The sequence below is a fragment of the Lytechinus pictus genome, chromosome 10, assembly GCF_037042905.1.
Source record: "Lytechinus pictus isolate F3 Inbred chromosome 10, Lp3.0, whole genome shotgun sequence".
NCBI classification, from domain to species: Eukaryota; Metazoa; Echinodermata; class Echinoidea; order Temnopleuroida; family Toxopneustidae; genus Lytechinus; species Lytechinus pictus.
In genome coordinates this window covers 4817880-4941540 of record NC_087254.1, presented here as the reverse complement: position 1 = coordinate 4941540, position 123661 = coordinate 4817880, and the positions used below count along the sequence as shown (strand labels likewise).

General features: G+C 36.9%; 1 protein-coding gene across 2 annotated transcripts; it reads right to left on the bottom strand.

Annotated features, from left to right (window-relative positions):
- Positions 1–54340: 54340 nt before the first annotated feature.
- LOC129269641 (WD repeat-containing protein 90-like) lies at positions 54341–111686 on the bottom strand. 2 transcript variants are annotated; one of them, XM_064105163.1, is made up of 39 exons: positions 111523–111686; positions 108267–108364; positions 104712–104855; positions 103784–103955; positions 102236–102530; positions 99318–99447; positions 97374–97433; positions 95664–95822; positions 94088–94171; positions 92911–93090; positions 91379–91524; positions 90579–90636; positions 89464–89582; positions 86737–86898; positions 86118–86239; positions 84644–84760; positions 83987–84222; positions 82896–83035; positions 81987–82248; positions 81292–81459; positions 80358–80486; positions 79689–79819; positions 77067–77098; positions 76402–76527; positions 74630–74706; positions 73915–74136; positions 72520–72697; positions 71173–71376; positions 70030–70271; positions 69201–69345; positions 68007–68127; positions 65611–65788; positions 64079–64198; positions 63218–63410; positions 61836–61966; positions 61115–61291; positions 60256–60378; positions 58967–59051; positions 54341–58129 (listed from the first exon to the last, which is right to left on the bottom strand). In XM_064105163.1, the coding sequence occupies exons 1-39, from the start codon at positions 111530–111532 to the stop codon at positions 57975–57977; spliced, it is 5631 nt and encodes a 1876-aa protein (XP_063961233.1). In that variant the 5' UTR covers positions 111533–111686; the 3' UTR covers positions 54341–57974. The 2 variants fall into 2 exon arrangements, with proteins under 2 accessions (XP_063961233.1, XP_063961232.1); XM_064105162.1 differs by lacking the exon at positions 111523–111686 and adding an exon at positions 111241–111315.
- Between the last annotated feature and the right edge of the window lie 11975 nt (positions 111687–123661).

Sequence of the window (123661 nt, the reverse complement as noted above, 5' to 3'; positions counted from 1 at the left end):
ATAAACTAAATATGTACCTAGGACATAGGTACATGTAAAAAATTTACGTCTTCGACTTGTCAAACTGCATCGACTAACTATTGGGGGAATGAAATAATAGGGCACTATTTTAGTATGATTTTATCAGTGTAGATTTCCTTCCCGTGAAATAAAATGATTATTTTCTATCTAGCACTAATAAATATAAATGAAACATAAATTACCTAGCACATGAAATTTATGAAGACGTACTGCTTGTAGTGAATTAAGTCAAACGTGAAAATTGTGTGTGTGTAGTAGGCCAATTATGAATAGAGTTATACAAGTAGGCCCCTAAAGCTTGACAGTTGAATTTCTCTGTCGATTGCCTGCTCTAATAATAAATGTGGGTAGACTTACACATCTTAGTGCTAACAATTTTTTTTCGGTAAACAGAAGTTTACCATTTGAAGGTATACTTTGTGTATATCGTACTCTTAAGTTCTGACATCAGATGTTTTGTTACGGAGTTTTACACCAAGCCATATGCTACGTTAAATTATGTTGTGTTTATATCATGTTCGACCTATGTTAAGTTTTTTGCAAAGCGCTGTAACATTCGAGACTTTGAATATTGAGAGCTTTAAAAATGCTGACATTGTACAAATACTGTTAAAAAATGAATAATGAATAAGACGCTTAACGCATTTTACCAGAGTATCTCTCACGAGCAGGGACATTTAAACGACTCGAGATTCGCTTAAAAAACATTTTGCTCAGTTTTTCATCATTTAAATTCGCTTCTCTTCATATAATTAATTTATTTAAATCAACAAATAATAATTTGCTTAGGTGTTTTGAAGTAAAAACATTTTCTTTAAAAAATATTTTTTACTAGGAAATTTAAACTGACGGATATATGATATACTTTTTGCATATTGTCTAGTAGAGTTCAAATTTCCAAACTAACTTTTCTATCCATACTTCGATAAGCAACATTGGCATCAAGTGTCTTTGGTATCACCCCCATTAAAAAGAAAAGACGAAGAAACATAAACATTATGAGATTTAAAAAAATAAACAAGAAAAAGGATGCAACAGAAAGTTGAATATATATATGTATTGCCTATCCAAAAGTATCGGGCTTTATAGGTCAAACTATTGATCACGTAGATTAAATGTATACACATAATTTAAGACCATCACAGATTTGATAGCTTTTATAAAGTATATCAGTTATCTTGCAATTATACTAACGTATTTAAAACAATCTTTTTTATACTTCTTTTTCCTCTTTCTAAAGGAAACATTTTGGCATCATGTTCATCATGTATTTTTTTTTAAGGGAAACGCATTCTTTGGCTCTCGGAGCACTGAGAGCAGACGTAAAGACGTGGAGACAGCATTAGGAATGAGTGTTAATGTGCCCTGGTCGCTAAGGGAAACACCATTAAAGCTAAATGACAGTAGTTGCAGTAAAATACTGATTTCGTGAGAAAGTCTGTAAAACCAAGGTAAAGTATTGATATATCATCGTGGATCTAGATCTGGTAGTTACATAAACTGAACTTTGTGAAATCATAATATCTAAGCTAAAAAACAATCACACTGAAGATCGCCAACACAGACAGGCACACGTGGGACAGTGTATTATTATTGCTGGAATAAAGACCCGACGGAAGTGACAGAATCCGCGCTTATTTTGCTTATTTCTCAGCAATTACACAATTTCTTCCAGAATCCTTCGGCACATATTTTTTATTCATACAAACAGACACTTTGGTGATAATTATATTAAATTCTGTAAAAAGTAATTTTGAGATCGTTCCTACAACTGGAATTTATCTTTAATGTGCCCTGGTCGCTAAGGGAAACACCATTAACGAGTCAGTCACCCGAGTCCAAAAGTTCACTCGAGGTCATCACGAAATCGACACAGGAACGGATCACAGAGAATGGTTACTTTGATTTCCTGCATAATATATGCCTGCATGAATATCAATCCCGACATCAAAACCGAGGGATAAGGAAGGCTCCGTCTTGATAATTTTACCAATGGTCTGACAGTTCCTTTACAGGATACTGTACAGAAATGGAACTGCATGAAATAATATAGGCAGCCGGCAAATTTTCACTCTACTAAACTTGATCATAATAACAATAGTAATTGATATTATTATAATAATAAACTACTACTACTACTACTAATAATAATAATGATTTCTACGAACATAATTTAATAAAACCAAAATTAATGATAAAAGACTGCATATTTTGCAAGACAAGGAGAAAGAGGACCCATAAATAACATATGAATATGCGTCTTATGCACGCTAAGAACAAATCAGTCAAAAATGACTACTACAGTAGTTAATAGGGTCAGCTTGGCGCAACTGTTATTCTAGTCATAGTTGACTATTTTCTAGTCGTATTTTACTCGTATTTTACTAGAAAATAGTTATTTCAAATCAGAATATATGTCCGAAATGTGACTATCAGTGATTGTCATCAGTTCCACCCAGCTGACAACTGGTCTAGTCAATTTGACTGATTTGTTTTAAGAGTGTGGGTCATATTGAATTGGGTCAGTTTATACTGTTTTTAGTGACCTGGGCTCCTTGGACCACTTAACATAAGTTAAAAGTAAACCAGTTTCATGCATGCGAGTTACTTGAATATTGCAGCAACATCAAGCAGTAAATAATTAAAAGATGGTTTCGCATAATCATGATAATGAATAGCATGGGCAGCCGAAAGTAATATCTTGCCTAAAATATAATTAATTAAATATATATTTACATTTTATAATACAAAAGAAAAAAAAATGAAATTGCGAAAATTAAGGGAACAAGATTAATTTAGTTGGAAATTCAAACCAAGAAAAAAGAAATATGTCAACTTGATTTCAGGTATGACAGAGAAATTGCGTTCCAAATAAAAAAACCTTGTATACATGGTATTGCACGTATACATTGTAACTACTTAGCACGATATTGTACATTTGCATTTTCTTTCAAAAACGTATATAGTTAGAAAAATTAAAAGAAAAAATCATCTTCTGGATAGTCATCCTATGACACTAATGAATTTTCATTCCAGCTGCATTTCTAATCAGATATCAATCATATTAACGGGAGAACGTAAAATGTCTTCATAAACATGATAACTCCAAACAATGCTATTTCAATATCCACTGGTGCAAACTGAACGGGTAGTTAACAATCCAGTGGATGGATGTGGAGTGGAAGTGGTTGTGTGCGTGCGTATAAAGAGGACATTCAAATAGGTGTTTAAAAAGACATATTTTAAAATCATAAATGACATATCTTTAAACATGTTAAACGACCAGGTTTCCTCGCTAAAACTTAGATATATTTTAAGACCAATCCCAACCATATCCATAATTATTAGTCTCTTAGCCTGGTTTCATAATGAAGAATAACACATTTTATACATAAAAATGATATTAAAAATCTAAAATATTTATGACAGAATAAACTTTGCTTATTCATGTTATTGGAGGAAAGCGAGCAAAGCAAATAGATTCCCAGATCAATCCTATTTCAGCGTATTTGAAAAAGAAAAGAAAATATATTACGCTATAGCTCCTGACAAAATCTATATATGAATTTATTCAATTCATAACCCATTATATGACACGAATCTTTAAAATGTTTCTAAAAATCAGTTGCAACGTCACTATTTGACAAATCGTCATGTATCACAAATCGTAAAGCTTTATTTCCGATAACGGTTGGTATGATCGTCAAAAAAAATAGTCTGATTGTGGCTGTCATTTAAAAACATGTCGTATTAAGGGTGGTAAATTGTTCATTTTCTTTGAAACACACTAGCATTCACTCATCACTTTTTGACAAGAATTTTCCGCCATATCCTTACGAATAAAAATCATAATCATAAACCATGAAGATAAAAAGTAACAATTTTTTTTTAAAGTTCCTGTCGGCATGGTCCAAACCTATTCATACATAGAGCCGTGTTATTAGATACCACTATCTTAATGCATTTCAAATATGGTATTTTGAATAAGTAAATTTTATATCACAACTTAAAGTGGTTTCCTAACTAGAGTAGGTTTTTCTGTCATTGCAGATACTATATAGCGTGTCTCGATTGCTGTCAATAAATGAGACACATCTCGGTAATCGCCACGTCACAAACTGTCCATTCTAAATTAGTTTTACCATTTGAACAGGAGAAAATATTCATTTTTGTAAAAAATGCTCTAATTTCTGTTTTAAGAAAAAAAAACCCTTAAGAAATGAAAGCAACCCAAATACATATTTTGCCAAAAATCTAGGCAATATCTGGGAAAGAGTACAATTAAACATATCTTTGTATGTTGTAATGTACATTCGAAGTTTACCGTCCACGTATGCAGATTCATAGTTTTCAGTTGATTATCACATTGTGGTCCCAAATAAAACGAAGAATTACTATATAAGACTAGGGCTATAAAAGACTTGCGATTCTCAAAGAAATTCATGTAAAGTGTTCTAACATGGAAAATCAAAATATACGAAAACAGTCCTATATCATGTATATTATCATATGAAATCAAATATTACCAGAACTCTGAAAAAGAGATATTGGGCATGCAGATAGGACGTCTCGCACGCGCACTCTCCCATATTACGTTCGTTGACATAATATTCTTAGCTTAAAAAATGAACAGAGTTTGCATCAACATTTAGTCAGCATCGAGTAAATATACAACGCATTATGATTAAGGTATGAATAATATTCTGATAATGTGTTTCAAAAATGGAATACAAACAATCATCATGGAAATATTCAGCATGAATCTCTTAACATTTGAATTTTTAAGATACTTCAAAATCAGGATCAATGGAAAGAGAGAGCAATGACTAACAAGCCAAAACTTTGCTTATTATACCGACCAAGACAGATCTCAACATTTTGCCAAGTAAAACATGCCAGGCATGCATGATCCCAAGTCATGCAAATTCGCCACAGCTTTGCATTATTTCAGAATTAAAATATTGCTCAAAGACCCTCAAACATCGGGCGGAGTTACGGTTGCTTGATTATCAGCTTAAAGGGCAATGAATTTTGCATACATCGGCTCCATCGGAGATGGGATTGAGAGGTGGGTTTTGGAGGGACGAAGGTGACCCAAGGAACAAGAGAGGCTGAACAATCCCCATCATCGGGGTTGAAATACGAAAGGGGATTTGCTGCGGTGGTTGCAGAGAGAATATACATCACACTTCAACAAAAAAAAATCAAGTACGAAAGAAGTAAAGACAAGGATACCGAAAACGTGTGTGCGCGCCTGTGTGCGTGTTTCGACGTGTGCCGAAATTGTTTTAAGGAACTAAGAAGAGGCAAAAGTAAATGAAAACGAAGGCTGTTTTTTAAATACATTAAGCGATTCCTACGAGCGCTGAGAATTGTCATGTTTCCTCTTCAATGATTTCTTGTCGATTATTTCAAATTAAATAGGATATCAGGCCATTGCAATTGTTAGGTTTGATCATCGTTGGACTATATGGCAAAACAAAATATGTCGTCATCGACAAATATAATACATTAGTCATGCGCGGTATGATTGTTGGGCTATATCCAATCTCATCTCAAGATAAACTATCACCGGCAATATAGACGGAATTATATAACGTGGGAAGTATAAGGGAGATATAAAGTAAATCAAGCGTGGTCGTTGTTCCTTCTTGAAAATTGACTAGCAGGGATTCATAATGCACAGACGACACCCAATTGGGTTCTATTGCCATGGTAACTTCCATTAAAATACCCCACAATATACTTGGAATGTACTTTTCACCGACTTGGTGAACTTATTTTTTTTATATATAAGCTTGGTGAATGTCTGCATTGATATTGGAAGATATTCTTCACATCTACTGACCGCCAATTCGCTTGGACATTCCCTCGGTTCCGAAGATGCAATTTTCATGTGCATTATACGACTGCACATTGATTACTCAGACCGGACGAGAAGGGCAGATAAAGAAGTTCTCTTATAAATGGCGGGGAGGTAAACAATGTTCATCTAAAATTCAAAATGACCACTACTTATGAAGCATGCACCCACTTTATAAAATAAGGTAGCAAAAGCAATACATAGTTACGGGTTGATATCGGTATAAAAAAATATATCGGGAGAAATGTCAAAGCATGGACCTATATGGTCAGATCAAGTAATAAATTGGGGGTTCTGTTCAATGTACACGGAAAAGTTTTGTCAAGATTTTAATTCGATTATTAGTACACATGATGATGGCATTTCGACCCATGTTTTTATCATGTGATTGGAAAAATGAGCCATAAAAAGAAAATGAAAATTGTCTTTTCCGAAAAAAAAGTATAAAATTACTTTCATTTAAATTAACAAAACAGATGTTATCATTATGGGGAAGATAAATATTTCCATTTAAATGAAAATGAATCAGATAAAAATTCATATTTTTTTCTTGTCAGTCAACACTAAAAGAATGACTAATTGACTATCAATAAAATATCGGTGATATTAATGCAGTAATTCAAATTCAATGTCGTGACGACGTAGACTCGTCACCTCAGGCTCATGTCACGTGACTAAAGAAGGACGGGCGCACCCCGGCAGGTAATATCCAGTAGGAAAAGAAAAACATCTCACAAATTACCAGAGCCGTTGGTATACGATCAACTGGGACAGGATGTCAAAATAGGCATTTCTTCTCCTCCACCAAATTGGCAGAGAGCGAGCCTGGCTTTGAAAACAATATCGAAATGCAATGTGATATGGAAACGAATGCACAGAAGAGCAATGATTGCACAATTTGGCGGGTATTAGCGGGACGATTCCCCATCCGAGTGTCCATTAGCTGCAATAATGCCATACGTATGTATAATATTAGATGTTGCTGATCAATCCAGGCTCTTAAACTTCTAACGCTATGGTGTACATGCCTGATATTAGTGACATAAATATTGCGATTACGTTTCTATATGCGCCTGACATAAATTTGTGATTTGAGTTTTTTTTAACAGAGATTTTAAGATGACAAGGTAACGAATCAAAACTGGGAGATAAAGGAAAATACATTGATTGGAAGTGAACCGAATTGTTCCATTACTGCCAAACAAATCTTTTGTCAATTTGTCGCTGGACAAAGTGGACATATAAGATATTCCTTTGACAATATACATTATCTTATCACAATTTCTTACATTCTTTTCATGCTGCTTGCATTGCCAACATTTTACTCTATTCAAGTACATTACACAATGGTAGAGTAAAATGATTATGCTATTACCACCTCCAATCCAAACACATGTATACTCAAAGAAAAATATATAATTATCATGATGAAGGCCCTATCGCCAATTTGCCATACCAACAACACATTTATTAAGTCATTTATTTCGAAGATAATATTCACCTGCAACAATTTATTTATAGACTGCTTTCTGTAAGACAACAATACCATGATTATTTTTCGTTTCATTCAAAGAGGGGATATATCACTATCATGATTATCTGATGTTAGCTCCATGGTTATATCATGGACCTATGGTTATATGTACGGCGCCACTTTGGCTGATATCATTAGAGACCAGCAATAGGCAAAACACAAAGCCAATGGGAGCCTTATGAGTTGAAAACTATTCATCAAACGCTTTTAAATTCATGAAGTTTATCGACCAAATGCATTTATCGACGGCACAAAGTATTATACCAGTCATTCGAAGTTTCATACGTAGAAAATTACCATGGTAATACTGTGCGCAGTTCAAAAGAGGGACCCAATTCATACAGAACGTCTCCCCATATTCTTGTTAATCGAAAGCAAATGAAATCGCTCTGTAATTAGAAAGATTCTGTCATTTCAAAGGTAAATATGCACATCTGCTAGTATCTATTTCCATGAAGATCCCATGCGTGTTGTTGGTCATGTTGGCATACTGAAAGTAGACAGAATGTAAATACATTTATCCTTTACAACTCTGTCTTTACAATGAAAAGTCTCTTTGTGGAAAAACAGAAGTACAATTCATCATAAAAGTAGATCGATGTATACAAGACCGTGAAGACGAGAAGGTAAGCTCTTTGCTTTCTTTCCATTCAACAAAACAAAAAGGCATAATTCCGTACTAGTATAGCGACAAACCATCGATGTTTTTGAAAATATGTGTATAGGCTTATATCTCCTGCAATACATGAATATGATTAATGTAGATTAATCAAACAAATGATTTCATTTTGTTAGCACATACATTTCAAACTCTCTCACTTCAAACTACCATTTAGACTAATCTAGACTTGTTTGAAGGTTGGCCTATCACATGCACTGTGTGTTGCCCAAAGTAATTATCCACCAAAAAAGCCTATAGGACTTAGTTATTTTGATAAAATGTATAGGATATAAAAACAACCGCGAGAGTCATACATGAAATAAAGGGACATTTTCTCTGTTAGGCCATAAAAAGGTAACGATCCCTTTTCTCAACAAGCTCACCCACCCCATATATAACAGTCTCATAATGATAAAACCGACCTTAATAATAATTTAAGACTTGAATGCCATCGTACTTTCCCTTCCTGTTTTTGAATTCTTTCCCCGTCAAAATATGGTGGAGAAAAGCATGGACCTACTATGAGAAAAGGCATCACTGAGCAAAGCAGTGCTTGCACTTGACTGGACGTGCATGCCGACGAGTGACCTTATAAGGTCGTCTAAATGTCAAAGGTCATCAGAGGATTTTAGATGGTTTTTCGTTTCCCCCCCTCAATTTCCATTTCAGCAGGACTGTGAATCAATGAGAGTACGTACTTAAATTACAAACTATGCCAACTTTTACGACTTTATTTACTGCAGTCTTCACCAAAGCAATGTAGCATAATATCATGGACCTACTCCATGAAAGCTATTGTGAGGTCGGAGAGGAAAAACATACGGAAAGACGACAAATTCATTTATTTATTTCTGTTTGAAAATTACTAAATGCTGTTTGCATGTACCATATTTGAAAATCAACTAAAACAATTGATATGGCAGTGATACATTTTTCAATAACTACATTGACTCTGCAATTACATAAATATTTACCCTCATTTATGGACAAACAGATAAGTCGTGAAACTCGTGATTATAAATCATAGATTGGGACGAGTGCTGAAATTGTAATTCCGAAATGAACTCGGACACTTCTGAAATCTGGCGATTCCAAATCGACATCAAAAGACTGAATTGTGTTTGTGTTCGAAATGTCATCTGTTGATACATTGATAAAGATTTTTTTAAGGGCGTGAAGTTTCACCCGTAGTTACATTGCATTGAAATATGACTGTTGACCTAAAAGTAAAAAAGAATGACGTAATGATCACGTGATAAATATACCGAAGCGAAGACAGCATACTCGAGGGAGGAAGACTGAATGGAACAGCCGGGAAATACAAATCAACAATAATAGATACTTCCCGAATATAAGTTTCTCAGTTCTAACATCCGATGTAATATGTTTCTGTATTTATGTTAGCCACCATCGTCTGCTTGGCACAAATCCATTTGAAGCATAAAAAGTATTCGAAACTGATTTAATGAACCCATACCAAGAGATGTTTCAGTTTAATTTTCTTGCGATTTCTGCAGATGTGAACATTTTAAAAAGTAAACAAATATACACATACGAAAACACACGCGTACCATTCTTCCTGGCGTGTATGTAATTTACATGTATGTGCAATAGTGATTAAATGAATTTACGATATACATCATAAAGAAACAATGATCGGCCATGGATTTACTCCAGTGGCAGGTCTATCATTACATTTGGAACAAACGAATATCACAAGAAAATCACCAAACCGTCAATGTCATGTCTAATTAGAAACTCAAACTTGAAGTTGAAGTAGGCCTATATATAGCCTACAATATAATATACGCACCTTCAGAAATTCTTACATTTCAATATAACACTGTCTTACTCTTAGCAATAAATCAATATAGTGAGTAACTACCTGTAATTTACTGGATTATGGTGTCCGCATTATAATTTACGTACAGTACACGTACAATATGTAGGCCTAAATTTACTACAATTTTCTTTTTACAGGCCTATACGACTTTTCTTTCAGTGAAATCTTCCAGCAATCTTTACCCTTTCATTATCAATTAAGAACGGAATTAATGATTGAATATCATTACTTCATTCAAGCAGGCGCGCACGCGTGCACGAACACACACCCACAAATAGTACACGCACACACACACACACTGCACACACGATGTCCTGCTCCCCTATATTCAGAGGCACACTGCATTGTGTGTTTACTTTTCAAGTCTGTGTATGTGCCACAATGCGAAATTCTTAAAGGGAATCATCAGCAGTGGGGGGAAGGTGATGAAGACCAGATACTGTGAGCTTTTCGATATTTTTGTAACAAGTCAAAATTAAAAAGAAAAGGCATCTCCATACAAATTAATGCTAATGTCCCTACATTTCAAAACACCCCAATCTCAACAGAATAAAATGTGAGATATGGAAGGGACGAACATTGTGTAGGCCTACGCAGCGGCATATGAAATTTTGGGTTGCAGTTTACTATTTGTCCATGAGTAGAATGGAGTGGATAGATTTGCGAGGATTGAAAAAGAACAAGGTAAAATTATGATAAACATTTCGCAACGATATTTAAACATGTCTTTCTAGAAAGACTCAAGGCAGCAAGTATTTTATAAACATCTTAGAAACATGATACACACAGTGACACACCCTCATGACCAAATAACATGAAAATCGTTTAAAACGGATACTCAAAATGAAAATCCGTTTAATTCGAATAAACAAAGAAAGTAAATTATAGTAAAATAACAGAACAAAATACTATAACCTTGTATATATATTGCAATGTATCGCATGATGGTTTTACATGTACGAAGGCCCTATATATTATGTTTGCAACACAGCCGTCCATAGGAGAATTGACCTGCCCTACAGCGGAAATTCAGTCATCTCAACCGGGAAAGCTCTGGCGTACGAGAGAGCAAACATTCGGCTACCACCTTCGTATACCTACATATGCCAACGCATAGTTCTCCTACACTACTTGGTGAAGGCGTATCATGGACAAATATTTCACCCAGATATGAACCCAATATTATATGCCTTGCTTCATTGCTTGTTATGTTTAATTGTATTTTTCATGGGGGGGGGGGTCGAAAAAGTTAAATTGTGAAACTACATGTACGTCGAATCGCTCAATCAACAGGACTACGTCAAGGAGCAACTGAAGCGAAATTGATAAATCTGCCAATCACTTTTTAAAAGGACTATCTCATACACTGTGTGCCATTCATGTGAATTATATTAGGCATATATAGGTGTTGCTTGGAATGTTTCCCTTGATCATCCTCGTATAGTTAGTATAAGGCCTACTATATAGGCCTTTTTTTCATTGCATTGACGTGGTTTTTATTTAAAAACACAACAAAAAATTAAGTAGGTATGTAATCCATACACATTACATTTTTTTACGGTAAATGTATATTAGTATGCATGTTTACGTGTAAAAACTGACTGAAATATTCTGATCAATCATATTGGTTTCTATATAAATGTATGAACTTTTAACATTTCCTCCCGTAACATTCATTCCATTTACGGCCTTTATAGAGCTAATATAATGCCAATGCTTATTCATGGGTCCCGTAACACAAAGGTTAGCAATTAATCGCACGCTTTATTGTTACGATTGATTGTACATTGCAGTCAATGCAATCAATCGTAGAAAAATGTTCTACGACCATTGCTAAGCTTTGTGTTACGGGCGGGGCCCCAGTATGTATTTTCCATTTGGGATTCGTTCGGTAGCGAATGAATGTTTTCCCAAAACACATCCATAGACACAAACGCATTACGTAGGAGAGACCACAGTTTGTAAGTGACGATCCACCAGAAATATTTACCAGAAATCGTTTCAGTGCATTCATGTCTCGAGGAGAGCATCATGAAATCCCACCGTAGTCGCTCCATGGTCTCTTCATGGTCTCATCCACCCACTTGTGCCATTTCATATTGTACACATGTTGTCAAGCCTCCCACATTCTTATCCAATGAGAGTGAAAGTGGTAACCATCAAATACAAGTGCGTCATGGGCGGATGTTCCAACTTGCAGGGTCCCTCCACAAGACAAGGGCATATTCTTATCTGAATTGTACAAAATACCGTTTCTGCATGTAGATCTAGAAAGGCTATGTCTATCGCGCAGCAACAACAAAACCCTCGTAAAAGTGAGAAGTCTTTATGTTAAATAGTGTTGTTCTGCGCTATAGTATATGGCCAGCATTTAAAAGATTAAAGTAGTCATAACGTGCCACGAAATTTTCATTTATGATTTAAAACTGTATTTTTTGAATGTTTCAGGGTATCTAACAGATTGCCTAATGAGGCGATACGAGTGGATTTTCGATACCTACACACACACGCGCTCACACTACATGTAATTAAAACACAACTTAACATGGCATGAAAAACACGCGCGCGCATACGCATTTCGCTGTAAAAAAATAAGCAGATGATTTTCCTGATCTTCATAAATAACATACAATTCAATTAATACAGATATAACAAATATCGTGTTTTTCTGTTAATATAATGAATATACTAGTACTCTTTTCGCACTTAGAGCGTGGGTTTATGTCAGGATTATTTTAAACCAAAATGTTGTAAAATTATGCAAGTAGTTGTAAATTGATCTCTATATAAATATACATCTAGGCCTTACATGTATATTACCTTGTATCGTTACATATCAGATTTTTCAAAAAACAGGCACACAAAGTCGTTTGCATCAATACAATTTTTCGAAGCAAGGACGAGTCTTTCGGAAATTTTAATGCAAGTTTTGCTTCTCTAAACATTGCTAAATAAATCGACTACAAAAAACAATAATTTTTTTTCTCTCTTGTCATTTAATACATCTTGTTAAAGATAAATGCCAATTGTGGTAACGATCTCAAAATGACTTTTTACAGAATCCAATATAATGACCACCAAGTGCCTGTTTGTATGAATAAAAAATACGTGCCAAAGGATTCTGCATGGAAGAAATTGTGTAATTACTGAGAAATAAGCAAAATAAGCGAGGATTCGGGCACTTCCGTCGGGTCTTTATTCCAGCAATAATAATACACTGTCCCACATGTGCCTATCTGTGTTGGCGATCTTCAGTGTGATCGTTTTTCAGCTTAGATTTTATGATTTCACAATGTTCAGTTTATGTAACTGTACCAGATCTAGATCCACGTTGATATAGTAATACTTAACATTGGTTTTACAGACTTTCTTTACGAAATCAGTATTTTACTGCAACTACTTTCATTTAGCTTTAATATTTCATTATGTAATTGCTGAAACGCATCAGTATTAATTTCCGGTATCTTTGAAGTTTGATGTATAATTTGTATAATTATATGGGTTATGGATTTATTGTATAATTTATAATCATGTTTCAATAATTTGTACAACTTGCTTATGGAATGTAAATGTGTATTTTGATTTGAGAGAATACAATGAAACATCCTTAAAAAAAACCAGTAGAACAATATCATGAATACAGCAGTAAATACAATACAATAGAAGATACAATACTTAAAATGATAGTTGTAGATTATAATTGTGTTGGCACTTGGCAGTGTATAGGGCCTATATGACAAATGACAATGAATCAATTCAACCTTGGTAAAAAGAAACCTCCGAGAAGTTGCCTACTCTACCTCGTGCAAAAATGGATATCACATCTTTTCAAGTTTCTTGTTGACATTTCAAGAGCTGTAGACTCGACAATATTATCTCCTTACTTTTTCTTTCAGGAATGGCAGGAGGCAAGGCTACACAGAAGTGTTCACCCCTCCTTATTGTCCTCGTCTTAGCACACAAAGGCGACAATTGATGTAATGAAAGACTGAAATCATTTCTATATGCTAGATAATGGGCGTGCATGTACCATGGTGAGATGTTCGAGTATGCTAGCTACACCGGACTAAATGTCGAAGGATTCATGTTGCCTGGATTTTATTTCAGGGTGCATTCTTTCCGGACATCACTTCCAAGATCGCGATAAATCATTAAAAAAGGGTAAAATTTATACAGAGAGGAAGAGAATACTCGAAGATGTCACTATTTTTTTATTTTCAGTGATTTCACATAGGCCCTATGTAATAAAATTATGGAAACTCTTCGTGCAATGCATGCAATTCAAGATGGCATGTTCATGTAAAAAAAATCATAAAACATACAATAATCATCTGGTACTACCAATTTACAAGAAACCAGACGGAAACGCAGTAAGAACAAAACACACTCGGTTCATAACTCACAGTATTTAGACCAACGTGTAATTCTTTTCCATAACAACACGTGATGTGTCCCTTTAAAGAGACAGAAATCACGCAAATGGATGACAACTGAACTGTACACATCGTACTTCCGTGCGTGCAGATATACACAATCGTCCTTCTACTTTTGTACGAAGAGAGAGAGAGAGAGAGATGCTGCATATGGAAAGCTGCTATTTCCTATGAATAGAATGGACAAGCATGAAGCACAAGAAAGAGGGCATATATTTCGGATTGAACTGCACCCGCGTGGATTGATTGACCGGAATAAAGCATTCAACTGTCGCCTCCATCCAGGCGATGGTCATCAACATAAAATCGGCCATAACCTCCTTCGGATCGACCCGAACGGACATTCGAACGGACCGGCCAAATTGCCTCGTTTGTCTTTCAAGGATGATCCCACACTTCGACTTCGTGCACTTATTGCTGCTATTCCTTTCCAAAGGTTGTTCAATCACAATTTCGTGTACCAGGCCAGACCAAGAAAAAGATAGGTCAGGCAACACCTCCTTGGGAATAGCTTGTGGTGCCGATTGTGGTGCTGATTCCAATCAAAGTGCTTCAAGCCCCTTGTTTTCATGAAGAGCGCTCCGAGTTTCTCCAAGAGCAGGTCTTCCATGCACTCTAGAATACACACAATTACAGTACAATATGAAACACAACTTGTTCGGGGCATTACCTCCATCATGTCCATGTCCTGCGTATACTCTTCCATGCAAAGATCTTTTGGCAACTACATGTACCTGCCGGTCGTATGCCTTCTATGAAAATGGTAACTAGAAAATACAATCATTGGTGCCCAAGTATTATCCCTTATGAAAAACTAAATTGCAAAATAATTTTGTATTTTGGTTAATAAAGGAGTCTTTTCCATGAACAAACACAACAAAGATAATGGCCAGTATTGGTTTACAACCAAAATTTAAAAATGTGAAAGCTTGGCAGTTCCGTTTCAGTCAAGTTAGCACAGCAACTTATGGCTAATAACATTTTTTTCTCTCTCTCTTTCTTTCAGAAACGTTGTTCGTAGTGATTCTAAAAAGGAATGGAAAAGGACAATAATTTCCATTGAGCTGTTTTTTCGTTTGCTGGTAACCCTCTTCAACACACATATGATTACAACTTTGGGAAAAAGATAAAAGTCCGAATGACCCTCATCAAAAATTCTGCAGGCTTATAAATTTCTTCCTGAAAATACTTTTCTAAGGGTGCTTTATTTCATTGTTATGATTATTATCGTAATGAACTATGTATGAAATAATGGCTAATGCGATGTACATTTGCGACGACCTGCATGAATATTTCAACAACAAAAAAAGAGAATTCTTCTTCAGGCCTACATGTATGCCTCGTTCCATACAACCTGTTATGGCGTAGATAATTAGATATCAGTATTACGTAACTTTAAATTCAGGCAAATTATCACAAAATGATTTGTCTAAATCTCGTTGGATGTGCTCTGGCTTGCTTCATAAAATGAAAGGAAACTAATTCACCAAACGACAAATTCAATATGATCTACAGAACGTGCAGGAATCACGTATACCATAATTATGATTGGAACATTAAATAATTTTACATAATATCGGCATAATTAGTTCTCAATCCATATGATCATATCGTAGATAAAAACTGAATTCTAATTCCAAGAATACTATGCACTACTACACATACGACTGTCCATTTATGCATGGCGTTTAAGCAATGGAGAAGGTATAGAGGGTCTTCATGTACTTGATCTAATTATGATCACAAGAAATGGTCCCATCTACAACAGTCGAACTCAAACGTTATCAGAGGGCCGTTTCATAAAGCTGTTCGTAAGTTTAAGAACGACTGGTGAACCTTTCTTACGCGCTAAACCATCGCCAATAAATATACAATTTGCCACTAGAAAGGATCACCAGTCGTTCTTAAAGTCGCTCATAACTTACGAACAGCTTTATGAAATACCCACCATGATCAACAAGGAAAGAGACACAAACATGGATGAGGCAAGACAATCATGATGCGTCAGAATTCGATGTGACGTTGAAAGCGCTATTTAGATCAAGAGAATCATTTCAGCGGAAGGGGAGACAATATTTTCTCATATCTGGTTCTGCCATAATTTGAAATACCCGTGGTGTCCCTGACAATTCTAGACTTCCTATGGTCGGACAAAATCGTGTTTCAAATCTATTCATTGACAAATGTGGATACTTTAATTCTACATATAACCTTCTCAATTATCTCAAAACATATCAAATGAAATTACATAACTCGAGAACAAAGGTGATGTATATAGATCGTTTACAATGAAAACGGATGACGTGTTTATAAGTCGAATCCAAGACTATTCGTTACAATTATCATTATACTATCCATATTTTAATACTGTCCACTTATTCATTTAACCCCCCCCCCCCCCGCCAAAAATAAATAAAAAAATAAAAATCTGCGCATAATAATGTAATAGTAGCTTGGTATATTGTTTTAAGATTTTGTTTTCATTCATCTGCATCGAAGTTATGAACCATTGTAAAATGGCAACTTTTTCATAGGCCTACAATTTTTTTTTCTTATATAGACTACAAGTTCAGTCTACAGAATATCAAACAGATATCCATCCATTGGATCAACATGCACATTGTTAATAAATGCCACATATTTCTTCACAAGTAAGACTTATTCCGTGGCTGTTGCGATTTCCAGAATTGACGGATTTCTCTTGAAAAGACTGCGTTGCCATGGTTACTATGGAAATTTCGAGCTCGGAAAGATATTGTCCTGATAGAAAAGACCAAGTGTCAGAAAAGAAATTCTAACACATAGGAACGGTACCACATACACCTAAACAATGGTGGTAAATAGGGACTAAACCATGACTGCGGGACAAGAGAAACAAGCATGGGCCACATTAGACATTCCTTGACCAATATGCATGCAGGTCTTGCAGGATGTACAATATTCGACAGCATCACGTAAGTCTTTCTTTGCTTCAGTTCTTTCTGTGCTTCAGGTCTGAAAACATGGCAAAGACATCTGTTCTGGTTGCATATTCAGATATGCGATTTAAATTTCGGTACCATGAACTACACCTGATATAATAATAATAACGGTATATTTACCCAGGGTAGCCACTTCAGTTCCGAAAACTGTTCTCCCAGCGGGCCCTGGTATTATTATAAGTTATGGAGATTGTTTATGACTAGTCCAGTATTTCATTTCCATATCTGTTTGCGGGAACGTCCATGGGAGGTGAGCAACTGAGTCATCTGCTCCGTGGAAGCACATCTAGGCTACCTACGATCTATCTATACAGGAAGACTATAAAACAGGAACGACTGAACTGCCAGCGGACGAGGAAGTGTACGAAAAGCTATTGGCAGGATTGCACACGTCGTAGTAAACAATCAATCACAGTAAAGAATCTGGTTGAAACATGGCCCGATGAATCTGCATTTTGGGGCACTCTGTAACAAATTTCACAAGTGAGCCAAAAAGAACAAATACTCGAATGATAAAAATGAAATTTTGAAAACATCTGAATACTACCATAGCACATTCGACAGAGTAACGAATGTCACTCTGAGACTGAGCACATGGGAGGGGAGAGGAGGGGGTTCATAACGATTTCACTTGTCACCTCTGAATTTCAGTGAATTCCTGGGGTTTGATTGGTTGAATGACTGTAAACTATATGTATGTTAAAAACTCTCAGAGAAGAACAACATGTCTTTGCTATTAAGCTTCGTGAAGTGGTGTCCAGATTTTTCTAACGAAACACTGTCATGTCCCGCACGTAGAAATCAAGTACAACTGGACTACACATCGTTTATTATAATAATAATGCAAAATCTTGCATTAGTAAACGCTGATTTCTCAGAGTAGGCCCTATAGTGGCTGTCGACATCTGAGTTTTTTCTGAGCATTCTGACCTCGTCTTGCTCTGACCCATAACACATTCTAGTAGACCAAAGTGAAGACGCGTACACTTTCCTACTGGGTACCCACTGCGGACTCCCCGGCTGCAGAATGCCGTCTGTAAATTGCTCTCGCCCAAGTCCGTCGTGTGCATGGCATATGCCAACGCATTCTGCTATTGTCTTCGTCAATTGTCATGATATTGATTGTTCTGTACAATGTCTGTACTCGTTCGACCTGTCGGGGCTCCTTGCACCGGGTGAGGCCTGACCAGCGAGATTAGACCTTTCCGTGTGTACAGTACAATATGACAAGGCTGGATCTTCAACAAGCAAACACCAGAGAAACGGAACGGGGTATTTGACTAATTTAATTTCCTCCTCATATTTTATTCGGGGTATTATGTTGGATCATGAGCAGAACGTTTTTCCCTTACTCTCTGGAGATTATCGAAGGACGAATGATACACTCTTCCTTACAAGATTCTCCTACATGGCGCTATCACTAATATCGTCTGTGATGCCCACCAGTAACCCTTGGCTCATTTCCATACTGCATAATTATCCACATGAAGAGCTTAGAGATTAAAAATAAAACCCAATTCCTCCAAGAACATGTCAGCACGCGACTTCAATAGAACACTGCTCACTCCATTGCTTCATTCATTAATAACAAACGAAAAATGGGCTATTTAAGATTTAAGTACCTTGGTTGAACAATTTTTGTAATAGGCCTTTGAGGCCAAAATTACACATTATCGCGTACATGGGGATCATCTATGATCATAGTCCATCGCAAGTGCCATTTGCCATGTCATATCCAGTTAGCTCCTCAGGAAGTTCTATCCAAGAAAAGCTCAGGGAAAGGGGTTAAAAGTGTTATTTCTTTCTTTCTTTTTTTTTTAAATAGAAATATCGTTTGCAATAAAACAAACTGCAGAATAATTTCTAATTCTTAATCATACATATATGCCCAGACCGTTTCAAATTATACAGGCAAAATTTGATACATTTTTCAAAAATGCGTGTATTTCCAATGCGTGTACAAACACATAACTTACATCATGAAGCTAATATAGCTCCATGCTTACATGTACCATCATTACATTGAGGACTTTAGGTGCATGAATGGTTTCGGAACATGACTCTGTGAAGTCAAAGGTTAAACATACATGTAGGCCCTATGTCAACGGTCTCATTGCATATTACAAGATAACAAAAAATACAATTGCTGTAATCATTCCACCAACATTCCAATAAAAGTTATACAACGGAATACATAAATTAATTACATGGATATGCCTTCATTACATCATACACTGAAGTTCGAATTATAAATCAAGTTCGAGTTTAATTTTAAGTTCATGATTTTTTGGTTGGACTTCGAAATGTGAGTTTTTGAAATTACTTGCATTTCTGATAAATGCTATATGTTTCAACATCTATTTTTTTAATACCGTTATAGATCAGATTCAATCTACAATATCTGTGCAGTCAGCCTGTTAGGGTTGCTGTATAATGTCCATGCTTGTGCTTTGACGTAATTTCCTTTTCCCCCTTTTTTGGTTCATAACAAATCAAGATGGGTCGATACTCGATAGATCCCCCTCCCCAAGAAATCACTGTATTTCTCAAAGGGTGAAATATTCTTAGTTCGTACTGCATACACTTTATAACCTCTTACCATCTGTAATAGCTCTATGCTCTTACGTAAAGTATCTACAGAGCCAAACACCTGATTTCTGTTTGCGGCATATTCCTGATGTTGGCATATATGACAATAAATATGTCGTTAGGCTTAATCTTGGTTTGCATGTCTGTCTTTTGAAAACCGTTCAGAACAGTATAGGTCACTCCCAGGCCGGACTTTATCAGAAAGTCCATCGTATATTACGGGTATGTATGTTTGCAGACGACGAAGGAATGTTTGCACGAGCATGGACCTACATGGCACGAGTGTGTAGCTGTTCACAACAAAGTAGACCTACATGTACATCAGGCATCTAGTCCTAATGTTCTACTGAATAAGCGGGTCTGTAATTTCAGAAGAAAAACACCAAGGCCTGAAGGCAATCTGTAGCAAAGCCAAAGGACACAAATAAGGGGCTACTACATATCGTGCAGTATTTATGAGCGTTTCTTAAAAGTAATCATTAGATTTATACTGATACACATGGAGATTTACATGTAGAATTGTTTCCTACCCAATAAACACATCAATATCTCAATTTATATTCTGCACACCTGCCCCTCGATTTCAGTCTTGTTTTAATCATTATCGGCTATATTTTTACCAGATCTAGACACATACAGTAAGATTAGTTTGCGGAACGAACACACATTACAATTTCACACAATTCAAGATTGGCAAGACACAAGGTAATGCATGACCGTATGATAAATGGAAGGTAAAGTAGTCGTGTTACAAAATTCAACATAAAAGGGATTGCTGAGGGTGCATGCTCCTAAATGGCAATGCAGAACAAACGTGCCCTACTAGTATGGGTCCACGGTCTTACGATCATGAAGCAGCAGTGGTGGACATTTAATCTAACCATGTAACCCCCCAAACTGTTGACTCTCATTAATTATTCACTTCGTGATTAATGACCCTCTGCGAGAAAATGACTTATTTCTGGGTCATTTGTGCCAGTTTGTAAAACGTTCAGAACCGAACCGACCGTGTATTGTCGTGGGTATTATCGCAACAATGGTCAATTTCTGTCGATTTTGGGGGGTTTACCAAAGAGCATTAAAATAAAGAGGTATATAGGGGAAACACATTTTCAGATCAAACCCCTTACTATATAACTGAACAAAAATAATATGATGAATAAAAAAAGACTTAAACCGAGGGACGCCTAAATTTTCTGAAAAAAACTACACCCCACCCATTTCAAGACCAAATAGGCCTATACGAATAAACAAAGTAAAAAAAAGGAATGATTACGACATGGGAAATGTTTTATGGCCGGTATTCTGACCTCGTGTAATCGTCCGATTACAAACTCTATGGATGGCCTATAGGCCTACGTGTAACTGGAAAGGGGTGGCAATTGGAACTGACGGTTATTTTAGATCCGCTATTCAAAATAATCATTTTCAATGAACCCTGATATTGAAGAAAAATATCCAATAAATATGAGCTGGAAAAAATTATTCAAGTTCACTTCAACAGGTCTATCCATTCTGTGCATTCTAGGCAATCGAGCATGCAGTGGAAGCAGGGAGGACAACGCGATAATTTTATGCACGCATACGGCCTCTGCGACCCCAGTGCTTCCATGGGGTACCGTGGTCACTGGGAAACCGCGGGTGCTTGCGGCGAGGAGGGCTGCACGAGCTTCGCTACTTCCACACGATTCTACAGTAAGGGGGCTGGCGGCAGGACCTCTTGCTCTCAATTCGTATTGTACGGGTGCGCTAGGTACGGGCGACGTATGCAAACAGACTCAAGTTTTTGTTCATATAGAGCGATTGAAGGAAATACGGATAGAATGTGTTTCCCTGGCTACAATAGACTATAGTTCACCGAACAATAGCCAATTTCCACCATTTCAAAGGGCCAGTTGGGTCTGGAGCAGGCTTCTTGAAAATCCTTGAACATTTATGAAGTGTCGGTTTTTAGCGGCATTACGAAAGCTGTGAGGTTTGTGAAGTTGCTTTCATCGGAGCTTGAAACTCCATGCGCTTTCATCGGGGCATGCACGCAATGTTTACTCCCATTTTTACATAGAGAGGAAAACCTAGAAGGAAAACAGTGATTGTTGGGTTTCTTTAATTCATCATCAAAAGCAAATGAAAAATATATGATTTTTTTTTCTTTCATTTTTAAGGTTTAAAATTCTTTAGAGATGGATGGAATGAGAAGTAAGCAAATCTCTTTTGTGAGGCTGGCCCTTGCATGGGCGAAGCCTCAACCGCACATACGATGGTATACAAAACAGGCAAACATACTATGCCATTGGATCCTACACAACATTATCTTCCCTATCGACAGTGGAAACAAACATTTATAATTTATTAATAAAGACAATGCCTACAATTTTCATTTCCCATCGTGAATAAGAGACTGAAAGGATTCGGCCATTGTCCAGTCTCGATATCGGAGTACGCAGAGGGTTCGATCCACGAGTCGAGTGTTGGCTCTTTCAAACGGTAGATGAATTTCAAGGTCATTTCCGAACAATAATATGACACTGAACAATTGGGTATATACTAATGCTAAAAATAAAAACCTAATAATCATTTTAAGACGGATTATTTCTATGCTAAAGCAAAATGCAGAATTACGTTCCAACTGTAATTTACCATAACATTTCTAAGCGTATAACAGTCATTGCATGTTCCAGAGTATTTTTATGTTTCCTGTTTAGTTATTGCCAATTGCCAGTCTGGTGTGTTGTTGCATCGGTGACGAAGCGGTCCATAATGCATGTGGATTAGCGATTCTCTCATGAGGTAATCTACAACCGTCGGTGATCACCGAACTTCTAGATTGGCACTAACATTGATCGGAGCATGGATGGACCTATACAGAGAGAATTCATAATGAGGTCTATACTCCCTCTCTCTCTCTGAGCGGACTCTGTATTTGTGATCTTCCACAAATCATTTACAACCACACGAGTCGGAAAAGCTAAATCATCCTGAGCAGTATTCCATTATTGTGCTTGTATACGCCCTATGATCATCGACAGTAGAAAACAGGGTGATAAATTCCCTCGAAATCATCAGCATATTTTTTTTTCTTTTTCTTCTTCCCAAAACACTCACTAATCACTTTGGACTCAACCAAATCTTCCATCGAAAGTTGGGCTCCTCTCGAATTCCGGAACTCCTCCCTGTGTCCTTATAGTTCTTCTCTCTACGACGTAGTTCAACCAAGTATATATAAAGCTTGATAAACGCGGAATGGTTCAGAGTATTGAAATGCGCAGTCGCGTCGCGCAGATGTTCCACACAACGGAAGCTGGGAATATGAAATGTGATGAGAGAGATGAATATCGAAGCACAGAAAAAAAGAAAAGAAGAAAAACTGCGTGATTAATCCTTAATGGATTTGAACACACAGATAGTCATTTCCTCCCTCGATATCTATCGACAGCAATTAAAACTGTACGCTGGATTCGAGTGATTAGTGATATACCCCTAACATGAATGACACTGCACTGTTGGGCCCATATAAACTTAGTTAGTAATGAAACTACTGCCATTAGCAAGAATCGACATCAGTTCATATAATTAATGAAAGAGGGATTAATATTGCAATATAAACGGAGAAAGGATTAAAATATAAACACCATATAGTACTTGTGCAAATTCATATTCATCTATAGAAGACATGGCTATATCATAATAGTTCTATAATTATATTACCATAATTTTTTACATCGATTTCTGATTGTCCATGTCAATATTCGAAAGCTTCAGCAAAACCCGTGGGTTATTACATTACCATTATTCGAAAAACTTATGATACTACACGGAGTGACGTCATTCTAATTTATGCATGGACTGTAACATTACGGTAATTGACTATACGTAACCGAATGAAATTCACGTGTCACGCTTCCAAAGTATATTCATTTTTAGGCTTGTATGGCTTCATTATTTGAACAAAACATAAACATTGATTGAAAGGCTAAAAATCGTCATGTTCATTAAGGGTTCAATATGATTAACTTCACTTTTTTATATAGGAAAAGGACTCTTGCGAATATAAGCTCATATGGCAGTATAATCACATTTCATTCTGTATATTACGAAATAGCAAAACACCATATTCAACCTTTTATAAAATCCGTTGTCGTTTTATCAGTGTATTTGAATTTTTTATTGGGTATTATTTACTTATGCCGGGAAAATCCATAAGGTCCATACTAAAGCCGCTTCATGTAAAGAAAAACACACAATATTATCATTGTTTCACCAAGTTGCAAAGAGAGATGAATGAATGACTACAATGCCTTTTCAAATCGTCGAATACCTGTTTTTTCCATATCAGGTGGCTGTATGAATGTACAGTATATGCCACGAAGGAAGACGAGAATACTCGTTCAATTTTTAGCGTTTCCAACGGAGACACAAAATGTAATGAATGAGCGCAAATACATCAAGAGTCGCTTCTGCACCGCAGATGTATGGCCGAGTCTGTCTCCAAATGCTTGTTCTGTTTTCTCTGCAATAACTCTTCTGTCTCGTACGTTATATAGGCTTGATATCTTTCCAGTTTAATATTACATATGGTAAGATGACATTATTAGTGTGCTATGGCGATTGATTTATCCCTCTCTGAGAAAAGGTAAATTTGATGTATTACCAATTCATTCCTGTCGACCTCACTTTGAGGACACATCATGAGTTCATGTTAAGTCACATTCATTCATTCATACTCTCTTTAGTTTCTCTTTAGAAACGATAATTTCCAAAAATTTCATGGAATCACACAAACTCGAAATAATGATGATCCAAACACATATTAACTCAAATTGTACATCATACCAAATCAATGTCATGTTTTGGGGTATCAGATTCGTGACTCATATAAGATCTTGTATCAAAGAGAGGAGTGTTTGAACTTGAATTGAATGTAAAATGTACAATAATCGACAAAAAGAATCAGAACACATAGGCCTATACATAGTACACCCGGGAACAATGTATAGTTCAATGAGAACACGTAATTTCACTCTTTCATCTGGATGCCCATGTGGTTTGTATGCTGATTTTTATGAATTACAGAAACCCCGGGAATATAATAATCGCCAGCTCATGGTTTAAACTATGAACATAATGTTAAAACAAGGACAAAAGTTTACGTCGCGGTCGAGAACACTGTAGTCGCAAAACACACTATTATAGTTACAAAAGCGCTCTACTCCTGAACAAAATAATGCAACAAATCATCTGATAACAATGAACTGCTTGAAATTATATATTTGCTTATTATAACTGGCAGGTAAAAAGAAAGTCACAGCGAATGAAACGCTAATATGGGTAATAGTTCAGAGCACACTATTCGCCGCGGAGCGAAGAGGCAACACACTAGTATGTCCCTGTATAAACCATCGAAGGCTGTAGGAGACTTCGTGTATAAACAATTCAAGTTAAAGGTGTACATCAGCTAATTCAACTTAAAAAAATACAATTCATATTCCTCTTCTGGACGACAATAAGCATCTAATATTGATCTAAATATCTCATCCTACTGTAAAAGTCATATTGGTATCAAAAATTATAAAAGCAAAAGGAATTAGATAATTCTACGAAAAATTCGCTGGATAACGTTTATTATCGGCCGACTGCATCAAAACTCCAGTCTCAATGTCGACTTGGAAACACCTGCGATTTATTTACTCTCTCTTCACTAGATGATGCAGTTTTCTCATCAGGGGTGGAATTTTGACAGCACTATTCGTAGGCCTATATGTACAGTGTAAATGGATATATATTCCTGCATATTCACAAACAACATGAAATCATTATTTTGTCACATGTGGCTAATTACGGGGCCCCGTAATTCGGCTTCGCTCACGTTCATCGTCAATGTGGAGCTTCATTGCCTCGGTATTGATAATTCCAACATGTGTGCCACGCAGTCAATGCATTTGACTTTAATATAGCCAAGTGAAACGAAGGGGGGCAGGTGACTGTTGCGTATGTCATTAAATCGTGACACATTTCGGCTTATGCATGTTTTGACCCGAAATCATGTATTTGTACATATGTTCTTGTGTATAAGTATAACATCTATCTACAATGTACGTGCCGATTATTTTTCAATAACAATTTATCATACAGCTACTCATCATGTAGGGGCTACTATTGAAGCGTTACTATATAGGCCTACATGGATAATAATAAAGTGGAAGCCCGATTTAAAGCCAGGGAAATATAATAGTCGCACTTTGTATCCCCTGGCAAAAAGCGCTATATAAATCCAGCTATTATTATTATTATTATTGTTGTCGTTGTTGTTATTATTATTTTTACATTACCGTCTTAATATAGTCTGCATTTGGGAAAACTTGAAAAGTACGTAAATTAAACACAAAGAACAAAATAACTAATAAAAAACAAACAAATTAATAGCGAAAAGTTATAGTAAAAACAACCAACAAACGAAAACCAAAGCAAAGAATAAAAACACAAACAAAAAGAAAGGAAAAAAAACAAGAAGCCGTTAAACTTCATATTATATTAGAAACATTTAACTTTTCTCTATTTTAAAAGATTCACAATCCGATGAATATGTTTACACATCCATTGTATGAGATGAAATATCTATTGAACATTCTTTTGATAATATCCGTAAATTCACTACAATACTGGTCTCAGAGTAAAATACGCAAGATAAATGCCGAGATGCCCGACATGGCAATTGTAGCACAGGGAACAGAACATTACACAAATAAAAAAAAAACGAAATGAAGAGGAGATGACAAAATAAAGTTAGGTGCCCATCAAATCGATCGCTCAAAATGAAAAATTGTTACATTAAATGTTCTTCACTCGATGCCAAACTAAAAGAATGAGTAATGAAACGACTAAAAATAAAAAAAGGCTCAACATCACGGTGAATTAACAAAAAAAAAAATATCATGAAACACCAAATGATTAAAATCTCCGTAATTAACGGCACGCTTCGAAATACCGTACTGGCGTACTAGTAGATTTTTCAGAAGTGACCGTGAAAAAAATGACCGCAAACTGGCTTGCGATCTTTGATACCGCACAAAAATATTCGCTTCAAAATTCAGTGACCGGATCTCAATGCGGAAAGAAAGGAGAGGGGGGGGGGGGGGGGGCTAGAGAAACCAAACAGAAGGGTTCATCTTCAGATGAATACAAATTCATACATGATGAAAGTACCGGTACCCATTAATCGGACATTATCTCTGTTAATCGGGGGGGGGGGGGGGTGCGACAAGTAGTAGGATTGAGTAGAAAAAATAGTCATGAGCAACTTGTATCCGAAGCAGGTTGAATGTTTATGGATGCATGTTTTATGAACGGAAAAGAATAAATTCGAGAATTTTCGGACAAAAAAAAACATGGCAGATTATTGAGTAAGCAGAAATCGGGTAGATATGGTTATGAAACAAAATCCTACAGTTGGAGTATGAATAAAATTTAAAAAGAAAATTCATGCACAATAGGCCTATACAAATCTTTATACCCCAACAAAAGAACTTAAATGTCTATTTTTAAAAATGAAATAACAATATAGGGGGTCTTAATAATAGCAAACCAAGTCAAACATTTATTGAAAATAATGAATAAGAAATCAAGATTTGGGAGATTGTAATTCTCCATAGAATGTGAAAATAATGCGAAGAACGTCCCGCACACAATTTAGCCGGGCAAACAATTAAATGAATTGCCTTTAGTTTTGGTCTACATACTCAAAACGCAAAATAGGAGGAACGCGTGTGCAACTACCGAATGTCACAAAAAAGCCTCGCGGGGATTCAGGGGGACTCCGCTCTTCATGATAGGTATGCATATTCCAAGTCCCCACACAAACGAAAACATCGCGATCGAGTGATCGCACTGTATTTTTTTCTGTTTATCATGAATGAATTTTTGAATTATGGGAATATTGAATCTTCACGGTCAAAAGAACAATTGATTTGCGATTCAATTTCCAGTGTTCGACACGGTGATCTTGGAAATCTTCCTCAAGATTGCCAACAACACGCACACGAAAATAAGCATAACAAACAACATGGCTAGATATCATTAGTATCAGACAGTTTTAATATTTGGGATTGGCCATTGGGTTATGCCGATCGCAATATTTAATCCAGTAAATCCAATTGTTGAGACGATTCTACAACTGTGTTACATAAGGCCAAGGCCTATTTTATGCCTACACGAAATCGCAATTAAGAAGAAAAGGGAATCTATATAATAAAAAAAAACAATCGAACGTTACACCGCACCGCGCCGTACCATCTGAAATATTACACAAAGTGTGGGCCACAGCAGCAGCGCTACTCCAGCGAATCTTGAAAGACAGCATCGGGAGATCGCTGGGTTAGTGAAAGGCAATATACCGTACAAAACGAGTCACACACATTCACGGGAGTTTGACATAAAAATCCAAATTTGATGCCATACGCTAAGTTTTCCACACCAGACAATATTTTTCTGATGAATCATGGACATATGCGGACAAATATTTCATATTGTTTCTATAACTAATTCGGGCATTTTTCCTCAAGACTTCTGGGAAATCCCTTGAAGATTTTTGGCATGTGAAATAAAACTTCGACTTAGATTGCACATCGAGAAGTCATGCGAATCGGACAGTGAATTCATTGACCTTCAAAACAATCAGCGTAGATCGAATGAAACAAAAAGTACGCAATTCTTATCAAACGAATAAATGAGCTTGATTTTTTTTCATATGATTAATTCGAATCCAAAAGGCTAGTTTTAGAGGTTTGACTTAACCTGCCAAAATATCGTCAACCGAAAATGCCACCCACTGCCGCGCCGTGATAAGCGAAAAGATGGATGGTGCGAGCAGTGGGTGCACGCAGCGCCGGAACCTTCGGCGCAAATTAACACGAAGGTTCGCTGGGCTCCCATTACATGCAGTATCAAGTGACTGTTGTTAGTGTTACAGCAAAATTAAAAACAAATGGTAAATCTGGCTGTTGATATGATACATACCTTTTGAAATAATTACCAGTTCTGTGTCGGTGTTTTCCGTTTATAAATGTAACTTTCTTCAATTCAAACACAAACTAATTGAGCAGCTAGATATGGATTTCTCTTCCGACGTGACTCGAAAAACACCACTCGCAACGTCGCGTTAAATATAAAATTTCAAAACAAAATAACAATTTTTGTCTCCAATAACTCCATATTATCGCCTTTCAAAAACAAAGGAAAACCATGCACAGTGTATTGCAGAAATCTGATTTTGGATAAAATGATCACTTCTCAAATAAAATCCAAGGTACTACTGATGAAAACTGTGAGCAATTCGACATTTGCTGGGTTTAAAAGTCGAAGATTCATTCAAATGATTTGGAAAAAACAACAACAATCAGGTACGGTATGTCACTCATTTATCTCGAAGAAATGTGACAGAGCTAGACGATACACTGAAAAACATTCGTCATATAAACCGACAACATTTTTATCGTCGTAGCCCTTTCGGATTCTCGACATGCACTGGATCGTACGGATATTGTACTTGTGTATTGGATAGTGAAAATCCCTGCATAATGTTCTACGTGCATATGCATCGGCCTCGTTCAGTGTGAGTTCCGTTAGCGCAGCCTACGAATCGAACGTGCGCAATATGCAGGAGGTGTATGTGCCGTGGATTATTTGCATGCTGTAAACTTCTTATTCGGTCCCCCGTTGTATGGCATACGAGTGTGTCACATGGTGAAAACCCGCCATTGACCGTACATTCTCCATTCATGGACACTACACAGTAGTAATCATACACACACATACACACACGCACACGCGCGATCACCGACGAACGACCTAACCCCGGCAACGCGGCGGGGCCGATCTCTTTGTAAACACGACACTCAGGGATCGCATTCGACAGTTCGTCGGGTAGCTTTACCCTCACATGTCTCGTGGGAATTAGAGAAGGCTATCCCTCGATCTCAAACAAAAAAAATCCCGTAAGACACCGAATAACGGTTAAAGGGGGATATCACATAATATACAATTGTGTAATTCACGAGTCGAGCAGGAGTATGCTCATCTCAGGGGGTAAACGACCCCATCTCGTTTGGTAACTTCTTCCTCCCTGTAATGGCCATATATTTGCATATCTAAAAGGCCAAAATAAGTTGTAAAAAATAATTGAATCATCGGCGGTGTTCCCCGGAGAGGGGCGGGTGTTCCCCAGAGAGGGGAAGGTGTCCCCCTCGTTTTTCAAATTTTAGTGTTCAGCAGCCTATATTATGAGACGGTCACATATGAGCTCATACCCCACCCCCCTAGATGGACCAAAAAACCGATGTTTAGGTTTTATATAGGCCTACTACATGCAGCCTATATGGGGGCCCTATAATTTTGGATAATAACATTATTTGGAATTGGCAATGCAGTCCAGTCATCATTTTTTCTTATTATCATAAGTGCTAAAACGTGGAACTTTTTGAATATATATGTATATATTTAGTGTCAAATCAAAGGATGACGTACGATATATTATATAGGCCTATATATATATATATATATATATATATATATATATATATCACTGACGGGTCCAGGTAGGGGCACATTCGGTCCACCCCCCCCCCCCCTTTATAAGAAAAAAATCGGGGCATATTGATGTAAACGTAATATAGGACCTTTGTATTTGCTTGTCAATTTTTTCCTCGAACAAAATGTTCTCCATTTTGTAGTGAAAACCTTTTTTTTTTCTTTCTTTTTTTTTGCTTGTCAAAAATTTCCTGTAACCCCCCTCCCCTTGGAAAATACTGGAATATTCTGATATATATGAAACCAAAAATTTTAATAAAACGTGTTAGATGTAATTATAAGATCTTACAAAGATTTGTGGATTAACAATGAAATGAAATGGAATCGATCGTCTGATCAGGGAGGGATGAGATTTTGTCTTGGGACCTACTGGTATCTTTATCCCGGATCTTACTGTTTACCAGCATAATTTATTAACTTGGCCTACCAATAGTCACCAATTCTTTTGAAATGGCAAGGGAATCAAATCAATGTAAAGAAGATGATGAAATACATGGGATAGGCCTATTTATCAGCTTCATAATTGTTAAAATATTCACTATGCCTTGGCTTTTAAATTCTTTTTACAGGGCCTACTTCAAAATAATGTTCTGCAGTTGATGGAATTCCTTATTTTTATTTTTTAATGCACAAATTAATTGATTGGAAAATAGTTAAGTTGGAGGACAAAACCAATTTATCCCCTAAATAAATCAGTTAATTAGTTATAGAGGGCCGTCATCATCATCAAGCCTAAACGCTCACGATGGCGGTCTCCTCCATTCCTTTGAAAATTATTATTTTGTAAAATGTATAATACATCTTGTATTATTTTCACTGCTATATATTACGGCTTTTACTTGAGTTTTGCTATATTGCCTTTGTATATTGTATATTTTGACATTCTGATTTGTGAATGCAAAAAAAAATCAAATCGAATCAAATCAAACATTTTCCTGAAATTCGGATGTAACCCTAATGCCCCAGCATGGTGTGACCAACAGTGTGAAATAATCTTCACAGCGCCAGATATGAGCATTATATAACAATGCGAATCACATCCATGACATCTCCACATGGTCCAACTACGTGAACACACTGCGAACATGTACTCTGTAGAGGTGTGATTGCCAAGCTTCACGTAGTGTGAGTAGGCCTAGTAATCACATAATCCACTGTACACACAACCAGTGGCGTGATGAGCCAAAAAGATTGAGGGGGCCAGATGAGGCGTATTTTTTAAAATAATTGCGTGCGAGCGAACCAAGCGCGCAAAGATTTCGACATTTTTATTACAAAAAAAATCAAATTTAGTCATAATAATAATTATTTGGAAAATATTTTTTATTTTTTATTTTTATTTTATTTTATTTGTGGGGGGGGGGGGGGGTTGGCAAGCGCCCCAAGCCCCCCCCCCCCATCTGTACGACATTGTGCTTTTTCCAGCGATCTGTTATAATTAAAGTTTTTGCTGAAACAGTTCTCATACATACATGGTCTGTATAGTGTAAATGATGGAGCCGACAGTGACACAGCGGCCTATTCATTTATTTGATGAAATATTTTGAAGAAAAAGTGTTTTTTATTTCATGATGAAGAGGAACTACACACCATGTTGAGAATAACATTATTTTTAATGATGAACCAAACCAAGATTTGTAATATTTTATGACATACAATTATAGAAGACCATAATAAGGTTCTTGAGCACGTAAAGAACCTTTTTTTTTCTCGAGGGTTCCAAACACGGGAAAAAAGGGTTCCACTTCGCACTTTTTTCTAAGAGTGTGTGACGTCATCGGTTGCCTTTCTTTTCGGTTACACTTCGTAATTCCGAAGGTTCGTAATTCCGAAACACGTAAATTGCCTATACCTCGATGTTCGTTAATCCGAAAACGTAAAAGGGCGGTTCGTTAATCCGAACATTTGTGGCGTTATTCCGAAGGTTCGTTAGTCCGAAAACGAAATAAGGTTCGTTAATCATTTCGTTTTCGGACTAACGAATCTTCGGAATTACGAACCTCATTTCGTTTTCGGATTAACGGACCTTCGGAATTACGAACCTCATTTCGTTTGCGGACTAACGAACCTTCAGAATTACGAACCTCATTTCGTTTGCGGACTAACGAACCTTCAGAATTACGAACCTCATTTCGTTTTCGGTCTAACGAACCTTCGGAAATACGAACCTTCGGAATATCCGATTTTTACGAATTACGAATGTATGCGTTCTTTTCATACCATCCAATGACGTGCATAATAACTTTTTTTGTGCAAAAAGGTAAAACTTTGAAATGATTTTCACATTTTTTTTTAAATTTCATATCCGATTTTTTTTAAATGAAATGTTCAGTTAACTCGATGCAACAATATGGCAATTTACTGTAACTGAGCATTATCCTTTTCTCTGTGCATTATCACGAAATCTGACTAACACAATCATACTGTGGTGTTATCCGATGTAGATATAGGAAAACACCGGTCATTTTACTCTGGTGCTTAATTTACAGTGTTTGTTCGACACCTAATTTAACACTTTGTGTTCAATCTCTATATGGTGTAACTTCAACACCTCAGGGTGTGTGTGCCTGTATTATAGACACAAACTTCTGTCAGTTGTAACACCAGTGTTTTTACAATGTAGAAATCCTGAGAGGAGAGGATGGGGGGGGGGGGGGTACTCATCCCGGGACTCATCCCAACCACAAAAAGTGTAAATCATCGATTTTTTTTTTTGGGGGGGGGGGATTACACACAATATGCACACGACCCGGTTCTGTTGCCAAAAACACCCCCCTAATTTGAAGGGGAAAAAATAATACATAATTACATTTTATTTGCACCTTTTCGTCATATACATAAGTTCCTCTTCATCCTCATTATCCCCGAGTTGGCAAGTTAGGACTCATTAAAGCGTGCTAACACTATCTATAGACTCAACATAATTAAAAAGAACCCCCAGGTCTGTGCCAAAATAATTACGCTAAACGCCGACTTATCCAAATATTTTAAAGGGGTACTTCAGACTGAAAGTACCCCTGAATCTGAAAAGCAACAAAAAATCGATTGAGAAGCAATCCAGTCTTGCATTATTTCGGTATATCGTTAAAATATGAGAAATGTAGGCAGATCAGCTGATGATCGAGATTCCCAAATCCCCCTAAAATGACAAATCTCGTACAAGTCATGAGGGGAACGGTTCTCACTGTCTTCACGTGTCATCCTTGTAAACCAACGGCAGGAATATAAATTGATATACACGTATTTTGAAGGATATTCTCTTTATCTAAAAGTAATGTTGATTACCAGCCCACCTCCGCCCTCAAGAACCCCCTCAAAAAACAAAACCAACACCAACAAAAATTGAGGACTTTTGCTAACCAAAATGTTCAGCTCATGACATAAGGAGCCCTGTTTCCAGGATATTCATAATCTAACAACAAGTAAAAAGGCGATTTGAAAAATCTGTCGGCGGGGCTTTTGCTGACCGAAAAATAATAAAAACCAACCAAAATTTTGAAAGATTCTAACCAATAATCTGGTTAAAATTTACACTCTGAAAAGACTGAGCAAAAGTTTACACAGTATTGGGTATTTAGTAATGTAACATGCGTGTCTTCTGGGTAAGTCCCCTCCCCCCCCCCCTCCATATTGGGCAAAATGCATGTTTTAAGAGTAAATTTCAACGCAACATTGCCTAAAATTTATCGTTTTACCAAGCAAACATGCACGTTCCAATTTTAGCCAATATTGGGTGAACGTTTTTTAGAGTGTATCTTCAGTTTAGGTAAATCTCCCAAAAGTGAGTGTTGATCATGGTCATATTTTATTAAATGTGTATGACATAAAACAACGATAATAAAATAAGGATATAAATAAAAAATGCGTTTTATTTGAAATTTGCGATTTTATATAAAATATAATTTGATAGGGTGCCCGATCCAAACAAAATAACTGAATATTTTTGCCTTTTAAAAATAATTTTTACTATTTTATATAAAACTACTTCTTTGGCAGGGAATTAGTTGAACTTTTTAGGCTACAATATTTTCTATATCTTTCTTAAAGGACAAGTCCACCCCAACAAAAAGTTGATTTGAATAAAAAGAGGAAAATCTAACAAGCATAACACTGAACATTTCATTAAAATCGGATGTAAAATAAGAAAGTTACATTTTAAAGTTTCGCTTAATTCACAAAACAGTTATATGCACATCCTGATCGGTATGCAAATGAAGAGACTGATGATGTCATCCACTCACTATTTCTTTTGTATTTTATTATATGAAATATGAAATATTCTAATTTTCTCCTCATTGTCAAGTGAAATAACGATTAATTCCTCCCTGAACGCATGGAATTAGCATTGTTTAATATTATTATGGTTCAGTCATGTTGGTCCGTATTGTCAAATTTGTAAAAAATGAAATATTGTATGATTCAAACAATGAAATACAAAAGAAATAGTGAGTGATGGACATCATCGACTGACTAATTTGCATGTCACTGAATTGTGCATATCACTGCTTTGTGAAAAATAAGCGAAACTTAAAAATGCCGTAACTTTCTTATTTTACATCCGATTTTGATGAAATTTTCAGCGTTATTCTAGTTTGATTTTTCTCTATTTATTCAAATCAACATTTTTCTGGGGTGAACTTGTCCTTTAAATAACATAACCAAATTTGTAAGATAACCATACTGGAAAGAACACATGCTAAAAAAGGCTTACCAATATTATTGGGTAAAATAGGAACATGCATGTTGGTTGGGTAAAAAGATGTTGCGTTGAAATAGCCCAATATGGGGCGGAAAAAACAACAAACATGCACGTTCCCTTTCTACCCAATATTGGGTAAAATTTTACTCAGTGTTTTAGATATCATTGTGTACACATTATTATCCACACTTTTAAAACGGTCAAATTTAACAGTGTAAAAGAAATTTCACACAGTAGCTATACCTCTATGGTGTGGATGTTCACAGTGTGTTGGCATAGCAGAATATGTGAATATGTGATTCACACTGTTGAAATGCTCGAATTTCACAGTGTGGAGGGGATTTCACATTGAGTTCCACACTGTAAACACACTGTGGTACACACTGCGGGATACTTTCCATTAGGGAAGTGCTCGGTCTATTTTCATTAAAAAAAATCATCAGGAGAGGGCCCTCAAAACTCTTTACCTCCGTAAATTTGGAAAATTAGACTACTCGAGTAAAATTCATATTCACCCTTTATCAAGGACTTGCCCATTTTTTTTCCGGGCTTACAGTCATGCTGGCCATATTTTTTTTTTCATTTATTATTTTTTTAAGTGGATCAGAAACATAATATATTTTTTAAGTTGACAGAAATATTATTTTGATATGGTTGGATTTTAACCCGTAAATCTCTGCCTAAAAGAACATGATATAAAGCAGTTGATGCAAATAAATCATTTGGATGCCCCTAATATTGTAAAGGGCTACGCTATAGGCGTAGAGTGCATTATATTTTAGTACTCCAAGAAAAAAATTATGAAAACAAGTTACATGAATTTACATTAAAAATATCATGAAATTAAAAAAATGAATAAATAAACGAAATGTAGTATATAACTTTCACTCTAAAAACAGTGAGTAAATTTTTTATTTACCCAATATTGGGTAGAAAGGGAACATGCATGTTTGCTGGATATATTTTTTCCCCTCATACTGGGCTGAATACATATTTTAAGGGTAAATTTCAACGCAACATTGCGTAAAATTTACGAAATATTTGGTATCTATTTACCCAACCAATATACATTTTGCCATTTTACCCAATATTGGGTAAACCTTTTTTAGAGTGTTTTTGGTATAGGCTAATAAAAATAATCTAAATCTTCACATCAGGGCTACGTGAAAATGAATATGAAAAATTGTCGGATGGTGGACCTTCAAACTATGACGAAGAGAATTGTTGCAAATAATGTACATGCTTATATTACATTTTCAGCATGATGTTTTACATCGCCACGGAAAGCATTCAGACCGAAGGGTGCACGTGACAAGGACCTAATCTCCCGATGATGGCACGGCCAGGCACTGGCGTGCCTATACCATGCACGACCGACACGGCGGTTTGTCAAAACATTTTCTGAGCTCGTTGGGCGAACGTTACTATTCATATTCAGTGGGCGGCTCAGTGGTCGAGCGAGTGTTCGACCATTATTAGATACGCCTGTTGGGAAAAAGCCGACTGGAGGCGGATAATTAATTGGCACAGACCGCTATTAAAAAATTTTGTAAGGAGAATAGAAATAACATCTCGTGTTTGTCATTATAGGGAGGCTACCATACTGAACTCCGGTCATCCAAAGTTTGTAAACTGTGCCACCAATTTTCGATATATTTTTTCTTCGGCATTTCGAGTCATGCATGTATCTTAGCGTTCTCAGAGAATGAGCACTGGCGTACAGATGGGGATGGGGGGGGGGGGGGGACTTGGGTGGTTCTCCCCCCACAAAAAAAAATTATGACCAAGAAAAAAACAAGAAAAGGAAAGGGATAAGCGTGAAATATATTATTTTCTAAATAGTCTGTAAAAATATCTCCCAAACTTGGATTTTTGAAATAAAAATGTCGAAATTTTGGCTCGCTCGCTTTGCTCACTCGCGCTCACTCGCAATTTTTGGAATACCTTTTACGCGATACGTCATATCGAGCCCCCTCAAATATTTGACCCATTACGCCACCGATAGTGAGGGCAGTAAGATACTCAACCTGGGGCCCGTTAAACAAAGCTTAGCAATGATCGTACAATATTTTTTTTTACGATTGATTGCATTGACTATATGTACAATCAATCGTGAAAATAAAGCGTACGATTAATCTCTAACGTTTGTGTTACCGAACCCTGGAGTCTGTGACATCAGCAACGAAAAAAAAATAATGACAATGATAACTTTCAAGCATTTTTATCATATCAAGTACAATTGTTCAGCGAATTGAAATTGGGGCATCTTCTTTCAAAAATATTTCGGTTGCATGTCTACAAGTGCGTGTAGGAAAATGTGCTATTTCTATATTTCTAATGATGGAAATTTAGACACGGTTTATATATATATATATATATATATATATATATATATATATACATAATTTATATATATTGTATTTTCTTGTCATGTCAATTTTATTGTTTACAATAAAAATCATTGCCATGCTCATTTTTGTGATCTTTCATGAATTCTTTTTTATAAAAAAGACAATTTATGACGGCGCAAATTAATGTGAATTTGAATGCTAACCTCTCTTCTCTTTGTATTTTTCTACCCCCCCCCCCTTTATTTATTTGAATGCAGGATAAAAGAGCATTGTCAATTAAATGCCTTGCTCACAGGCATAGGTGCCGCAGCCGGGGATCGAACCCCGGACTTTTCCATGTAAAGTCAGGAGTCTCAAACCACTCGGCCACGGCACCTCCACTTCATCAATTCTTCATTAATGTCCAATCAAGTATAATTATGTATATCGTTATGCTATAAGAAGCAACGCAAGCATGAGTTTATTAATGTATATACATAATTGATTACGTAATCAGAATCTTGAGTCAGTTACACTTCAAAAGAGCTTTTGTAGTAAAGTAAACCTACATCGATAAAATTTGGGACTGTACACGATATTCAATTTTTAGCGAATTGCGTTTCGCTTTCATTTTTCCCCTCTTTTAATATTCACTGAATATAAAAATCAACATCAACAGTTACAAAATGATTACAGTTATACAAAATTACAAATCATGAAAAAAAAATATTCATGTTCTTGAGTTATGAAATAGAATAACTTCGAGTATTTTAAAATATTTTTTCTGGCTAGAATTTGTATTCATTTTGTTTTATTTATTTTTTACTTTTGCAACTCTGGGATATATTGTTAGGCAAATTTCTAAAATATTTGCCTTTTTACACTCAGTACAAATACTAGTTGAGCATGACTGTGATCACAATGAAATAACTTTTAAACAATCTATTTGAAATTCAAAGTATCGAGTAAATTGCATAATGTAGGGGTCACTTTAAAAGGTGAATTCTGCGATAGGGAAATCACCAATGAGCACATTTACAATATATACATATTATGGATAAACTATAGTTGAACGAGTTTTTTCACCTCTTTTGCTTATTAATGAAACAGTTGAAAGTGGAAAAAACAGTTACATAAATAATCATTATAGACAGAGGGAAAGCCTGTTATCTGAAATTACATAAAATCTTTTTACCACATGGTTTCAGTTATATAAAAACAACAATGGAGCATGCAAGTTAAAAGAGAAGAAAAGTGATGAAATGAAAAAAAAAATGTAATTTTGTGTAAATTTTCAAACTGTTTCTACTTCCTCCTCGTCTACTTCTACTTCTTCCCCATCATTCTTGTTTTTTTACTTGTCTAGTATGATTCTCCTTTTCCCTTTCTTCTTATTCCTACTTGCCGCCTGGTCATTGCTGCAGGATTATAATATCCATCAGATTTTGAAATAAATCTTATATTTCAGAATCTTTATTATTCATTGGTGTTCAATCCACACAGGGATTACGTATCGGAGAGGGCGGGGGGGGGGGGAGCGGACAGAAAGAGAGAGTGGGAGATAAAAAAGAAACAGAGACAACAACATGAGATGGAGAGAAAGAAAAAGAGAGAAGGGGTGGATGGGGGGGGGGGGGGTGGGGGAGAATAGGAAGAGCAGGCCTATATACTTTTTAAACTATATATACGTTTTAAACGTTCGGGTAGAGCAATTAGAAAAATGCAAAGTTAGAACGGAAAGTGAGGCCGGGTTTGGGATATTTATCCTTTAATTTTGGCCATGCATGTTGACAGGAATTCGCATTTTAAGGTCACAAAACCTTTTTCAGTCGTCCATCAGCAGCACTGCGCAGGAAAATCGAACCCTTTTGTCGAAAGATCCGCGGCTTCAAAAAACTGATGGGAAATAAATTAATAATGAATGCACTATATAATGATATGGTCGTTCGCTTGAAAACGACTCGCATGCTTGCATACTCCTTTGATCATGTTGAAAGAACAACGTGTCTGTGTGTTCAGTCATACCAATGAAACCCGACCGATAGTATGTCACTGGAAATAACGTAGTAGCTTTGATCGGTCTGGAGTCGGGTCAGTTCTTTGGTGTGACAGGGGCAGAATGGAGAGATCCTTTAATTTCATGCAAATTCCATTTTTCTCTCATGTGCAAAAAAAATTAAAATAAAATGAAAATACAGTGACAACGATTTTATCTGAACGATCGTGATTTTGTTTGTTTGTATATAAAGGTATTTTTATTTACAGTTTAAATTTCAATACCCCCCCCCCACAAACAAACATTGGTTGTGATGGAGGGAGGGGGCGTACCTGGATCTTATCTATAGAGGATCATGTCACATGTTTACTTTTACGCAGTACTGATAATTCGGAACCGTGTTATGTAAGTTATTTGATATGAATTTTGAGAATATTTCAAACATCAATCACTTTATGGTGATGATAGGCCTACCTGGTGATGCCACCGATTTTGTTAATTTTATGAGGGTGGAGATTGTCACAATCTTTACAAATGTAAACTGAATACACATAGGGCCTATATACTTAGCATGCTCATTAGCACACCTGGGGAGTGTTTCATCAACATTTTTGTTCGACAAGTTGTCAGATCTGACATCTTTCCTTGATTCTGATTGGCCGAGAAGCACTGTTACTATGGTAACTGTCGGATAAATGGGACTTGTCGGATAACATGTCTGACAAGTCGTTTATGAAACGCCCACCAGGGGCCCGTAACACAACGCTTAGCAATGATCGGAGAACATTTTTCTACGATTGATTCCATTGACTACAATGTACAATCAATCGTAAAAATCAAGCGTACGATTAATCGCTAACCTTTGTGTTACGGTACCCTGGTGATGCCAACGATTTTTGTAATGTATTGAGGGTGAAGATTGTCACAAGCTTTACAAAATGTAAACTGAATACATATAGGGCCTACTCAGCAGCATGCTCATTAACACACATGGGTCATTTTCGTATTAATCTGAATTAACGACTCGGTAAAGAGAGAAAATTATGCATCGCCTAGCGGCTTATATTGTTTGTATGTAAAGAACGTTGAAAATGCTCAGTTGCAGACAGCCATTTCTGTATAATGCATTCAACCTTATCTGTGTTTGTAGGTGTACCAATATCCCCCAAAATAAGTAAATGAATAAAAATAATAATAATGAATGGCTAAATCATTTACATGTTACGAATAATTGAACTTTAATAGACAACATGAATGTGTTACTTGGTTATGGATATGATTAGTTTTTCCAACTATGGAACACTTTACGCCACATGAATTTTTTTATATTCAATTCACATTGACTATTGAAAACGGTTTTTAACGGGTGAAGAGAATCAGTGTATATGTATCCAGGTTTGGTAAAACACTTATCCTGTTCTTTATGAAATAAAAACCTGCTAATAATAATAATAATATTCCGCATTTATACAGCTGAGCTTGATACATCTGAACGACGTCTCTAAGGTGCTTAAAGAGTTTTAGTTTTCAGGTCAAAGTAGTCATTATACAGTACAGCCTATCCAAAATACACAATGTAGATTTCTTATTAATGTAGTTAAAAAGTATTGCATTGCATCATCATCTTCATCATCAGCATCTTCATCTTCATCATCATCATCATCATCATCATCATCATCACCATCACCATCATTTTCATCTTCATCATCATCGTCATCACCATTATCATATTCTTATTCATCATCATTATCACCATCATCTTCATCATCATCACCATCATCATCATCATCATCATCATCATCATCATTGTAGTAATAGAATCCTTATTATTACCACCATTGTTATTATTAGTACTTATCATATATCATTGTCATTGTCATCATCGCATTGAGTAAGATTAATTTTGATAGTTAAGGATACTAACATAAAATTGCGTTTTTGATCCCCCATAAAATATTCAGATAAAAGAAACATCCGTCAACGTTGAAAGAAATAAGTATACGATTAGCACAATGCACGTTTTGTCAAACTGTCTTGTCTCTGCAATGTTTTTTCATTCTTTATTCATTTAATGCGTCCCACCACACGTCAATCACTAATTAGGCCACGCCCCTGAGATTGATTTGGCACGACACTTCCGATGTAAACAAAACCGCTGATTGGTTGCCGAACACGCGCCCCGCCTTTCACCCTTGGTCAATATTTAACCATCCACGGAGGTAAAGAATTATGAAGATTCGAAGGATCTGTCTTTTCAGATTATGTCATTAAGAATTAGTCATGAGATAATTGACAATTACCATAGAGTTCTGTCTCAGATTTTGAAACAGGACAGCCCGAACATGCAGGGGTAGGCATGGTAGGGGTGGAGTGGGGAGTGAACAAGGGAGAATGAACTCCAATTTTCACGCTGAACCCAAAACGTGCTTCTCTCTTTTCAAAACATGCAATCCATCAGGCCGTCTTGCGATGAATTGGATTCCAGTCTCCACAATTTCTTAAATTTGTCTTTTGCGCAGGCGTTTTCAATATTTCAACGAAGAACGAAAGATCAATTTCTTGTCATTTCATCGCATGGTTGCAATTTCAGCAAAGCTAAGACACAATAATTTGGATTTCGATGTTTCTATATAAATCCTAGTATTCTTTCTCCTTTGCTATTGCTCGTTCGCTCTTGAAAACGTGTTATGAAAAATGATTATTGATAAATGCTTGGAGAGGAGGTTGGCTTTGGACGAGTTGGCGCGCTCAGGCTGTCGTCTGCAGCTGCGTACGTCACTCAACTTGACCGTCAGATACGCGTGATAAATTAATGCTAGGTGGTAGTGATTCACCACGAAACTCTCTTCATCCCTTTCGAAGGAAACGCAAGGAATTACAAAAAGGGGGAAGGAAAACGGCCCAAAGACAATATTTGCTGAGAGGGGGTAAACTTGTCAACAAACTAACCCGGCGGAATTGACGGTGATGCGGTTGGTACATGGACTCGATTGAAGGCAAAGACAAACAGTCACGCGTCGTCTTATTCTGGAAAAGAAACCTGAATGAAAAAGTTGTATGCCATTTATCTTTTTAAAAAATTAAAAAGTGAAGAAAAAAAATCGCGGTACATGACGAACCTATGGTGATCACGAACGGTAATTTTTTTCAAGCATATTAAATAGAGAAATTTTCTCTATCTCCATAATAATTGAATTGAATTGAATTGAATAGCCTTAATCAATAAACTGGCCCTTTGTAATAATAACAAATGATAATAATGTTTTATTTACCTAGGGTAGCCACTTCAATGATAAGACTGCTCTTCCAGCGGGCCCTGCATAACATGATATGTTATTATTACCCTTCTCCAGTCTAAATGCTGAGCGCCGAGCAAGAAGACCGAAGGTCCCATTTTTATAAGTCTTTGGTATGATCGAACCCACGACCACGGTCATGAGGTGGTCGGCGCGACCACTGAGCCACCATGCCTGGTTTTGTTTTATGTTGTTTTATGTTCTCTTCCTATCTGTTTGAATTGTTTTTCTTTACCTCACATTGTTTACCTTTTTTATATTATGTTTGTAATGTTAGTTTATGTAGTGCCTCCTCTCAATCTCTTTCCATGGAGCTATATAGCTCCATGATTTTTTAACGTATGCGTGAAAACATGTTGGTCAAGTTGGATTACACCAAGAGTGGTGTGCGCATGCTTGTCCATGTGCCGTGTGTATGAAGGTGTGTGTGTGGGGGGGTAGGTGTGTGTGTGTGTGGTTGTGCGTGTCCATTTGATCTGAGACGAAGTGATCATTAAAAAAAAAACTCGCAATAAGATATTGGCCCACATGCAAATACCTGCATGCCTCAAGAAACTTAGGAAATTATCGCTTCCAAACTTCCCAAGTTATCTCAATGGCTATACGACAAATTCGTGGCGCCTCTTTCTTGGCGCCATTTTGTACAACGCAAATTGACCGCACCCTACGCCTATAGATGCACAGATACCATAATGTTTCCCTTCTGCTAACCAGTTCACGGATTAAAACTCTAATGTCCATGGTTCATAATACACATTTAAACGGAAAGAAAGCTCCCTTCGCGTGCTGTATTTCTGTTTAGCATTCATACTTGAAATGGATACTTTGACATCGATCCAATGGTTTTGTACGCTCCTTGTGTGTGTGGGGGGGGGGGGTCATAAAACGTCACTATATTACTGTTGAAATCAAATACATTTTTTAATTCAGGAATACTAACATAACATTTGGTTTATAACTATTGCTGTCCCATTGCATTCACAGTGGCGGCCACAGAGAGAGAATATTGTCTTTTGTTACAAATTAGTAAACGTATACAGCCATATCCAATACAACAGTTGATGAAACATACATGTAAATATAAATTCATTTTTTTCCAGATTAATGGTCGAAATGGGGGAAAATTTTAATGGGATGAGTAATGTAGGGGCTGAGAAGGAAACATATTCATTTTTTCTCTTCTTCAACAACATATCATTCAGAAATATAGAATAAACCTTGCATGACATCAGCCCTAACTCAGTTTTCTTTACACAAAGTGAGAAATAAGCATCGGGCCTATACAGTTAGAATTTAAATTCAGGTAGTGGCGACCCACTATATATCTTCATCATATATTTCCTCGAGGGGGGGGGGGGGGGTGTGGATCTACCATTTTTATTTTTAACACATCCATTTTTATCAACAATAAATACATGAGGGAAATAAATAAGGGAATGGGGCATGGTTTTGACTAACAAGGCTGAATTGAGGAGAGTGACTTTTTAGGGGAAATAACTAGTTGTTGATTGATGAGACATCATAAAACAAAAATCAGTATTGAATTTCTATCTCTATCTTGGTTTATACAGATTCAATTTAATTTTGAGTGCCATTCCACTAAAAGTTTGCTTAATATGGATAAAAATGAAATTACGATAAATGCATGCACGATGAGAGTTCAAAGCAAACAAATGTTGTTATTTTCAATTCGTTTATAATTATTTCATTTTGTATCAGTCGTCGAAATAATCTATTCTAATCAATGACAATTTATCCAAAGCTATTCGTAGTGCGGTTCGATGCTCTCTTGTGTTCCTATATTATTGCTACTTTACAAAATAAATAACTAATTAGCTGAAGAAAGGAGGAATTGAAAAGAGTAATAAAACCAAACCAGATTCGAAAGTGGGATTAATGATGTATACAAAATAGTATTCGGAGGAAATAACAAGAGGAAAATAGTGCTTATACTCTGTAAATGAAATGGAGTCCACATGCTTTGGAAGTGCATCCTTTCAAACAATTCGTTTCCGATATTATAAACAATAATTCCTGGTTCTCTTATTTTCGTTTCGAATTTGAGATATAAATCAAGTTTGATCCAGAAATGTATATATCTTCTGTAATATGCTCACAGAGCTTGCGTTTAATATTTCTTAAAGGACAAGGCTACCCCAACAAAAGGTTGGTTTGAATAGAAGGGGTAAAATCCAACAAGCATAACACTGAAAATTTCATCAAAATCGGGTGTAAAATAAGAAAATTATGACATTTTAAATTTTCGCTTAATTTCACAAAACAATTATTATGCACATCCTGATCGGTATGCCAATGAGGGGACTGATGATGTCACCCACTCACCCTTCCTTTGTATTTCATGATATGAAAAATGAAATGTCTTAATTTTCTCCTCATTGTCATGTGAAACAAAAATCTATATTCCTCCCTATCTGTTTGGAATTGCCAATGCTTTAACATTTTGTGGTTTAGTCATGTTGGTCATTATTGTCAAATCTGTAAATAAACAAAAGAAATAGTGAGTGATGAGCATCATCATCTCTCTCATTTGCATACCGATCAGGAGGTGCATGTAAATGTTTTGTGTAAAATGAGCGAAAATTTAAAATGCCATAACTTTCTTATATTTTACATCCGATATTGATGAAATTTAAAGTGTTATGCTTGTCTGATTTTTCTCTATTGATTCAAATCAACATTTTTCTGGGGTGGACTTGACCTTTAAAAAACGCCTAAATCTTTGGTAAAGGGTTGGTATTATCAATAATACTCGATTATCATCCAAGTGCAGTGGCAATTGAATATTTTTTTCAACCGTCAAAATCCAAACTTGGCATGGTATTTTATCTACTGCCCTCTCTCGGAGATGACTTAATTTTTATTTTAAAAAGTATTCTGAGCATTTATCTTCCAAAATGATGTTTTAGTAGAGGGATATCAGAAATCTACGAACAAAATCCTATTTTTCAGCCCATTCAGCGCTCTATATACAGATACAGGTTTTATACAAGAAAAAAAAAACACCGCAGATATTTAGTTTTGGTCAAGCAGCCGTCAAAATAAATTTTCATGTAGGCCTATAGCATAATTTATCATGTCAAATACATTTTCATTCGTACCCTCCACATGGTATTCTTTAGGGCATATACAAATTCATATAATCTTTATAGTATAATTGGAATAGTGATTTGACGCATTTGAGGGGAATTATAATAAAGCTAAAACAGCCTTCAAAATGAAAGTAATCAACATTTTTTTTCTCAAGATAACACATCTTCCTTAATCCTTGGGTCAACGACACAGATAGTCTTTGGCAGACTGTCGTGACAATTTCAACATCATATGTATTTCAAAATTATCATCACGTATATAAACACATGAATCATTTTAACAAAAGATCATGTCATTTTTAAATATAAATATAAAGATTATTATGTATGTATATTAATATTAATAACTGTTTATGGCCAATCCGTTTCCTTTGCCCGATGAAAGTATCCTTTTGTATTCATTCTGCTAAGTCACGTATATTCATTTCCTTTCGAATTAAACGGAAACTTCTACAGAAAGTTGTACCATGATGGGACATTAGGCTTTATTCGTCGTTCCGAAAGCACAGACGAATATATACCATGTATTTTTAAAGGACAAGTCCACCCCAATCCCAAACAAAAATTTGATTTGAATACAAAGAGAAAAATTCATCAAGCATAACACTGAAAGTTTCATCAAAATCGGATGTAAAATAAGAAAGTTATGGCATTTTAAAGTTTCACTTAATTTCACAAAACAGTTAAGATAATGCACGTCATGCTCGGTATGCAAATAAGGGAACTAATGACATCACCCATTAACTATTTCTTTTGTATTTTATTGTATGAAATATGACGTATTCTAATTTTCTCCCCATTGTTCTGTGAAACAAATTTGTATTCCTCCCTTAAATAGTATTACCATTGTTAAAACATTTTATGGTTCAGTCGAATCGGTCCTTAATGTCAAATCGGTAAAAATTGAAATAATTCAAACAATAAAACAATTAAAAAAAAAGAAAGAGTGAGTGATGGACATCGACTCTCTCATTTGCATGTCATTAAGTTGTGCATATAGCCGTTTTTTTTAATAAGCGAAACTTTAAAATGTCACGACTTTCTTATTTTTACATCCGATGTTGGTTAATTTTTTTGCGTTATGCTTGTCTGATTTTTCTCTTTTGATTCAAATCAACATTTTTCTGGGGTGGACTTGATCTTTAAATCACCAACGAACATTTCGATTACGTTCCTTATATGAATTTTTTTATATCTTTACATGTTTATCCCATATAAATAAGCACAACCCCCCCAAATCAAACAAAAAGAACTGAGTATAATGAATATAAGAACGACCCAAGCCCAACTCTTGTTCAAGTTGAGTTAAACATTGGTTACTGTTGCTTAAACTTGAGCCCATCTGTGTGTAATCAATATCCTGAAATTCCGCCCTGAAAAATTAATGGAATATTGACCAAAATCCTCATTATACTAATGATTTTCTTAGGTTCAGATTTTTATTTATAATGATTGTAATGGACTATCGTGCACCATTGGGTCATTCTTATATTCATAAACTCAACTCTTCCCATGCTTTCCCCCAGAATGTAAAACTAGGGAAAAACATGAATTTTTTAAAAAAATCCCAATAAAAATCAGAATTTGACTCCGACGCTTCAGCGGTGTCGGCTGCATCATCCCGCCCGCACCGCGCCCCTTGGAGGTGGCAAGCTCGTATGTATACGGTCGGGAGAGCAGCCATAAAAAGAAAACTTGATTAGTTTTAGTACGCGATCGATCGAATCAATATCACTTCAAACCGCCTAAATGGTCTCGTCTATTCTTCCTCGTGTAAGCTTAGATATTGAAGAAAAGTTAAGCACAAAGGGTCGGCTTTTATTTCATTTGTCAAAGAAAAGACAAAATACGGATGAAATATTCAATGTAATACGCTATTGTATAGAGGGGCATTATTTTGATGTAATTGAAATGGTTGTTCTCACTTATCATAATATCGGATTTCCGCTTTTGATCTGAGCAGGGAGTCATACGACGTTTTGTTTGATGATAATAATTATGAATATTTAGAGGCGCTAGAAACACGAAGTACCATAAAGCGCGTACAAAATATTTACAATGAAAAACACAATCAGTCATTCAAGATGAATAGAAAATTAATTGTTGAGGAAAAGGATGTTTTCAGGGAAGATTTGATGCCAAGAAAACGGAAAGAATTTCTTTTGAAGAGGGGCGTTCCATAATGTCTCTGAAGAGGAAAGTTAAATATCTAAAAAAAAAAAAAAGCAAAAGGGCGATTAAAAAACCCTCATTAAGCCCTTTCTTGCTAATGTGAGAAGTTTAATCTCAAACACATTCATTAAAAAATCACAAACACTTGCACCCCGTCCATCAAAATTAATTTGCATGTGGAAATCTTTAAAGCATTCACGAAGTTCCACGACGGTCCATTCTTATTCCTGCCTCCATCATGTTCATACACCCATATACATAATTATTTTATTATTTTTTTAAAACTCGATTTCAGTCCATTCAGTCACGAAACAACCTAAACATCGAGCCTTTTTTTCAGTTTTCATACCATGAAATCAGGATTTAACAGACATATTTCATCATAAAAGTCTTTAGGTCAATCACAATAGACGTATTTGTTTATCCATACTACCATATAATACAAACAAACAAAACGTATACCTTGGAACTATATTATTGTGTCAGTTGCCGCAACCACTTACGTCAGTTTCTAGTTAATTGCTCTAGACTTAGGCCTACATGCATTTATTTTTTCGAGGTATATTATACTTTTTTTTTGGGGGGGGGGGGTGTAGAACATCTCAAATACATGATTATTAAATTCTACCTTCTACAGACGGCGTTGACTGACACACATTATTTTCTTTGTTCCGCATTTCTAACTTTAGGTCTTTAAAGTAAATAAATTAAAACGAATCCCTCTGTATTCTCAGGACCATTATAGGTTCAACAATGAACGTAATTGGGCCTTTTGTATAAAGGATTCTTCAGTGTAACATTTTTTTTATTTCTGAAGGTGCTAAAGAGGAAAAGGAAATGTTTTAATTCGCTTATTGTCATGTTTTTTTTTTCGAAATGTGTTTGGTAAAAAAAAATGGTCGAAATGTGTTCTTATAATCTCCTCGAAAATCAAGAAAAGACAGGTCTCGTGAATAATATGCTTTCCATAGAGAGCCACAAATAAAAAATTAAAAAAGCAAAATAAATCCTTTTTGAAGAGACACATTGAACAGTTTCTCTTTTTTTAAATTCTTGATGAGAACAGTTAGATTTTATAAAAGCATCTCTTCGGTCTTCAAAACAAATAAAAGAGCTGAAAATAATATGATTTGAACAGATAAAGTAAAGTAAGACAAACAAAACTCAGAACAGTTCATCAGAATCGGACAAGGAATCAAAAAAAGTTTTGCATTATTTCAATGAAACAGTTCTATGCAACGATGAGAAAACTGATGGTGCCATAATATTATCCCCACTTGTTCTTTTGTAAATTATTGTATGAAATTCATATATATTCGAAGTTTGTGATCCAAGAATGAAAAACAATGACTTGATGTGTGAGATAATCATTCCTGCAGCTTATTTTGTACACGGGAGACATAAACACAAGTGTGAAAATATGAAATAATTATAATTTAATGTAATAACATAAGAAAATGAAAAGTTGGGACACGACATCATCATCCCACCAATTGCTTATTGATGACGGCGTGCATAATTATACTCTCTTCACATTTCGCTAAATTTTAGAATCCAATAACTTCGTTATTCGTGATCAAATTTTGGGGAAATTTTCAGTGTTTTGCTCGGCGAATTTTACTCTATTTATTTAAAGACAATCTTCAGCCCGAAATATCCATTTAATACATGCACGTTTTGGTGTTAGTTTGGGGTAAACAAAACCCCCACAATACTTCACGATGGCGTATGTAATCACCTTCAACACTAAAAAAAAAATATTGGGTAAAAATGCTCCATGAGGGTAACTACGTGTCCAACCAACATCGGACGTTTCATTTGGGCATTTTTATTTATCCAGTGTGATGAAAATTTTGCCCATTCTAAAGTAATTGCTACTTATTTTTTTAACCTTACTGGACAATATGCTTCCTGCATTGGGTAAAATACTGCCCCAAATTGGTTGGACACATAATTACCCTCGTGGTGGTAAAAAATTTACCCAATATTTTTTTACAGTGAAGGAAACAGAGGTAGTTAATGATTGAAGATATAAGACAATGAATAACTTTCTACTCCCTGATGTATGGTTTCAGAAGTCGTTCGAAGATGCACGTCGAACTTTTTTTTCCATAGGTAACCGTGTTTGTGAAAATATCTCCCGTAATTGCTGGTGTGGGTCTTCTCAGACGAAATTAAACACGGCAAAGAATATAATGAGATAACATAACGTTGGAATCTGATTGTTACTACGATCATAATCATAAAATACCATTTTCCTTTACATTTTAATGTTAATAGTTCAGAAATTGTCATAGATGAGTAAAATGAGTTTTAATTCGAAGGCAGAAAAAGTTGCGCAGAGTATTTTCAGCAATATTTATATATTTTTTAAATAAAAAAAACAACTCATCTTTGGCATGCTTGCATGGTGTTAAACAATTTATAACTTTATTACTTGACTGATTTATCATGTTACTTGTAGGCCTACACTTTTTCGTTTGTCTGTAACTTTATGTAATGTATTATTGTTGCTTTCTTGTATTTTTATCAAATGTCAAACGAGAAATATGAAAATAAATGTGAAATGAAAGAGTTATAAAATGTGATGACTGCCAGCAGTGGCGTAACAGGCGGGGGGGGGGGCAAGTTGCCCCCCCCTGGCGGATTTCACCGGGAAAATAAAAGAAAAACGGGAAAAGGAAAAAAAGGAGGGAGAAAGAAAGGGAAAGGGGAAGGAAAGGGAAAAAGGAAAGGAGGAAAGGGAAAGAGAAAAGTGAAAAGAAAACGAAAAAAAAATTGTTTTAATGGGAAAGGAAGGAAAGCGGGAAAATATACGAAAGAAGAACATTTGAGAGAGAACAAATCATTGAGAAATAGGCCTATGTAATGCAATAGCACGGTGGGAAATAAATTTAAAGATGGCAAAATGGCAAACAATAGCGGGAAACGAAGGTAGAATGTAATTATTCAAAAGCTAAATTGGAAAACAAAGAAAAGGGACAAGAAAAAAAAAACAATAACACGACCGGGCTGCCGATGATTGAAATTAAAGAGCGAGAAGAAAGATGGACTGCATACAACATTGTGCTATAATCTTGCTAAATTTTATGCAAATAAGCTACCGGGGCTTTGCCCCAGACCCCGCGCAGTAGGGGGCTCTTCATCTATAACCTTCAAATGGCTCTATAACGCCCCCGTTCAATCACGTTCAATCACTGGCATACAGGAGGAGGTGGGGGGGGGGGGGTGTGGTTCCACACCCAAGAGGAAATAAAAAAATTTATAGGAGACAACGTATAATGAAATGTGTTATTTGCTGAATATAATGGAAAAATCACATAATTAGAATTTAATTTCAGTAGGCAATTTTTTTCCAGCTCGCTTTGCACGCTGGCGACTTTTTACAAAATTTTCCCACATTGCTATGTTTTGCCCCCTCAAAATGTTTGGTTCATTATGCAACTGGGTTTAATAAATGTGTTGTGTAAAAGCTATGATATTCTGTATATGCCCGCGATTTGATTAAAATTGCGGAAATCTGCGAGGTTTAAATGGCTTTGATATCACGAAGTTCCGGGGGCTCCGCCCCGGACCCCAAACGCGTATGGAAGGGTTGGGCCATGGCCCCAAAAAGTTCTACAGACAAGAACAACAAAAAAAAGTAGGAAAGAAAAGCAAAGGAAAATTGAAGGATAAGATTTTAATTACTGAAAATAATGTCAAACAATAGCTCAAAGTGAGATTCTCATGAAAAGTCGATTTTTTTCTCGCTCGCTTCGCTCGCTCGGGACTTATATATAAAGCAGCTTTTTAGCACATGTGCTATACTGCTCCCCTCGTTGTTTTTTTGTTTTGTTTTTACTCTTCACGCTACTGCCGCAAAGAATCCTGTTCACAGTGGCGTACAGACCACCGTGACAAAAATGGAATCTAAAAAGAGAAAAATGAAATATATTATTCTCTGGATATCATGTCAAAATCTATCACAAAATTTGATTTTTGTATTAAAAAGGTGAAAAATTTTGCTCGCTCGCTTCGCTCGCTCGCAACTTTTTTAAAAGATATATTCTGGCCTTCTCAAAATAGTCGCCTCATTACACCATTACGCCTGTTCATACCATGATATGACCGGGAAATTTTTGGCTCTTGCCCCCCCTGGCCACCGACCCCTGCTACGCCGCTGACTGCCAGAGTCCATCTCGAAAACAGGTATCCTCCTTTTTTCACTGGTTTTAGCGATGGTAAATGAATATTAATACTTCATTTTTTTTATTGAGAGACTGCATATACTTCCAATGTACCTTTGCATATACTAGTACCCGACATGGAATTCATCTGTATTTTCGAATCTAAACAAGTGTTTCTATATATCTAGCCCTGGCGTTTTGAGTACTTGCATAATATAGGCTATGCACGCGGGCTAAAACATGCCAAAAACTTTGGTAGAAATAGGGCTATTATCATATTAGTATATAGTTTCAGAGCTCATTTTGAGATAAATACACTATACTTCTACACTCCCAGTTTAATACGAATATAATTGGTTTAGGTAAGCAATATATATTATTTTTTGCATTAGGCCTTATAATAGCCGGGAAGTTATTATATTTTTTTAAGGGGGAGGGGCATGTTTTATCTCTCTTTTCCAAACCTGTCTCCCATTGCACTCCCGACCAGCACCAACACTCTGTCGGTATATGTATATATATAAAAAATATTAGGCTATAGGGCTATTCTCTGTATTATTATGTTCTATTTTTTCTTGTCTCTTTCGCTCCCCCTCTCCTTTCTCCCATTTTTCTTCTCTTGTTCTATCTCAACACCATTACTTCGAGAGTCTCTTTACCGGGACAATAATAACAGAAACATAATTATTATCGGGTCTTTTCTTACGCTCACGGCCCGCCAAACTATCGCATTCCGGTAAAAAGATACCGTGTTAAGTTGAGACCGCGTCCGGGATATAAAAAAAAAACCAACCCATTTATGGGTATACGCTTGCATTCGAAAGCATTCCGTATTATGTTACTAACTACACATATTAGGCCTTTTTTCTATTCTTCTTATTTCCCCCATCACCGGGCGTTTTTACTGGTGGTGTCGCGACTGGGCCTAATAGTTAATAGAGCAGTCGGTCGCTCACCCACTTAAATATTACGTGCAAAATGCATTACGTTCTCCAGAGCCAAAACACTCGGCGTAAATTACCTGCCCGACTCGCGGGCTGTTTACGCGCTCATCTCGGTTAGCGTTCGCTGGCAATAACTTCCGCCTATAAATGAATGAAAAAAATAAGATAGAAAAGGGGATAATTGAGCCGAGCCCTCTCATAAAAAGCAAAAGAGAGCATGCCGCCGCCATGGTCTGGTAAAGAGAATGCATGGAAAGTAAGGGGAGTCGGGAACAAGCCGCCGCGCTGGTTTGCAATCAAGGTAATGATAGTAATACAGGCAATCTGCAGGCGAGATTTTCCGCATGACGTGATAGCGGTTCATTTGAGACGTGCTTCGATTCAACGATCGTGGATGGCGAAGGTTTTATTGTTACAGCTTGAATCTCACAATCGAAACGATAGAGGGCGGGCTTCAAAATGATTCTCCTTGAACTTGAAGTGCCTTGATGGCTCAGTTCATTATCTTCACAATACCATGATATAATATTCGCTGGGTTACATCGGGACTGGACAAACCCCCTATAAAATATAAGTTGCTAAAAGAGGTTTAAGATTTTTATTCTGGAACATACTTGAAACACAATGGATGGTGATAATAATGCTGATGATTATTTTGTACTACATTCCTGTCTTATTTTTTTTTCAGACAATGCACATGAGTTTCTATAGAGGCCACAGTAATGGGAAAATAAGGCCAATGTCATAAGTTTTTGGTTTGGAGCCTGGTTAATCTTGATATATTCAGCTGTGCCAATGGCTTATCATCTCATCAAGGGTTTCAAACTTAGGAAGGGGGGGGGGGGGCACAGAGAAAAATTAATTTACATTTTTTTGCAAAAAATATTGTTAATGGTGCTATGGGGGGGGGGGGGACACTGCTCATCACAAGCAAGTTGATAACTTTTGGCCCAAGGTAGGGGGGGGGGGAGGGGAGTTCGGCAGTTAACCCTAACCTTAACCCATCTGCACTTGGGTGTGATCAGAGTCAATTCTATAAAACCTTCACAACAACCTTCATCTTTCTTTCCAATCAGTGCTCAACTTAAACGATGACCATACAGAATTCCCATGGAATCATATTTCACAAGCAAGATAAAAAATATATTATGAATCATGAAAACAGCAATTCTCCTATACACAAATGTACATTATTTACATAATGATACAATATATATAAATACAAATGCACTTTACATTATAAATACAATTTATGAAATCGACAAATTATACTTTTTATCTTTCTGCCATTCTACAAACCTAGAACGTGAATATGCCAGGGGGGGGGGGGGGTAGACAGCTTTTGTATAAACCCAGATTTCTTTGTATAAGATATGAATTCAGTCCACCACATTGGTTAGAGAGCATATCATAAATGCGGACAAATACACAAAAAATCATGCCATAATTGAATGCATGTTTACATACTTTCCACAACAAAAAGACCTCTCATAAATGAGTGGAATAGGTAGGTATCACTGCCAGAAAATACAAAGTTTGATAGACTTAATGTAGAGTTCACACAACGATAAGCATGCTAACTTATACAGTATGAACACAGTTGGCTAAATATTGCCTTCTCAAAATAGTATTCTTGGATAGTACTGGGACCTGTATCAAGGAACAGAAAAACAACAAGAAAGTCACCAAACAAAAAAATATCCACCAACTATGGAGTTGTCCCTAATATCCTAAACCCATTTCAAGAAACCAATGACAAGTACATGTAGCTCACGATCTCAAATGATGTAAGTGAGACTTACGATGATGTCAAGAAGCGGGGCCCGGTGGGTGTTTCATAAAGCTGTTAATAAAGTTACGAATGACTTTACGCACGACTGGTGATCCTTTCTTGTGCTATGTGATAATTATCCCTATATAATTGATTTATGACCTAAGAACAGGTTCCAGTCGTGCGTAAAGTCGTTCGTAACTTTACAAACAGTTTTATGAAACACCCACCTGGACACTAATGCACAAAACAATTAATTACCAAACCAGTGCAACAATGTAGGCGATATTAGAGATACAGATTACAACTTGACGATTGCTATGCATGGCAAGGAGGTCAAGTAAGATGGATCAACACTGGACTTCCATTTGTCAGGCCATTATCACTTCCGACTGGTCACTCTCCCTTTTACTGACTTACATAATAGTCTCCGAAGAGATATGTGCAAATTATGGACACAAAATCATCAAAGTTTACAGTATCACCAGGCACATAAATTAATATCTGCACATCTTTCATTGCAACTTGGTCTTATCCCATTTTATCCAATGCCCATTCAGCTTCATGATTTTGTCATCCCACACAGTCTAACCCCATTTTGTCTAAAACCAATTTGACTGATGAACTTCTGGTGTAAACATCACTTATCCAAGTAATCATTTCATCCAATATCCGAACATTTATCATCATATCATAGGCCCCCCATATTACATTGAGTTTAAATTCAAATCAATTTCAAATGACTATCTCTTAACTACATAAATTCCAATCACTCACAATATGAGATTGATTTCAATTTGAGATTCATTTGAATCTACTTTAACTTGTTGTAAGACAGAGCCCAGCCAGTCCAACATCTCAGTTTATCTGATAAGATGAATAGATAATGGATCAAAGGCATATTTGATGGAATGGGAAAAAAAAATCGCCCGTCAAAGAGGCAATTGGTCCATTTGATTACTAGACAGAATAAAAGCCAATCTAAAATGGTCTAAAAACAGGTGATGACTGAAACCAATATAAAATATTAATCAAATGGGTACACCCATAAAAATGTGTTTGACCAAGTAGCTATAAATCACTTGTGAGATAAATGGTGAGAAACAAACAGTGTTTTGCTTATGGATGGATTTTCTTAATTATATATGTTTGCAATTAATGTTAATCTTTGAAAATCTCACATCCACTCATTTTCTTTTTTCGTTTCAATTCTGAAACATTTGAATAAAATATGAAAAATGATGAGACCAGGTCCAAGGCATCTTGAGGGCTTTCACCATCTTTCAAACAGCTACATCCAAGAGGAATATCCTGGTACCAGAGGCAGAGAATAGTTCATCCCCATTCCTGGAGAACTGTACCACATCCATGGTATCACTGACGGCTCCAAGAATCTTGAGGGTTCTCACTGGTCCTCAACAGCTACGTCCAAGAGTATCTTCTTACCAGAGACAGAGGATAGTTATTCCCAATTTCCTGGTGAACTGTACCACATCCATGGTATCACTAATGGCTACAAGAGTCTTGAGGTTTTCACTGGTCCTCAACAGCTACATCCAAGAGGAGTATCTTCTTACCAGAGACAGGCGATAGTTATTCCCCATTTCCTGGAGAACTCGACCACATCCATGGTGTCACTAATGGCTAAAAGAATCTAGAGGGTTTTCACTGGTCCTCAACAGCTACGTCCAAGAGGAGTATCTTCTCACCAGAGACAGAGGATAGTTATTCTCCATTCCTGGAGAACTGTACAACATCCATGGTATCACTGATGGCTAAAAGAATCTAGAGGGTTTTCACTGATCCTAAACAGCTAAGTCCAAGAGGAGTATCTTCTTACCAGAGACAGAGGATAGTTATTCTCCATTCCTGGAGAACTGTACCACATCCATGGTATCACTGATGGTTAAAAGAATCTAGGTTTTCACTGATCCTCAACAGCTACGTCCAAAAGGAGTATCTTCTTACCAGAGACAGAGGATAGTTATTCTCTATCCCTGGAAAACTTTACGACATCCATGGTATCACTGATGGCTACACGAGTCTTGAGGGTTTTCACTGGTCCTCAACAGCTACATCCAAAAGGAGTATCTTCTTACCAGAGGCAGAGTATAGTTCTTCCCCATTCCTGGAGAACTGTACCACATCCATGGTATCACTGATGGCTACAAGAGTCTTGAGGGTTTTCACTGGTCCTCAACAGCTACATCCAAAAGGAGTATCTTCTTACCAGAGGCAGAGAATAGTTCTTCCCCTTTCCTGGAGAACTGTACCACATCCATTATATCACTGATGGCTACAAGAGTCTTGAGGGTTTTCATTGATCCTCAACAGCTACATCCAAAAGGAGTATCTTCTTACCAGAGACAGAGTATAGTTCTTCCCCATTCCTGGAGAACTGTACCACATCCATGGTATCACTGATGGCTACAAGAGTCTTGAGGGTTTTCATTGATCCTCAACAGCTACATCCAAAAGGAGTATCTTCTTACCAGAGACAGAGAATAGTTCTTCCCCATTCCTGGAGAACTGTACCACATCCATGGTATCACTGATGGCTACAAGAGTCTTGAGGGTTTTCATTGATCCTCAACAGCTACATCCAAAAGGAGTATCTTCTTACCAGAGACAGAGAATCGTTGTTTCCTATCCCTGGAAAACTCGACCAGACCCATGGTATGATTGTAGGTTACAAGAGTCATAAGGGTCTTCACTGACCCTCAAGCAGCTACATCCCAGAGAAGTATGTCGGCACCAAAGACAGAGAATAATTGTTTCCAGTCCCTGGAGAACTGTTCCAGACCCATGATATCACTGATGGCTACAAGAGTCATAAGGGTTTTCCCTGACCCTTAAGCAGCTACATCCCAGAGAGGCATGTCGGCACCAAAGACAGAGAATAATTGTTTCCAGTCCCTGGAGAACTGTTCCAGACCTGTGCTATCACTGAGGGCTACAAGAATCTTGATGGCTTTCACTGACCCTCAAACTGCTACATCCCAGAGAAGTATCTCAGTACCAGAGACAGAGAACAGTTGTTCCCCATCCATTGAGAATCTCACTAGGTCCACGGCATCACCGTGGGCCACAAAGTCCTGGAAACTACACTCGTGGTAGTCCATTGCTTTCACTAGACGTTCTGCGAGTACGAAGAAAGAAAGGAAGGGATAACTGGTAAGTTCAACATGATATCATGTTCTAAACGTAGGGAGAAAAAATCTGAATGAAAAGCCATTTAAATGTCATGATTTTTCTCTGTTTTATGCCCATTGCTTGCTGCTCTATCTTGTACAATCAAACCGACTTTAGCAACCCACTTATTTAGAGATACCACCTGTCTATAAAAACTACAATTTTGGTTTCCCTTGCAGAGTATATACACATTGACTGCTCATGAGGATGGCGGCAGAAATAATCATTACCGAGGTGTTTTTCATACCAGACCTTCTCTCACCCCAAGGCCGTGGCCAAGAGGTGATAGAAGGACTGATATGAAAAGACCCAAGGGGATTGTTGGGCAATGCAAACTTGGACTAAACACAACTCAAAACTGAGTGTTTAGTGTTGTTGCTCCAAACCTTTTGGAATGACCTTCCCATAGACTGGAGGGATGCCCCGTCAATCGAATCACTCAAAGCTTCCCTCAAAACGTACCTTTACAATTCTTTCCTTTAAGTTTTAAGTTTAATGTTGTCAATAACAAACATAAATTCCTTTATTTTTTTGCTTGTGTATGTACCACAATTGTACTGCTTTATTATTTGAATATATTAATGGTAATTCATAATGTTAACTTAAGAGGTAAGTATTCCAGCTGTTGGGTTAATAAACATCATTGCTCTTATGATTATCATTTTTTAAATATTTCCAACTTCAGTAGACTGGTTTACCTAATTTACGTTATTTGAAATTTGTAATAAGCGCTATATAAATACAATTTATTATTATTATTATTAATGATAGTATTGTTTGTTACCTTGTGTAGCTATGGCAATGAGATGACCTCTTGGATTCAGGTCAAACGATGTACTCCAGTGGGTCAATGCTGCTGACCGCAACACCTATCAGCGATTTCAAAAGACAATATACAAATAGCGAATTGGCATGAGTTTGATGGTACGATACCGTCCGTTCTAGAGCATTTTTCATTCACCTCATGCAAAATGCCGCAACATTGCACGAATAGGAATATCCACTATTTGTGTTGTACAATGCCTCGGAAGTTAGCAAACAATAATCACTTTTTTATTGAAAGCAAAAAGTAAAATTCCTCAAACGCGCATCTGATCTGCAGCAGCAATGCACATTAAGCCAGTTCGTAGTTACTTCGTGGACAATTTTGGTCAAATGACCTTTCATTTCTTTCATTATGATAGGCAGATTTCAAAGCAAGATATTACATATACATGCCTTACATAGCAGAATGAAGAAATTGAATGGACCAGGTGACTAGAATAGCACATCAATGAACACTCTATGAAGGTATTTGTTGCATTTCTACTTTGAATGCATATTAGAGCATGATGTACAATGTACCAGTCATTCGTGGACGCATTGTTTTTTGTGGATGGAAATGCAAAACACAATTCAAAAGAATATATGAATAATCAAGACATCAAAGTTGGTGCTTATCTCATTAAATTTTAAACCACCATGTCACTTTAGTACCAATGACCTTCCTCTGATCATGCGCAGAGTGGAACTACGAACTGGCTTATTGGACCTGCATTTATTTACTAAGCAATGAATTGAATAGCATTACGACGTCAAGACCGTGCAATGGTACATTTTGGATGGTACGTGTGCCACGGTACGGATGTTTGGCATTCAGCCTTTCATTTGCTTGCATACAACAAGCTAGTAGGCCTTGTACAAAAATAAACATTATATCTGAGTATAATAAGAGAAATAATGATACAGATCAGTCAACACAAGCAGAATTTATTGAGAATGTAATTTATATTGCCATAACTATTTATATAGTTTATATTTGAAGTTTTGGTGATTGGAACATTTTGACTCTAGAAACACAAGGACTGTCAATTACAAGGAAAAGATTTTTTAACAAAAGCAAAAAGGGTGAAGGGCAAGTAACCATTCATAGTACAAAAGAATAAAGAATTAAAGTAAGCTAACACACATGTCTAATATCAAGATCAAGTTGGAGATGAAATGAAAATAGTATTGAGAATGAAGTTGCAAACTAGGAGAAAGAATACATTTCTTCCCTTAAAAAAAAATCCCCTCTTTATATTCATAATCTACCTTCTTCTGTGCCAGGTTGTAGAAGAGGACTTGCTTCTGCATTCCGTATCCAACATACACGATAACATTAGGGTCTGAAGCAGAGAATCTCGCCAGGCTGGGTGGCAGCAAGTCATAACGGTTCTAATAGATAACAAACAAGCGAATAGACAAATGATGAGAAGAATAAGAATTATACTTCCTTACATAACATACATTACATAAAAGAAGGTCTTGTCACATAAGCTCTCCTTGCCATTGTGAAATTCATTGCATGGTCACAATCGTAGGATATGCAAATTTTTTTTGCCTTTTTTTAAAATCCCCATCTGCCGAGGGGTTTTGCTACGTCGATCGGTATTGAAATTATAAAATTTGTCCTTTGTACAGTTGATTTTCACCAGATATCAACCCAACTCACATATCCCCTTTAATATCATAAGGAGACAGGAAATAGATAAGAGGTTTGTTACTTGCTTCCAATGGTACCCATTTACAAAGGCAAATAGGTACCAGGTAGGAATGTATTCCTCCAAATAATAAAAAGCGGCTTACTGGCAGCTTTGCTAAAGCCGAGGTAGAATTACTCAGTGCTTGTATTACGTAATATATAACTGTTGCTTATTAGTATAATTATTATTATCCTCACTGGCATCAAAGGTCTCTGTCCCTGCTACACAGGGAATAATTAAATTGTTTCACATTAAAATTTTCTCCACATTTTTTTCTAAAGACTGCGACACAAAAAGTTTTTTGTGTAGCAGAATTTTACAAAAAAATGTACTTTGTTGGGAGCTTTCCTCGTATGACCAAAAATGCTCTCAAATTTTTTTTAGGCAAAATTATTCCATTAGAGATGAAATATTGTGTCTATTATTACCGGATCACTCTTTTCTATGGGAGCACCATCAGGTGTGAAGGCTGGAGCGGGGTAGGTCAGCCAGTCCACCATCTCACAGAAATCCTTGGCCCAACTGGCCCTCCATACGCTGACCCTCCGGTCACCGCTGACGGCCAGCCACTTGTGAAGGGCATGGTAACTTGGATCGCTTGTATCCTGCCAATAAGAGAATATATTATATTATATACTATATATTAAATCCTGTACGCTGATTGTATTAAAAAGCATCATGTGACCAAACATATTTCTCTCTATTTTGCGATGTTGTTGAAAATGAAATGCCAATTAAGAAAATTTACTATTCCGTGAAGTCAATGATGGAATAGTGCACTATTCTATCATTGATGTCACAGAACATGTAATCTCACGGGCCCAATGGTCAGCGAGGTGACTCTACTGGGCAAATCTCGTCAAGGGACGGCGTAGGCACAAATTCACGTTCCGCTGAGTAAATGGCTTCAGGAATAATGGGTCAGTCAGCACAGTGCGTTATCTATATCTTAGTTCAGATTAAAAAAGAATGAACTACAAGTACAAGAATTAATCAGGGTGGCTGTAACTAAAGTTGTGATGATTGCAGTATGCAGCAATTTATAGAAACATTGTATTACGTACTATATCAATGTTGCATAATATCAACACCATCAGCAGTATTATCATTATTATTATTATTATTATGTAATTTTGACTGTATTCTCACCAGTTCTTGATGAACTTGTATATCAGTAATGGGTGCTCCTTTGTGATCCTGTATGACTCTCATGGTCATTCCAGTCGTCGGATTGCTAATCACTATCAATCCATTGTGAGAACCTGATAGAATCACATGACCTGTACACAACGACATATACCTTAGAATTAGAACATCACCGTTTCTGTTATGGAAACGGGCAGGGTTGTTCCCAGAAAACGTAATTTCAAGTGTTGGCGCTAAAAGGACAATTCAGATTGCATGTCCAACATCCAGTGCTATTCATCGCAAGGACCAGCTACATTTAAAGTTTGGTGTTTTGCTGACACCAACATGCTGGTGCTTGGAGCACAATTTTGTTGCCTGTCCTAGCACCAACCCCTAAACCGAGTTTAGGAAAACGACCCAAATAACATTAATGCTAGCTCAACTCCTGGTGAAATTCGTCCAATGGCTAGATTCATTTTAAGTGCTAAGAAAACAATTCAGATTATATTCCCTAAATCCAATCTGGGCCCCCTCTTACAAAGAGTTACGATTGATCCGATCAACCTTAACTGTATGGAAATCCATCAATGTCATAACTTTTTCTACAGAAATTTTGCTCAATGTCATTTGTAAACAAAGAGAAGCACACTAAATTTTCAAGAAAACATTGAATGTAAGAAAATTCAGCATATCTAGAAAATGATTTGAACAAAACATGCATTTTTGATGTTGACGAGTAAGGAAAATGATAAAAATCATATTTATAACAGAATGATTAATAGTGGAATTCAGACCAGTGACCCTTTTCATTATACATGTAGGTGTGGGTGCTTTGATCACCACTCATATTACCTTCCTTAATCCAAAATCTGAGTTTAAAAAAAAATAACTTCGCATCAATGATAGCTAAACTGTGAAATTTAACCGAACAAGAACCAGCTGCATTTTAAGTTTGGTGCTTTGCTGATGCAAACATGCTGGTGCAGGGAACACAATTTTGATTGCCTAACATCAACCCCTCATCTAAGTTTACTGAAATGATATTATAGTAATGAAAGCTCAACACCTAATGCTTTGAGCACCGCTCAGATTACCTTCCTTTGTTCCAAAATCTGAGTTTAAAAAAAATAATAAAATCGCATCAATGATAGATAAACTGAAATTCATCCGAACAAGAATCAGCTGCAATTTAACTTTGGTGTTTTGCTGATACCAACAAGCACAATTAAATTGTCTGTCCTAGCACCAACCCCTCACCTGAGTTTACAAAAATGATCAAAAACATTTTGTCCATAGCTTAACACCTAGTGAGATTCATCCAAAATACCATATACACTTTACACTTTGTTTTTGTTGACACTAACACCAACATCAAACCTGAAATCCTCCACTCTTCTTCTTACCATCCACAGAAAATGCTATAGCAGTGACCGAGTGGGCATGGGGCTGCATCTTAATGGTCATCTCACAGCTGACCAGGTCAAAGAGACGGACAGTGCCGTCACGGTAACCAGCTACTACCGTGGAGGCGGAGGAGGACGGGGTCTGGCTGGGGAGATCAAACCGCCGAGGGCTGAATGCTATGCAATTACAACTCTGGTGGGAAATAAGACGAAACTGGGAATTAGCATTTTGGATTTAAATTTTTTTTTACTCTGATACATGGCACTGAAACCAGCATGCGGGCCAATGAAATGCATCTATAGTGGTTATTTTGGGGTTTTTCCTTGCCCTCATGAAAAATTTGATCTTATATCTTGAGCCATCAGTCTAATGTTCTCCAACTGAGCGGTTACAGGTGGTAGGCAATTCAATATGCCAATCAACCTTATTGCGTCTGACCCCCATTTGTCCATTCTTACTTCTCTTCATGATCTGGTCAAGCCATTTTAATAAGAGATCATTATAACCTTTCATATTGACTTGAAAATGGAGACAATGGAGCAGATGGCAGCAAGGACCTTCTTGCAGGCAATGAATTTTTGTGAAATGCCAAGTTCATTGCATATGAGAAGTGTTTCATACCGGATTGCTCAGAATGGGATACAAGAATATTTCACGAGTCAAGGAATGCTGCACAGATCATAGAGGAGTGCAATATTGATCCCAATGAGTTGAACATTCCTGGTATCCTATGAAAAAAAATCTAATATAATTATTATCATCTTTGATGGTCATTAATAAGAGTCAGCAGTTTTAATGCATTTTTCAAGGAATCAGAGTCTTCTTGTAAAATCAACCAAATATTTGGGTGATCGACTAACCTGGTCTAGGACCTGAAACTGTATACTGCGTTCCATATCTGCCAGAGAGTAGATGTTTAGACTGCCGTCATGGCAACAGGTTGCAAACAGATCATTCTCACTAAAGGCAATATCGGTCACCTGACAAAAGAAGATACAAATAAATGAAATAAAATATGATAATTTATCTCCACAGCAATATATACAATTTTTCCTTAAGGCCCTGTCACATCGTTCCGTGCAAGCCTTGCGGGTGAGTAGCGGGTGATTGCCTGCAACTCACATGCAAAAATGTTTTGAGCATGTTCAAAACTTTTCTACGTGTAAATCAGACTTGCGTGCGCTTCTGCGTGAGTTGCAGCGGGATACTGACGATGCGGCCTACCTATGGGTAGCAAAAATAGTCAACCACAAGTCACATGCAAGGCTTGCACGGAATGTGACATGGCCTATACAAATATATGTCAAGTAGAATATACAAGAAAAATAAATATGAAAAAGTCAGATCTATGACTCGCAATAATTCTTCCATTCATTTGAAGTTTTGATTGAGCATACAATGATCCTTAAATTGGCAAGTGTTCCTGAAGAGTGAGCATTATTAAATGGTGACAGAGATCCTAATAAAATGATTGAAGTGACCAGTTATCTAAGCTGCTGGGCGAATAGTTCTATTGACTTCTTTATCTTATAAAACATATAATACACATCATTTTGCTTGGGCATTAGAATAATTACACACGATTGTTACCATTGAAACAGTCCAAACACCCTGGGTTGCCTTGGGCATGTTAAGCTATGGTCACAAAGGTACAAACGAATTCTGGAATACGTAGAGATTTGTATACGGGGCATAGATTCTTACGGCCTTACTAAGAACAACTCAAGACCTTCTTGAGAAACGAAATAATGTTTGGTTATACAATGGCCTTAAAATTTTTGCGTTTTTCGTAAGAATCCCTTGAGTTATTCTTTCATCAGACTTACAGCCATTTTATGATTTCTTTTTTTGCAAGATGGTCGTACGTGCAACTCATGGCAATCGTAAGAAGAAGAAGTCATTTGTTAGAAGATTTTACTCAACAGTTACATAAAGTGTGTACCTACGCCTTACAAATGCCAAGAGTAATTTGTAAGAGCGACATACAAATTTCTGTTCGTAAGGACGTAAGAGCCCTCTATGGACGTAAGAGCCCTCTATGAACATCATAAGGTTTTTTTACTATCACCGTGAGAATTTAATGCTTCTATAGTTGTCTCTCGAAATCCTACAAAATCTTGTGTAGCTCTTAAGATGGCGCCTTATTAGGAGAGGGTTTTGTATGACATTAAAACAAACTTGAACAAGACCATTGACCAAGCTGCAAACTTACGAACGGTCTGTGAATGCTGTTTTTGTACGGCCTTCTTGAGAAGACCTTAAGAAATGGTTTAAAATTGTTCCTATGGCATTTGAAGCAGTTCTTAATGGTATTTATTTCTATGCCATTAGATACCTTATGTATGTAATTCTTACAAATACCCTCAATGTGTTTATTTGTATACTATCTTACCTTAGCAGTGTGCGACGAGACCAATCTGATAGAAGTCCTCTCAATCCAATTGATGTACCACAGGGTACCTTCAGAGGTCGATACCACACCTACGTCCATGGTGTGATCAAACCGAGCCGAGGTTATAGCGCCATCTAGTGCCATCTCATCCTCCATCACAAGACCCTGACCGACGCCACTGAAGTTAGGAGAGGATTGGGGGAGTGGAGGGAGTGTTATTGTGAAAACAAGTAATTAAAAAAAAAAATCTGAGAAGAGGTTATAGCGCCATCTAGTGCCATCTCATCCTCCAATAAAAGTTTTTTGACTGATGCCACCGAGAGGAACGTGGTGAATTAGATCAACAACTGTAATTTTCATGAAAACTATTAACTCTGAGCCAAAGTCTCATCATCCATTACAACATGCTGACCGTTGTCACTGAGGTACATGGTGATAAGGGGGGGGGGGGGAGGTTTGAGGGATGAACAAGAGGTATTAAAAAATCAATTAATTTTCGTTAAAATGATTAACTCTGAGCTAAGGGCCTCCTAGGGCCTCCAAGGACAACAGTATACCAATTACTGATGGAGCCACCCTACTAAAAAAAGACTTATAAATAAATAAATAAATAAATAAATAAGATTATAGCACCATCTAACGCTCCATTACCATACCCCGACCCATCAAACTGTTGTAAGGATATGGGGGGGGATAAAAGATTTATTATTTGGTACATGTATAACAACAAAGTTTCACGGAAACAATTAAGTAGGAGCCAAAGTTATAGCTCCATCTCATCCTCCATTACCAGACCCTGGCCCACACCACTGATGTATTAACCGTGTAACAGTGTGGGATGTAATCTCCAAGGCTGTATTATTAATTTTCCCTAAATCAGATTTTTTTACTATGAATTAATTATGCTACAGTACTTTATGTGTAAATCATAAAAAAATCCTGGTTTGAAAACAAAGTTCTTATGTATTTTATTGTTTTATAAATTTTGGATGTATTTCTTTGTTTTTCGACCTGTTGTTTGTCTTTGTTTTTGTCACCAAATTTATAGCAGAAACTTTTTGAAGCATAATTATGCTAAATTCAATTAATTTCAGCTGATGAAAGTAGAAATAATCATATCTTTAAGAATACAATGAAGAAATTCAATTCACATTGACTTTGTACACAAAATCACATTTTTGAGCAATTATGGGTCTGACATGCACTTATGCAATGTTGCGTAATTTTCGAATCGCATACCCGGGCATCATAAATTTGGTCTCAAAAGATGCGCATGACTTCAAAGTAAAAAGTCAGCTAGCGGCACGGTCAACAAATATCACACAGCGGAATGGTCGCAGAAAATGTCAAGGGCGGTTTTAGGGAGGAGATGCAATTTCTCACTATCCTTATTGCATACAATTACAAATGGAATATGGTTAAAAAGGAAAAAAAAATGCACAGAGAAAAAATCAATACCATTCCCACTACAGTATATGGTGTAAGTCCTGAATAAAGGGGAGCATTGTGGCCCAGTGGATTAGTCTTCTGACTTTGAAACCAAGGGTCGTGGGTTCGAATCCCAGCCATGGCATAATTTCCTTCAGCATGAAATTTATCCCAGGTGAGGTGAATGGGTACCCGGCAGGATTAATTCCTTGAATGCACTGAGCGCTGAAAGGCAGCTCGAGCTCAAGCCTGGGTAATAATATCAATAAAGAATGCGCATCAGAATAGATTATTTCTAGATAGATGGCGCCAAATAAATGCCTATTATTATTATTATTATTATCAAAGGCTGTTCAGCTTTAGTAATCATTGCACTCTCTAAATTGGCAACACGATGTAAACAACAAAATCACTATTATAACATGCAAATCAGGGTCCCATTTTACACAGAGTTGTCATTGATCCAATCAACCTCAACTATATGGAAAGCCATATCATTGTCATACTTATTCCTACCAGAAATCTGCACAATGTCCTTTGTAAACAACGAGGAAGCACACTGAATTCTCAAGACGAAGATGAATGTTACGAGTATACATCATATCTAGAAAATGTTTTGAACAAACAGGCATTTTAGAAATTTGGCGGTGCTGGTTTTCCATATTTGTGGTTGATCAGGGCCCCGTCTTACAAAAAGTTGCGATTGATCTGATCAACCTCAACTATGGAAAGCCAGCAACACCCACATCTAAAATGCATGTTTGTTCAAAATATTTTCTAGATATGATGTATATTACATAAAATCATTGTTTTCTTGACAATTTTATGTGTTCGCCTTTGTTTACGAAGGACACTTTGCAAATTTCTTGTAGAAAAAATAATGAAACTAATGGATTTCCATAGAATTATGATTGATTGGATCAATCGCAACTCTTTGTGAGATGGGTTAACCTCTGATATCTACCGACCTGTTTGTGTAGCCAGCTGTCAATCTGAGTTCTCCCATCCCGTGAACCGACCAGAGACGCAGCAAACGAGACGCCCCTCCGGTGATCAGACGAACGCTTCCAAACTTAGTGACGATCACTCCTACAAGACAAGGTCAAGAATGTTAGGGTTTGTGTCATCATTTCATACACACAGAGGGGTGAGTATGGTTAGTTCTGTTTCCTCCTTTCTCACATGGTTTGGTGAACTGAGACGAAAATATAGGCTTATATTCTGAAGTCAGGTTTAACTTAGACTATGGTCTAACTCTGTGCTGAAATATTGAAAAGCCAAGTATATCAAAAGTTTGATTACATTGTTTTGTTTTTTATGTCTACTTTGCTCTTTCCTCATGCTGCAATGATGAAAATAAAAAAAATTTCAGTTATTTCCTGACACGTTATGAATGTTTTGAGTGTCAAAAATAAAATGTTCACAGAATTGAACAAAACCTACGCAAGAAATGATATCTGCCAAACAATTTCAAGTAAATAAATAAATAAATAAATGAAAAAATGCCCGTCTGTTTAAAAGTGTAGTCCCACATGTTGTTTCCTGTGTTAGCTATACCAGGAAAAGCATGTGGTAATAAAATAGACGGGGAACAAAATAACGATACAGATCAGAAAGTTATTTTGATATTCACTTTATTCAGCTTTTAACTCCAATATAGTCTTCAGACTTTACAAGAACCGAGTTCACATACAACTACATGTACAAGAGCATGAAGAGTCAACTGCCAGGTTACTTAGCATGGTACATGTTGTCTACTCTCTCAATACATACATGTATCAATGGTCCTGTTCAGGACACGCCTCATATAAACCAAACCAAGAATGTTTCTATTCATAAGCACCTTGCCTGGTGCAGGCATACAATACAGGCATACAATACAATTCACTTCAAGAGTTATGCCTGCACCTGTTATTCATATCACTACAGTAATGAAATGACTTTCAAGCAAGCCTGATTTATTTCAATAAAACTTGTTCTAAATAAGTATTCTGGTGTATGATAAAACACCTTAGAATTGCTTTCAACCATTCCCTATCAAAATTAGATATCAATTCCAGAACTTGAACTTACCTTTAAATTCAATCTGAACTGGGATAGAATTGAAAAAAGACCCTCAACATATTACTCTCAAAAATGATAATTGTTTGTGAAATATTTACCTATTTCAGCAGTGTCTGCGTCCCAATGCATGAAGCATGAATTGTGCTTGGTGTCCCAGGCTGAGAGGACACCTGTAGTGCTTCCCACATAGAGGATATTATCTCCACCATACGCTGCACTTGTGAAGGCCACATCATCAAGAATCTAAGATAGATATACATATAAAGTGAGAAGAGCGATGATGCTTTCTACTGAAGATTAATTGCTCATTAACTGATCAGACCAAAAAGTTTTTTTTTTTAAAGTTTGGGAAGGGACAGCCATAGACGCATTGAAAGAAGCAATTGGAGTAGAGTAGGTGGTTGGTTTGGGGATTGCGGATGCACTGAAACGAATGGTGATTTTTTTTTCATATTATGGCTAGGAAAGAATGTATACTTGAATAGTAAGTGACCATAAGACAAAATGTGGTAGGTCTTCTTCGAAGGGACTACCATGTATTGTAGTACCTTTAGAAATGAGGATTAGCTACGAAAATAAATAATATAGGATTTGTATAGCGCACGTATCCACCTTGCTAGGTGCTCAAGGCGCTCCTATTTTACACCCCGGCTAAGCTAGTCCACCGATTCCGGTGTGCACAGCCTTTTTGATGAATTACTTCCTGCCGGTAACCATTTACCTCACCTGGGTTGAGTGCAGCACAATGTGGGTAAGTTTCTTGCTGAAGGAAAACACGCCATGGCTTGGAATCGAACCCACGTCCTTCAGATTGAAAGACGAGAGTCTTAACCACTAGACCACGGCGCCCCCATAAAGATGTGTACCAGTCTTGATACAGCTGCATATTAAAAACCGAATTAATCAACTTTTCCAGACTGTCCATACCACGTTCCTATGGTCCATGAGCTCCTGCGGGACCTGCGCCTCGTGGACGTTAAGATTGACACGCCCCTGACTCTCATCCAGCAGCCAGAAGAGTATCGTTCCCTTCTCACCCACCGAGGTGAACTCATTTGATGTGTATGGATCCCAGAGAAGGGAGTGGACTGGAAGGGCTGTCTTTGAGGCTGCTAGTATGCTGTAGTCCTGGGTGCTCCACACTACGATGCTGCAGTCACGGTAGTCACCTGCAATCGGGGTCATGGTTTTAATAACAATAACAATAAATACTACATTTCATTGTAATTATAAAAAAAATAAATAAATGCAGCATTTTTATACAATAGCCCTGAACAGTTTTTAAGTGCCAGATACTATTACTTTGGCCCTAGCACGGCTACCCAGATTGGGTGCTCAAGCTTTGAATTGACTTTCTCCCTAGTGGGTACCCATTTATCACACCATGGGGGTGTTTCACAAAGATTTAAGTATGACTTAGAGTTGCACTTAAATGCCTAGTTGGGTGTGGTATAAAAGGCATGACTGCATTGGTCAGATCGTGTCATGAGGATGCGCACTAACGCCTTTTGATCAATAAGATCGTGCGTTGCATATCATCTACGTGTCAGCATTTAAGTGCGACTCTAAGTCATACTTAAATCTTTGTGAAAACCCCCCTGGATGGAGAGTGGCAAATGTAAATTAACGCTTTGCCCCCACAAAAAATAAGCGAATGCTGCAGTGGGATTTGAACCCCAAACCACATATAGCACTGTATATTATTCATCTGTTTGAACATAGCTGCCAATTAAACCAATACAGTGTACCAAGTAATTTGGTTTGGAATCTCATCCTGCAATGCTCCCCAGGGAGTGGAGAAAGTGCATATTATTGTGTGTGGGCAAGCCAGGATCTGATGACTGGGGTAATGATATAATATATAAAGGGAGGTAATCGAGGCTGGTACTACCGAGTCAAGAGGCCGCAGAAAAAATCTTGCATATGCCTTGTACACATAAATCGGCCTGAGGCCAAGGCCGGCAAAATGTGGCCTCATCTACATCCCTGTATATTTCTGTAACACATTAAGAGACAAAGTTCTGCAATGTCACTCAAGATACCATGACTGAATCCCTAACAGGAACTCACCAACGGATACCAGAAACCTGTCGTCACGTGAATACGCCAATCCCACAATGCCATGCTCATGATATGACAGCGTCTTCCGACAGAGGGCGCCCTGTAGGTCCCACAGACAGATCTGACTTGACGTCAAGCCGTTGGCTCCTGAGGCCGATGCAAGGATCTGAGCATCGTTCTGTAAAGCTAACACAGCTATCTCTTCCATATGACCTGTAAAAATAGAATATGTGTCAATAGGGGTAGTGTTATGCAGTATGTATTTGTTATACAGTGTGTCACAGAAAAAGGAAACCAGTCTTAGGAGTGAGATATCGCAATAATTGGATATGTTTCGATCGTAAAATGAACATTGATCGTACAAATGAAAAATCTTCTTCAATTCGACACCAAATAATCACTGAATTGTTCACACATTGTGGAGTAAAAACAATAAATTCCTGATAAGCATTGTCAGTCCATTGTTAAATTCTACAAATTTTACTATTTAGATAATGATATTGGGTAATAGGACTATATGTGTCATGCAAAGGGAAGCTACAATTAAAATACTCTGCTCTAAAATAGTTTTCCCTTCATATTTCACCTTTCTCTTTGTGTCTGCAATCTGTATCTTTCTATATTATTACTATTGTTTTATAAACCATTGTATCATTTTAATGGAACTTTTAATGGTACATGTATTTCATTATTATCTTATCAAATGTTTTACTCTATTTCACTATATTTTGTGAAGTATGAAAGATCAACCAAACCGACACTACAACTGAAAAAAAAACAGGGGTTTTATTTAGTAGAAATGTTTTCATCTCAAAGAAAAGTTACAATAAATGACACAAGCAAATAAATTTTGTCAGGGAGCATAAATATTTGTCGCTAAAATCAATTCCATAAAATAGGGCCCTGGAGAACATTTCATGAAACAAATGGTCAATGATTCTCACTAACTATTGTTAAAAGCTACCAAAATCCTTGCACATGATTGGCTCAGAGTAAATTAGTCTGTGAAAATCACTAATTGTTTAATGAAACACTCCCCATGACATAAGGGGTAACATCCAATTTTCAATATTCTTTGCTCAAGGTCGATTGTCCTTGTTCTGCTTCACAGAATACACCATGCACAAAACAATTGCAATTATCAACAACATATTCCACAAATAGGAACATCCAACCCCCTACGTGGGTCACTTTCATGAAATTATTTCTCCAATTTTTTTAGCCCACAAACAAGTTCATAAAGTGAAGTACAAAGAATGGAGGAAAATAAGGGTTGGACTAAATCAAAGTAAAGATGATAAGTTTCGCAAAAATGCCACATAATCAGGAAAAAGTGGACCAAATATAAATAGTTACCAAGGAGATGGGTCTGTGAGCTATTATCCAGGTCTTCCAGTACGATGATAGACCCGCATGTGTAGGCGAAGAGACCAGAGTCTGGGTGCCAGATGACATTCCCTCGGCCGTTCCCATTGTACCCAAGGACCCTCTTCAGCTCCAGGCCGGCTTGGTTGCTAGGGGCGATGTAACGACGCTGAAAGAAAAAATTGCAATAGTATATTAATTTCATGATGAACTTAGAATTGACAAAATCAAACTAAATGATTTCTTAAGTCTGAAAGATTTCGGTCCAACACACCTAATTATAATTTCTCAGAAATAGAATAGAATCTTGTACAGTATGAGTCTACAGGCCCTACTGATTCATATATTGTAGTTAACCCATCAACAACTAAATTCTTTTATTATCATAAATGAAGACATATGCCTAACACATGCTTTTAATACATACACATAATGCATACCTTAATAGGTAACCTTGCAGTGGTTAAATTTAGATATAGGAAAGTTATTTTGACAATCAAGTTGAATTCATCCCAGGAGCCAGCTTCATTAAAACTTACGATTATGGTAACAACTACCATGGACATACTGATTTTAATTGGCTAACGAGTCCTCTTACCATTCAACATGACCATAATTGTATGTCTTATGAGGCCACTGCACACCTGACACCTGTCTACCACCCAATTTTGAAAAATAAAACAATAAATTTTGCTCATTTACTGAAAATACAAAGAACATAATTTTCTTACTCGAGGTTGAAATTGACCAGACGAATATTACTATCAATATTTTTGATAACTGCAAGCCTTATTATTTCATTATTATGAATAAACAATTAATTCAGTTTGACTTTAATAAGGACGAGAGCGTAGTCATGAGTTTCAATTTGATTCAATCCAAGACGATGATTTAGAACTTTGCACATCAAATAATATACAAATAATGAATGTTTATGAGTGCAATGGACAGATATTTCATCTTTCATCGAATGAAGTATTCTGTCCACAGAACAAATTTGACACCTAAAAGTACATGCAGATCCTTGTCAATTTACATTTACGAATTTGAATGCATGAAGTGCATGCAGCTGAGTGAGCACGGTGTGTTGATTGTTGCAAACAAACTGGTAACAGCAATACAAGCTGCAAATACAAGTGTTTTTAAGTCTAATGCTGGTGGTCTCGGTGAACGTGCAATGGACAAAATCCTATGTATCCAAAAATTATGATTATGAATTATGATGCCATTGTAAAATGGGCCAAATGATTGATACCAAATAACAAGGATCTATCAAGGAGTCATATAATGGATTTTAGATCAATCAATTAAGATCAATAAGGTGTGCAGAGACTTTTATGAAACTGGCCCAGGTCTGCATCAAAATCAGACATCAAGAGATCTTACCTGGGCAAGCTGGGACTTGTTTGGCTTGGCCACAAAATGGCTGTAGCATCTTGGGCTATCATGGGACGTCGTCTCTTTGCTGATGGTCGTCATCTCCGATTTCATGGTTTCCATGGAGAACACACCCTCTGGACCCTCCGCATGAGATGGTCCAGGACTTGGTCTTCGATGGGTCCTGGTCCTCTGACTGGACCCTAGGGTCTCTGGTATCAGCGTGACTTCCTACAAAGAGAAGATATGAAAAGGAATTAGTTCCCTGAAATACGTGAGTGCTATAAATTGCTTGCTGGGCTAAAGCAAAGGTAATACTATCCAAGTCCCTTTCGAAGAGCATTAGAGATATTAAATGGTACATGAAACACGTTATACTAGTACTGCATATTATTGTTGATAATGATATCATTATTATTATTATTATTAATCCCGACTGCACATGGATTTATATTAAACATTAAGTTTCTACTAGTCTACATAAACCGGCAATGCTCTCTTGTGCAGAATATGAATTTCTTGAAGAAACTCAATCAAACTTTCATCAACTCCTCATCATGGGTTTACGCTACAAGCCAGAAAATGAGCCATTGGGAAAGGAAAGGATAATAAATTTTTGTCCAGGTATATGGCACGATTGCAGCCATTTCTTTAGGAAAATCATATAAAGACGTAGTCGGTAATGGTGATACTCGTCAAAATCTGTTTATCAACTATGACATACCTCATCAGAAGACATGTCACTCCTACTCTCTAGATCTGGTCCTATGAGAACCTCTTCTCCTGATTCATATCTACCACCTGAAATAATAATGATAATATTCACGAGGTACAGATCATCTCGATGCCTATACAACACATTATACTGTATATCGACCCAGCTTTAGCTCCAGCTGCTAGAGGCGCATGGTGCATCCTAGGAATTAATCCTAATCCCAATGCACGTCACCTAGGATGGTTGCAGCACAATGTGGATCAATTTCTTGCTGAAAGAAATCATGCCATGGCTGGGATTCGAACCCACGACCCTCTGTTTCAAAGGCGAGAGTCGGAACCATCAGAAAACAACGCTCCATAAATGGAAATGAAAGGCGATTTTAACAAATTTACTTGGACTGCTACAATGCCAGTTGTGGTAACAATCGGAAAATGAGTTCGAACTGAATCCAATAAAATGACGCACAAAATGTTTGCATAAAAAATACGCACCGAATGATCCTGGTAGAACTGTGTAATTGCTGATAAATTGACAGAACAAGAATGGCATTCCAGCCAGATGTTGGGTCATTTTCTAAGCAATAACAATACACTGTCCCACATGTGCTTATCTGTGTTGGAAATCATCAGTGTTGTTATTTTTCAGCTTTAATAGATTTCAGGATTTCACAGAGTTAGATTAATTCAAATTAAATCAAATCTAGATCTACAATGATATGGTGACAATTAATAATGATAATAATAATAGTTTCATTTATATAGTGCTTCATACATTGCTTTCTAAGTGCTTTACATTGTAATTATTATCACCCCGGTCATAGGATCCATCACTGATCCACACAGAAAGTGCACCATCTCCACTCCTTTGGGAGTATCCTGGCCAGGCAACCGTTTGTCGGTGCACACGTCCCAATCGTTGTGGAGCGTTGTGGCCCAGTGGATTAGTCTTCGGACTTTGAAACAGAGGGTCGTGGGTTCGAATCCCAGCCATGGCGTAGTTTCCTTCGGCAAGAAATTTATCCACATTGTGCTGCACTCGACCCAGGTGAGGTAAATGGGTACCCGGCAGGATTAATTCCTTGAATGCTTGAGCGCCTAGGCAGCCCAGCTAAAGCCGGGGTAATAATAGCAGGGCCCGCTGGGAGAACAGTTTTCGGAACTGAAGCGGCTACCCTGGGTAAATATACCGCTATTATTATTATTATTATTATAATCCAATCACATTGACCTTCACATCCTACCGGGTACCAATTTACCACCTGGGTGGAGAGTGACAAACGTGGATAAGTGCCTTGCCAAAGGACATTAGCGCCGGGTGGGATTTGAACCCTCGACCCTTGGTTTAAGAGTCAAGTGACTGATCCACTACACCACTATACCTCCACATTTCAAGCAATAAACCTTGATTTTAGAATTTCTCATGAAATCATTGTTTACTTCAACTACTTTCCTTTAGCTTTAAGCCAGACACACCCTACACAATCTGTTTGCAATCCAATTGAGAAGGAATAGCATTTTATATGAACATTCCAACCAGTAAGTCTTAAGAATCACATTTCTGAAATGGTATGAATATATCATTATCGAAATTCAATTTCAAGCACACCTACATGTATATGAATGAATAAAATCAAATTCCATATAAAAGGGCTGTCAGAGAAATCTTGTCATTGGCTGTGATTTAAAAGCCGATTTGGACTTTACTCCTACCAAGTAATAAATTTTAATTTTCTCAATTCTGGGCACTGTTCCAAACTTAATTTAACTGCTTGTTCTCACCATCTCTTTCTCGGATGCTACTAATGTCTGTCAGCTGGGTGGGCGTGGCTGGCTTGGGGGCTTGGTGCCGTGGTAACAGACTACCATTCAGATCCAGGGTCTTGGGTCGCTTAGGTGTTGTGCCCCCTAAGGAAAGAAAATGCGTAATACACTGTTGGAACCAATAGGGATAAACTGAAAAAAATAGTCTAAATATAAAGGACGTTACTTAATGCATGCAATAAACTAAAATATATCTGCAGTAGCATTATCATTTTATTTGGCATTCCAAAAAAAGGAGTTTACGCTAAAATAATAATATTCCGCATACTAACAATCTCGCTATAGGATTGGTCAAGTCAATCAGTTGATAAAATGTAGTCTCCCCATCAAGCATCACTCATGGGGATGGAATTTATTTTTTGCTGATAGGGTCAGCACATAGGGTCATATAAACACCTTATGAATTACTTTAAAGTGCAGGATAAGTGGTCATTGCCACTCAATTTGTTTCGTTTGATCTTTCTCCATCACATGCAGTGATCGCGCAAGATCTATGGTAGATGCGCGCAAGGGTAAAGATAGGGTATTGAGACTGTCCAAGCAGCTTCCTATGACAAAATATGAACTGAAAGAGATATTATCAGAACTTGAGGAGACACGCAATCTACATTAGGTGTACTTACTTGATGCTTTCAGAGCACCAGTAACTGTTTCACTGCAAAATAAACAAACAAAATTGAAGAAAAAAAAAATTACAATATGGGAAACTCCAATGAAGTAAAAGAAGAACATGGTTAGTTGATTTTATGGAAATATCAGGTATATCAATAAACAAGTGGAATGCCTCTGGCCGTCTCACCTGCATCACGCGATTCAATATAGCAGCAGTGCTGATTTTGAAAACTACTATAACTCGCACAAGATGTTCAGTGATACTTGGTTACTCTTATTTCCACGTTTTATGAACTAGACCCATACACTTATAGAGATATGATGGTAATTCAACAAATACCCCCAACGTGGCCAAAGTTCATTGACCTTACATGACCTTTGACCTTGATCATGTGACCTGAAACTCGCACAGGATGTTCAGTGATACTTGATTACTCTTATGTCCAAGTTTCAAGAGAAAGATCCATCAACTTTCCAAGTTATGATGGTAATTCAACAGATACCCCCATTATGGCCAAAGTTCATTGACCTTTGACCTTGGTCATGTGACCTAAAATGCGCAAAGGATGTTCAGTGATACTTCATTACTCTTATGTCCATGTCTTATGAACTAGACCAACACACTTTCAAAGTTATGGCGGTAATTCAACAAATACCCCAATTTGACCAAAGTTCATTGACCCTAATGACCTTTGACCTTGATCATGTGACCTGAAACTTGCACAGGATGTTCAGTAATACTTGATTACTATTATGTCCAAGTTTCATGAATCAGATCCATAAACTTTTAAAGTTATGATGGTAAATCTACAGATACCCCCAATTCGGCCAAAGTTCATTGACCCTAAATGACCATTGACCTTGGTCATGTGACGTGAAACTCATGCAGGATGTTCAGTGATACTTGATTAACCTTATGTATAAGTTTCATGAACTAGGTCCATATATTTTCTAAGTTATGATGACATTTCAAAAACTTAACCTTAGGTTAAGATTTTGATGTTGATTCCCCCAACATGGTCTAAGTTCATTGACCCTAAATGACCATTGACCATGGTCATGTGACATGAAACTCAGGCAGGATGTTCAGTAATACTTGATTAATCTTATGGCCAAGTTTCATGAACTAGGTCCATATACTTTCTAAGTTATGCTGTCATTTCAAAAACTTAACCTCAGGTTAAGATTTGGTGTTGACGCCGCCGCCGCCGTCGCCGCCGTCGCCGTCGGAAAAGCGGCGCCTATAGTCTCACTCTGCTATGCAGGTGAGACAAAAACTCAATTTACATGATTCTTTGTAAGAAAATTATCAAAATTCATAATCATAAAACAAATATAGAGTTCTTAAAGTCGCTCTTAACTTATGAACAGCTTGGTGAAACAGCCCCCTGGTGATATTGTTGGTTGAGAAGAATGTGTCATTCAACTTTGCTAATGACCTCATCTCGACATTAAAGCACATTAGTCTGCAGGCACAGACCCTGATTGAAACTTGGATCAACAAGTGGATCTTCAGGAGAATTCAAATTCTATTCTTTTTTGTTTTCTATTGTTGTGTTTTGTGTTTATTTTCCTTGAAGCGCCATGAGCACCGAAAGGTGGACCTGTGCGCTATATAAGTAGCCACCATTATTATTATTATTATTATAAAAGACTAGCTCATTTCAAACTTGCTGCTTCAATGTCGGACCTTCAGGACACAAATCAATGTAGGCTGTGTATTCAGAGCTGACGACAGACGACGGACGCCACGCCACGGCATAAGCTTATCTGGCCCTTTGGGCCGGATGAGCTAAAAATTACAGTATACTTCCAACTTCATACATTTGCTGCCCAAAATGTACGTTATGATACCATGATTATATTTGCAAATGTTCTTATTAAAAATTAAATTGACATATTTCTTACAAACGAGAAAATCTAAAATGATCATTGTAACACATCAGGTATATTTACATGTACTTTGCAAATTTTCCTATTTGATCAGTGAGCATCGATTTAAATTTATTTATGATATACTTTTTTGTCCGTAGTACTATAAGTTATTTTTACCTTGTTATTGATGATTTTGTTTGAAATGTAAACTTTTGCAATTCGGCTTTTGCCGCGAAGAAAGTATTTTTAATAAACCATTTTGAATTGAATTGAATTGAATTATACTTGTTTTGATCATGTATGCCACAAGACACTACCACAAATTACAACCGACTGATGTGATGTCATGCCTAGCAGGGCCTCACTCACAATTTATACATTTCAGGAACAAACTCTTACAATAACATTTTTTATCACCTCATTATGTTCCTCAAGGGCCTCGAGTCAGATTTCTTTTTCAAGATTTCTTTAATGAAATGACTAATAGTATTCAAGATTGCTTGCCTCTTGTGACGTCACCGGAGCTTTGCAACCAATTCTTCCCAAAACCAGGAAAGAAAATTGGGGTCCTTTCTACAGCTCATTTCAAGAAATCAGCTTGGTTTTAAAGCATTTCATACACTTAATTTTCTTCTACATGTATATACAATTTTCCTTCAACATATACCAAATTTAGCCAGTTTTTCTCAATGTGTGTCTACTTTAAGCAGGACTTTTATTCAAAGTTATATCTTTGTGAAACGCTCCCTAGTACGTACCTGAGTGTCGATGGTACTTGGCTGCTACCATAAAAATCCCAGATGAAGATAGCATCCCCCACAGAGACAACGTTCATTCCATCCGGTGTGAACAGGACCTGTCTAATCACATCCGAATGACCAATGAAAACCTGTATGGATAAGGTAGAGTTCACACACATACAAAACAAACAATGATTAAGTTGAAAGTATAATGAAAGAAAATGATAGTGACAACAGTCTTTTGTGCAGCACATACTATGATGCAGAACTGCTTTTATACATGTACATTTTATTAGAATAATAACAATATCTGTATGATAATTAATAATCATTGTAAAGATTCTCCCCATATATCACAAAATTTCCACATTAAGTTAAAAAAAATATATCAAAATATACATTTAATTATTAGAAAATATAGGAAAGAAAAAGATTAGTAAGGGAAAATGAATGTTTTTTAATTCTTTCATTATGAAACCTCAGTGTGGACGCAAAGCCTTGATGACACCAACTCACACAAGAGTTTCATAAAGCAACTTGTCAGTGATTTTCACTGGCAAATTTGCTCTGGGCCAATCAGATACAAGGATTTCAATGACTTTCTCTCTCACTTTAAAAAAATCATAAGATCAAGACTTTGAAAGTGAAAAAGAGGGGAAGTATCGGGTATATCATTTCAAAATTCACCTGGAAATTAAGATCCAACCTCATGTGGTAGTCCCACACCTTGATAACCTTGTCACCTGCTGTAGCCATGTGTCTGCAGTCTTCACACACATCTAAACCAGTTAAGCCAGACCGATGGATACTGGAAACCTGCATAAAGACACAGAATATAAAATGCATTTGAGAAGCTCAGAGCTTGTCGGAAGCATCAGTTTCATAACATCATTTGGATCAAATTCAGTGATATCAATTTTGATGTAATAGGTGTTGTGGCTCAGTGGATAAGTCCCTGGACTTTGAACAACAAGGTCCTGGGTTCAAGTCTCGCTGCAGAAATCGCATCCTTTGGCAAGGTGTTTATCTATGTTTGCCACTCTCCCAGGGGTGTGAGTGGTCACAAATAAAAAGATCTGAAAAAAGCTGAAGAGTGTTGAAAAAGAAAGAGCTCCCACACTTTTTGTACAGAGGAAGGCCAAAAATAAGCTGAAATTCAGCTGAAAATCAAAACAAAAAAAATCTGAAATCAGATAAAAATCTGAACTCTCACACCCCTGCACTCTCCATCAGGGGGTAGCTGTTATTTGGTAGGAAGGAATTTCTTAAACATTCACGTGACTTATCATAGTAGCCACACGCCTGGCAGGGTAATAGTAAAGGTATACATTGCTTACAAAGGTATACATTGCTTACAAACATTGCTTGAGCACTATTAAAAATGATGCATCTTATGATCATTATCATAAATTCATACATTTTCTATTGACATATCAATGAACATATTTTCATGATGATAAATTATCATTACTTGACCAACTCATGAAGTGAAGTCATAAAAGATAATATGGGGGTCAAACCGACAAAAAGGTTGATTAATTTTTGCAATTGCCCATGTACCAAAAACTGGTTTATTAGATAACAGCCCGTTTTTCTTTTCTTGTTTTCTCATCCCACTCACCTTATTAATCAGCCTTCCATTGTTGGCATCCAGCCTCAGCAGGTTATTTTCTGATGTAGCAACAAGGAGCTGCTTGGTCTTGGCCGGAGGGAAGTGAACACGTCGGGCCATGTCAAGACCGGATGTTTCTCTGTCGGCTGTTATCGACGAGATATCGATTCTAAGCACCTTTGCGTGGTTGAAGAAAGAATGAGCAACAAAAGAAGATGTGATTGAAAGAAAGAAAAGATAACACCATTGTCAGTTAAATTATAATATAATATATCATACCATGGTCTTGACAGTGAAGGGCAATGAAATAGTCTGCTTCAAACTTTGAATAAATTTGTCGCATAAAATTATTAGTTTTAGTCAAAATCATAATTCTTTGGAAAAAAGATACAGAGCCTTGTTTCATAAATTTGCAATCAACAGAAAACTCTGAATAATATCACCAACCTAATATCAGTCAATCAATGGCACAATTTCAGTAGTTTATGAAAGCAGGTTCAATTGCTTCCTAGGGTATCCATGGAAATTTTCACTTGATTAAACTCTCGTGCCGAGCCAGGTGAACAGAATAGTAGATTTTAGTTATGACAAATGTATCACCTTGCAAAGAAACTAAATTTGTCACATGGATATATTTTCACTCACAGACGTACCACAAATCAAATCCACACTGTGATTTGTTCCACATTGACAGGATATTTTACCTCATCAAGTGTTCTAGCATCGGCCACAGTGACGGTGAATTCTGACGGTCCAATGAACGCTAGCCTCCTCCCATCTGGACTAAGGGACAGAGCACTGGGACAGTACGCATCACCCTTGGCAACCATATTACCCAGAATCCTTATGGTGCTGTAGCTGTCGTCCGATACGTCGTACAGGGCCAGCATGCCAAGTGAGGAGGCAGAGTAGAGGTGGCGATCGTCCGGAGAGTACAGCAACCCGGTGACCTTTCCCTTGAGGTCGCTGCAAGTGAAGGGCAAAGGTCAAATTAATTTATTTCATTATATTTCATTTACTAGTATTCAGTTTAAAAACACAACGAGATGATTCAAAGGCTCAAGGACCAAAACTGAACATGTTAACAATTAATCAACAATTCAGTATTCGAAACCTGAAAGATTTTTTAGGGTATAATGCGCAGCTGAAGTTACATAAAGAGCATAAATCAGGAGGGGGGAGGTGTTTCATGGAGAGTATTGAATTTGCTCTAAGCAATATCATGCAAGGATTTGCAGTAGTTTATAATAATAATAATAACAATTCTAATATATATGATTCATATGGCCCCAAATCTAGCTGCAACATCTACAGATTTTACATTGTTTAATACAAAAGTGATACTTAAACTCTCGAAACCTTGTTTAAACATACATCTCCTCTAATGTGTTCTACAGAACATGCCAAGTTGAACACAAGGCAAAAAGAAAAAAAAGAAGATGTTTGTGTGCAATAACCAGATCAACCCCATAAAAACTGTCCGCTTCCATATTGAAAAAAAATTTACAAACAAAAACACACAGAAAACAAAAACAAGTAATCATCATGTTTCCCCTGCAATAGCAAACAAACACATTTTTTTTGAGGGGGGGGGGGGTGGGAAACTAACTTACCTTAGCTCTGCTACGAGACTGGTTGATGAGATACTGAAGATGCGAACCAGACCATTGTCAAACCCACAGGCAACGCAGTAGAGGGATGGGTGGTAGGCGATGGTACAGGGAGTATCCTTAGGGGCATGGAAGTCATACAGCTGAAAAAGAAAAGATAAGATTCTGAATGTACATGTCTACGATAAGGAGGCGTGGTAGCTCAAGTTGGTAGGGCAAGGGTGTTGCAATCCGATGACCTGGTTTCGAATACCACTTGGTGCGCTAGTGACATTTGGTAAGGCATTCGTCCTCATTAGCAGGTCCCTTGGAGACCTTATGCATTGATGTCATCGCGCCACCATCTTAGAGACTGATGCCATTGCCTTGCATACATTGGTAGCTGGCGGACATATGACAAATACCCTTACACATAACCATATCTCCTCCGAGACGGATTGGTGCTATGAGAATATGTGATAATTATGCATAAGGTATATTGGTGACACAATGCATTTGCATTAATTCTAAAGAAATTACTGAACACTCTGCATTAATCACAGTGATTGAAAACTCCATTTTACTCCATGATTTGAACATGCAATTATGATCTTGATAGATAAGATCAAATAACTATACCAACCTGTTGCAGGGTCTCGAGATCCCAGATCCTGATGGTGCGGTCATCAGAGACAGTAGCCATCTGCCTCCGCAGGGGATCTAGAGCCACTGCCAGGATGCTGGAGACGTGGGATCTCATCTTTACTTAGCTGTACAATCAAATAACTATACTACACTAACCTGTTGCAGAGTATCGAGATCCCATATCCTAATGGTATGGTCATCAGAGACGGTAGCAATCTGCCTCTGCAAGGGATCTAAAGCCACTGCCAGGATGCTGGAGACGTGGGATCTCATCTTCACTTAGCAGTACAATCAAATAACCATACTACACTCACCTGTTGCACTGTATCAAGATCCCAGATCCTGATGGTGTGATCGTCAGAGACTGTAGCCATCTGTCTTCGTAGGGGATCTAGAGCCACTGCCAGGATGCTATAGACGTGGGATCATATCTTCATTTTGCAGTACAATCAAATAGCTACTACACTAACCTGCTGCAGTGTATCAAGATCCCAGATCCTAATGGTATGGTCATCAGAGACTGTAGCCATCTGCCTCCGCAGGGGATCTAGAGCCACTGCCAGGATCCTGGAGACGTGGGACCTCATCAGCGTAGTGTACTTGCGAGAGGAGACGTCAAGGACACCAAAGTTTCCGGTGGCAGTGCCGGCCAGGATGCGAAGGCCATCGGGGGATATAGAGACGGCTGTGACTGGACCCTCGTGTTCTGTAGAAACACATGATGATATTGATGATATTCAACTTCTATATAGTGCTTGATACATCGAAACAACTTCTCTCAAGTGCTTTACTGATATATTCGTATGCCCCATCAGATCCTGACTTGCCTGCACACAATGTACGTACTTTCTCCACTATTCTTCTTTCAATTTGAATTGGATTTAGATGTTTTTAATGAGAATTTGACATAATTTAAATGAAATGAATAAACACAAGCACAGAAGCATGTATCCCATGAGCGTGATCTGACCAATGCACTGATGCGCTATATACTACAACACGCATCTAGGAATTTAAGAACAACTTTTCGTCAGGCTTCAACCCTAATCCCCCCGGATTAGGATTGAATTTATCTTAAGGTTCATTGCAACAGTAAGGTATAAAAGAGTTTCGAAGCCAGACTTTACCTGCTTCCATGAAGACACTCTTGAAGTCTAAGGGCCAGATCCGCAGGACACCGTCTTCTGACCCTGTCACACAGAAGGCACTGTTCACCGACATAGCATTGATAGCTATACCCGCACCTACACAACAGAGAGATTCAGAGAGACATAAAGAGAGAAGATATAGAGACATTTAGGGAGGGAGAAAAGGAAGAGCAAGGGGAGGAAAAAAAATGGCAAGGAAAGGAACAGAAAGGAAAAAACAAAATACTGTTCATTCTTTGGTGTTAAGCCTCCTTGATGATGCCATTTCTGTATTGATTATTATCATTTCATTATATCATTATCATAATTATTTTCATTCACTCATTAATTTATTTATTTTTTAATTCATTTCTTTGTTTATTATCAATCTTTATTCTTATTATTTTTTCTTATTTTTTTTCTTTAATTTGAATTCAATTTACTACATTTCACTTCATTCCATTTAATATCTACATGCATTTATCATTTATTTATTAATTACTATTGTTTTGTGGGGGAAGGGGGGGGGGTACTGATTGACAACAAAGAATAAAAGATTTATGCAGCCTGTAGAAACATGCCTGTCTTCTATTGAAAATAATCCAGTAAAGAAAAACATATAAAGTGATACTATTGCTGAAGGCTAGTTTGAGTTCTGGCCAAGAAATCCTAGTGTTTATTATACATCAGAATGCTTATTTAAAACAACAAAGATTAATCAAAACTATTTATGCTTACTTTAAATTACACTCATTTCATTACCACATGCTTTACCTGGAGTAGCTAACACAGGAAACAGCATGTAGGACCACAATATAAACAGAAATAAAAAGTAATTTTTCTGATCTTAATTTGCTCATTACTCAAATTATATCTTCCTGAAAAATTGTTTGGCAGATATCATTCATTTATAGCTTTTATAATCCTGTGCAAATTTTGTTCAATTCTGTGAACAATCTATTCTCTGATGTAACCAGTTTACCTTTAATATAAAAGTCCATTTATAACCGAAATCCATACATTTCATGTTTGTTTTCTACAGTTCTTTCTATAACATTACCAATGGGTGATTTCAAGTTCAGTGTTGACCTTTTGGTGTTGGTGTTAGGTCAATTTTTACACGAGTATAACGCCAAACATAAAATGAAGATGGTCCTGAAAAGTCACTCACGAGTTGTCAATAATGTGATCTGGATCAGTTTTACAAAATCTGAATAAGTTTTGGAGCTAGGGGAAGCAATCCAAATTTCAACACCAACACCAAGGCCAACATCGGACTTGAAATCACCAAATGGATTAAGCAAAAAAACATCTGGCAATTCTGATCAGTAACATTATTTTCATATCTTGCGAAGCACATATGTCTGATGTGAAATTTTTAGGGCTTCATCATATAACATACTAATGAAGCATGAAGTGTTATATAGCTCAGAGTTTACGAGTTTTACCAAATTATACAGAATGTGACAAATACCTGTTCGAAATGTTCCCTTTTCTTTGACGTGCTTGCCAACAGGGAGTAACCGTCTGATATGAGCGACGCAAACCCTTGCATAGTCTACCTCAAATATATGCCCAGACCTTGTACTTGCATACCTTAAAAAAAAATGATGTAATAGCGAATATGGAAAGAGAATCAGAAACAGAGAATGACAAACAGGATTTCATGGCCTATAATGAGTTTAATCAATGCTCGAGTCTGACAATATTATGAAATGTATACTATCTACGTTTACAATGATATGCTTCAAAATGTCACATTTTTAAATATTCAGTCCTTACAATAATATTCCTTAAAATATATTTATTTAAATCATTACTATGATATTTTTCAAAATGTCACATTTGGAAATTTCATGCAGTCATTTTTCATTCCATCATATTTTGAAAAATATATAGTCCATATAATTTTCCTTGCAATGTAGCCAAGAAAATTGCTGCAAATAGAGTTTATTAGAATAATGTAAAATATTATGAAAAAAATTATACAACATTTATTCTCCAAACCAGACATAATTCGATGAAAGAAATGAGGAATAGGGTAAAATAAAATGAAATAATGCTGTTGATAAAGTCCACCCTAATGAACTCACGCGACTTTGTCTGCTGGTTCCATTCCCGGCGTAGAGGGCGCTTCAAAGCAGACATCAGTAAACTCAGCGACCGTCACCTGTCCGAGATTAACAGGAGCAGAGCGAAGACTGCCATTCCTAACTCGCCAAACCCTTACATTGTCTCTACCACAGGATATCATTCTATCGAAGAGAGCGATTCATAAAATGACAATTACAATTATCTCAAAGGCCCACATTTTGAATGCTGGTTTAACTTAGGCCATGGTCTCTGTGTGAAAATAATTGTAAGCCAAAAATTTCAAAATTGCATTTTCACTATGTTTCCTATATTAACTTGGCTCTTACATGTACCTCATATTTTGATGATAAAGATAACTATTTCTGTAATTACTCCAAATAAGTTAGGAAAGATTTGAGTTCCAAATAAGCTGACAAATTGTACTTGTACTATTAGAGAGACCTGTCACAATTGGCTATCCATAGTTAAGGGGAATCCAACTCAAATAAATACTTGTTTTTAGAGGAAAAAGAAAAATCATATAAGTTGATAGGTGAAAGTTTGAAAAATATCTGACAAACAATAAGAAAGTTATGAATTTTTAAAAGTTGTAAATATTGGTAATCACAATACTCATGGGGACATCAAATTAGCCGCATATGTGATGTCATAGTGATGTACATTGTAAGGCAAGGACTACTCTTCCATGTACTCCAATACATAAAATGGCTAAAATGTCATTTTTTTTCTAGTTTTACTTCAAATTATCTTTTTCTTTCATGAGTACATAAAACAATATACTACCTGGGATATATATTTATATTACTGCCCAAGGGGAATGGTACTTTATCCCTGATGGCCTATGGGAAAGTTGTCCTTGCCCCTTGTCATATTTTACTTATGCAGTTGCCTATTTGAAATCTACATAGTCTTAGGGATTTCAATCTTAAAGCAGCCATAAATTACTTATTGCCTGTCCAATTTCTTTCAGACTTTCACCATTCTGTTTTTTTTATTCTTCTCCTTTCCAACACAAAATATTATGACCAAGGCTGGATTCCCCTTTAACTACAACTTAAACCCGAGTTCAGAATACAGGCAACAGAGTATGAGATATTCATTGGCCCGTATTCTGAAGTCGGGAATAACTTAAACTCAGGTTTAAAGTTGTGGTTTAAGTATGGGAAGCCAAAAGTATCGAAATTTTTAAGAAGTTGTATGTTTCTTATGTTTACTGTGCTCTTTCCTGATTCATCGATGGTGAAGGCAATCATCTATTTATACTTCCTAGACAATTATAAATGATTTGAGAGCCAAATGAGCTGAAGTATGATATCTCTACTGTTAGCGATTTATGTAACAATTGGCTATCCATACTTAAACCACAACTTTAAACCCGAGTTTAAGTTATAAACCTGCTATCAGAATACTGGCCATTATGACTAGTATGTATAAGGTCACTAGAAAAAAATTATTAAAGTGGTCTAATATTCTATGAAAACATCTAGCCAGTCATCACACATCAAGCTCACAGCTTTCGGATATTTATCGTCTTCATTGCGCATCGTTACGTTCTGTATTATTCCTAATTGCTATGCATTTGTACATCAACAACTTGCTGAGCATGTGACATATATTCTGATGGTTGCTAAACCCGGATATAAGCACACACATACAATACGTGATCAAACTTATCAGTAGAAGTAAAATTGATATCATTTAAATGATGAATATTTGGATATTTGTAGTAATTCATTAGTGTGGGGGAGCACTTCATGAAACAAAGAGCCAGTGATTTCCACTGACTATTTGTTAAAAGCCACTGAAATCCTTGCAGCTGATTGGCTCAGAGCAATTTGTCAGTGAAAATAACTGACAAGGGGCATCATGAAACACTCATGTGGACTGTTAAGACGAAGTATATTAAAGGTCAAGTCCACCCCAAATAATGTTGATTGGAATAATTCGAGAAAAATCAAACTAACATAACGCTAAAAATTTCATCAAAATTGGATGTAAAATCAGAAAGTTATGACATTTCAAAGTTTCACTTATTCTTCACAAACAAAACAGTGATATGCGCAATACAGGGACATGCAAATGAGAGAGACAATGATGTCCTTCACTCACTATTTCTTTTGTATTTATTGTTTAAATATTGTTTGAAATATTTCGTCTTTTTATACAGATTTGACAATAAGGACCAACTTGACTGAACCATATAGTATTAAACAATGCTAATTCCACATGTTCACGCAGGAATAAAGCATTGTTTCACCTGACACTGGGGAGAAATATTTTATATTATAAAATACAAAGAAATAGTGAGTGGATCACGTCATCAGTCTCCTCATTTGCATACCGACCAGGATGTGCATATTAACTTTTTTGTGAAATTAAGCAAAACTTTCAAATGTCCTAACTTTCTTATTTTACATCCAATTTTTTTTTATTTCCAGTGTTATGCTTGCTGGCTTTTCCTCTTTTTATTCAAATCAACTGTTTGTTGGGGTGAACTTGTCCTTTAATGTATCACATAAGAACTGTTGATGTGGGGAACTGGGCAAAGTTTGAAAATTAGAAAAAAACGAAACCAATTACAACCCACTTCACTTTACAAACTGCTCAAGCCATGATAAACTTGCATATGAACTAGAGAACAGAGGAGAACCATTCAAGGCATCACTTATGAAAGTTGCATGTCTATATTTTACGGATATGCAAAGAAGGCATTAGAATGAACCTACTTTGTTTCATCATACGGTGAGACTCTCATGCGGACGATATCTACATCGGTATGGGCCTTGGCGATGACAGGCACGTCACCTCGACGATGAACCCGGGACGTGTTCCACACAACAACCATCTGAAATCAAGGAGTGAGAAGTGAATTAATATCTAAAGTCAAACATAAGTCTTTCTTTTTAAGTATTAACATCACCTACATGTATGCCTGGGGGCAAAATCTCAGTAACCTGATTAGTTACAATGGGAGAGACCCCTGGATCACAGAGACTTAGTTCGTCTTGCTTGGCACAGGTGATGTCAAAACAGATAATAATAATAGTAATAATTGGCATTTATATAGCGCTTCATCAATCTACGACTGTTCAAAGCGCTTCACAATTATTATTACCCGGTCACTGGATTCATAGCATTTCAAGCAGCCTGTTAGGCGCACACTTGCTAAACCAACCACAATGACGGTTGTTTCCTACCGGTACCCAATTAGCACCTGGGTGAGAGTGGCAATGTGTGGATTGACGCCTTGCCAAAGGGCGCTAGGCCATGGTGGGATTTGAACACACAACCCTCTGATTACAAGGCGAGAGTCAGAACCGCTACACCACGGTGCTTCAATAATAGTAATTGAATAACAAGAATAATGCATGTTTCAGTATTCTGTTTGGGTAGGATTCGAACCAAAGATCTTTAGTTACACACAACTGGCAATCAGCTTAAGTCGGAAATCCTTTATTCATCGATTGAAATTGTTTCTAAACAACTGTATGCAAAGTTCACATTTTATAAAAAAATTTGATAATGACATTAGAAAATTAGCACACAATCTACTATATTCTGCAATTTTCATGTGGGGCTATCATGCCTTAAAGGACATCAATGCTTATAACTGCTCTTCTTGTGCAATGTCTGATGAATCACGATCAATCTTTATTCGATTTAACCTTTATGTTGCATTTAAATAAATATAAAGAAAACGCTTATGAAAATTGTTTCCTTCTAGCAGCTATATAAGTATACTTTTTGTATTCCATATGCTATATTTTGACAAGTTACATATCAATTATAAAAAAATAACACAAACAAATGTCACCCATAGCTGAGTGAATTTGTAACTTACATTTTTGCCATGTCCGTCTTTCCCAACTCCACAAAGACTGGTTCCGTTACCTGAAAAGCTATACATGGAGAGGAAGACAAGGGGTGGAAAGAAAAGCAAGAGGGGCACCTCTGGTAATCTTGCCTGCATTACACAATGATTTCCCCAACATGGTCTAAGTTCATTAACCCTATATGATCTTTGTCCTTGGTCATGTGACCTGAAACTCAGGCAGGATGTTCAGTAATAAATTATTACCCTTATGTCGAAGTTTCATGAACAAGGTCCATATAATGTACTTTCTAAGTTATGATGACCTTTCAAAAACTAAACCTTGGTTAAGATTTCAATGTTGTTGACACCGCTTTGACCACCACTGTCGCAGCTGTTCAAAAAGTACATGTAGTGCCTATATCAGGCGAGAGAAAAATGACTCACATAAATAATGAAATTTTATACAATCATTTTTATCTGTCTTTTTGTAAGTTTGGGGAGATGGAGCATTTCTTATTTTTAATCTACTTACAAATTACATATATCAAGTATATACAAGAGCAGAGAGAATAGAGGACTCTTTTAATGATGTGATTCCTCATCTATGTAACCTAGTTCCACTAAAGTTTATTCATGGAATTTGAATATTTTGTTTTCTTGTTAATCCACGAGCTAAAAGATGGCGACTTGATAAACAAACGGCAATTTCGTCACAGAATTCTGGCATTTTTTACTACAAAAGTTTCTTGAAGAACCCCCCCCCCCCCCCCGACAGTAAATGTTGTTGGGAATGTTGTGGACCACTTCTACAGCATACATGTACCAACCTGAGGGTGAAGATAGAGTGTGTGTGGGCTTTAAACATGGCTAGCCCCTCTCCGGACTGATAGTGCCATACCCTCACCACAGCTTGCTGTCCTGTCTGGCCCGACGCTAAGAGAGTTCCACTGCTGCTCAATGCCAAGCACGACACCTGATGGGAATGGAGCCAGTCATACCAGGATCGGGATATAGAAAATAAATAAGCCAGTAACATTATTATGAAAATTATTTAATCTTTATTCTTATCGTCGTTATAGTAATACCACTTTTGAAGGCTTCTTTGTGATTGGTTGAAGTGCAGTGTGTCAGCACACAAGTTAAATGTGCACAATGTTTAATAGTCAATGCTGTACCTCACTTCTGAACCACTAAAACAATCAAATGTAGGATAAAATAAAAATTCTGAATACCAGCCCTAATTAGAACTTTGTTTTTATCACATGTGCAAATGAAGCAACAGTAACCACCATAGGGGATATGATTATGGTGGGGATTTTTTACCTGATTGGTAAGAAAGCATGAATGCTTGTAAGCAAGCAACCAGAGGACCGACGGGTTGAGGTCCTCTCCGAGGGACCTGGTAATGAGGATTAATGCCTTACCAAAGGGCACTAGCGCACCAAGTGGGGAATCGAACCCCGGTCACCGGAATCCAAAGCCCCCGCTCTACCGATTGAGCTATCGCGCCTCCTCATCGTTTATAATGATGATGATGACAAAGGTTGTGGTAATGGTGATAATGATGATGAAGATGACCACAATAGAAATATAACTCACTTGTGTCATTTTGCCAGTTATCAAAAACATCCCATTTTGGAAAGAGTGGGAACATTCTGACTCAACAAGAGAGGGGGACTTTGCATCCATCTCTCACATGTGTGGGATGGGGTCACTTGAAAAACTCTAAGCCGTCCTTTGCATGGTGCACATAGAATCTGCATAATGTCAGACTCTACAAGGACCTTCCTATCACCAGATTCGTCGTATCCTTGATGAAGGCGGAGTGTTGTGGCCCAGTGGATTAGTCTTCTGACTTTGAAACAGAGGATCGTGGGTTCCAATCCCAGCCATGGCGTAATTTCCTTCAGCAAGAAACTCATCCACATTGTGCTGCACTCAACCCAGGTGAGGTGAATGGGTACCCGGCGGGATTAATTCCTTGAATGCATGAGCGCTGAAAGGCAGCTTGAGCTAAAGCCGGGGTAATAATAATAATAAAATCGCGCCTCGGAATAGAATATTTCTATATAGATGGCCCTATATAAATGCCTTTTATTATTATTATCCTTGATGAAGGCAATGATAATCGGCAAAACATCGCAACAAGCGAGTTGATTTCCTGTCTTCTAAATGAAAGTCTTCGTAATGTACCGTGACTTTGTTGTGTTCTTTCTGTTTGAGCATAATGGTTACATTTGTTTCTACACAGCCATTTAATTTTTTGTGGTATCCATAAATGCTCTACAAAACCTGAGGATGTCTGTATAAATATAGTTTTGCATTACGCCAACTAGAGAGGAAGGCAACATTCTCATACCTCATCTGTATGTCCAATGAAGAATCTCTGTAGACCATCGCTGACCCCCATGGAGACAATGACAGCGTGACAGGGGTAAACAACATGGTTTCCATGGTGATCCCATAGTATCTCATCAGTGGTCACTCCTCCGAAGCCGATGATCTTCTTCAATGAGATGATGGGGTCGGGCTGAAGGCTCTGTAAAATTGCAAGACATAATGGCCCGAATTCACAAAGGTGGTTTTGAAAACCCACGGTTGAGTCCATGGTTTGTGCAGATTTCCTATATAAATTACGCTTAATTTAGCGTGTATCAGGCGCGTTTATGCACGCTGATGCACGCTTTTATCACAGTGCGCCAAATTGACGCCTGTTGCCGTGATTATCCACGCTATTTTATTCATGAGTCTACTGTTTCTATTCATGAGTCCACTCTTCAAACATTGGACTCATGAATAAAATAGCGTATCTAACCATGGTAACAGGCATCAATTTGGCATATTGTGACAAAAGTGCGCATCAGCATTGGAATTTTTTATACGCGCTAAATTAAGCGTAATTTATACAGGAAATCTGCATAAACCATGGATTCAACAGTGGGTTTTCAAAACCACCTTTGTGAATTCGGGCCAATATTTTTGGTTACAGCTGAACACAAGTGTTGAGATTTGGATAAAAACAAACAAAATACATTCACAAGAACTTAATATATCAAGGTGCACACACACCAAATAGATTTTTTAAAAACCTGTGTATTTCAAACCATATCATATTGCATGCAGTAGAAGTGCATAATGTAAAAGTGCAAAAGTAAAAGTGCATATACTTAATGATTGGTGTGAACAACCTCTTTTGCATAGTACAGACAAAAAATGTATTTTTACTTTCTATGACCATATTACCATGCTGTTGCAGAAACCGGACTTGGTGTGTAGAGATAGATATACCCTGTATCTCTACATCAATTGTAATTTAACTCAAACAATTCCAATCTTTTCTTTTGTATTATGTTTTCATTTATGTTAGTAGCCTGTGTAGAATCATGACTTTAATTACATTTGATGAATTTTTAACCACGTAAGCGTGTATTCCAGATGATCCATTTTCAGATTTCTAGTCATTTACTCAGAAATGTACAATGATGACAAAATCATTTTCAATTACAATGAATAGAAGAATAAGACAGGGTCCTTACATTGTATATCTCATCTCTATGTGGCTTTGAAGAGGCTTTAGAGGAATGCTTTGAAGAGGGCTTTGATATCCTGGTCGAGAGAGTCTGAAATGTCAAGAGATTCAAATGATATGGGGAGCATTTCATGAAACAGATTGGCCAGTGGCTTTTACTAAAAACTGTTATAAGCTACTGAAATCCTGGCAGCTGATTGGCCCAGAGCTTACTTGTGAGTGAAAAACCACTGAAAAGATGCTTCATGAAACACTCCCTAGGAGAGAGAGAGAGAGAACGAGGGAGTATTTCACAATCAGTGGTTTTAAATGACAACTGTTATAAGCTACTGAAATCCTGGCAGCTGATTGGCCCAGAGCTTACTTGTAAGTGAAAAATCACTAAAAGATGCTTCATGAAACACTCCCCTGATAATAAAAGTACAGTAAAACAGATTAAGCTGAATATCAAGTTGCAGAGCTATTAAACTGATCATGACAAGCTAAAACTTGTGGGATACAATTATTTATCATCGTAATTTATACCTGCTTGAAGGGTTACCATATGTGATCTACTAACTCAAAACCACCGATAAGTCGCCAGGTAAGGTTATCTGTAAATAGCCAAAATAGTAAATTAGTCTTCAAAAACCAAAAATTACAAAAATAGCTTATCTGAAAAAGCAATTCTTCTTCCCTTCATACCATGGAATTTTGAAGTCATGAAGTTGAATAAAAGAAAAGATACAAGAGTTTCTTGGACACTACTTTTTCGGACTGCTTGGAAGTTCCACTGAGATTACACAGTATGCACATCTCATGCTTGAGTGAACCCCAAACTTCAAACCTTGTTTCCTCCTTATTTTTTCCTTGTTTCCTCCTTATTTTTTAAGCTCTTGCTTTATAATTTCCTCTGCATTCAATTAAGTACTTGCAATTGTTAATGTTGGTCAATTTTAACATACATGTATCATATATCATTTTAAAGCTTAGGAAGTGAATTTTCAAGCTCAAAAGAAAAACTCAATAATCATTTTGGTCAACTTATTGTTGGTTTGGGGGTGGCAGGTCATATATGGACACACATATTCACTGATATTTCAATGTTAAGAAAACAAATTTTCAGTTAAATTTATAAAACGTATTTAAGTATGTTTGTACTTTAAACTCCTTGATTTCATATTTCAAGGCTATAGTTAGATGATTTTTGTTCAGTGATTATGCAGTCCCCTCCCCTTAAAAAAAAAATCAGTTCAACAAGTGAAAGACTGGCCCATGTAAATAAATATAAATAAATCTGTACATAAACATAACATAATAATAAAATGCAACACTTATATAGTACTTGTTTTTAAGCGCTGCATTCTATCAACCTGGCTTTACCATGGCTACCCTGATCGGGCATTCACACTTTCAACGAATTCCTTCCCAACAGGTACCAGTTAACTACACTTGGGTGGATAGTGGCAAATGTAGAGTAATGCCTTCTCATTGAAAATGTTATAAACACGCTTGAGAACTTGATTCTGTACGATTCCCAAGTGATTGGATTAAAAATATGACCAATGGAAACATAAAAAATTGTGCCTTTTGAGTGTCCCTACCATTCCAGTCTTGTCATCATGCCTGTGGACTGTGATATCATCTTCAGGTTGAGCAAACACGTGAACCTCCCCTTGACTGCCTTGGAGAACTGATAGTTCACCACTCACACCAACCTCGGGCAGGGACATGCTCACTGCTTTGGTGGATCTTTTCTTCTTCTGATGAGGGAGAAAACAAAAGGAAGAAATAAACAATCACAGCGCATCCCACAAAAACAGAAACCCGTTTTCAGAGATAAATCTTACAATTGGGCAGTACCATAAAATATGTACGTTCGACCCATTATACGTGGGACCTTCATGAAATTTTCTGTCTGATTTTGATTTCTTGTTATTTTGACAGTCTGTAATGTTCTCAAAGGACCATGAATTGGTCAGTTTATGAAGTGAAGCAACACTTGAGAAAAATGGGGGTCGGACGTACAAAAAGGTCGATCATTTTATGGAATTGCCCAAATATTAAACATGATTTTGCGATGAATTTGATACTTATGGTAAGAGTGGAATCTCATCTTTAATTTGAGACCAACGGCTTAGCAAATCACTCAAGCATGGCAGGTTACAAACAATATGTATTGAGGCCTATCAGAAACGATTTGCGCAGAAACTCACGTGTGAATCTGAATCCACTCTCATTTCAGGGATCAAACTTAACAAATACAAAATAAATGCTAATGAACCAATTGTCGAATAAGCACGGTCGTCGTTTCACAAACCAATCGTGTCAAATTTTACTGCGCAACCTGATTTTGACATTAAAATTTCAAACTTGTCTTGCTCATTAATGCGTGAAGCGTTTGTCACATATTGGGTATCAAAATGTAGAGGAAGAATTGAATTGTATGATGATTGTAGATGAAATATCATAATTGATTTGCCTTTGAAGAAAAAGATGTGGTAATCCTGGTTTCCTTTAAATTCGGTACACACTACATTACTCATTGAGATAAGATTTTCAAAGAAATTGTAAAAGTATTTGATATGAAAAATTCCACTTTCCTCAGTGATTGAGGTGGATCTATACCAGAATCTGTTCATGCTAATTGCAGATATACATGATCCATGGCTCATAATCTTAAACATCACTAATTTAAAACAATGTCACAATGAATAAAGATATCGGCCTGAGATCTTGAAGGCAGTTATGTCCAGGGCCTGTGCAACACAAAGCTTAGCAATCATTTTAGAACATTTTTTTAACGATTAATTGCATTGACAACAAATTATAATTAATAGAGTTGATTGATCAGTTGTCTCGCGAAGCGGTTGAAACTGTAAGAGAGTTCACAATGTTTCGTTGGCTGCTGCTCAACTTTGTCAAGTGATGGAGACTTTGGTGCGAGGGCGAAGGTTATATCGAGTATGCGGATGTTGGAGGGATCCAGCCGAAAGTGAGGGAGGTTGCCGTACATTGGTTAGTGTGTCGGGATGCGGACGTGGGTGACGGCTCGGTGTAGGTGTTTTATGACTAATGCATAATTAGTCGTAAAAAATTAAGCGATTAATCGCTGACATTTCTTCTATGGGACCAAGGATTCAAACTCATAATCGCTAATTCATAACTGCACATTCAATCATACGAGCAAGTTTCTGATCTTCAATTTTGCAGAAAACACTGGATATCTATAATTCATAGCAGAGTTGATAATAATAATGCATGCATAGACTCAAATCTCCCTTGACTTAGAGAAGTGACAAATAAATGCCCACCTGTTTGACAGCACTGGTAGAATGTGACAATGAAGACTGTGAATCTGCATCTCGACTGACCTGAATTAAAGATAAATGAAGGTACGTAGTTGATGCAGTAAACACTTATTTTGTGATGTTTGTAAAACCAAGATTAACCCTCAATCTCCCGGGGTATTTTGATTCTTGTCAATCCCGGGGGGGGGGGGGGGCCATTATGGCCCCCCCTTAAGATCTCGGCCGCCGATTGCGCGAGCGACGCAAAAATTTGCACACTGGTAGTGTGCGATGTAATCTACAAGGCTGTATGGTAAAATTTTCCAAAATAATGAGATTTTATTTTATATGAATTAATTATGCTAATTTATGCATAAATCATACTTTTTGCTATAATTCACTAAATAAAGCTCCTAGAATGCTAATTTTTGGTAAAAAAATTCTTTGTAGCAATCTTAACAATCGCAATTAAAAAAACTTCGGTTCGGAAATCAATTTCTTATGTATTTTATTGTTTTATGAATTTCTTATGTATTTCTTTGTTTTTTTACTTTTTGTTTTTTATTGTTTTTTCAATGGAAATCATTCCAGACTTAGTTCTGATCATAAACAAGGCAAAATTCATTCAGTTTAATCAGTAAAAGTAGAAATAATGATACATTTATGAATTTTGGCTAAATACACAATTTGCATTGGATTTGTACATGAAATCACGTTTATGAGCAATTTTGGGTCTGACATGCACTTACATAATGTTGCGTAATGTCGTAACCGTGTACCCGGGCGTCACAAATTTGGTCTCAAAATTTGCGCGAGACTTGAAAGTAAAAAGTCAGTGAGCGACGAGGTCAAAAAAATTTGCGCAGCAGATATATCGCGAAAATTGTCAAGGGGGGGGCCATTATGGCCCCCCCCCCCCCGGGAGAATTAGGGTAAAAGGGGAATGAAACCTTTGGAACAAGATGGCTTTTCTGGAAACAGAAAAATCAAAGAATAAGATCAAAGCAAGTTTGAGAAAAATCAGACAAATAATGAGAAAGTAATGATCGTTCGAATATTGCGATCAAGAAATGCTATGGAGATCCTCCCATTCGCAATGCGACAAATATTTGTGATGTCACATGTTAACAACTTCTCCTCTGATGGACTATAAAATATCCCGAAAATGTCTATTTTTGCTCTTTTTTAGGGTGATACAAACTCTTTATCCATAATGTATTCTTTGAAAATCTGTATTACATGATCTCCTATAGAGAGAATACTTGATCTACTGATAGATGTGATAAAAGAGGCAATTTAAGTGAAATATATACTAAAGTAATGGGAAAGTTGTTCACATGTGACATCACACATCTTTGTCGCATTGCCAATGGGAGGATCTACATCACAATAATGATCTAAACATCAAATGCTCATACCTTTCTTATCATTCATTCAATTTTTTCTTAAACTATTTTTTATCTGTTTCTTTGATTATTCTATTTTTGCACAAGCTATCTTGTTTCAAGGGTTTCATTTTCCTTGAATGGTCATCATATCATACATCATACTAGATCTGGTACGGGTACATAAAATGAACTTCATATAGAGTAGGCTGAAAAATTATCACACTAAAGATCGCCAACATAGATAAGAGCAGGTGGGACAGTGTATTAATATTGCTGGGAAAAAGACCAGAAAATTTTGTGAAATGTCATGCTTATTCTGCTCAGCAATTACATAATTTCTTCCAGATTCTTTATTCATACAAACAGAAAGTTGGGTGGTCTTTTTTTTTTATTCTGAACGAACTCATTTTGAAATTGTTACAACTGGGATTTATCTTTAAACAAAAATGATAAGTAGTGTTAACATTTACATTATCAGAAGTATCTGCTCTACAACACTGCAGCACAATATGCACCATTACTTCAGGGTATGTTATGGAACATAAATGAATGGAATTCATTGAATCGAAGCAAAACTTACGGAGACTTGTTTTGGCGATACTCTCTGGGGGCTCACATGACCGGGGACCTGTATGGTTGACCTTGTCACATGACCCGAGTTGTTGAGCTGTACCGAGTCGAAGGGAACCTTGGAACCAACAGAGGGAAACCTGAATTCAGGTGGAGGTGTAACATGGAGAGAGAGGATTAATAATTATACAATATTGACTGGCCTTGAGGGGAACATCAAATATGTTGCCTGCAACAGAATCATATTGGGGGCTATTCCACGGTTACTCACGTTACATTTGGAGACACCTTGACTCATACTTGGAGCTGTTACTCCATTATTATTGATAGGAACTAAACATCTCCTTATCACAACAAATTACACAGTCTGACTATCCTTTGTATAAAAACAAAACTTGGGAAATTTTATTATGCTCCTGGCAAATCTTTGGAATGTGTCGGTTACTCACGTTACATGATTTGGACATGCATAAAATGAAAATTCGACATAAGTGAAAAGTCTCCTCATACAAGGCTTTTATGAAAGTTGATTATATCTATTTCAAAGAAGTATATTAGAGAGACAAACTTTGTACATAATTAAAAAAATAAAGAACACATGGTTTTTACTTGGGGTGCAGATAATATGGTTACTCACGTTACGGTTACTCACGTAACATTTTGTCCATGTATGGTTAACAACACAAATGTAATTAAAAATTCAATAATGTGTGTAAAATTCATTGCTAGGAACATCAAAAAGAGATTTTATACAAAAAAATTGAAATATTGGAGCTTTATTAGGGAGTAAGAGGGAAAAGTATGATTTTGCTTACTAATTATGCATAAATTAGCATAATTGCTTAATACCAATTTGCATGAAATAAATTACTGTATAGTATTGTAGATTATGTCCAAGACAACCTGCGTGCAAATTTTCGGCGTGATCGTGCGGCCAATGGCCGAGATCTCAAGGGGGGCCTGGGAGGCCCCACCCATCCCCCCCCCCGGGCCATATTAACTCCCAAAATACCCCAGCCTAGATAGGGTTACAGGTAAGGACATTCAATGTGTTGTTCGAACACTCTTTAAAGTTTGGTTAATCGAAACCAAGTCTTACTAATGCACTCTCGCATTGTGAATACTTCTACTAATATTCAATTTTTTGTGTGATTGTATGACCACTGATATTTTGATGAACAAAGAGTCACATCAAAGAGGTGTACCCTCATTTTGCTTTTAATTAATCAAAAATAACTTCACAACTCACCATGAGACTTAAAACTTGACATCCCACTGAAAATATTACCTCACTGCATGATTTTTACTGGTTACTCACATTACATGATGGTTACTCACGTTACAAGGTTACTCACATTACAGTTTTTCTTCATCATTTTTATAAAAAATTGTACTTTTTAATGATTTTGATAGTCATCACTGTGTCAAAGATTGTTTGAAGGAAGAGAATTTAAAATCCCACCAATTAACTGTGAAGAATTTTTCTCTCAGAAAACAAAGTCAGTTTTTTTGGTTACTCACGTTACATCACCTTAGCAGGTTGCAATATTCATTTTTGAATGACTACTACAAATTTACTTGAAAAGCTGTTGTGTATTTTAGGTAATTTGACTCTTCTAAACTTCAGAAATATATAAAGTGGTATGTTGTTGCAATAACAAAATGGTAATAAGGCATATTTCATTTTTCACTATTTTTCTTGTATTTTGGTACAGAATGGAAGACACAACTTTTGACCATTTTTTTCCAAAGTATACATATGAAAATAAACTTTTTATTTCTTGTTCCTGAAACTATCATGCATGAAGGACTTAAAGTATTAAAAAATTCAAGAAAATATTGAATTTGAATTTTTAAGCTCATGTCCACCAACCTGTGGAATTGCCCTTGGCCTGAGTCTTTAGATGAGGACAATGGGCCGCGCATTATCTACAATGCATTGGTTCACAAACTGGTTCCAACCAGATTTCGCAAAATACTTAAAATAGCGATCAAAATCAGCTCCTAAGTATTGCGCAAGTGCACTAGCAGAAATATGCCCAGTGTTGAACTCTGTATTCCTAGGGGCAAAGCCCAGGGAGGACAACATGGCAAAAGTTTACCCCGTTGGTCTCTGATTGAAAGTAGCGAGTGAAGTATGACATTTATTTATCTGCTAAAATGCCTTATATCTAGGTAATAACCACATCTACATGTATGTACATGGTTTGCTACAGACTTACAGTTATGCTTCATTGAACAATTTGAGTGACCAGGGGGTGTTTTCACAGAGTTAAGTATGACTTAAGTGTTACACTTAAATGTCCATTGTGTGCCGAATAAAAGGCATCATCGCATTGGTCAAATCATGCTAAGAGGACGCGCGATACTGCGTATTGATCAATAATATTGCGCATTACATATCAGCACTAAGCACGACTTTAAGTCACACTTAACTGTGAAACACCAACCAGCTTTATAAAAATGAACGATATCGATTAATACTTTTGATATCATCTCCAAAGTTTTAAAGTCAAATGATTAATTCAAGCCAACATCGCTTCTTGTGCGGGGGTTGTGTGTGCAATCATTAGATACGCATGTAACCAAGTTACACTTCAATTGCATTGTTTGTGTGTATCTAGCTTTATAGTTCTTGTCATCCTTCCATAGTTGAGGGGATCCCAACTCTTTGTAAGAGGAAACCCAGATTTCAGCGGTTCTATGACATTTGCTCCGGCGACAATTGCTCTGCTCTAAATTCCACACACTAATGGAATGGCCACTTTCAACCCTGGGTTGAACACTATACCCTACATGTACCCTAAACCTAACATAAAACTGTATTGCAACCCCACACCTAACCCTTAATCTTAGACGAAATTAAGCCCGGAGCAATTTTTGTGTCACCAATGTCAGCAAACAACGGTTTGGGTTGTTTTTCCTTACCTGATGTAATCATAGTGGTCGGCCCACCTCTCGCCTTTGGCCACCCTGAAGCTCATCTCCCGCGGCAATGGAGCAATGCCCTGCACCAGAAGACCCATGTCGCGTGCATCCTGCAGCGAGATGTCAGGCTCGTACTGCATGTCGCTGGTGAATACGTTCTTGACATACATGTTGGCGCAGAGACGTACACTCTTGACATACTTGTACTTGCAGTTGAGGTACATGGAGAGGATGTACTGAAGGTCAAGAACTAGGAGTGTCCATTTGGAGCTTGACGGGGCTGGGCCATGAAGGTCTACCGAAGCAAGAGGTGTACATGACATTGAAAATAAGAGAGACACTGCTAGAAGCGTCATCACAAATTGAATTTATTGGATTCTACATAGACTTTTGTAGCAAGATAAAAACACACAGGTTATGAGCTTACAAGTATTGAACTTCAAACCTAATTTCTTTCTTCAAGGTTGTTACTAAGCATGGAAATGTAAAAATGACACCTTATAAATTCAACCTCATGCCAATGATAAACCCTGGACCCAAGCAATAGCTCTAAACCTAGCTTCAGTAAATCTCTCAGTTACATCTTTAAAGACTTGAAACCAACAAAATTATCAATGTAATGAATGTTAGACCACAAGGGATCAATGGAAACAAACGAGAACCAATGGCTGCCTGTTTGCATGGAAGAGCATTAGGATACACATACTTCAGTTCATCTTTCTCCGTCAGGCAGAAGGGGGTAAATTCTGGCACACTATAGATTCCACGTTTAAATTAACACCCTTATGAGAGCCACACAGGAATTAAAAATCAACCTACCGCCTTTCTGCAAGCCACAGGTTTCTTATGTTATTTCATCATGCTATAAATGCAAATAAAACTAATTCAATCATTATTCACAGATGGTTTATATGAATGATCCGAGTAACAGATGAACGGATAGATTGAACCAGTATTGTTAGAGAGATTTGTGTCACGAGTGGCTATCCATAGTTAGACCACAACTTCGGACCAGACCAGAGTTAGAATTAAACCAATGCTCAGGATATAGGCCTATGGGTTGCAATCATACCTTGGAATAATCCGAGTGACAAAAGAGCCGATAAATTGAACCTGTATTGTCTTAGAGATACATGTATGTGTCACAACTGGAGTTAATCCACAACTTTAGACCGGAGTTCAAATTAAACCCGTGTTCGGGATGCTGGCCTATGGGTTACAATTATGCCTTTGAATGGTCCGAGTGACAAATGAGTTGATAAATTGAACTTGTACTGTTAGAGATTTGTATCACAATTGGCTATCCATATACATGTAGTTGACCCTTTCCACACGTACATGTACTTCGCACCAATGCATACTTGGTTCCACTCGAGCTTCGTATTTAATGCTCAAGCAAACAATGCATTGTTTCCCTCCCTGAAAAAATAATTAAGCACAGAGGGGTTCATGACCCAGAACACAAAGAGTTGAACCACATCTTTTAGACCAGGGTTTTGAATTAATACCATATTCAGAATACGGGCCTATGGGTTGAAATCGACATACCTTTGCGGACCGACTTGGAGGTGATCCTCTCGACGGAGCCCTTGCCAGCAGGGCAGATGTAGGGGAACTGGAGCCAGGTGGATGTTGATTTAAACTCCTTGAAGAGGTTGGAGAAGGAGAGGCGCACCACCAACCCATCATGGGTGGTTACATCAATATGGGTTACAAAGTACTGTAGAGGATAATGGAAGGGTGTGACGGACGGGAAGAATTGAATTAGGGTGGTCATAAGACAGATTGGGAGTGTGATATTGATTGATTAATGGATAGATTGGATTGATTGATTGATTGAATGAATGACTTGATTGATTGATTGACTTGACTTATTGACGGCTTGCTTGATTGCTTGCTTGCTTGATTGATAGATTGCTTGATTAATTGACTACTTGATTGATTGATTGGTTGACTGCTTGCTTGATTGATTGATTGCTTGACTACTTGATTAATTGATTGACTGCTTGATTGATTGACTGAATGATTGCTCAATGGATTGATTGATAAAGAATACATTACATTTCCAATTTTCAACAATAAAGTTACAAAGTAGGGGGAAAATATATATCAAAATTGATGATATCAAATGGGACAGATATGAGACAAGAGAGGGAAGGGAAACTATAAATATATCATAAATACAAACATTTATCCATCAATCTTTATGATATCTGAGCCTTAAAATTGACATCTTTAAGGCAATGTCACTGTTTGACTGGGCACATTTTCATATAACATCATAAATAGGGAAACATACTATTCACTGGACAGGACTTGTGTAGTAGTAACCCAAGAAGGAGCACATATATGATTAGATGAAATCGATGAACTGTCAGATACACTAATTTTCATTTGAAAAATATGAAATAAAAATAAAATAAGTAAACAGAAAATGGCCAAAGTGACTGTAGACCAAGTGGCAAAACAGACTAACCTTGCCAGCTATAGGTTTGAAGAGGAGATACAGGAACCTTCCTGTTAATCCCAGCGATTGCGATGATGTCCTTGGTAGCTGGATGTAGTTGCCTGCTGGGATGGAGCCTGTAATTCTATACACTGTACACTTCAAGCTCTTGTCCTGATTTAAAAAATAATAATAATAAAGCAAAATAATGCATTACTGAAATCTAATAGGAAGGTGTTTAATAATGCACAGCACTTGCATATTAATGTAAAAACATTAAATATACAGATATTGCCTACCTAGAATTTCAATATTACATTTCATTTACCGAACAGAGTTTACTAAACAGAGTCATATTTTTCCGCAAGGGATTTATATTTTGTCCAAAGAGTGCAGTGCTAAGGGAAAAATACATGTATTCTCCCGAGGGAAAATATAGCTTCAGAGGAGAAACAAAATGATATTTATTAAACAGACAGACAACGCAATATCTGTTATATTATATAGTCTATGTATATTCACCGTTAGAGTCTGCATTTATAATTATGGTTTATGATAAATTTGCAATATACACATGTCATGGTTGCTGCTGCTCTGATCCAACTACATCATTATAATTATAATATTAATAATAATAATAATAGGCAATTGTATAGCGCCATCTATCTAGGAACAATCTATTCCAAGGCGCAATGTTATTATTATTATTAATATTACCCGGCTTTAGCTTGAGCTGCCTTTCAGCGCTCATGCATTCAAGGAATTAATCCTGCCAGGTACCCATTCACCTCACCTGGGTCGAGTGTAGCACAATGTGAAGGGCTGCAATGTGGATAAATTTCTTGCTGAAGGAAAACACACCATGGCTGGGATTCGTACCCACGACCCTCTGTTTGAAAGGCGAGAGTCAGAACCCCTAGACCACAAAGCGCTCACAGAAATAATAGAAAAATACAAGTGTGCTTGACGCATAAACGCTAGCGCATACCTCAAGTTAACTACCTGATTGTGCAAACTATAAGAGTGACGTCATCTCAGTTAATACCGCCAATTACAATACTACACAGTCATATTCACTGAGGTGACGTCAAAATCTAGAATATAACAAATGCGATCCTTGCAGCTATGATCACGTGATGGCGTATTGACCCATCACTGATTCAACATAGCCTAGTATGCAATATAAAATACTTTTTAACTGAACACACAAGTCACCAGCACCAGTCGCACAGAAACATTACTAGTGCTAACAGAGCAGTAAGACCAATCACATCTTTCAGATAATTGTGAGGTCAAACGTTGAACCAAGATGTGAATAGATATAGAGCATTGTTGTGACATTAGGCATCACTGTGACATCACTGGTTCCTACAGTTCCAACATCCCTTTTCTTTTCCATTATTCCTTTTTTCATCTCCTATCCTTATTTCATTTTCATTTACTAGTACTCCTTAAAAACATGACACAGGGCTCCACACTAAACCTTTTTTTCTACTGGTCCAACCTGATCATGTTTTACTGGACCGAACCTAACATTTACTGGTCCCAAAAAATAAAGAAAAATAAAATAAGACTTGAGTTTATTTTGCTGTCTTTTATTGCTTATTGTTACACCCCCCCCCAAAGAAAAACAAACAAGCAGTACACACACACAACATAATTTATAATTTACAAAAGAGAAGAAAATATGTTTTGAATCAGTTTGATATAATCTTACTGGTCATGTCGGACCAGTAAATTTGGCTTATTCTGAAAAGTTACTGGCCCAACAGCAATTTTTACCGGTCTTGGACCGTCGGACCAGTGCCAGTGTCGTGCGCTGCATGACAAACATGTACAATTTTCTATATAAACTCATACTTGAAGATGTGCTTGACATATTTAATTCGTGATTTATATTCACTAAATATTGAAGCAGCTGGTCTGCTTCTCAAATAGTCTGATAATACATGGGCTAAACCAATTTGGTCTAACCACTGTTTGGTCTACACTCTACACTACAATTGGTCAAATACCCAGTTTGGTCTAGTTTTCGTTTAGTTGAATGTCCACTTGGTGTCATTTCCATGTTGTCTTTAGTGGTGTTACACCAAGTAGATATTGGAAATTAGACAAAATACATGTACATGGGGCTAAATGCCAATTTGACTAAATTGTAAGTAGACAATATTGCAGAAGAACTAGGATGAGAACATAAGGGCCCGTATTCTGAAGTTGGGTTTAATTTAAACTCTGGTTTAAAGCTGTGGTTTAATTATGGATAGCCAATAGTGGCATAAATATCTAACAGAAGAATATCAATGTATCAGCTCTTTTTTTTCTCTCAAATCATTCTTAACTGTTCCGGAAGGGTAAATAAGATGGCTTTCTTCACCATTCACGAGTTCGGAAAGAGCTCCGTAAACATAAGAAACATACAATGTAAGGAAAATTATGACATTTTTGGCTTTCCATAATTTCAGCAGAGTTAGACCATGGTCTAAAGCAAGGCTCGACATTAGCGGTGGCCCGGTGGGCCACCAGAAATTCACCTCGGGCAACCATTATTGAAAAAATATTAAGTTTTGGTGGCCCGAATCGGGCAACCAATAATTTTCAGAATAGCGCAATTTTGCTCCCCATTTTGCACGCATTTATCAACTTTCTACAGTTCAAATTGCAAGCCAGGTCGTCATGCGCCCTTTTTGTTGATCTACACACAAACACACACACAAAGTTGGCCTACCGCTATAGCATTAAGTAGCTTTTATCCACCGGCCGTGCCGGCCGGCTGGCTTGAGCTTTGCATGCTTGAAGCAGCTGTGCGCGCGTTAGCAGCCTATTCAGACTCGGGGAGCTGCAATACGAAATGTTGCTGCTAAGAAATCTTCCACAGAACTGTGAAAATCCAAGTCAAAGTCACATTTTACACCAATGAAATGCCCTTCTACAGACCTTTTTGCTAAAATCTGGTGTATCCTGATTATTTGCAAGCATTAAAAAGAGGAATCATGACCTCTCTTTTGACTCAAAAAGACAGATTTCCAAATAAAAATAATACACATAAAAACACATAGGTGAGTACATCACAGTCCCACATGTGCATTTGTATGTATGTTGTTACTTGGTTTCTTTCGAAGCTGTGTCTTTTCCGGTCTTTTCTAGCCAAAAATAAACAGACAGTTACTTTCATTCTTTCTTGTTTATAAATGACTTTTTAAACAACTCTTGAGAAAGTAAATACTTTGGGAAGGCATTTCATTAATATGAAATGTGAATTTTTCCAACATTTTGGCAAATTTAGGGAAGGAATTTTCTCACACTTTTTTTTGCCCTTTTATTTATATTTTCTTTCATTTTTTTTTACAGTGGTTAAACCATTTATACCCATTTATTCATTTTTAATGTTTTTCTTTATATTTTTCGGGCCACCAAACTTTAATATCGGGCCACCAAAAAAAATTATTTGAAGGTTTTGGTGGCCCGAACGGGCCACCACCAAAAAAAGTTAATGTGGAGCCTTGTCTAAAGTTAAACCTGAATCCCGAATACGGGCATTGGGATCAAACTAAGCAGTGTAGACGATCATGCAATCTTATTTCTTACCATGACGGACATGACCTCCCCCTCCTTGGTAGACTTTCTCCATTCTCCGATATTGAGATGCTTGAAGACATTCACATATGGGTGTTGCCAAAGGGATGCTGATGAAGAAGAAAATAATTGAACACCAAATATATAAATATGCAGTGTTGAGTCATAGCATAGACTTTGGTTTAGTGTTTCAACACAATCGAATCCATCCATCATATACATGTACACTCTGCTTCACAAGATACACCTGTACAATAAGATTCAGTGCTCCAATACACGCCACACATGGGCAGTTGGTGTGGCCACGAATGTCTTGGACTTGGCACCGATCAGTCTCGACTCTTGATCAAATTAGTGATTTGTCTCTAGCACTACGGATGTGCTCAAAAGTTAGTGAACCCCTTCACAAAATGCACTCCTTCCTGCTGAGCGTTGATTGTAGACAGAAACACTAAAATGTTTGGCGAGCCCAGAGAAAAAAAAACCTTATTTAATGTAATATTTGTTATCATATGACTTCACAAAAAACATAGCAGAAGTTGAACACTTTATAAAAATAAGTTCATTTTCTGGTGGGGTTCACAAACTTTTGAGCACCTCTGTAAATCCAGGAATGGTGAAATCATGTACGTAATAACGCATGAACAAGAAACAAAATTTTTCACCCATGACATCATTTACCAGGGTGACCAAACTGACCGGATTTCAGGGGACTTCCCAAATTTCAGCAATGTGTCTCGTGTCCTGTACAACCCTGTCCGGGATGCCGTTTTGTCTCATATTTCACGATTAAGAACACATAAAGCGGGAATATTCAAGCATTACCGGTATATATTTCCCATATATGCATAGAAGGGAAAAGGGTGAAATATGACATTTCTTGACATTTTTCTGAATATTATCTCAAAATCTATCACAAAATTTGATTTCTTTTTAATCTAAAACAATCACTTTTGCTTGCTCGCTTGCTCTGTTTGTTTGATTTTGTTTTTTTATAGATTTTGTCTCTTACGCCATGCTTAGCCCTTTGATAATGTTTGGCTCATTATGCTACTGATCTGGCCAAAGTGTCCTGTATTTTGTTTGTCCAAATCTGGCCACCCTGGTCATTATACCTAAGTTATTTCTTTTATTATCGGTTACCAGATTGTTTTGCAATTTTGAAAGCGAGTGAACGAATGCTGCCTTTTCTCCCCCTTTTTGAGGGGGGAAAAGGGGTGCCATGCAGTTTTGTTTGCAATTCTGCCTCGATGTCAGGATTTTCTGCCGTCGGTTAGACCTTCATCCATAGAATGGAGGTTGGTGCATGATTTTTTCCCCCTTTAATTTTTGGTGTTTTTGGTACCCAAACCTCGAAGGTACCCATGTTACCTGTGGCGGCAGGCAGCCTATGGTTACCAGAGAGCTCCAGGCTACTTTGCATGCCAGCCCGGAGCTCTCTGGGTTACTTTTGAGCTTGAGTTTTTTTTTTATCTCCACAAAACTTTGGTCTGCGAAGTTCGGTCACACTTTTTCAAAACGGATTTCCAGCACAGCACGCATTCGTTGAGTGGAAGAGAATTTTGAGATCGCGATAAACCCCTTGTCCTTCTTCACATTTTCATCAATGATTTTATAGTTTATGATCTTGCCATCAATGTGTGGTGGATATTTTTAAAATTGGTTATGCATAAATTTTGAATATCTTGAACAAATTTAAGTCTGATAAATATTTATGAAATGTCCGCGAAGTAAAGACATCTAAATAGGGTGTCTGAAGCCACACTGAAAAGTGTCAGCATAAAACAGGCTGATTTAGGGGAAAATATGGCACATTTTTTCGGGGAAGTTCAGGCTACTAGAAAAATGTGATCTGAATTGATAATTATCTTATGTTTGGCATGTATGGAAAGAGAAAATTCAGGGGCTTCTTTTGACAGTAAGGACAAGTTTATATGATAATTTTAAATAAGGATTTAGAGATAAATTGCAAACCCTTATTTTTGTGTGTGTTGAGATTGCCATTTCTCCATGCGTTTTCTATGGGAAAATGAAATTTCTGTTTTGCACAATTTTTTTCACTTTGTCGCAATTTTTCATTGTGATCTGGTTTCCAAATCTTTATAAAAATCATACCATCAGATAGAGCATAAAAAATCCTATTGGACTCTTTATGGACAAGTTTTTGGCATTAATAATAAATTTATAACAGCTCTCGGAAGCTAAAAATTTGGATTTGTGTGTGTCCATTTCTTAACTACACAGTCTATCACTCTATGGCAGAGAAATGCTGAAAATTTACCTAATTTCATTCTTCTTTTTTGCAGCCAATAATTGGATTTTTTTCAAACATGTTACATTTCTGTCAGTCTGAAGGTAATTTCTCTTCAAATTCACAAAGAAAATGTGAAATTTTCTTGAAATAAGAAAAATAATTTTTTTCTCCAGACACCCTAATGGCTAATCTAAACTTAGACAGCTGGCAGCCGTCCGTTTCGAGGAGTTTTTTAACTTTTTTTTTTTTTTTTTATTTCTCCTCGTACACAGACGGCTCGCTAGCGTGCAGCCACCATTAGGGGACTTGCAATGCAAAATCCCCCCGTCGGGGCTCTTCAATTTTTGTCTTTGATGAATAAAAATTTTGAAAATTAACGCGACCAAAATGCAAATTAATATTCCCTCTTGGCATTAATTGCCAAAAAACGGAGAAAAATCAAGTTAAAAGGAACAAAAACAGTGACTTACCTCGGCTGTCGCGCAAATTCACTTCCCCGTTTTATCAGATCTTTAAGTACATAAACATATGGCCATTGAGTCCCCTGTACAGATCGCGCTAGATCTTCGGTCTCTGTATTTGGTGAGTGAAGCCAACGGAGTTCAGCTGAACATTAACAACCAACATAACAGAGACCGAAGCTTTTGGTCTAATCTAAACTCTAAAGACTAAACAACATTTTATGTTGTTGTTTATCTTTAATGATTGAATAAAATGAATTGAAATGAAAACCTAGTGTCTGTAGACTAGTGAGTGACATATCGGGACCATCTTCACTTTATGTTTGGCGTTATAATCGTGTAAAAAATGACCTAACACCAACACCAAAAGGTCAACACTGAACTTGAAATCACCCACTGCCTCTGTCTCCGCGGCAAATCGCCTCAGCTCCCTGACGTTAATGCGTTCCCACATATTCAAGTTAATGTCAGTACCAACTGGATAATTACATTTACAGCTGAGTGTTAATTTCTCATCAAGTAATAGCAAAAAATCGTGTTTAGATCTACTTACCTTTCGACATCTTAGCATGGGAACAACTTATGTTATTCCTCAGCTTGAAATAAATTGGCAAAAGTCAACAATGATCAATACTTATTCATGTTTCAACCTTTTTTCCTGATCGATTGATTCGATCTGAGTTTCTAAACTTCGATTTGAATGAACCGCTGTGTTATGGGAGTGCGCCCTCTGTGAAAATGAGTGATCAGCTAGTCAAGAGAAGATGAGGGAATTGTCAAAAATTCAAAAATTACTAATTAAATTGTTCGCATTATTTGATAATGATTTGATGATGACGATTATAAAGTTAAATAGGTAGCAAGTAGCATACTACTATATCAGAAGGTCCATTTGTCAAAGAAGGGAGAACAGGACATACCGGTATAGCGGTATAGAGATGCAGCCGAGAGGACAACCCCACCCTTGCAAAAATGGAAAAGCAAGAGAAGACATGATTGAAAAGGGGGAACAAAAGATTAGACACTTTCGTCTTTATTGTCATTCCTATACTGCATGGGGGTGGGGGGGGGGGGTGAGTGGCATAAAGCGTTAATTTACGATTAGAAATCCGCTTGAAAAAAAACGTAAGAGGCTATAAGGGCTATATTTCAATTGAATTGAGGGAACCTTGAAGAGTAATCCCTTTCAGCAGCTTCAAAGCTATCCCGGGATGAAAATGAAAGGGGAGTCGTTAAGGTTATAAAAAAACACCGATTTAAAAAAAAGGGGGGGTAGGCATGACAATGATGAGAAAATAAGAATATTTCATATTTCATATAATAAAATACAAAAGAAATAGTGAGTGAGTGATGTCATCGGTTCCCTCATTTGCATACCGACCAGGATGTGCATATAACTGTTTTGTGAAATTAAGCGAAACTTAAAAACGTCATAATTTTCTTATTTTGTATCCGATTTTGATGAAATTTTTAGTGTTATGCTTGTTGGGTTTTTCTCTTTTTATTCAGATCAACTTTTTGTTGGGGTGGACTTGTCCTTTAATTAATCTAATTAGCATGACTTTTTGCTCAGCTGCTTCTTAAATGCAACTAGACCGGGTGCATTTTTAAAGGAGTAATAAAGGAGAAACCGAGAAAGTGAATTCCACTCTACAATAATTGTGCGGGGGTAGAGGGAATATTTATAACAATCCTTATTTGGTCTGATTATATTGAAGTCCGGGATTGAGGTTTAAGTCATGAGACTGTCTGGTTATTCTGGTTGTTGGCCTGGTGGATGCTTTGGAAGTGATTTGATTTATGTTACATGCATGGGTGTCATATTGTGTGTTTGAGCCGGTTACTTGTTCTACTCAAAACCAAATTGCCTTTAGATTATTGAAATGGAATGCTGAGAACATTTAAATTAATGGATAATAGAAAATGTTAGATAAATTCAGGATACGAGTTTGAAAGACACCGTTTCCCAAATCTTAGAATCGACAAGCCACCTTTTACTCTCTTTTACAAATGGCATTACGTTGAGGGGACAGAAAATCATGTGGTATATGAAAAATTCTAAAGAGTCTCGAGAGAGTGAAAATTTTGACCACTTTAAAATAAAATTTTGTGATAGATTTCAACATGATATTCAACTTATAATATAAGGCAAATTTGACCCTTTTCTTTCCTATATGTTTTCTTTCTCTTTATTTCCTTTTTTTTTTTGGGGGGGGTGATAAACATTTTGGCGGCCATAGCCCCCAAGCGCCTCCCCCATATCTTTACGCAAGTGGACCAACTGCAGTGGCAAGAGACCAATTGTATGCGCGAGTATCCGTTCAGACACGCAATCGCAAACGACACCTTACGACTGTTCGCGATCCGATTTTGGAACAAATATAATCGCATTTTGCTCATTTTCTGAAAATGTGAATGGAACATATCATTTTATTTGAGGTTAAAATTAATGGAAAGAATACTAATATAACCATTTTGAAAGATTGCAAGCCTTTATTTTGGAGTAAAGGCCAAATTAGTTTCAAATCATAGCCAATCGTACGACTGCTATGACGTCATTACGACTAGATATTAAATTTGCTTTTATTCTAAGAAGGATGATAGCATAGTCACAGAATTTAACATAGGTATTTGTACGATGATTTAGGACATTAAACAGTAAGATATTCCAAGTCTCAATATTAGCATCAAATTCTACTACGTTTTATTCCAAAATCGAGTCGCAGACCAATCGTAAGGTGTGCGGTCGCCTTTACGGCTACCGTACGCACACCTTACGTCTGATCTGCGACCCGATTTTGGATTGAACGTAGTAGAATTAGTTGCTAATATCAGAGAGTTGTGACTACCTGCTAAAATTGAAACATGGAAAATCTTTCTGTGTGATGTTCCAAATCACCGTACGAATAGTGTGACTATGCTATAATCCTTATAGAATTCAATTCAATTCAATTCAATTCAAAATGGTTTATTCAGATAAAAAACTTCCATCACAGCACAGAGCCGAATTACAAAAAGTTTTTACAATATAAAAGATTGAAATTATAAGGAATAAGCAAAGTGTGGCATATAACAACAAAAAAACATAATACAATAAACAACATATATGGTACAAAAAAATCAAAAACTTATTACAAGACAAAAAGTGTTTAATATGACGTTGACGTCAATTACAAGAATCACAGAACTAAAACAAAAAATACAAAGTCATAGATGAGACATACAAATTATGCACAAAAGTACCAGATCATATACAATTAAGGAATAAATTAAATATATGAATACACAAGAGATGAAAGATAAGGAGGAAAAAAAATATATAGGCAGAATAGCAAAAGTTCGAAGAGGGACAGAAGAAAAAAAATGAAGCAGCAATTAAATTTGTAGGCGGATGAAAAACAAAACAAACAAAAACAAACAAGAATAGCATAGTAAACGAGATGGAGTAATTGATCAATAGTGAAAGCAACTTAATTTGGAATACAACGTAAATATACACCGAAAAAAAGGACAAGAGAGAAGGGTAGCGACGCTACTAGAAAAAAAATATGTTTAAGTTATAATTAGAATTCAACATAGTGAACTGTGAGGATAAAAAAGTAGAATTTGTCTGTATTGTCATAGCAATCGTACGATTGGCTAGATTATGAAACTAATTTGGCCTTTACTAAAAAATAAAGGCTTGCGATCATCCAAAATCGTTTTTTTAATATTCTTTCAGATAATTTAATCCTCAAATAAAAAAATACTTTTCATTCACATTTTCAGAAAAATGAGCAAAAAAAAAATTTGTTTCAAAATCGGATCGTGGACAAGTCGTAAGGTGTGCGGTGGATGATCGGCCAGGCACACACTGACTATGCGATCCGTTGCGATCAATTTTCATTCTCCTTTCTTCATATTTATTTTCCCCTTTATTATACTACGTATAGGCTAGTCATATGGGTCCTTTGCCCCCCCCCCCCCACCTTGGCACTACCTGATCATGCTGATTGTGTAATTACGTAGTATAACAGAGTATAGGAATTTGGCATTTCTAATGTACAAACACATACATAATATACCAGTATATATATTCTGTTTATGAGAAAGAGGGGGAAAATATACAGGTCCGGGTTGCTGGTATCACGGACATATTCAGGGGCGGATCCAGCTTTCTCCGATGGGGGAGGGGCGAATTTTTTTCACCCTTACTTTCCCCGATCAGCCGCTCAAAATAGATTTTTGTTTGTTTCTTTGAAGGTGTAGTCCTAATAGTCACTACGTATAGCCTTTATTCTTTTAAAACAAAATTAACATATAATAATATCACAAAGCCTATGGTGCGAGTGCTAAGCGCGAGCTAAATTTTTTGGAAATTTCATGCATTTTGTCTTGAAATTACAATATTCTGGGCAATGTTTGTGATCCTGAACAAGATGCATGTGTAACTAAATAATTACTGCGAGCGCGAAAGTTATAATATATAGGTTTTAGCCTGATCGAAAAGGGACCTGATAAGGACTGTTTGCAGTTAACCATGAAAAAATACATATTTCAACAATCAGAAAATGCAAGCGCGAAGCGTGTGGTGAAATATTTTTGACGTTCTGACCTAAAAAACGGAATTCTAAGCACCTTTGTGTAATCATGAACAGGATAGGTATATAACTAAACGATTGATGCGAGCAGAAAAAAGAGAGATTTAGGCCTAAAAATAGGCACTCTATTCATGCTTTGTAAATCGTGAAAACTGGGCAATTGGGTATCTTCCTACATAGGTCTACATAATACGAGCGCGAAGCGCGAGCAGATTTTTTTTGTATATTATGATCTGAAACGAGTTAGTACGTTTTGAATAAAGAACACGCTGCGTATCTCAATAAACGTGCGTGTTCTAGATTTAGACCTAGAATCTGGACATTCTAAATAACATTTTCTATCATGAAAATCAATGAGGCGAACGCGAAGCGCGAGCTGAAAATATTTGATATTCCGATCTGAAAAAGGGTATATTCAAGCAGTCTTTCAAGCACTGTGTAGGAAAATTGTGAAGTGGATGTGGATTGCACTTAATAAATGATGTAGGCGAAGCGCGAACTGATACTTTTTTTTAATTATGATTTTTACCTATAGGACCGGGACATTCTAAGAACATGCGTCATCATATGAGAATGATGACTATCTACCTAAATGCCTCTTTCTAAGCGCGAGATGAAACTTGTCGATATTCCATTCTGAGAAAGGGACACTGATTTTTCAGGAATTCATAAAAATGTTGCAGAGAAAGCTAGAAATTTGTTGATATCAAGGCCTGAAAACTGTACATCTTGAGCACTTCTGTAATTTGCATGGGTAAATATATCTTTAAGAATTGATGCGAGCGCAAATCACGAGACGAAAATTTTCATTGATAAGCTGTCATGAAAAGGGGGTTTTAAGAAGTTTGTTATATAATTATTACATAAATCAAGATCTTTATGGAATACACAAAGAGGATAGGTACTTTACAATTTTGAAATAATGTGAGCACGCAGCGAGAGCTGAAAATGGTGATATTCAGACCATAAAACGGACATTTTACAAAGCTTTTTTCCCAAATTTGTAAATCAAACAAAATATTGAAAGTTCGATATCATGTCCGAGTTGAAATATGTTTTGTATATTGACTTTAAATTTGATATTTTAAGCTCTATATCAGTCTATTGAGCAAGATATGTATCATCGATCAGGCAATGCGAGTGCCGAAGCACGAGCGAAAATTTTATATTATGACATGAAAGATTTTTTTAATGAATTTTTCAAGTCTTCCCCTCATCTTATTCTATCACTTGTCTTCCTCCTCCTATTTTCCTTTTCTTTTTCTCCTCTCTTTTACCTTTTTTCTTTCTTTCCACTTTTTTTTGCTCCGCTAGAAGAGGGGGGGGGGGGAGGGGGGAGGGCGGCCGGGCCACTTGCCCCCTGGATCCGCCTATGCATATTGCGAATGGGGTCGGGAGGTGGAGGGGTATAATAATACGCCACGATGAAAACTTATGTGACTTCGCGTTCGATTCTTATTAAAATACAGAATGTGCGCACGACGATTACTCTCAGCTAATCATCATGTTCCGAGGGATCATACGCCTAACTGCACCACAATAGATGAAGATCGAGACTGGATCAGTGTTGTTGTCATTGTGACATTAATATTACACTTCACCGAGTACAATACTTGTTATATTGTTTCGGTTGATCTAAAGCAATTTCTACTAAATATTCCCCCTTCAGGGTCTGTGTATATGCCTGTGTGTGTGCAATACACGTCGCTCGGACAATAATATTGTCATCGGGTTTGACATTAACGAGGCGTATTCACCGTGGCGCCGCCAATCCAATGATAAGGAATGCAATGATGGCGAGCAAATACCCTAACTATCGGTGCGAAAGCGATTTCTCGTCTGCAGCTATGGACGATAGCAACGCAATGCAACATCATCGTCTGCAGGATATCAAAGAGACGAAATCACTTGGCAAAGACTACGGCGCTACGGATAAAGACCGTAAAATCATGATGGATGAGAGTAAAATTTCGTCTTGTGCGGAACATAATTCCGTCATGGACTCAAAGTGGGACGTGGTGACGACGGATGAAATGAGATGTTTAATTATTGATGATGAGGCTCATCATCAACATGACCAAGGCCAAGTTACGGCGGTAGAGAGAATCATGACCAAGATCGGAGTCATGTTGCAACCTCGATTGATTGGGAGACTAGGGGAGGTTCCATCTTCTATGACAGTGAAAGTAGTGAACAAAAGATAACCGATATGAAACATCTACAACTTGCATGAGCTTGCCTTTCAAGAGTATGAGGGCAAATTAATGGAGATTTTTCTTTTATATGCCAAGGGATTTGGAGTCCTCGATTGATTTTGAGCAGAATTATCATCGGAAAACATTTGGGCATAATACCACATTATCCACTTGCTCTGTCATTAAGCAGACTTGCAATAACAAAAACAATAGTATTATCTCTCTCAAATGGCCGTTTGGTGCAATTTTGATATAGGCCTATAGTGGTAAACTCGAAGGATGCAATATATCGTGTCATAATCGATCAGCTCACTGTTGGCACCGATGGTCTCAGGTTGGAACTTTGAACCAAGAGCTTCCAACACTCCTTGTTCGAACACACTATGAACAGGCGATATGTGGGTTGTATAGCGGAAACTTGATGGAATCTGGAATCATGTAGGTCAACGGTATGTGATTTTGGATGGCAATCATGTCGGCTGACTGCATGCATGCTCGGAGGGAAAAATGGAAGATTTCTTTGGAGTTGAAATCTGAATTGGTTATTCTCCCGCCGGGTTCTCCCGATTATTCTCTCAGATTTGGATTTAGTATTCTATATATTGATCACGTGATACTGACTGGCTCCGCATAAAACCAGACAACAATCAGTTTGGTATACTCATTTTTTCAGCATGATAATTGATATTCAATAATGTTCAAGAATGTATTGATGACTGATGAGAATCGGCAACGACATAGGTACAGATTTATTGATTACAATAAATAATTGTGTGGAGAATTTTGGACAATTTCGAGTAAATGAAAATGGAAGATTGCGATTAAGAGAGATAACAATAAATTACTTTGCATATTTCAAATCTACATACATTTCAACTTGCCTTTGACTCTAACGTCATTGAACACTGAATGCTATATAGGGATAAGAGAACATTATTTTCTCTGTGCATATATATGATAAAGATTAATACATGTATATAAAAAAAGTGTTTATTGACATAATTGTCTGCTGAATTGGTGTTCACAATGTCTGAGTCTGAGATAAAGTTTTCGCTTTGGTTCAAGGAATATTTCCAGTAAAGAATAATTCGTAATTCCAACATATTAGTGAAAGAGTGTAGTCAATGAATTTAACGCATACTTAAATTACTGTATCTAAAAAGACGGCATCATTTTCCCCTTCAAGATTTTCGCGTGCAGTCTGTAGATCGCAAGGCTGATGCACTCAACTATTATATACATATTTCTTGTTTAGTTCAGATCAGTGGGCTGATGATCTTAAATTGCTTTGATTCTTTGGTTGACCATGGATCGTAATTTTTTTGTCAATGGACCCCTTTGAATAACTCTTTGTCAAGAAGGAAAAGAAGTGCTGACGGCAGAATCGGTTACAAATCAGTTACCTCTGCATGTTTACCCAAACTGATCATCAAAAGAAACCAGTCTCGCATGTTTAAATAACGCTTTCCAATGGTATCTTGTGTCTTCTATATTATTTGCTGTAATAGCATTATATGTAGGATTGGAATTTCCCATGTTAATCAGGAAACGTTTAGTCCTTTTTTTTTTAAATATTTGTATTGCCTTAAAGTGGTAAATATTAACCTTTCAAAGAAATAATTGATAAAACTTTGGAATATTGCTGAACGTTACAACATGTATTCTTATCCGACTTTTCAATTTGCTCCGCGATAATTGCTTCGATGACAAATCTGCACCTTCATAACTAAATAAACCCTAATCCTTATGATTGCATTATTCTGAACCAAAAACTATATTACAATCCTAACTCCAAAGCTATGTCCACAGAGAGTTTAAGACCAGAGCAACTGTCGCAGGAGGAAATATCGTGTCACCCAGGGGCGGCGGAGCGAAGTTGGGGGGCACTCGTAACACATAAAACCGGTCCTTCTCAGGTGAAAGGGGCATAGAACACGTTCGTAAATTAGGGGGATTTGGGGGTATGAATTGGCACTGATATGAGAAATAGCACATGCTAACACAAAACGGGTCCTTATCAGGTCAAAGGGGCACAGAACACGTTCGAGAGGGGGCATATTTTTGGTTTAAAAAAATTGGCACTTATGCGAGAAAGGGCACTTGGTAACACCTAAAACGGGTCCTCCTCGGGTGAAAGGGGCACAGTATAAGTTCGTGTGGGGGCATTTTCTTGCGTAAAAAGGGCACTTTTTCAGTGCTTCAAAAAGTAGGGGGCACTGTCCCCCCGGCCCCCAGGATCGCAGCCCCTGGTGTCAACCATGATCAATAACTAGGATCTTTGACATTTTGGACATGTTTTCATCAATCATTTATAGCAAATGCATCATTAGTTAGCCGTGAGGGCAACATACTTCAAATTAAGTTCAAGATGCTGTGAAGAGGAGGCATTCACGCTGTGTATTTTTTGATGCATGACTTTTGGCAATGAAAACTTTACATTTGATTTAGATATTATTTTGATATAAGCTTTTAAGCTGAGTATATATATGTGCCGTTATCTTTTCTTGAAATATGTGTGTTTCATCGTATTGAATATATAAAGTCTGGAAAGCGCAGTGATATTAATTCATTAACCTCTTTTTTATTTAGTCGTGTAATTTGCTTTTATGACAATCTAAATTTACAACAATCTAATGATGCAAGTAGATTATTATAATTCATGAGAAGGTTTTATTTCACAAGAATCATTATATATAGACCCATATTTTGCACCCACGTCAAATTTACTCTATTGTTTGAGAAGAATACACCATATAGGCCCAGTCTATATGATTTCTTAATAAAAGATAAATATCACTGACTGGGATGGGGATGGTTTGGCCTCCCAGCCATGTCGTCCTTGAGGAATTTGAAATACATTTCTTACACATTCGATTGTCCATAATTTTAGCAAACACATTGAGAAAGTGTTCAGCTCCGCAAGATTTATCTTTGATCGATTTCCTTCTATATAGTCACCATAGCAATATATTTGCCTTGCACGTCTCCATGCACTCAAATCTGATATGAGCATTGGGCGAAAACTGAGGAAGTAGTTCGATGCACTGGAGTGGCAATGGGCCGAATAACGTACAGACCGCACGCCCAACTGTATATAAGCTAATTAAGAACTCACAGGATATCTTGTGTGTTTTCCATTTAGACGGTGTAGAAGAATTGGCTTATGCAATCAAATTTCGTTTGGCAGGGTATGAAGATATAGATACTGAAAAGTTATGTTCATATTTGTATTATCTGTTTGTATTTAAATTCACATATTATGCTCGTAATAAATAAATAAATCTTTTACATTCGCACAAATTTATAATAATGTCAAACTTATCATTTTGAATCACCTATAAAGTTCGGAAGCCACCTGGGTCCCGTTGCAAACAACTTCCTATCATGGTAACTTTGTCACCTAATGGTAACTATATACCGTGGTAACATCGCTTAACAGTCAATCAAAATCAAGGATTTCAGGGAATTAAGTAACCATTACTTAGATGGCAGAGTTACCATAATAGTAACTTTAATGTAACGATGCCCAGGTAGTGCTTTGCATTTCCACATTAACATTGCCTGAGATTATATATCTTTTCACAAATCTCACCACTTTTTTCACATTTTCAATAAACCCGTAGTTTACTCCCTTTTTCATTTTTTTTTTACCTTTCTCCTCATTTGTATTCCTTTCTACCGTATACTTGATCTAGGTCGTTCTTTGATCATAATCTTTGTCCTCATCAGTTAGATATCCGTCTTAAATTTCATATTGCCTATTTTGAGTGTCTGACAGTTTGCTGTGGTCGAAGGAAAATGTCACACTCGGTTCTGAGTTTTAATGGTTTGTACAGTTTGTGATATTATTTTTTGTTTGTTTTTTTATAAACTAAAATCCTAATGAAAGTTGCAATAAAATAATGATTAAACTTTCATACCGATTAAATGTAATACTTCATTGATTACTGACAAAAAAAATGTTTGTTACGTACACTAGTAGAGTGGTGTAATGAGCCACCATTTGATAGATGGCCAGTCATGGCGTATGGGGGAAAATTCATAAAAATGCTGCGAGAGAACGAAGTGAGGTAGCAAAACTTTTGACCTTTTTGATACAAAAGAATAAAATTTTATGATCAATGTTGACATGGTATCCAGAAAATAGAATCATATTTCTCTATTTCCCATTCCCCTCCTATATTTATTTTTTGGGGGGTCGTGGATTTTTTTTTTTTTTTTTTTTTTTTGGGGTGGGGGGGGGGGTGGGGGTATGGGACTATGGCCCTAAGCCCCTAATCTGCACGCCAGTTTGTTACACTGTCTTGATGATGCCTAGATCGGCGCGGCGGTTAGATATATTTTAACCAATTCGACCCGGTGGGTGTTTCATAAAGCTGTTCGTAAAGTTACGAACGACTTTACGCACGACTGGAATTTACAATTACAATTGAAATAAAATCATTAACTGCAATCGTCACTAAGTTCCCAAACAGCCGGAGTCCACGGTCTTTACTCATGGCACCCCTCGACCCCCGCCCCCCTTCCCGTCCACCTCTCTCTCTCCGTCGCTTTCTTTCTCTCTCCCTCTCTCTCGTCAATCGTTCTATCTCTCTCCTGCGCCCACCCCAGGGCCCTGGGAACTTTTTTTTTTAAATTTTTTTACTGGAGGTGCTGATGTACATTTGACAGGAAAAAAAAAAAAAAAAGTTACAATACAGAATGAAGGTCATTTTGGTCGCTAGAAATTTGAAAAGCACCCCCCCCCCCAAAAAAAAAAGTTCTCGCAAGAAAAACGCTGAAAATTTCGTCACAACTTGATACCAAATAACGAAGTCATGAATATGCAAAAGGAGGGCTGACATGCAGTGTCATGTCCCCATTTCTTATGGTATTACTTGAAATCACAGTTTCATATTTTCATACATGTATGTATGATGTCTCCATTGTGACAAAATAAGTTTCAGTAGTGATTATCCTACATATTAAATCATGAGCCAATCCATTTTTTCCTCATTCTTAGAGAAAAAAAAATTAAGAAAAAAAAAATCGTTCCCAGCTTTTTAAAAATTTTGTCTCAGAACAACAAACTCTGCCTTAATGAACGAAAATCTGAGATTATATATATCTTCAAAATTCAGAAACACTACTACATTCCCTGACTTATCTACTGATAATGTTTCCCTGAAGGACAGTGAGTGTGTACGTGACTTTGGTGTAATTGACATCAATCTTACACTTTAAGATCATATCAAGCAAATTTGCAGGTCTGCGTCATAATCATGGTATTTTTTAAAATTGGAAGGATTAGGAAATTACTTGACCGACCCACAACTGCCAAACTAACACATGCATTTCTTTCCTGTCACCTAGATTACTGTAAATCAATATTTTCAACCGTCCTCTTACATCTCTTACATACCTTGTTCCACTTCAACGGGTTCTCTTCATTCGCTCCCCATACATGACCGTATCTCTTTCAAAGTTCTCCTTCTCACCTACAGAATTCTCAATGGCCAATCCCCAAAATATCTTACAGATCTCATTTTTTACGCTCTATAGTACCTCGATCCTCAAGACCTCTCCGTTCATCGTCTACAATGCAGTTATCTCCTGGACCGATCTTCCCTTTATTTGGAATAAGCTACCATCTTATATTCATAATGCCAAGTCTGTGAATCAGTTCAAAACCCTACTCAAAACCTACTATAAGGGTCGGTCAATTGGAAGTACACACCAGTTTTGATTTTTGATTATTAGTATGCTTTAGCTGTGTCATTTTCCCCTGCCACCATGGGCGGAAATCCCAGGGGGGACAGGGGGACGTGTCCCCCCTACTCAAAATAGTAGGGGGGGGGGACACAATATCAAATGTCCCCCTTACTATTTGTGGTCTTTTATGATGGTGAGAAATACATCATTCAAAATCGAAATAAAA

Excerpts from the sequence above, each read along its gene's own strand:
- LOC129269641 (XM_064105162.1), bottom strand. The coding sequence starts at position 111,268 with ATGTCACTCACTAGTCTACAGACACTAG. Across the intron at positions 94,172-95,663 it reads ATGATGACAAGACTGGAATG|ACTCTCTCGACCAGGATATC; the intron begins GTAGGGACACTC and ends TTGACATTTCAG. Across the intron at positions 70,272-71,172 it reads CAGGTTTCTGGTATCCGTTG|GTGACTACCGTGACTGCAGC; the intron begins GTGAGTTCCTGT and ends CCCCGATTGCAG.